Source organism: Nannobrachium achirus, assembly GCF_963921795.1.
Source record: "Nannobrachium achirus genome assembly, chromosome: 15".
NCBI classification, from domain to species: Eukaryota; Metazoa; Chordata; class Actinopteri; order Myctophiformes; family Myctophidae; genus Nannobrachium; species Nannobrachium achirus.
In genome coordinates, this window is record NC_137822.1 from 44,314,923 (window position 1) to 44,459,101 (window position 144,179).

Genomic DNA, 144,179 nt, shown 5'->3' on the forward strand with positions numbered 1-144,179 from the left:
CGCTGTCTTTTGGCCATTGATCAAGCTTTCTTTTTATTTGACCACCTAGAAGGGGAGGCTAGAGAGGAGATAAAATATCGCCCTACTGTGGAGAGGGAGGACCCCAATAAAATTATTGCCATTCTTAGAGATCTATACGGGTGTTCACAGTCCTATGTAGCATTGCAGGAGGCATTTTTCTGCAGAAAGCAGCAAGACGGAGAGACATTGCAGGAATTCTCACTCGCTCTAATGAGCTTGATGGCGAGAGTCAAACAGCGTGCACCTGACCGCATGTCTAATGCGGAGGTCCTCTTGCGTGATCAGTTCACTGAGCACGTCTTAGACAGCTCCCTTCGACGGGAGCTTAAGCAGTTAGTACGTCGTTGTCCAACTAGTACTTTGTTAGAGGTTCGTGAGGAAGCGATTCGGTGGGAGCGAGAGGGTAGACCAGGGGCTGCAAGGGGTCGCAGCTTTTCTGTTCCTTCGGCACATGGCATCCAGTATGCCGTTCACAGTGAGCCACGCTCTTCGGGCAGTGACTCGCCACAACGATCGGAGTTTACAGAGTTGAAAGAGATGCTTAAAAAACAGCAGGAGCAGCTAAACCAGCTCACACAGACAGTGGCACTCTTACATGGCACTCGACAGCCTAGTCATCCAGTGGCACTCTTACACGGCACTCAACAGCCTAGTCATCCACCCAGTGGACCGACAATATGTAGGAGGTGTCAGCAGCCAGGTCATTGGGCCAGGGAGTGTAGGTCCCAATGGCGCCCCCCCTATCCTCAGCCTCCACCAATGGGTGGTAGGCAGTCTCACCATCGTGAACCGGCGGAAAACTAGCACCCCCCGAACTGCAGAGCCACAGTTTGGGTGGGGACTCTACCGGCTCTGGAGTTCTTACTGATGCAGGTACGATCTCGAGTTTGATGTCATCTTGCCCCCATTTGGATGTTTCCATGGGTGGAGTACTTGTTCCTTGTTTGATTGACACCGGGTCCATGGTGTCTACCATGACTGAGTCCTTCTTTCTTCAGCATTTCGAACCATGGGGTCAGGATTGTCTTCGGTCTTGCCACTGGTTGCGGTTGAGCGCGGCTAATGGCCTTCCCATCCCATATGTGGGTTACCTGGAGCTTGATGTGGAGCTGTGTGGGAAGTCCGTGCCGAAGTGTGGGGTGCTAATCGTCAAAGATCCCCCAACTACTCTCACTACTCAGGCACCTGGGGTCCTCGGCATGAATGTCCTGGTTCGGCGCTATAGGGAGCTCTTTGGACAGCATGGGGCAGCTCTCTTCAAAACGCGGTCTGTATTGGAGGCCCCCAGTCCCATTGTTGCGGCTTTGCAGCGATGCCATAGGGCTGAAACTCAACCTTCGGTGGTTGGCTTAGGGAGGGTTAAGGTTCGTGGTAGGCGTGCGTGCCGCATCCCTGGGGGCACCATGAAACTGGTTGCTGCAACATGCGCAGAGCAGAACTCTCCCACCTCCGTTCTCTTTGAGCCCCCTGAATCAGGGTTACCTGGTGGCTTGTTGGCCTCTCCAGCCTTGCTTACTGTCACTCGGGGCACTGCCTACGTTCCAGTGGTTAATGTCGGGACCAGAGATGTGTTGCTTTACCCACGGACCATCTTGGGCAGCTGGAGTAATACTCAAGTGGTCAACTTACCTTCTGGGGTTACTGAGGTTGGGTCAGTTACGGCTACTAGCTCTTCCCAGACTGTGTCTCCTTCCATACCCGACCAGATCGAGGCTCTTGACTTGGGTGCTCTTTCGAGCGAAGACCAGGGTCCGGCCAGGGACCTTCTTCGGAGGTACAGCGGAGTGTTTTCCACACATGAGGGAGACCTGGGGTGCACTGACCTGATCTGTCATGAGATCCCGCTTCTTGACGATGCTCCTGTTCGCCAGCGGTACCGGCGCATTCCTCCATCTGAGTATGAGGTAGCAAAGGCCCACATCAACCAGTTACTGGAATCGCACATAATCAGGGAGAGTAGCAGTCCGTATGCGTCCCCTATTGTGCTGGTAAAGAAGAAAGATGGTAGCCTCCGCATGTGTGTGGACTACCGGCGGCTTAATGCCAACACTAGGAAGGACGCATTTCCTTTGCCTCGTATTGAGGAATCCTTAGACTCTTTAGCTGGGGCACGCTGGTTCTCGGCCATGGATCTGGCCAGTGGCTATAACCAAGTCCCAGTTGCGGAGAAGGACCGGGCGAAGACTGCGTTTTGCACCCCATTCGGCCTCTTTGAGTGGAATCGGATGCCATTCGGGCTCTGCAACGCCCCTGGGACGTTTCAGCGGCTGATGCAGCGCTTGTTCGGAGATCAACAATGCCAGACCTTACTACTTTACCTCGATGATATTGTCATCTTTTCGTCCACTGTGGCCCAGCACTTGGAGCGGATGGAAGTTGTTCTTGGCCGACTGCAGCGGGAGGGCTTAAAGGCAAAGCTGTCGAAGTGTGCGTTCTTCCAACCTGAAGTCCATTACTTGGGCCACGTCATCTCCAGTAAGGGAGTCGCCACCGACCCCAGTAAGATCGAGGCTGTTGCTGACTGGCGTCGACCTGCTTCGGTGTCAGACCTACGTTCATTCTTGGGCTTCGCCAGCTACTACCGCCGTTTTGTGGAGGGGTTCGCCAAGATGGCTGCCCCCCTGCATGCCTTGGTAGCTGAGCTAGCAGGGACGAAGGCTAAGAGGGCTTCCATTAGAACCTCTGGAAGAAGTTTTATGTCTCTATGGTCGGAGAAGTGCCAACTGAGCTTCGAGGCTCTGAAGGAGAAGCTTACATCAGCCCCTGTCCTCGCGTATGCCGACTTCTCACTGCCTTTTATTCTTGAAGTGGACGCCAGCCACAGCGGGTTGGGTGCCGTTCTTTCCCAGGAGCAAGAGGGCCAGGTGCGCCCAGTGGCTTTTGCAAGCCGTGGTCTCCGTCCCACCGAACGTAACATGTCCAATTACAGCTCCATGAAGTTGGAGTTTGTGGCACTCAAATGGGCCATGACGGAGAAGTTCCGCGAATACTTACTGGGACATCGGTGCCTTGTCTATACGGACAACAATCCACTCGCTCATCTGTCTTCCGCCAAACTGGGCGCGATAGAGCAGCGTTGGGCCAGTGAACTGGCGCCCTTCGACTTTGAGATCAAGTATCGTTCGGGCAGGAGTAACCGGAATGCTGATGCGCTTTCCCGACAGCATCCGGTTGGGCCTACGGACTTGCAGGGCTTGGTTCCTGGTACAGCCATTCCCTCTGTGCTACAGCTGGCGGTGCCACCGGAGCTAGTAGCTACCCAGGCCACCATGACGGCCTTGCCTGGTCACAGCTTGTCGGACTTGAAGAGCTTGCAGACGGCGGATACAGTCATTCAAGAGGTTCTGGGGCACTGGAGGCAGGGGATGCGTCCAAGCCTTATGGAACGCAAACGACTGTCCACTTCTGCGGTGACACTACTTGCGCAACGGGACCGTTTTGTGGACAAAGAAGGGGTGCTCTACCGTAGGGTCTGCCGTCCAGATGGGCGCGAGGAGGTCTTCCAGCTGGTCTTGCCTGCTGTTCTGAGGGACGAGGTCCTGACTCAACTACATCAGGATCACGGGCATCAGGGTGTCGAGCGCACCACTGAATTGGTGCGTCAGCGCTGCTACTGGCCAGGTATGTCCGCGGACATAGCCCGTTGGTGCCTGGAATGCGAGCGGTGTCAGGTGGCAAAGGACACTCGACCAGCAGCACGAAGCTTCATGGGTCATTTACTTGCTTCCCGGCCCAACGAGATTGTGGCCGTCGACTTTACCATCTTGGAACCTTCTCGGGCAGGTGTGGAAAATGTCTTGGTCATAACAGATGTCTTCAGTAAATACACGCTGGCCATTCCCACTAGAGACCAACGGGCCTCGACTGTCGCCCAAGTCCTAGTCAACGAGTGGTTCTACAGACTGGGCGTTCCTGACCGTATCCATTCCGACCAGGGCCGGAACTTTGAAGCATCCCTCATCCAGCAGTTATGTTTCTTGTACGGGATCCAGAAGTCTCGCACTACCCCGTACCACCCACAGGGTAACGGGCAGTGTGAGCGATTTAATAGGACCTTACACAATCTCCTACGCACTCTGCCCTCCTCCCGTAAGAGGGACTGGGTGGACTGCCTTCCGCAGAAGCTCTTCTGCTACAATACCACTCCGCATCAGGCCACCGGGGAGACGCCTTACTATTTGATGTTTGGTCAGGAACCACGTCTACCGGTGGACTTCCTGCTCGGGAGAGTTCCAGAACCGGTAGCAGGTAGCGTAGATGGCTGGGTCACAGAGCATCAGACTCGTCTTCAGATAGCCTTCGAGGGGGCACAGGAACGGTTGAAGCTGGCGGCCAACCGCCGCAAAGCGCATCATGACCCCAAGGTCCGTGATCCATCCTTGGAGGAGGGGCAGCTAGTCTACCTTCGTGACTTGGGCGTTAGAGGTCGCCACAAAATTCACGACCTGTGGCACTCTGAGGTGTTTAAGGTCATCCGAGCTCCACGGCCAGGCGGTGCTGTATACACGATCGCACCCTTGACGGAACCTAGTCGAGTGAAACATGTTCATCGCTCCCTCCTCAAACAACGGGTTGGGGGGGAGCCTCCCGTCAACAGCCCTCCAAGTAACCAGCGGATCGAGAGGTCATCGCCCTTGGTCGATGAAGACCAGAACGACGGTGATTGGTTTATTCTGAATTCAGAAATACCCCAGTCCCATCTGCCCTCGCCGGCTGCTCCACTTCCAGCAGGGGCTCCCCGGTGTCCTTCTGGCCAGCCTGATAACCCAGAAGAGCACTGTACAGTGCCGGTAGCTTCATCTTTAGGCCCATCTCCTTCTCGGTTGGATGAACCAAATGACAACCAAGATAATGATCGACAGGTGAGTCCAGAGCATGGGGAATCTTCTCATGGTGAGGTATTCCCCACTACTCTGGTGGCTCTTGAACCATCTGCGGTTCTACCTTTGAACCTCTACGTAGTAGAGTCTAATAGTTTAGAACCACTCCCTAGATCCTTGGATGACATGGCTGGTAATAGTGAGGCTGCCCAAAGGAGGACTTTGAGGTCCACAGCGGGACAGCATTCCAACCCTTACCGTCTTCCACAGACAGTGGATAGAGGTCCCGCCCCTACTTCTGCGTCAGCATCAAATGCTGTCTCGGCATTATACAGACCCTGGAATTAGAGTATAGGTAAGTCATCGTCGGGACGACGATGCAGTTGTTGGGGGTGGATTGTAGCAGAATGGGCGTTCGTTCCCACAGTCCACTCTCCGCCCACTCGACAGTGAGTGATTGCCACCAGTATATAGAATGCACCACTCCTCTCAGAGTCAGTCGTCTCTGCTCACCTGGTGCCACGCTCCTCATTGTGTGTTGCAAACACTGCAAACACTACTTCTAAACGCTGGCCGTTGGGCTATATATATATATATCGCGGTGCTCCTGTCTTGTGCAATCCAGGTATGTCTCTCTGTCTTGCTGCTTAAACAATCGCCAGTATATGCTGCATAGTGAACTTGAACTTGACCATGACCGTTTGTTGTCTCTTAGCTTTGATGCTACCACGCTCGTCTATGAGCTCCTGCGCTTCTGTGCGGTGATTAAGAACACGCACATTAGGTAGGTTTATAGTCCTCCCTCTCCGCAGTATAGTTTCGTTTGGTGTCTGCACCGGACTAAACATGGGCTTTGTTTTATTATTCCAGTTTAGTAACAGCTATACCCGGGGGCCGCTGCGCGGACGGGACATCCGTGTCGGCCGCTGCTGTTTAAGTGGTGAGTTGTGCATCTCTCTGTTCCTGTTTCTGTGAACTTTATAGTATAATTAGTAAACTAACCGGGCCGCTTGTTGCCTGTTTCAGGGCCAGGGCAGCTGCTGCTTTGCGGACCTTGTACGGTTACCAGCCGTTAAGAAAAGCCCACGTCTGAATGATACTGTGATACCACATACCACTCTTCCTCCATTCATAAAAGTGTCGGCGGCGGCACGAAGACACGCCGGTTGTACAGCTGCTTATAGCCGTCCTACCCGGCGGTCCATCGCCCGGCTTTATGGCCAGCTTTATTGTTTGTTCTTTTGCTTTATGAGTTATTGTGTTGGATTTATTTAGTTTACTTTGTTTATTTTGGTTCATTTATTTTGATTTAATTACAACTATCCGGCACCAGGCCAATATATATATAGACGGCATTATTTAGTTTCAATAGGAAACAACTCCTTATTGAAATTACTGTGAATCCATCATTTTAACACCTGTCTCTTCTATTACACAGGTCACGGTGCTGGGGCCTTACATTGGGACAGGGACGGCCGCCCAGGGTTGTGGTAATCCCCCCCCGTTTGCTGTGTTTGATTTATATTATTTTGGTTATATTGATTTGCTGTGATTTGTTGGAGAGCCACATCCCTGGGGCGGTTGCCCTGTACCCATTCCCCTTGCCCTTTGCACCTGGCCCATAGATAGACACACACAAGTGTTTTATTGTTGATTGCATTAGTAGCCTATACACTGTTCTTCTTTTAAATCTATTACCAGTATTATCATTACAGTGAGTAAAGGAAATGATGATGATATGATATACTGACTATAAAAGAAATGATGATGATATGATATACTGACTATAAAAGAAATGATGATGATATGATATACTGAATACTTTAACCTGCCTAACTTATAATAAAAAGCCTGTTTTATACTTTGGTTAATTACGTTTCTGCCTTGATTCTTAATGTAAAACGAACTTGTGTGTCCTGCAACTTGAAGTATTTGAATTAGATAATAGAACTATTTCCGGTGGCGTAATTCCACTGGTGGCGTTGTCTGGCAGCTACACTAAAATATACCACTATGCCACACATGCAAATGAGTTTGTCCATCCATTCAGCAACAGGGCTACACCCTAACCCATTCTCACCTGTACATTAACAAAGGGACAAGCATCCTCTAAATAAAACATTACGCAACATTCACAACCTGTGTCACAAGATGAGAGTTTCAAACCCTACAGCCAGAAATAAAGTTTTAATTTCCGTTAACTGGCACTGATGTACAGTATGTAAAGTGGTGTGATGGATATGTTTTGCCAACATAAGTGTTACATAATGTAACACTTATGTTGGCAAAACATATCCCAATTTACATAGCTCTATAATCCAATAGTTTACAGTTTACAGTTTAGGCATTTAGCAGACGCTTTTAATCCAAAGCGACTTACAATAAGCAGATAACATCACAATAATAAACAAGATAATATGTCAGAACATCAACAATATAACAAATGCAAATGGATATTTATCTAGAAAAAACACAGTATAATCAAAGTTCTAAAAACCTAAAGACAAAAAACTAATGCTAACTAGCTTCATGTATGGTCACTGACTTTTCTGTAGTGCTAAGGGTTTAGGTGGAGTCTGAAAAGGTGAGTCTTCAGTCCACGGCGAAAGCTAGCGAGTGAGTCCGTTGTTCTAAGTGCGACAGGGAGTTTATTCCACAACTTGGGGGCCAGGAGGGCAAACTGTCTCGGACGAGTGGATTTTTGCCCTGGAGTTTTTAGCGAGGGTTCTGTCAGCATCCCTGTGTTGGCTGATCTAAGTGAGCGGGTGGGGGTGTAGGGGTTGATCAGGTTTTGGAGGTATGGAGGAGCCATACCTTTGGCTGCTTTGAAGGTCAGCATCAGTGTTTTGTATTCAGTGCGGGCCGCAACCGGGAGCCAGTGGAGGCTGCGGAGAAGGGGAGAGACATGTGAGAACTTAGGCTGGTTGAAGACCAGTCGTGCCGCGGCATTTTGGATCAGTTGGAGAGGTTTAAGTGCACATGCCGGGAGACCAGTGAGGAGAGAGTTACAATAGTCAAGCTTTGATATGACAGATGTCTGAATGAGGAGCTGGGCTGCCTCCTGGGTGAGGAAGGGTCTGACCTTACGGATGTTATAGAGTGTGAACCTACAGGACCGGGTGACTGATGCAATGTGTGCCTTGAATGATAGCTGGCTGTCCAGGACCACACCAAGGTTTCTAGCAGTAGGAACTGAAGTCACCAATGCATTATCTATGGAAATAGTGAGATCTTGCATGGGGCAAGACTTAGCTGGGAAGAAGAGTAGCTCCGTCTTGTCCGGGTTCAGCTTAAGGTGGTGGGCTGACATCCACTGTGAGATGTCGGCCAGACATGCAGCAATGCGTTCTTCCACCTGGGTGGCAGAAGGGGGGAAGGACAAAAACAGTTGAGTGTCATCAGCGTAGCAGTGATAGGATAGATTGTGAGCAGATATTACAGCACCAAGGGATTTGGTGTACAGGGAGAAAAGCAGAGGGCCAAGTACGGATCCCTGGGGGACTCCCGTGTGGAGGGTTCGGGGGGATGAAAGCAAACCTTTCCATGAGACCTGGTAGGTCCGGTCCGACAGGTAGGAGGCGAACCACTTTAGTGCCGTCCCGGTGATGCCTAGGTCAGCAAGGGTGTCCAGGAGCAGCTGGTGATTCACTGTGTCGAATGCTGCTGATAGATCCAGAAGAATCAGGACTGCAGAGTGGGAGGCAGCCTGGGCAGCATGGAGTGCTTCTGTGACTGCTAGGAGTGCCGTTTCTGTAGAATGGGCCGGTTTAAAACCTGACTGGTTGGGATCCAGCAGGTTGTTCTGTGAGAGATGGAGAGAAAGCTGGTTAGAGACCACACGTTCAAGGGTTTTTGAAAGAAATGAGAGGAGGGATACCGGTCTGTAGTTCTTGACGTCCGAGGGGTCAAGAGTTGGTTTTTTGAGGAGTGGTGATACTCTGGCTGCCTTGAAGGCAGCTGGGACACAGCCTGAGGTTACAGAACTGTTGATGATGGCGGTTATGAAGGGGAGTAGGTCAGGTGCGATCGTCTGGAAGAGTGGAGAAGGGATTGGATCCAGGGCACAGGTGGTAGGTCTAGAGGAAGTCACTAGTTTTATGACGTCATCTGCAGAGAGAGGGGAGAAGGAGGACAGACATGTTATGTTAGGGATACAATTCCGTGTGTTAGAACCTGTATTCTGGGGGAGATGGGAGAATGAACTACTGATATCATCAACCTTCTTTTCAAAGTAGGTGACAAAATCATCCGCTGAGAGGGATGACGGAGGGGGGGGGAGGAGGGGGTTTGAGGAGAGTTGAGAAGGTGCTAAACAGTTTCCTAGGGTTTGAGGTACATGATTGAATCTTTGTGTGGTAGAATGATGATTTTGCAGTGGAGAGTGCGACTGAGAAACCTGACAGGAGTCCATGGAAGTGAGCTAGGTCCTCTGGTTGCTTCGACTTGTGCCACTTCCTCTCTGCCGCCCTGAGAGGTGTTCGCTCAATTCTGAGGGTTTCAGATAGCCACGGAGCCGGTGGATTTGAGCGTGCTGGCCTGGTCGAGAGAGGGCAGTGCCGATCGAACGCTGAGGAGACAGAGGAGAGAAAGGAAGATGTTAGAGTGTCAGGAGGGAGAGAGGGAATGGCATCTGGGGCTAGGGAGGAGAGGATGGAGGAGGAGAGAGTTGAGGGATCCAGGGTCTTCAGGTTGCGTCGTGTGGTGACAGTCCGAGGGTGGGTCTGTTTAGATCTGCGGATAGAGAGGGAGAGGGAGAAGGTTATGAAGCAGTGATCTGAGTATTTCATAGGGGTAACAGTAAGGTTAGATGGGGAGCAGGCTCGGGAGAACACAAGGTCCAATACATTCCCTGCCTTATGGGTGGGAGGGGAAGGGGTAAGGGACAGGTCAAATGACGACAGTAGGGATGTAACGGGAAGACGCTTCTCTGCAGTTGGTAGGTTGAAATCACCCAGTAGGATCAGCGGTGTTCCGTCCTCAGGAAATGAGCTGATCAGAGAGTCCAGTTCTTCCAGAAAATCCCCGAGGGTCCCTGGGGGGCGATAAAGTACAATGATGGTGAGAGGTACAGGTTGTGTTATTGAAATAGCATGACATTCAAATGTGGACCGAGCAAGGTGAGTGAGGTTTAACACACGGGCATCCCATTTGGGAGCCATTAGAATACCGGTGCCACCCCCCGTACAGCCCGTTAGGCGGGGACTGTGTGTAAATTTATGAGCCACCGAAAGGGCAGCAGGAGTCGCCGTGTTTTCTGGGGCTATCCAGGTTTCAGTCAGAGCAAGAAACTGAAGGCATTTTAGTGTGGCCTGGGCTGAAATAAATTCAGGCATGCGTTCCTTTGTTGCGGAGCGGCAGTTCCAGACGCCACCGTTGATCTTAATCTGATGACTAGGTAAGCGCGGTGGGTAGATGAGGTTATTGGCATTACAGAACCGAGGGATGTAGTGTCTTGTGCGAAGCGAGGTGGACAGTGCTGGGATGGTAGGAAAACACATTTTACAAGTATAAATTTATATAATAATTAGTTTAAGAATAGTAAGGGTAACAATAATAATAGTAATAATAATATTAATAAGAGTGATACTCCCTGTGGGGCAGCTCCTTTGTTGGATATGTCTGGAGTTCAGGTCCAAATGTATGATTTAGGAGTCCGAGTGAGTAGTTATGTCTGAGTGTGTGTTCATTAACTGGGATCGTGTTACCCCAGCTCTGTATCAAACAGACCAACCCAATCAGGAGACAGAACTCCTGCAGGATGGATAAACAAACACAATGGAAGTGATGAAACTGGGGAATTAAACATCTATTGATGGTAATTAATGGGTTATAGTGTCTGATGTGGTTAAACTGTGTAGCCATACTCACCTTAAACTATATGTTATGTTTATTAAAGAGTTGGGGAGATATGGGGACTCCTGGCACTGTTACTGAAGTGAACAAGCATTATAGCAATGGTTATTAGAATATTAGAGCGTTGAGCTTTTAACACAAAAAAGAAGGGAAAAAACATTTAAACTCTAAAAGTAATTGCCATTTACATGTGGGTCAGTGACGTGACGCCCCAAAAAATGTGTTTTTAAAAAAACTTTACATTGCAGGCATAAAAGTTATTTACTTTTGTTCTACTCACTCTCAACCTTATGGAAATACATTTTGTTTTTAGATATTTCATTGGAATCAGACTTTATTCAGCAGTTTGTTGCCTAAAATCGTCATATGGTGTGACATGAAAATAATTGTTCATAAAATGAAAATGGAGTACATCTTTCTTAAGTTACTCACTTTATCAAAGTCCTTTATCATAACTAACCAGTGATCCACTATAGTTTTTTGAAAATTAATTATATCTGTATATTTTTTTCATAATCGACACTCTGTGTGAGGCCCATGTTCATGATCTTACAACATATTTTAAATGTATTTTGTCAAAACTTTCTCTAAAATTACACAAATATTTGTGACTCTTCCTGATAATATTCTCTATGTAATCCATAAACATTTTTTTGGTTTAATCATTAATAAAGGTATGATTTTTCACTATTTGGAATGTCACACCAAATGATTTAGTGTCACACCGTATGATCATATCTTCATGTGTCAAAGCAAACTGTGTTTTAACCTACCTATTAGTGAGTACTGAACTTTACTGATTGATTAAACAATTACCCAGGATAACATGGCCTTAATATTTCTGAACAGGATATTATTGTAGGGCTTTAACATGGGATAAGAAAGAATTGTAGTAGTAGATGGATGATGAGGATGTGCACAGGAATGCTACGCACACCTAAGTCTTCTGCCGGCCCACGGCAGAAGGATCCTAAAGAGACAATAAGGCGCATAGCCACACTTGGAGCCAAGGCAACATTTTATTAACACCAATTAGTTGAAACAGAACTCAGCATTCAGGTAAATTGCTTTTTTCCGAAGTCTCCTGAACTTGAACACAGCATTTTGTGTTGAACAAATGTAATTAGGAATCATGACATTACACCACATCTCCACTAGCTAAAGAGTGCTGGGTTGCGCAACTCCGAAAATAGCTGATCTACAAGCTCTCGCAGCACAACGTGTTGAGAGCTTGTAGATCAGCTATTTTCGCTAGTTTTGTCTCGGGTCCTACCTTAACACTGTCCACTGTCCAGTCCAGTGAGTGAAAGTACAAAAGTATTAGATCAGATTAGATTATACATTTAGACTGTATTGTACATCAGCCAGTCGTATTTGGTGAGGGTAGCAAACCGGCTGCCTTGTTGCGGTTCTGCTATGCCACAGACAACCTCGTAGAAAATGCAGTCTCGCCCCTTTGGCTCCTCTCTCCTTGCTGGGTCATTGTTTAGTTTCTCCCTGTACTTTCTCGTTCTCTCAGCGCTTGTCATTTTCCAGCTGACAAAAGAAAATGGAATGTATAAGACAAAGAGAAACAATATGTTAAGGTTTCTGTGAAGGGGTTTCTGCTCTGTCTGATGAATTTGAAGTATCACTGAATGAAGCTAAATTACATTTTATGTAAAAATGTTTAAAACAAATGTTTAAATGTACAAAAGAAACATGGAACTTTGTTATTTATTGTTATATCTGTAGTTAAATACAGTATAAATCATATGGTGTGACAATCAAGTCATATGGCGTGACAAGCAGACATGTCACACCATTATGATTAAGTGTCACACCATATTACGTTTTCTGCATTTAGGTTTACCTTGAGGCTACTATGTACACATTAGCATGCTAACAGCATGCTAGCTATAACAAAGCAACCTAGATCTACATGGAAATATGACCAAAACTTCAAATAACTTAAGCTTTTTTTAATGAAAAGGTGTCACACCAACAGACATCCAAAGTGGTGAGTTTGTCAAAGTTTCAACAAGATGGCATTTCATGAAAATGTTAAAATCATAACTCACCTCAGACACCTGTCTTGCAGTTGTGCTGGGAGTGCTGAATAGCCTTACAGAAGAAGGACCTCTCTAGCCAATAGGTGTCCAAATAATTGCCTGTTTAATTTGTCCAAACTAGTGTCACACCAAATGATTTTGGTTTGGGGGACAAAATGTTTTTGATCAGAAATGACTGAAAACATTATGCTTTGACTTTGAAAAGATATAGGCTCACAAATAGACGTTTTTTTTTAGCCTAAATTCATTTTCAAATGATTTTTAGCAATTCTTTTTCTTTCAAGTTCCCACTTTGAGAAACAAGGTCAGGACAGTCACACCATATGAGTTTTGCCATGTTTGGTTGAAAATTCTGAAGAAATGAGGAATGAAATGTTTTAATCTTGAGTAAGTTCACATAAAGCTTAATGTCCTGCACAATATTCAGAAGGTTTTTGACAAATATATTTTTTATTTATACATGTTTGACACCGAGGACAGCGAAAACGTTACGTCACGTCACTCACCCATGTACACTGAGGAGGACTTATTTGATCATTTTTAGACATAAACCCTAATTTAAAATAGTTTCAGGTGAGTATGTGTGACGCTCACTATTGTGTGGTCACAAGTGGTATATCATTCACTTGACTTATTTAATTATGACAAACTAATTCATTTGGCAGCCTGCCATGTGTCTTCCCAAACAGCAGGGGCAGCATTAGACAGTGGTTCAGCTAGGACAATGCTTGAATACAGGGGAGCGAGGTCCGTGAAATGAGCAGAAAGAACGTTTCCGGTCTGGGCGCTAGCAGAAATAAGCCAGGCTCCAGCCTTCAAAATAAAAGTGCGGTAAATAATGTATATTTAAAAGACACAAATGTATTTAAAAGATGAGTATATGATGTATGTCTCTATACTAGTGTACTTCTAATTGTCCCAACACATTTTCCAGGTTCTTTCAGATTGAAATTCGTGGAACGCAAGCTATTAAAGGCCACTTTACACAATGCCATTCCAATTCAATTCGTTCTACTGTACTATCAATTGGCTGTCATACACAATTTTCCAGGTTCTTTCAGATTGAAATTCGTGGAAATTGAATGCAAGCTAAAGGCCACTTAACACAATTACATCCAATTCATTTAAACTCCTACCAATTGGCTGTAGGCCTACACAACACCTGGCCTATTTACTATTAATAACCTTGGGGTGGGGGGTCACCATAAAACTGCAATCTAAAAATACTTTGTTGCAAGTAAAAGTTCCAGAATTCAAAATATGCTTGTGTAAAAGTATAAAGTATTGGTATTAAAATGTACTACTGCAGTATCAATAGTACAGATAGAATCCCAAAGTGCAGAATGTCCCATTTCAAGTTTTCAAATGTATAAATAAATATATTTTGAAAATAGAAGATCTACACGCTCACAGGTACATAATGCAAATGTATTGTATTAATCTGTATGTGGATATATGAGGTTTATATTGTATTATTTCTACATTAATGTTCTGGTTGGGGATAGGAGCTCAATGTACCAGTGCATTATATCTACATATCGTCACTGTCTAGCCAAAACCTCTTCCATTTAGAGGCTTTTTATTTTTTTGGCATACATCAGATCACATAACATAAAAACATGATAAATGGATAAATGCTGTTCACTGGAGTGCATAGCCTTTACAAATATGACTCTGGACAGCAGACGGCTCTTTGTGTCGCCACTTTGGAGACATGCACACGTGCGGGGAAACCTCCTCTATCACGTCACACTCTCCGCTAAGCGGGGGAGGCGTCCCCTCAATTTCTGTTGCCTTAGCAGTGCAGCCACCCGCTCAAAAAAGTGTCATTTTCGGACATTTTCAGACTCTAGTTGGCGCTGGAGAGTAGACGGCTCTTTGTGTCGCCACTTTGGAGACATGAACGCGTGCGGGGAAACCTCCTTTATCACGCCACACTCTCCGCTAAGCGGGGGAGGCGTCCCCTCAATTTCTGCTGGCTTTCCAGTGCAGCCACCCGCTCAAAAAGTGTCATTTTTGGACATTTTCAGACTCTAGTTGGCGCTGGAGAGTAGACGGCTCTTTGTGTCGCCACTTTGGAGACATGCACGCGTGCGGGGAAACCTCCTTTATCACGCCACACTCTCCGCTAAGCGGGGGAGGCGTCCCCTCAATTTCTGTTGGCCTTCCAGTGCAGCCACCCGCTCAAAAAAGTGACATTTTCGTTGCGAAATGCGTTTTTCAGGACAAGGAGAGAGAGGGAGATAGAGAGAGCAAGGGACTGAGTGGTGCACGAAACGGGCGGCAGTGTGCAAACGTGACTGACACCACGTGAGGTTGATTTTTTATTTGCGGGCTCCGAAATTCACTCCGATATTCGGCCCGAAAAACGCAGCAGTGTGCAACCAGCTAAGACTGACAAAAATCTGATTAAAACAAACCCCAAAGGAAGAAATGCAAGGCCAAAAAGAAGTTCCCTGCTGGTGTCTTGGGAACATCAGTTAACTTGGGTCCCTCACAGCCTCCATTGGTGAGAAAATGTCGAGTGTTTTCTTAAATCATGATCAAATGGGCAGTACAATAGAAAGTGGGTCTCATCCTCCACTAGCCACATAGTCTTTGATTTAATTCTGTTCCAGTTTACCGCCCTGATTCAATACGAAGTGGCAATATTCCCAAGCAAAACAGTGCACACATGCACTGGCTCATAGATAGACCACACACAACACATTTTTCACATTTATACACATTTTAATAGGAGTGGCCCTCCTATTAAAATATCCCACCTGAAAATCCTACTTGCCATTCTTTCATCTGGCAGGTCAAGTTTTCTGTTCCACAGGTTTATCATATTAATCTTCCACCTAACTTCACACTGTATCCATCCCATGTCACTATTAAAGCAGATATAGGAGCACATTTGTAAACTCAAAGAAAATATCTGATATCCCTCTCATGCACACTTACACCTTTGTTAAGTTACCTGAATCCCAAACTCCAGAGGAGTATTCCAAGATAGGACAAACAAACACATGAAACATTTTTTGCAAGTCGTTTTAATTTCCATCAATAAATACTCACTTTCTCATTCCCACATTATTATCCCAACTCCCAGCTGTTTGCCTTTGCCAAGTAAAAACTGCACTTTTTGAGCAGGTGGCTGCACTGGAAAGCCAGCAGAAATTGAGGGGACGCCTCCCCCGCTTAGCGGAGAGTGTGGCGTGATAGAGGAGGTTTCCCCGCACGCGTGCATGTCTCCAAAGTGGCGACACAAAGAGCTGTCTGCTCTCCAGCGCCAACTAGAGTCTGAAAATGTCCGAAAATGTGACTTTTTTGAGCGGGTGGCTGCACTGGAAAGCCAGCAGAAATTGAGGGGACGCCTCCCCCGCTTAGCGGAGAGTGTGGCGTGATAGAGGATGTTTCCCCGCACGCGTGCATGTCTCCAAAGTGGCGACACAAAGAGCCGTCTGCTCTCCAGCGCCAACTAGAGTCTGAAAATGTCCGAAAATTTGACTTTTTTGAGCGGGTGGCTGCACTGGAAAGCCAGCAGAAATTGAGGGGACGCCTCCCCCGCTTAGCGGAGAGTGTGGCGTGATAGAGGATGTTTCCCCGCACGCGTGCATGTCTCCAAAGTGGCGACACAAAGAGCCGTCTGCTCTCCAGCGCCAACTAGAGTTTGAAAATGTCCGAAAATTTGACTTTTTTGAGCACGTGGCTGCACTGGAAAGCCAGCAGAAATTGAGGGGACGCCTCCCCCGCTTAGCGGAGAGTGTGGCGTGATAGAGGAGGTTTTCCCGCACGCGTGCATGTCTCCAAAGTGGCGACACAAAGAGCCGTCTGCTCTCCAGCGCCAACTAGAGTCTGAAAATGTCCGAAAATGTGACTTTTTTGAGCAGGTGGCTGCACTGGAAAGCCAGCAGAAATTGAGGGGACGCCTCCCCCGCTTAGCGGAGAGTGTGGCGTGATAGTAGAGGTTTCCCCGCACGCGTGCATGTCTCCAAAGTGGCGACACAAAGAGCCGTCTGCTCTCCAGCGCCAACTAGAGTCTGAAAATGTCCGAAAAAGTCACTTTTTTGAGCGGGTGGCTGCACTGCAAAGCCAGCAGAAATTGAGGGGACGCCTCCCCCGCTTAGCGGAGAGTGTGGCGTGATAGAGGAGGTTTTCCAGCACGCGTGCATGTCTCCAAAGTGGCGACACAAAGAGCCGTCTGCTCTCCAGCGCCAACTAGAGTCTGAAAATGTCCGAAAATGTGACTTTTTTGAGCAGGTGGCTGCACTGGAAAGCCAGCAGAAATTGAGGGGACGCCTCCCCCGCTTAGCGGAGAGTGTGGCGTGATAGAGGAGGTTTCCCCGCACGCGTGCATGTCTCCAAAGTGGCGACACAAAGAGCCGTTTGCTCTCCAGCGCCAACTAGAGTCTGAAAATGTCCGAAAATGTGACTTTTTTGAGCAGGTGGCTGCAATGGAAAGCCAGCAGAAATTGAGGGGACGCCTCCCCCGCTTAGCGGAGAGTGTGGCGTGATAGAGGATGTTTCCCCGCACGCGTGCATGTCTCCAAAGTGGTGACACAAAGAGCCGTCTGCTCTCCAGCGCCAACTAGAGTTTGAAAATGTCAGAAAATGTGACTTTTTTGAGCAGGTGGCTGCACTGGAAAGCCAGCAGAAATTGAGGGGACGCCTCCCCCGCTTAGCGGAGAGTGTGGCGTGATAGTAGAGGTTTCCCCGCACGCGTGCATGTCTCCAAAGTGGCGACACAAAGAGCCGTCTGCTCTCCAGCGCCAACTAGAGTCTGAAAATGTCCGAAAATGTCACTTTTTTGAGCGGGTGGCTGCACTGCAAAGCCAGCAGAAATTGAGGGGACGCCTCCCCCGCTTAGCGGAGAGTGTGGCGTGATACAGGAGGTTTTCCAGCACGCGTGCATGTCTCCAAAGTGGCGACACAAAGAGCCGTCTGCTCTCCAGCGCCAACTAGAGTCTGAAAATGTCCGAAAATGTGACTTTTTTGAGCAGGTGGCTGCACTGGAAAGCCAGCAGAAATTGAGGGGACGCCTCCCCCGCTTAGCGGAGAGTGTGGCGTGATAGTAGAGGTTTCCCCGCACGCGTGCATGTCTCCAAAGTGGCGACACAAAGAGCCGTCTGCTCTCCAGCGCCAACTAGAGTCTGAATATGTCCGAAAATGTGACTTTTTTGAGCAGGTGGCTGCACTGGAAAGCCAGCAGAAATTGAGGGGACGCCTACCCCGCTTAGCGGAGAGTGTGCCGTGATAGAGGAGGTTATGCACTCCAGTGAACAGCATTTATCCATTTATTATGTTTTTATGTTATTAAAACCTTTATTTTATACCCAGAAACCTAATTTGCATTTTGTTTAGTTCGTTTAGATAGGCCTACTTAATCTATATTTGTAACGTCCATATTATGACAAAATTATCCGTTTTCAACGTTTTTGCAATGGCTTTACGGGTACTCTTATTCTGAAGAGATCGGCGCCGGAAGCCTTATTTCTGCTAACGCTATTTCTGCTCATTTCACATAGGCGCGCGCGCCATCTTCCTGAAAGAAAGCGACAACGTCTCTCTGTCTCACGTCGTTTTTCCTGATTTTACAGGTTTGTAAGGCACAAAAGGAACACAAATGTCCGTTTTTAGTAGGTTACTAAAAGAGTGTGGTTCTGAGCAGGCAGGTGTCCTTGTGTTGCTAAAATACATGGTGTATTTCATAGAGTATAAACGTCCTTGTGGACTACTGTAATGTAAAGTGCTAAGTAGCTATATTATTAGCCTTCCAGTTGTATGCGTTTGTTTGGCTGGGTTATATGGGTTTAACTGGATCCAGCATTATAGTAATTCATACTAATACAGTTCACTGTTATCTTGCTACAGTCTCAGGGCTGATTAAAAAAGTATGACGATGTATACATGTATTGTTCTTGTGTTAACTCTGCATTGCATCAATATTAGTGCTTTATATAAAGATTAACCAGCAGGGTTTTAATAAGTATTCCAAGGACTTGATTACTGCTTAAAGTGTCATATTATTATGTGCACATTCCAGGAGGAGTTAACTAAAGCCGACATCATAGTCGCCTGGGCGGTGGAAGGCTTTACACCGGTGGATAGCTCTCCACCATACACTCTGATACGGCCTTAAGATGCATTGCATGGGGAGGTGTTTATGGTTTGTTAATGTTTATTATTGATGTGTGTGAATTATGTGAACGACGGACATTCTAAAAATAATACATGTAATTATATTACTAACAAATGAATATAATAACAGCATAATGTTGCTATTACAAAACATAGGCTACATACTTTTACAGAGTACAGAGAGTATCCTATCCAATCAAATATATCTGTATACATGGTCACCTCTTCTGGACCTGTTACATATTCCAGATAGTTAATGTGCTGTATGTTAATGTTCATGTCAGCCCAGGGCTATTGGAAGCATCTTAGCTCCACCCACTTCCTTTGCTCTGCTCTGATTGGTTGAATCAGACATGTGAAAGACGTATAAGTAAAGTACCAAAGCGCTGTTGTAGTCTTATGTTGTTTGTGCTTGCAGCATATTCAGAGACAAGACAGAGAACCATTTCAGAGGATTTGACTTTGAGAACAACTGAACAAGAAGGTAAGACATTACGTTGGTCATGTGGTTGAGACTTTACCATAGTGATGGCCAAACTAGTTGTTTGATACAAACTATTAACCTTGAAGAAGACTGTCTCTATCAGAGATTAGGTTTGTGTAGCCTCTTTTTCAGTTCTAAAAGGAGCTATCTAAAAGACTGTGTTGTTGTGCATCACTTCTTTTGTTTTGCACTAGGGGGTGGCAAAAGTAATATGTTAATGTAATAATATTTCATGTATTACTCTTGATTCCAAGTAAGTAATAAGTCATTACTTCAATATGTAATAAGTGACATGTTGCTCTCATGGGTAATATTGCCAAACACTGGTGTTTAATACCAAGACATTTATCATTACAGATGAACCAACCGGGGGAAGTTGAACAGTCCTGTAGAGAAACCAAAAGGATGAAGATTGAGAACCAGGTTTGTTATGTTTGTTTTATTGCATACATGTTCTATCTATTATCCTGTATACATGTATGTTGAGTATTTTCGTCACAAATCGTATTTATTCTCCACATTTAACATAATAGCCTACTGTTGCTCTAGGGTAGGGTGACTACTAGTAGGACTGTCCCGTTTTCAAGCTGCGTGTCCAGGTGTCCCGACAGGTTTTCAACATTCACTACAAAATTGTCCCGGCTTTCAGCAGAATTAAGCAGAAATAATAGTTAGACATTAGATGTGTGTAGCCTCTATTTCCCCCTTGTTTTTAATACCAAGACATTTATCATTACAGATGAACCAACCAGGGGAAGTTGAACAGTCCTGCAGAGAAACCAAAAGGAGGAAGATTGAGCACCAGGTTTGTTATGTTTGTCTTATTGCAAGTGACCTCGCACAGGACGGAATTAATTTGCAAGTGATTTGAGTTACGGTTTGTTGTTTAAGTTGAACAAAATGTTAAAATATTTTCCCAAAAATGGATATGATTGACGTCTGACATCATAGATGTTGTATGTTATCACAATTTGTCCTAACCCTATATGGGCATTGCAAGCTATGGGCTTTTGACATCAGGGATCTTCATATATGGGCATAGGGACAAGGTCGGAATGTGATGTCACAAGTTGATGTCACAACAATGTTATGTCATAGGTCACATCTCCATATATGGGCATACAAGGGACAAGGACGGAATAGTGTATCGCAGCGGAAGTGGTCTACTGGTACCACTTAAAATCTCCCATTCATTTTCGCCATAGACTTTTATACTATATTTTTGTGAAGGTCTATGTCGAAAATTAATGGGAGATTTTAAGTGGCACCAGGAAACCACTTCAGTTGCGATGCTCTATGTGATCACAACGATGTGATATCACAACATTTCAGCAGATATAGATAGACATTGAGACGTAACAGAAATGATATGCCAGATATGGACAAGATGTGATGGTCTACATAACTAACCCATAATAATTATCGGGTCGTTAAATCATCCGTCATAAATAGTATATAACACATAGCCTACTGTTGATGTTGGGTTCCATCCCTCCCCATTGTTAATGCATAACTATTATAATGATATAACATTCAAACATCTGCTTTTCACAAGACACATTTTCATGAAGTCTTATTTTTTTCTGCATTTGATTTTGCAGGTGAATGCAACAGCAGTAGTGTTGAAGGCTTGTTTCGTCCCTCTAACACGTGTAAGGTTTAACAGTGGACTGTTGGATCTGAAGGATGAAACAGTACCACCACATCGTTCCAACACTGTGGAATACACAGCTGTTCCACAAAGTAAAATGGTGAGTTGATTATAAATTATATCTGTTGGATGAGGCCTTATTACACCACATTGAACACTAGCATTAAAAACTACAATGTCGATGTATTTTCAATGCATTGCCAACATGGCTTGAACCTAAAGATGAATTACTGCTCGATAGATTTTAAGTGTTGTTTATAAAAGGAGAGGGCCACTGTATTGGCTTGTGTTTAAGTGGCTTTGTATGTTATTTTCAAAATTTTAGTAGAAACCAAATCTAGAACATCAACAGAAACACGCAATTTTTATTTATTATTATTTTTAGGTGGAAGAAGACTGTGAAACATCACAACCAACCAGTGATGCTCAGCTCCTCTCTTCACACCGTTCTGAATCTGATACTGAAGACAGTGATGAGTGGGAGGAGACCAGGGGAGCCCAGCAATCAAACAAGACTCAACATGTGAAAGGAAAAAGATTGTTTTTGAGCTGCAAACTGTTCCACGGTGTGAAATCATCAAAAGAGAAGCCATCCAGGAAGACTATTAGAGGAGAAAAGACCTTTATATGTACTCTTTGTGGCACCAAATTTAGTCAAAAGGGTAATTTGAAGCGGCACATGAGAATTCATACTGGGGAAAAACCCTTTAGCTGTAAAGATTGTGGCCGCAGCTTTAGAGATAAAGGTACTCTGAAGGAGCACATGAGGATTCATACAGGGGAGAAACCCTTCAGCTGTACAGATTGTGACAACAGTTTTAGTCATGCAACTAGTCTGAAGCTGCACATGCTGAATCATAAAGGTGAAAAACCCTTTAGCTGTACAGATTGTGGCAGCAGCTTTAGAACAAGTAGTACTCTGAAGCGGCACATGCTGATCCATACAGGGGAAAAGCCCTGTAGCTGTGAAGTTTGTGGCAAGAGCTTTAGTGATAAGGGTACTCTGAAGCAGCACATGAGAATTCATACTGGGGAAAAACCCTTTAGCTGTGAAATTTGTGGCAACAGCTTTAGTGATAATAGTACTCTGAAGCAGCACATGAGAATTCATACTGGGGAAAAACCCTTTAGCTGTAAAGATTGTGGCAGCAGCTTTAGAACAAGTAGTACTCTGAAGCGGCACATGTTGATCCATACAGGGGAAAAGCCCTGTAGCTGTGAAGTTTGTGGCAAGAGCTTTAGTAATAAGGATCATCTGAAGCGGCACATGATGGTTCATACAGGGGAAAAACCCTTCAGCTGTACAGACTGTGGCAGCAGCTTTGGTCAAGAGGGTAGCCTGAAGAAGCACATGAGTATTCATACTGGGGAAAAACCCTTTAGCTGTAAAGATTGTGGCTGCAGCTTTAGTGATAAAAGTACTCTGAATCAGCACATGAGGATTCACACAGGGGTAAAGCCCTATAGTTGTAAAGATTGTGGCAGCAGCTTTAGAACAAGTAGTACTCTGAAGCAGCACATGCTGATCCATACAGGGAAAAAGCCCTGTAGCTGTGAAGTTTGTGGCAAGAGCTTTAGTGGTAAGTGTACTCTGAAGCGGCACATGATCGTTCATACGGGGGAAAAACCCTTCAGCTGTACAGACTGTGGCAGCAGCTTTAGTCAAGAGGGTAGTCTGAAGAAGCACATGAGAGTTCATACAGGGGAAAGACCCTTTGGCTGTGACATTTGTGGCAAGAGCTTTAGTGTTAGTTGTACTCTGAAGCAGCACATGAGGATTCATACAGGGGAAAAACCATATAGTTGTGAAATGTGTGGCAAGAGCTTTAGTGAAAATGGTACTCTGAAGAAGCACATGAGGATTCATACAGGGGAGAAACCCTTCAGCTGTACATAATGTGGCAGCCGTTTTGGTCAAATAGTCCGAAGCAGCACATGCTGAATCAAAACAGTGAAAAACCCTTTAGCGGTGACTTTTGTGGCAACAGTGTGCGTCACCTTTCAGATTGTAGAAGGTTAAGTATTTTCCACTATAAACAAATTAATACTAATCCTATGTTGATGCAAAGTTTATGCTCACACTCATGCTCATACTAAAGGGAACACATGCAAATGAGTTGTTCCATCCATTCAGCAACAGGGCTACACCCTGACCCATTCTCACCTGTACATTAACAAAGGGACAAGCATCCTCTAAATAAAACATTCCACAGCAGTCTTCTAACAGATTAAAAAAAGATAGAGTTTCAAGCCCTACAACCAGAAATAATGTTTTAATTTGTGTAAACTGGCAGTGGTGTATTCGAAGGGGGTGTAATGAATAACATATTGATGTTTACATTGTTCATGTATTAATCAATGTACAAGTTAACCCTGCAAAGGCCAAATATATGGATGTAACCCTAACCCTGACCAATATCTCCCTCCCCTGTTCCGGCTTCCACAATGGGTCAACTGGGTGCATACTCTGTTCATGTAGGCAATACATTTTGTTTTATATGCATGTTGAACATTTTCTTTAGTTGTGATGTAACCACACTGAACTGATTCACATCTTATTATGAACTACTAAAGTTGTGTTGGTGCTCATTGGCCTGATTGTTTGTTTTTGTTTTTCATAACATCTGCATAGAAATATTTGTGCATGTGTATGTGTGTGAGGGCGTTTGTTCAACCATTTCAGCCATGCCTAACTAAACTAAATAGCTAAATTAATTTGTAAATGTTTCAAAGGCCAGATTTTCATGACGGTACAGTTCACTGGTACAAGGTCTACTAAAAAGGAGATCCTAGAAAAGACTAAGCTTATTTCCACAGGAAACCATTAAAGTATCTCATATAACATTGAATGACAGACGAATAGAACACAGTACTATGCAGTATATAGTCAGTAAAAAATGAAATGAAAAGAGCATAACATGAAATCAAATGGACCCTTACATTTTACCCTCTCAAGAGTTAAATATCTATAAGGGTCCATTGGTTTACCAACTCTCCATCATTTATCTGGGGGACCCCCCAAGGACCACTAGTGGTCCCCAGACCACTGGCCCAGAACATGGATGCTGGGGTTCAAGGGGTTAATAATATAATATACTGTACACAATTGTTTATATACAGTGAGATTTTACCTTTTTCCTTGACATCCTTTTTTCCTTAGAAATAAGGCTGGGTGTCAGGTAGCTCAGAGCTCTGACAGGCGGGTGACTCTAGACCAGGATTTCTCTACCCCTACGAGGGCTCAACTTCAGTCAAAATAAAATAAACTACTTCACTACTTACCAACTCTCCATTCATTTATCTGGGGACCACCACCTGGAATCCCCCCAAGGACCACTGGTGGTCCCCAGACCACTGCCCCAGAATATATAAGATTATCTTTTCTTTTTTTTTCTTTTTTTTAGTCAAAAAGACAAAAGTTTGACCCATTTTATCCGAGCAGCATTTTATTTGAGCATTGAGCAGGGTAATCTGGAGAAAGACCACTGTCAACAGCAGTTCCACTGAGTTAGATTATATAAAGAAGTGTCTCCACAATAATTTCAGACTAGATTAAATTAATCTGCATCAATGGCCATCTCAATGCAGAAAGAATAATTAAGAAACACACACTGCAGGGCTCCGATGCTTTGTTGCGCCACAAAAGCTGTGACGTTTCGAGCGTTTCCCTACTGGAAAAGTTTTGGAATTGATGGGTCCCGGAAGGTCCTGGAAAAAATAGCTATGCATTGTCTTTGGTTATTGATTTTGTTAATACAGGTCTCTGAAATTAAAAAAATTAAACATTGGCCAAATTGTCAAATATTAGAAGAAGAAATTGTGAAAATAGCCAATCTACATGCTCACAACGCCTTGCAACGTGAGGCGTTGTGAGCATGTAGATCTGCTATTTTAACAATAGAAAACTCTTAGTGCTCATCAGGGTGGGGTGCAGTTAAAATATGATTATTTCGGGGGTCACAGCCTGAAAGGTTGAGAACCACTGCAAACGGTTAAAAGGTGTGAAATCATCAAAAGAGAAGCCATCCATGAGGCAAAGGCCCTTTATATGTACTCTTTGTGGCAACAGCTTTATTCAAAAGGATAGTCTGAAGAACCACATGAGGATTCATACAGGAGAAAAGCCCTTTCACTGCACAGATTGTGGCAGAAGCTTTCGTCGAAAGGATCATTTGAAGCAGCACATTAGCATTCATACAGGGGAAAGGCCCTTTAGTTGTAAAGATTGTGACAGCAGCTTTAGTAATAGTAGTACTCTGAAGAAGCACATGAGGATTCATACAGGGGAGAAACCCTTCAGCTGCACAGATTGTGACAACAGTTTTAGTCATGCAAACAGTCTGAAGCAGCACATGCTGAATCATAAAGGTGAAAAATCCTTTAGCTGTGAAATTTGTGGCAACGGTTTCAGTCAAAGTAGTAATCTGAAGCAACACATGCAGGTTCATACAGGGGAAAAACCCTTTAGTTGTCATGTTTGTGGCAGCAGCTTTAGTATGAGTAGTCATCTGAAGCAGCACATGATGATTCATACAGGGGAAAAACCATATAGTTGTGAAATGTGTGGCAAGAGCTTTCGTGAAAATGGTAATCTGAAGAAGCACATGAGGATTCATACAGGGGAGAAACCCTTCAGCTGTACATAATGTGGCAGCCATTTTGGTCAAATAGTCCTAAGCAGCACATTGAATCAAAACAGTGAAAAACCCTTTAATTGTAATGTTTGTGGCAGCAGCTTTAGTACACCATATAGTCTGAAGCAGCACATGATGATTCATACAGGAAAAACCATATAGTTGTGAAATGTGTGGCAAGAGCTTTAGTGTAAATGGTAATCTGAAGAAGCACATGAGGATTCATACATAATGTGGCAGCCGTTTTGGTCAAATAGTCTGAACAGTGTGTTTCACCTTTCAGATTGTAGAAGGTTAAGTATTTTCCACTATAAACAATTGTAATACAGATTAATCCTATGTTCCACACCTTTCACACAATACTTTTGGGGGCTTTATGCTCATACTCATACCAAAAGGAACACATGCAAATGAGTTGGTCCATCCTTTCAGCAACAGGGCTACACACCCTAACCCATTCTCACCTGTCCATTAACAAATGGACAAGCATCCTCTAAATAAAACATTCCAAGACAGTCTTCTAACAGATTAAGTAAAGATAGTTTCAAGCCCTTCAACCAGAAATAATGTTTTCATTTGTGTTAAATGGCAGTGATTTATTCGAAGGGGTGTAATGAATAACATATTGATGTTTACATTGCAAGTGATGTATTAATCAATGTACAAGTTAACCCTGCAATGACCAATATAACCCTCCCTGTCCGGCTTACCTTCACGTAATATGGACCAATTGGGTGCATACTGTGTTCATGTAGGAGATAACATTTGTTTTATATTATGTTGATCATTTTCATTAGTTGTGATGTAACTACACTGAACTGATTGTTCATGTCTTATTTTGAACTAATAAAGTTGTGTTGATGCTCATTGGCCTGATGGTTTGTTTTTGTTTTCATAACATCTGCATAGAAACATCAGACATTGTGACATGTAAAGGCTAGATGTCTTTCTGACAGTAGTGCAGAATAAAAGGCAACATTTTACCAGAGGTTGTCAGCATCATCAAAATGATTCTCAAAACTATCATTAATATACCTTCGAGGAGTTGTGTTGCCTAGAACTGTAGGATTGATTGTGGGGTTTGTATTGCAAAGTAGACTTTGATGACATCATCAAATGGGTGGATGATGAAACACAGCTGACATGGTCATTCACCAGGAGACCATTTCTGGGGAGGTGGTCTTCAAACAAGTAAAAACTGAGCTCAGAAGGCAATGAACACTGGACTCTAAACATAACAAACTGAAACCATGGCACCTTTTGAACTTGTAAAAAAGAAGAAAAAAAACTATTTTTCTATATTTATTATATTTCTATTTCTTGTTTTTGTATGCTTCGATGTAAAAAAAAAAAAAAAAAAAAAAAAAAATGCCCTTACGATTGTAGTGATGCACAGGAGCGGGATTCGAACACCACTCTCCCACTCGCCAGTCCGACACCCAAACCACTGTGCCAATAGAGCTGAGCTCGATTGGCAGGGCGTTTGCGGGTCGGTTTATTGGCTGGGGCTACAATCACCCCCTCAGTCTTTTGAAGCGCGTCCTCGCGCTTCACACTTCACGCCGCGGACCACCGCACACAACGTCCCTCATGTCCCTCACGCAAGGATATCACACTCCTCATCCTGCTGACAACGCCAGATTGTAGTGATGCGCAGGAGCAGGAATCGAACACCACTCTCCCACTCGCCAGTCCGACACCCAAACCACTGTGCCAATAGAGCTGAGCTCGATTGGCAGGGCGTTTGCGGGTCGGTTTATTGGCTGGGGCTACACATAGTATATTATAATTGTGTAATTACTTTAATGTATGACTATTCATATGACTGCTTTGACTGCTTAAAATGATTGTAAACCTGCAAAATTTTCAATAAAGTCTATTTAAAAAGCAAAAAAGAAACACAGCTGAAGTTATGTCACCTTGCAGATGTTGTTGCAGAATGCTAAGTATTTTCCAGCAATTTGAATACAAATGAATTCAAATCCTATGTTCCACACCATTCCCACAATACTGTTGGGGTCTTTATGCTCACTACTTATCATACTAAAAGGAATACATGCAAATGAGTTGGTCCATCCATTCAGCAACAGGGCTACACACCCTAACCCATTCTCACCTGTACATTAACAAAGGGACAAGCATCCTCTAAATAAAACATTACGCAACATTCACAGATGAGAGTTTCAAACCCTACAACCAGAAATTTTTAATTTTTAATTTCTGTAACTGGCACTGATGTACAGTATGTAAAGTGGTGTGATGGATATGTTTTGCCAACATAAGTGTTCATAATGTAACACTTACGTTGGCAAAACATATCCCAACTTACATAGCTCTATAATCCAATAGTTATGTCTGAGTGTGTGTTCATTAACTGGGATCTCTGTGTTACTCCAGCTCTGTGTCAAACAGACTAACCCAATCAGGAGACAGAACTCCTGCGGGATGGATAAACAAACACAATGGAAGTGATGAAACTGGGGAATTAAACATCTAATTGATGGTAATTAATGGGTTATAGTGCCTGATGTGGTTAAACTGTTTAGCCTACTCCCCTTAAACTATATGTTATGTTTATTAAAGAGTTGGGGAGCTATGGGGACTCCTGGCACTGTTACTGAAGTGAACAAGCATTATAGCAATGGTTATTAGAATATTAGAGCGTTGAGCTTTTAACACAAAAAAAGAAAGGAAAAAAAAAACATTTAAACTGTAAAAGTAATTGCAGTAACCCTAACCCTATTAGGCCGTATTGCGTTATAAGGAAAAGTGCTTAGAAACTGAATTTCGTTCCCACGTCTGGGCACTACTCATTCAATGCATTTTTGTATAGACAATACCCCTGTGGACTTTGGGTTAAAAGTTCTCCGCACGAAACCTGCACAACTTTTGTCACCAGCCAGAATTGTATATAAAAGTGAATAACAAAAAAACGAAAATCTTGTGCTGCTGTTTTTGCTTGTAAAATGTACTATATTGCTTTTGGCAACACAAACTCTTTCTCAAATACATCTACTTAACATCTAAACAAGTATTGGTGCCTTTGTATTCTCATATGTGAATTTAGATCGTGAAATATAGCAAATTTGTTGAAGAAAACACCTCAATGTACAGTATGTGATTGGCACCCAGCAAAATGAAACATACACATAGTAAATTTAGCTGAAAGCGTATGTCTCATACATAACACATCTCACAGTCAACTGTGTAATGAAAGGTACCTTGGCCAGAAATGGATGAAAATCAATCAAACTGCTATCAGTAGTACCCCCCTAAATTGGAAAAAATCGAAAAGAAGCGTTATGTCTCCTTTCAATATTTCTGGGGGCGTTATTTCGTCTTTCTCTGGTGTTGTTGGTGTTATACCTCCATGATGTTTTCAAACGTTTTCTTAAACTATACACCCATAACAAGAATAGGCCGCTCGAATGACTTTGTCTGAGCTATTGTGTTTCTGTTATGTTTCCAATGGGACTACAGTTCAGTGCAGCACTGGCTACTTCCGATACTCGCCGTTCGGGAGCTGCCATTCCAGACTCTATATAGCATTCGGAGATTGTGGAATAGTTGTCTGGCTACGCGAGACTACCTATGGAAGGAAAACGGGGCCAAATGTTTTCATCATTCATCAAAAAAGAAATTGTGAAAAAATAAGATTTGAACCCGAAAAAAATAAAATTTGAACCTGAAAGTCTTGAATTTCGATTTTGAACTCGAAAAAAATAAAATAAATGTAACTTTGATTCGCTTTTTTAATACTTTTGAATACTTTTTATTTTATTTTTTTATTTCACTTTAATATATATTTCGATCTTGGAGTCCTTTTCTTCAGTTGTTTTTTATTTATTTATTTCAGATTCAGATCTTATTTTTACGGATTCATTATTTTTTTTTTCGGTTTCAGATTTTTTTTTTTTCAGTTTCAGATCTTATTTTTACGAGTTCAACTTCAAAAGTTTCAGTTGCACTTTTGGCCCTGTTTTCCCATGGGGGCGGGGCCTCATGGAATCATGAGTGACAGGCCTCCCGGACCCAGTTGTTGCCATGTCCGCTTATTATAAGCGACTTTATTATTACCATTATTAATATTAATATTAATAGTAATTCTTCATCTCCAGAGGCGAGGGGCCGGCGGCCGACCGAGGGGCCTCTGGAGTCAGGGTCCGACCACCCGGGGACCCCCTGGAGCCCCGGGGACCCCCCGCGGACCCCCTGCTATCTAGTCCCATGTATTTAAAAAATGTTCGGCTCTACAATGGTTTCAATGGGAGGGCCGACATTTTTTGGGGGAAATCCGGGACTTTGACCGCACGGACACCCTCCAGGGGGCCCAGGGACCCCCGCAAAATTATAGCGCCGCCTAGCGGCGGCGCGCCGCCACTGCAGCGCACATAAACCTCCATAACTTGGGCTAGGAGCGACCGTTCGAGACGGGACCGGTACCCACGCGTCCGGCTCGGGGCCCCGGAGCCGGCCGTGCCACTGCGCCGCCTGGCGGCCGACGCCAAACAGGAAGTGCCTCTATATCTCATGAACCGTTTGTCGTACAGACGCGTGGGTGGCGTCATATGACTTGATTAAGAGTCCTTGACCTTAATTGGTGCAACAGGAAGTGCCCTTCGCCAAACAGGAAGTGCCTCTATATCTCATGAACCGTTTGTCGTACAGACGCGTGGGTTGCGTCATATGACTTGATTAGGAGTCCTTGACCTTAATTGGTGCAACAGGAAGTGCCCTTCGCCAAACAGGAAGTGCCTCTATATCTCATGAACCGTTTGTCGTACAGATGTATGGGTGGCCTCATATTACTTGATTAGGAGTCTTTGACCTTAATTGGTGCAACAGGAAGTGCCCTTCGCCAAACAGGAAGTGCCTCTATATCTCATGAACCGCTTGTCGTACAGACGCGTGGGTGGCCTCATATTACTTGATTAGGAGTCCTTGACCTTAATTGGTGCAACAGGAAATGCCCTTTGCAAAACAGGAAGTACCTCTATATCTCATGAACCGTTTGTCATACACGTTTGGGTGGTGTCATATGACTTGATTAAGAGTCCTTCAGCTTAATTGGTTTAACTAGCCCTGCATCCTCTTCTGATTGGCTGCTGCCCCTTGTGACGTGGGTAGAGCTGCGAGGGCCCGGTCATCACTGCTGAAGGACTCTTAATCAAGTCATATGACACCACCCACACGTGTACGACAAACGGTTCATGAGATATAGAGGTACTTTCTGTTTGGCAAAGGACACTTCCTGTTTGACGAAGGAAGCACCAATTAAGGTTAAGGACTCTTAATCAAGTCTTATGACACAACCCCCGCGTCTGTACGACAAACGGTTCATGAGATATAGAGGCACTTCCTGTTTGGCGAAGGAAGCACCAATTAAGGTTAAAGGAGTAGTTCACCCCCAAAATGAGTTCAATAATATTTTTTGGTTTTTGTCACATTCCAAAGACAAAATTTTGATTCGAGTAAATTTACCCCCATTGATTCCGGATGGTGACCCGTTTCGAAACGGGTCACCATCCGGAATCAATGGGGGTAAATTTATTGTTATCACATTTTTGTCTTAGGAATGTGACAAAAAACAAATCAAGTAATATGAGGCCACCCACGCGTCTGTACGACAAACGGTTCATGAGATATAGAGGCACTTCCTGTTTGGCGAAGGGCACTTCCTGTTGCACCAATTAAGGTCAAGGACTCCTAATCAAGTAATATGAGGCCACCCACGCGTCTGTACGACAAACGGTTCATGAGATATAGAGGCACTTCCTGTTTGGCGAAGGGCACTTCCTGTTGCACCAATTAAGGTCAAGGACTCCTAATCAAGTCACATGACGCAACCCACGCGTCTGTACGACAAACGGTTCATGAGATATAGAGGCACTTCCTGTTTGGCGAAGGGCACTTCCTGTTGCACCAATTAAGGTCAAGGACTCTTAATCAAGTCATATGACGCCACCCACGCATCTGTACGACAAACGGTTCATAAGATATAGAGGCACTTCCTGTTTGGCGTCGGCCGCCAGGCGGCGTATAATTTTGCGGGGGTCCCTGGGCCCCCTGGAGGGTGTCCGTGCGGTCAAAGTCCCGGATTTCCCCAAAAAAATGTCGGCCCTCCCTCCCATTGAAACCATTGTAGACCCGAACATTTTTAAAATACATGGGACTAGATAGCAGGGGGTCCGCGGGGGGTCCCCGGGGCTCCAGGGGGTCCCCGGGTGGTCGGACCCCGACTCCAGAGGCCCCTCGGTCGGCCGCCGGCCCCTCGCCTCTGGAGATGAAGAATTACTATTAATATTAATAATAATAATGGTAATAATAAAGTCGCTTATAATAAGCGGACATGGCAACAACTGGGTCCGGGAGGCCTGTCACTCATGATTCCATGAGGCCCTGCCCCCATGGGAAAACAGGGCCAAAAGTGCAACTGAAACTTTTGAAGTTGAACTCGTAAAAATAAGATCTGAAACTGAAAAAAAAAATCTGAAACCGAAAAAAATAATAATGAATCCGTAAAAATAAGATCTGAATCTGAAATAAATAAATACAAAACAACTGAAGAAAAGGACTCCAAGATCGAAATATATATTAAAGTGAAATAAAAAATAAATAAAAAAAGGATTCAAAAGTATTAAAAAAGCGAATCAATTTTTCGAGTTCAAAATCGAAATTCAAGACTTTCAGGTTCAAATTTTATTTTTTTCGGGTTCAAATCTTATTTTTTCACTTCATTTTTTTATTTTTTCACAATTTCTTTTTTGATGAATGATGAAAACATTTGGCCCCGTTTTCCTTCCATACTTAATGCCCCAGCTGACTGTACCACTTTCTCCTCTGTCAATTTGTAGACACCGGTGTCTCTTTCTTTTCACGTAGAGTAGACAAACACCAGTGTCTTTTGTTGAGATTCTGAAATCTTAACGAGACGTTGAGACCAAAACATGACCCCCTCCTGAATGTGCATGTTGTCATAGACCTTCCTACCTGGTTAGGTGGATTTCCCTCATTGCTACCTTTGTTCTAAGTTCTGTTGATCCCTCCCCACAGCTAAAACGGGCTCTCATCATCTCCCAAAAGCGATTATTTCCGCCGGCACCAAACAAATGTCTATGATAAACAATGACTTGTGTTTTTGATAATGGAGAAGATTAAGTTCCTCATCAAACCTATACAACAGGAAACATTGCATGGAAAAATGCAACGTTTAAACATGTAATGGTCTATCTTTTTTTCTAGATGTCCTGCACCTCCTGGTGTTTAAAGAGGAGGTTTTCACTGAACAACAGGAGAGGAGCTCAAGTCTGGTCCAAGAGGAACCAGAACATCCTCAGATTAAAGAAGAACATGAGGAGTTACTTCAAAGACCAGGTCAGACTGATGGGTCATCTTTGACATTAGTAGCAGTGAAGAGTGAAGATGTTGACGACAACAGGGAGACAGAGCCTGTAGCCAGCACCTCAGCTCACCACACGCAAACACAAGCTGATGTAGAGGACTGTGGAACATCACCACCAACTAGTGATGGCCAGCTCCTCTCTTCACACTGTTCTGAATCTGATACTGAAGACAGCGATGATTGGGGGGAGACCAGTGAAGGCCAATCCGCTCTAAACCCATCGAAATCACACAAGACACAAAATGTGGAAGGACAAAGGTTGTCTGTGAGCAACAAACTGTCCCAGGACCTGAGGAGTCACACAGGATACAAAGGGTTTAGTTGTACAGAGTGTGGCAAGAGCAACAAGCTGTCCCAGGACCTGAAAACATCAAAACAAACTCCCTCCATGAGGAGTCACACAGGATACAAAGGGTTTAGTTGCACCGAGTGTGGAAAATGTTTTGATTTGAAGATACATCTGAAAAGACACACATTGATTCCTACAGGGGAAAAGCGCTTTACTTGCAAGGTTTGTAGCAAAGGCTTTGCTCACATGGGTCGACTAAAAACTCATATGAGGACACATAAAGGGGAAAAACCCTTTAGTTGCACAATTTGCGGTAGATGTTTTAGTGAAACTGGTACTCTACAAAAACACACAAGCACTCATAAAGAGGAAAAGCCCTATAGGTGTAAAGTTTGTGGTAAAGGAATTAGTCAAAGTTGTAATCTAAAAGTGCACATTAGGACTCATACAGGGAAAAAACCCTATACTTGTACAGTTTGTGGTAAAAGATTTACTGAAAGCTATAAACTAAAACTGCACATGAGGATTCATACAGGGGAGAAGCCCTATACTTGCAAAGGCTTTGCTCGCATGGGTCGACTAAAACCTCACATGAGGACTCATACAGAGTGTACAGTTTGTGGTAAAGGCTTTAGTGAAAGTGGTAATCTACAAAGACACACAAGGACTCATACAGGGGAAAAGCCCTATATGTGTACAGTTTGTGGTAAAGCCTATAGTCAAAGTAGTCATCTAAAACAACACATGAGAACTCATACAGGGGAAAAGCCCTATATGTGTACAGTTTGTGGTAAAGGCTATAGTAACAAATCTCATTTAGAACCTCACATGAGGACTCATACAGGGGAAAAGCCCTTTACCTGTACAGTCTGTGGTAAAGGCTATAGTCGACGTAGTTATCTAAAAAATCACATGAGAACTCATACTGGGGAAAAGCCCTATATTGGGGAAAAGCCCTATATTTGTGAAGTTTGTGGTAAAGGCTGTGGTAGACGTATTCTAAAAAAGCACATGAGAACTCATACTGGGGAAAAGCCCTATACTTGTACAGTTTGTGGTAAAGGCTGTGGTCAACGTGATCATCTAAAAAGACACATGAGAACTCATACAGGGGAAAAGCCCTATACTTGTACAGTTTGTGGTAAAGGCTGTGGTCAAAAATCTCATTTAGAATCTCACATGAGGATACATACAGGGGAAAAGCCCTTTACTTGCAAAGTTTGTGGCAAAACATTCGCTCTTATACATAGTCTAAAAGTTCACATGAGGACACATACTGGGGAAAAGCCCTTTACCTGTACAGTTTGTGGTAAAGGCTTTAGTCGAAAGGACTGTCTAAAAAAACACAATGATGACTCACACAGGGGTGACAATGGATGACAAAGATACTAAATCAGAGCACTCATCTGACAATATCAACATTACTTAAAGTCACAACTGCTGCAACAACTGAACATTTGTTCAAAGATAGTTGGACAACCACTTCAGAGGCTATATACGAATACGTATGATAACAGCATTCTAAGGTTGGCAAGAAATATTACCTCTAATAGTAGCCATGTGTTGCATAGAGAATATAGATTGCTGCCTTCAGGAAGGAGATACGAAGTTCCAGCATACAAAAAGGTCAAACTGAAAAGGTCCTTTGTCCATCAGTCGACTTTAAGGCTTAATCAGGAGCTTGGCCATAGGTAGGCTTGGCGGTGGACACTGCTCTCGTCTATATTATCCTTATGTATGTAAACCAGTCTTGTCTTTTTTTTGTTACATGTGTTAAATGTGTGTATATATGTTATGTGTCGCATACATGACCTGCTGTGTCGCAAGACAAATTTCAGTGTGAACTGACAATAAAGTACTATATCATATCATATCATATCACTTAATCTAAACAAATAATAGGCCCTATCTTTATTATCCTTTGTACGGCAACATAAACATGTGTTTGGTAAATATTTCTCTACTGTAACAATGTTTTAGACATCAACCTTTTTATACCTTTTGATGTGTTAGGCATTAACCTTTTATAATTTTGGAAAGCCTGTTTATTTTCTCATGTTTTTTCAGAGGCCCAGACATTTTGTTATTGTTTGTTTATTTTTCATGTTAGCGAAGAACTCCATCTAGAGTAAAACCCTCGCAGTTACAGTCACTAGGATCCACGTGATCGCAACATCTCTGGCTCCGTCCACTTCCTTGTTATTCAATTTAGAAGAAAAAAAATCTGTTTTCTCTGCTCCCTGATTTTCGTTTGTATTTTGAGTTAGACGTGTCATATTCACCTGCCAATAACGGGTTGCCTGGTTCCAGCTCATAGACCCCGCTCTCAGAGTGGACTGCTCGCACCAAAGTCCCTCCCCCAGAAATCGTTCAGAATAGGGCACAGTTTCAGACTAAAGTGTGAGCTGAGTCTGAAATCAGGCAAAAATAACTGGAGCACGGAGGGTTGCTTTGACTGACTTTTTTTTTGTTGAAAATCTCTGTCTGCAATGCCTCACCACAGGATCTAAAGCCCCTTTTCCACAGGCCCCACACCACACCACTCCACACCACACCGCCCACTTGTGACAGGTTTCCCACTACAAGGAACTGGGTAGAGTGGTGTGAAGGTGGTACTAAACGTGGTACTAAAAAGTATCCACTCTAGAGTAGGTCTGAGCTAGGCCAAACAGGGCCAAACACTTCATAATGACTGATCACTCACTGACTTTTCATTTAGACCACCAGGATATAGTTGTAGTACATGATAGTACATGATAATAGGTTCTATTGAGTTGTGACCACTATTATAATCTATTATAGTGAATTATAATTATCATAGTAATACATTAATACTTTAAAGTGTATAATAATCACAGTTATAATCCATTATAGTGTATTATAATTTAGGATAGTTGTAATACAAATTTATATTGTATTATAATCACAGTTAAAATGGTCAATTTGTTTCTTACCGATAGGGGTACTTTTGTGTAGTGGAAAATGTTGATATTTTTATGTGGTGCGGTGTGGTGTAGGGTGGTGTGGTGTGGTGCTAAAACTGCAGTCGAAAAGGATCTAATAAACCCTTTTGCAAATCCCGCCCCATTCTGCCCTGTTACTATGATGGGACATTAACCCTGGGCAGATTGTTTTTATAGTGGAAGTGGATGGGATTTTTTTTTCCCTTCATAGCCTCATTACAGCTATATAAAGTACCAAAGGAAAAACACCTAGGTGATATTAATAAAAAGGGAAGACAAAGGTACAGTAGTTACATTGCAAAACAGGGGGTTTACCCGAAAATATATGTTTTAATTTGTTTAATCCCAGTGGGACAGAATCCTCTTTGCAGATTATTTTATAGTGGTAGTGGATGGGATTTTTTTTCCCTTCATAGCCTCATTACAGCTATATAAAGTACCACAAAAAACACATCTACGTGATATTAATAAAAAGGGAAGAAAAAGGTACAGTAATTACATAGCAAAACAGTAGTTTTCCCCCGAAAAATAAATGTTTTAATTAGTTTAATCCTCTGGATCAGAGATAGAAAGAGAAGCGCATTGCATCTTGGGTACTAGGAAGAGGACAGAGAGAATGTTTCTCCTCACATAATAGGCTGGCTTTTCGTAATTCTGCCCATTTAAATTATATGTACCCAATCGTGACTCTTAGACCATTGATAAGGTACATGTGAACTAGTTTGTTGAAGCTTATTCGTTATGATGAGCGAGATCGCTTGACGCTTGCCGTCGCTATCACCGTACCGGCCGATCTCCGTGTCGCGCACTGCGGACAGTTGTTGAAAGCCACATTCAATATTCTCCACTGCACAAACTCCACCCCCGATAGCAAAAAGTGAATGTTTTTTTCTGGTTGGCCAGTCAGGGAGTCTCAGGGACCAATCAGAAGGCTGACAAACGGTCTATTGTCTCACTATAAGAGATGAGAGACCAAGTACAGGTTGTGTTATTACGTTAAAATATACAACCTATATATTGTATTTTGAAACTATTAAACTAGATGAGTCGCTTGCTCTTGTTTTTCCGTTTTCCTTTTTTTGTTACTTTTATTGCGACCGAAGGTCGCAGTTTACCATGAGAAATGTCGCAGCTTGTCTGTGTCGGTCAGTCAGGCTTTATGCATTTTTGCAGTCCATTGGTTGGTTCCCTTGTGTTACGGCCAGCCGTATTTGTTTATAATTTTGGTATTGATGATTAGTTGAGAATATATTTGTGTTTTGTGGCTTGTGTTATATTGTTTCCCATTTGTGTTCCTATAAGGTGGAGAATGATGCTGAGAGAGAATGCTGTGAGACTGGAGAGTTGGTGTGGTGCTGATTGGTGGTTTGAGTGTGAAGTGGCTGATTAAATACAGGTAGTGCTGCAGATTGACAGGCCCGCTGTTACGAAACCAACTGGGCTAGAGGTTTTAAAGTTTGTAACATAAATTAAACGGAGGGATGCTGAGCATTTGTGGAGCAAATAAGGGAGTAAACACAGTTTAAGAGTCAAAAGGTGCGAGTGCTTTTACTCTTCTTTCTCAGTTAGTATTCACATAGGTACAATAAGTTTAAAAATGTATGCAATGACATACAATAAAGAAATGACACTACCTAGGGACATGGGCGTTGCCAAAATAACAAACGAAGCAGCTAAGTAAAACAAAGGCAAGCTAACTAACAAATAACTAGTCTAGTAAAACAAAAGCCTGCCTACCTAACTACTCTAACAGAAAACAGGTTCAAAAACACATGTGGTGGCAACAACCCCTTACCTAGTGTGTTTAACAAGTTTCAACCTATGTGGTGCCTGTGTATAGAGGCCTCTGTCTTTCCCTGTCCCAAGGCCGTGGCATATACAGAACTACTTCAGCAGGTGAAAATACAAAAGGTTGCTCTGGGGGACAATAACTACAAAAAGCCAAGACTAAAGACAGGGGCTACAAAACATGAAACTGGTTTGGAGAGGAGACATGAACTGAGGTAGGGCACAGCCTTTTATAGGCAGCAGGTGGTGGTGATTGGATGGGGGTGGAGCCAGGTAATGGATGATTGACAGTTGATTAGATGAGACCTTCTTATTATAACTCTATGGATGAGACCTGTGGAGAATGACAGACAGGAGGGAAGGAAGACACTAAACCCAGACAAACCTATACTCTGAACGTAACACCCGCCTCTGGCCCTGTCCCCTACTCCTCATTTGTCGATCCCGTCCACACCCTAGCCATGGTTGGCTGTGCCTTTGGGTCCTCATCTATCCACGAGTTTCCAACGCCCCATAGTGCATTGCGCAAACGTCTGCATCGAGGTTCCGCCGCCGATTTACAAGCTCACAACGGGTTGCATCTGCGACGTGACGTGAGCTTGTATGTCTGCTGTTAAACCCGGAAGTTTGGTCCTGATAGTCTCCAGTAAACCCCCGAGGAAACTTGTGGATAAAGCCTCCACTTTGCTCTGTTAGGGGACTGGCAGCTTTCAAAGCAGCAGAGACTCAAGCCCTCTTGTCCTCCAGCCATTTGTAACCTTTTTGTTTTCTTTAGTTCGCCTTTAGTCATCTTCAGTACTTTATTTGTTTTTCATTGAGTTAATACTTTGCTCATTTTTGATTCATTTTAAAATGTTTATTCACGTAGGGGTGTTTTGGTACATTTGTTTGGTTCCCTTGTTTGTTCCTGTTTTTCATTAGTTAGGTAAGTAAGGTTAGTAAACTGTATTTTTGTGTTCTTTCTTTTGGTTAGGGGTTTATGCTAGGGGTATTTTTTTTAGACTTAGTATATTTTTGATTATTGTAAACCAGCACCCTGAAGCTCATTATCACTCATATAAAAGAAAATGAGAGATTTTCAGTCTCTGCAAAAAAAAAAAAAAAAAAAAAAGCTGTCGTCCTCGTTATTGCGACCGTAAGGGAGCAGTTTACTATGAAAACCTCCACCGGCCGTCCGTCGGTCACACGTCACACGTCACACCTTTGCCCTGCTCATATCTCCGCAATCACACTGCTAGCTTCGCTGCTGGTGATGTCACTAGCTATGATGTCACTGTGACAGTGCACCATGCCCACATTTGGAGATCATGTGTGGCAAAATATCAACAAACGAGTGAAAGACCTTTATCAAGTAACCATAGCAACTAAAAATCAACAAATTGTGCAAAGTGAAATATCTTTATCTGGTAACCATAGAAACCAAAATAATCAACAAATATGAGTATGTGTCCCCTTGTAGTATGTCACTAATTTGAAATATGTGGGAATGGCTGACACAGAACTCCATATTTGGACATAGAAGTGACAGACAGATGATATCTCCATATATGGGCATAAAAGGGCATGGCTGATGATATCTCCATATATGGGCAATTGGGCATAAAAGTCGCAATCAGTAGTATCATATATGTCTCTATATATGGAGTTATATGTTGTTTGTGTCCAAATATGGGGCTTGTGAGGTCAGACTTAGTGAGACTCGTCGGTTATCTCCATATATGGAGGGATGTATTGGTTATCTCCATATCTGGAGATTCAACCTTCAACGATTTTGACATCTTGTTACTAATCTGTCGGTAGATAATGCCGGTCTTATATAAGGGTCATTTGTGTACGGTGTGATGTCATACTGCCAGCATGACTCACACCATCCTTCCTAGACGATTTTGACATATTGTTTGTGGAGATAAGCGACCAACGGTCGCTTATCTCCCGATTAGGGAGTCTTACTGGTGTTATACTCCTACCCACTTGTCTTGGGGTCGTAACACCTTGTCACTGTGACATCACAGGTGATATCACAGGTGACATCACCTATGTAAAAGTCCATATATGGGTATTCCCCAGAATCCCTTTTATGCCCATATATGAAGATCCCTGATGTCATCAATATACGTCACTGGCCAGATGGCCAATACATGCCCATATCTGTGTGGCTGGTTCAGATAGGGATCTCCATGTATGGGTATAAAATATATTGTATGTACATTATATGGATACTCATTATTATTATTATTAAAGGATAAAATAAAAAGTCCATATATGGGCATTCTCAGAAACAAAATCCAGCGGCTCAAAAAAATATATATATATTGGTAATTTTATTGTCACGCAATTTAACCTCTTCTCACGCCACACGCCACACATGCCATTTCTCAGGGTTGCCAACAGAGGACTGTCAGAATCCAGGAGATTTCTATTTTCTTTTGTAAATAATCATCTACATATTATTTATTATATATGTCACAGTCACAGCCCCTTTGACCTGGCCTGTAGGGCCCGTGGTGTCCATATGGTGTTCTCCCTGTATGTATGCTTCTTCCACAGAGCCTATGGGTGTCGGCCAATGAGCCTGATGATTAGGTGCATTTGGAGCACCTGGCCAGTACTCCCTGGAGCCCTACATAAGACTCATCTGAACGCTTCCATTTAAACGATATAACACCGTTTAGGACAAACGTGTGTTAGACCATCTTTTTTTTTAATACATTTTTATCAAGTTGTTCATTATCGGATGCTAACAGTATCTCCCGGTTCTACCTTAATAGTTGATTGCATCCACTGAGCAGTTTTCTGGCCATTGCACATCTTATAGCCGTCTAAAAGACGCGCTGGGCAATACCTTTGAAAAATTCTAAAAGTGTAATAAATAATGCCGTGGTGCTGCTATGACAGCATACTATTACTTCTCTGAGTTACATAATTCATTCTGACACCAACAGACACAAACACGTACACAAGACTGCATGTCTCCCCACCCCCACCATACGATAATGATTAAATAAAATAGTTTTATAGCTATGCATCAATATAAAGTTAGTTTGTGTTGTCAAACAAATGCACTGACCTCAAACGAACAGCGGGAGGCGATATGTCAACTACTAATAGCTGCTGGAATACATACAAGTAACAAGCTGTGCCGTGGTCTAGCGGTAGCGCACAGGTTTCATTAACAGAAGGTCCGGAGTTTGAACCCCGTCGACTCCCAGTGTCAAGTAATAACAGTGTAAGAAATTATTACAAATACGATCAGCTGTGGTGGTTCGAGTAGCATATGGCACTCAGAACCAAGGAATAGTGATTTTAAACCCTGCTGGCTGCCATAATTTTCACTACATTTTCACTACTTTCGGCGGCCGCTAACGGTATTTAAATGACGTTGATACAATGTCTAGTCTATACTAGCCGGTGAAAAAACTTTAAAATTTAAACTCGTCACAGCTAGGCGTCCGGTTACGGCGAAGACGTCATTTGAACGCGATTTAACCCCCAAATTGCTTAGTGGGTTATTATGTTAACTTAATAGCCCTTGGTATTTGAGCCATATTTAAAGGGTCGTAACAGCCCAAACTCTTGAAAGTATTACTTAAACATTTTATTAATAAATTATTTTTACATTTAAAACCACTACCACGTGTCCTCCTCAATTTGTCATGGCCCCACAGGCTGGGCTGTGACACATACATTTAATTATATATTTAATAATTCAGTATAATTCAGTTAATTGAGAAACTTTATAAACTTTAAAGTTTCTAAATGTTTTTTAATAGTGTGATGATACTTGCCTATTGTAGCACTTTGAGATTGTCACGAATGTGAAGTGCATTTATAAATATAAATATTGTTATAAAGTGAGAGGCAAAACAAGAAAAAACTTGTGGCTGAGGCCCCTTTTAGATGAAAACAGGCTTCACTGTAAACGGCTAAGTTTTTTTTTTTTTTTCATTTTTTATGTGGTCTTTAGATTAAAACGCAATTTGTCCCTAAACGCGGTAATTTGCATGCCAGGTCGCTAGGTGGCGCATGTCTCCATGACCGTTCTACTTCCTAGCAGCCAGCAAAGAAGTCCTCCTCAGTCGCGTGATCCAAAAGCGTGATTCAAAATAACGACGTGGTTCGGCCAGTGGAGACGCCCCTATACTCTATAGAGACGCCCCTCTTAACAACACACACGCATATAACTATGCACGCATAGCCTGCACAAGACACTTTTGTGCTGTGCTCAAAATAAACTTGACACTTGTACTTTGAAAGGCCTCTCATTTTATTTATCTTTATTACTGGCCAAATTAACCACGTCGTTATTTTGAATCACGCGATTCAAAATAACGTTCGGCCAGTGGAGACGCCCCCTCTCGTTCCGCTTGGCTCTGATTGGCCCGTTGCCTTAAGTATGACAGTAGTATATAGCTTTAAGGAAATGCTGAGTATGAACGTTAAATCACATTTTGTGTAAATAAACAGTTATGTCTGCATTTTCTAAGTTATGTCTGCATTTTCTAATAGTGAACAAAACAAGACAGTATATTTGTATCTTTTCAAAGTGTGTTGTGAGCCGTTTTCACTAATTCTAATTTCTCTTTTGTACCATGCCAACCCATTAAAAAACACCCAGCACAGAAGATTTTTTTTTAAAAATGAGAGGCCTTTCACAGTACAAGTGTCAAGTTTATTTTGCACAAAAGTGTCAAATGCAGGCTTTTAACAGGTTTTTTTTCCCTTCTTTTTAGTGGCTGTGCATTGTGCAAAATGCAGGCTTCAATTAACATTTAGTGCAAATTATTTTGATACAAAATATTTTGATACAGTTAAAACATTTAATTAAGTCACCACAGGTTCTGGGTGCCACGGCAGAAACAGTGCAGGCTTCAGCATGTGTGTTGTTAACAGGGGGCGTCTCCACTGGCCGAACTCCGTCGTTATTTTGAACTGGTTCAACTTCAATACATATATGTGTTTTAAAATGAATGCAACTCGAGTTATAAAGGAAAAACAATATTTTTGGAATTTCGGCCAGAGCAGTCGCATTTTCGCTCCGTCCAGGGACAATGAAAAGGAGGGATACTTTTTCTTCTTTTTTTCCTATTGTTCCTTGTATGGTTTGCCGACTCGTGGAACGCTCATAATTGTATATACGGAGAATTATGTGCGGAATGGAGAGGAATCACGCAGTGTTTTTTTTCCTCCACGTTGGATCGGAGCCAACGTGCGGAATGGAGAGGAATCACGCAGTGTTTTTTTTCCTTCACGTTGGATCGGAGCCAAAACATCTCGGCTTCGGTAAACTGACGGTCCTTGGGTCGCTGCTGCTGACTAAGAACAAACCCCAGATAGGCAGAATGGACAGGCGGTCCATCATTTACTTTATTCTGCTTCTTTCTGGTGATATTGAGGTTCATCCAGGGCCCGTAGTCACTCGGCAAGCCGCCCGTCTCACGAGGGAACAACAACTGCTTTCGGAGACAAAGAACCCCAGCGGTGGTAACATCGATACGGGTTCTACTGGTTACGAGTGCTATGGCTGCCCACGCGGCTCTCTACAGCAAAGCCCCAACATTGAGGCTACTTGTGACCAGCTCGCGGCCGTGGTTTTCGAGCCGCCGCCCGATAACAACAGCGCCGACGTGGACCTGGATGTCCCCCTGGATGTCCCCCTGCCGCCCCCCCTCGTCACCGAGGATGTCCCCCTGCCGCCCCCCCTCGTCACCGAGGATGCTGGTGCCCAGCTCGCAGCCGCTGGATCGCCGGAGATGTCCGTCGAGCCGGATGCCCCCCCGCTGGTCCCGCCACCCCCCAGGGATCGTGATCAGTCGTGGCTGGCGCAATATCTTGGCTTTGAAGCTGTCGGCGCCGCTACACCGACCCCCCGTGCGGTCGAAAAGGCATGGATCTCCTCCTGTTTGAGCTCACAGTCGACACAGGAACCTGAGCTCCCCACCCCCACCCCCGCTCCCCCACTTCAGCCTCAACTACAACCGGACTATGATGACCACCTCCCCCCCACGACAAACTTTCCTGTCTCGGTCGTAGACAAAGAGCCCCCCAGCTACGACGATGGCTCGATTACTACAGAGAACATGCACTCTGTTGTTTTTGCCAAACCAGGACTTCATCATGTCCATTTGAACATCAATAGCTTGAATCCCAAAAAACTGGAGTTAATTAAGGGAATGTTTCATGACGGTAAGGCAAAGATTTTATCCTTCTCTGAAACTAAACTTGATGACTCGTTTACGGATGCTAGCATTGAAATTGCCAACTATACTGTAATCAGGAATGATAGAAACAGGTATGGAGGCGGAGTTTGCATGTATGTACACAATGATGTCAATTTTGTCCCCCGTCCAGACTTACACCACAGTTCACTTGAAACTGTATGGATTGAGGTAATCTTTGAACATGCCAAAAACATACTAATATGCGCTGTCTATAGACCACCTGATCAGAATGATTTCTTTGAGCTGTTTGATGAGAGCTTAGCAAAGGTGGACGGTACCGAGTGTCACATTTTGGGCGACTGGAATGTGGACATTTTGCGTAAAGACGCACCCATGTTCAAGTCCTTTGATGGGTTATGCAAGCAATACAGCCTCACTCAGCTTGTCACAGTACCCACCAGGGTGACAGAGCACTCTCAAACCCTCATAGATCTCGTCGTAACCACTGACAAGTCCAAAGTCACCGCTAGCGGGGCTATTGTATGCGGTCTTAGTGATCATTATATGATCTACTCTACCCGAAAAATACACAAACCCAAAGCTAGTGGCCACAGAACTGTCGTTGCTAGAAGCCTGAAGAACTACTCCAGTGAGGCTTTTAATCTCAAACTAGCGGGTGTAGACTTTTCCCCAGAGCTGCAGTGTACAGATGTCGAGGAAGCATGGTGCGGTTTTAAAACCAAATTGACCGATGCTCTAGACGACGTGGCCCCCTTGAATACCACCAGGGTTAAAGCCCGCCAAGAGCCATGGTATAACTCAGATATTGCAGAATCAGCTAGACTCAGAGACAAAAAATACGATGAAAAACGAAAGTGCTGCAAAAAGCTCAAGAAAAAATTCAACCATGACCTCAAAAAACACATTGAGCATCTTACTGCTCAATGCAAGAGACTTAGAAACCAGACAACCGCCCTAGTTAGATCCACCAAAAAAAACTACATCGACGACAAAATCGATGAATACAAAAACAACCCACGAGACCTATGGAAGTTGCTTAACAACCAATTAGGCTTAAAATCAAAAACCATATGCCACAACATAAACATCAAAACGGACGCTGCTCTCATTTCTGACAAAGGTGAAGTGGCTACCCATTTTAACAAAACCTTTACCACCACAGCCCGTTCACTGGTCAAAAGACTGGTCGCCCCATCTGGGCGGTATGGTGAAGAATTTGTTAATACATTCTACAAAAAACTGGGCGTCAGTAAAGACAGCTTTAAACTTTCCACAGTGACAACTGATGAAGTGTTTAAAAAATTGAGCGCCCTACCTCAACACAAGGCCACTGGCCTTGATAAAATCCCAGCTAGATTTCTCAGAGATTCAGCCGCCACCATTGCTCCAATCATTACCCACATAATTAACCTTTCCATCGAACAGGGTCATGTCCCCCAGGACTTCAAACTAGCAAAAGTAACCCCCCTGCATAAAAAAGGTAGCAAACTAGACCCTGGAAACTACCGCCCCGTTTCCATTCTTAGCTCCATATCCAAAGTCATGGAGAAAATAGTCTACGAACAGATTGCAAGATATCTCGATGAGAATAATCTGATTTACGAGTTCCAATCTGGATTCAGAAAATCCCATTCCACTGACACATGCCTTCTCTATTTGACTGACCAAATCAAACGCGAAGCGGATCAGGGCAAGTATAGTGGCATGGTCATGATGGACCTCCAGAAGGCATTTGACACCGTGGATCATGCTATTCTGATTGAGAAACTAAAAGCCATCGGTCTTGACAGCGCAGCAGTGAGCTGGATGCAATCTTACCTGGTGGGGAGGGAACAGGTGGTGGAGATTAACGGTACCCTGTCCCCCCCCCTCCCAGTAAGCTGTGGAGTTCCCCAAGGTAGCATACTGGGACCTCTGTTGTTCCTAATATACGTGAACGACATGGCATCTGCTTGCGACTGCAACCTGTTCCTGTTCGCGGATGACTCGGCTCTCCTAGTCTCGGGCAAGGACCACTTGCAGGTTGAAAAGACACTTAACTCTGAACTGAGTAAGATCTGCACATGGCTTAACGACAACAAATTATCAATTCACCTGGGCAAAACCGAGTCCATCCTCTTTGGATCAAATCATAACCTCAAAAAGGTAGAGAACTTCACAATCAAAGTGGGTGACAAGGTCATAACACGAAAAAACGAAATCTCCTACTTAGGATGTATCCTTGAAGCTAATCTTTCCAGCGAAAAGATGACTTCAAAAGTAATACAAAAAATCAACCAACGAACTCGTTTCCTACAGAAGATCGCCCCAATGGTCAACTTCAACACACTGAAGACCATAGCTGGTGCAATAATCCAGCCCCTCTTTGACTATGGAGTCCACGTATGGTATCGTGACGCCCCACAAGCCCTAAAAACTAAACTCCAAACAGCCCAAAATAAACTAATTAGGGTCCTGCTTAACCTTCCCAATCAGACTCACCTCACCGCTACTCACCAGTTAAGAGTGGGGTGGCTCAGAGTAGATGACAGAGTACAGCAACTTGCAATGGGCCTGGTGTACAAGATACACTACACCACTATGATACCCAAGTACCTGTCAAAATACTTTAAAAACGTTAAGGATGTCCATAATTACAACACCAGAGGCAGTGCCACAGATCACGTTCAACCCAGAGTCAACTCAAAGAAAGGGTCGAACTCGTTCTTCTGCTACACCACAAAAATGTGGAATGCCTTACCGAAGGCCATAAAGGAGTGTGGATCACTAGCATCCTTTAAAATTGCCCTAAAAAACCACTTACAGGCAGCAGCCGTTCACAACTGGTAAAAACCTAGCCCAACCCTACCCTCCCTGCCCCTTCCTTGTATATACTGTACATACTGATTGTTTAGACTTACTGTTACCTGCCCCTTCCTTGTATATATTGTATACTGTACGTACTGATTGTATAGACCTACTGTTTTCTTTTTTTCTTTACATATCTACTGCATAGTACTGTGTTCTATTTGTCTGTCATTCAATGTTATATGAGATACTTTAATGGTTTCCTGTTGAAATAAGCTTAGTCTTTTCATGGATCTCCTTTTAGTAGACCTTGTACCAGTGAACTGTACCGTCATGAATCTGTACATTTTCCTATGCAAACTTCTAATAAAGCCTTCAATCAATCAATCTTGGATTTTGGGGGCCGCCATCTTGGAATTTTGAGTGGCCAGCGCTATTTTTGAAGTGAGCAGGATTTGAAGAGTAGGCCTATGTACCAAGTTTCACGCTTGTATCACAAAGTGAACGATTAAACCATTAATCTGCTCCACTACTATGGTGTCACTCTCCTTCTCCTCTGAGTGTTGCCATGTCTGCATTTTATAAGCGACATTGGGCTAGCTTGTTTTCTGTAAATAATAGGTTGTTGATGTAGTTGTAAATATTGTCTGTGTTTATTTAGACGTGTTTATTTGGTCTTGTTTCTATAGTTGTTTATTTGGTCTTGTTTCCAAATGTTGTTTAAACCAGTGATTCTAAACCATATTCCTGTTTTCACAGCCACGGCTGCACTTACCTTTTTTCTCTAGCAGAGTCTGGCAACGCTAAGCTGGGAGGGAAGCGGAGTCACATAAACGTAAACACGGTGGAGTCTTCGGTCTTCAGTCTGCGCTACACTTGCTTTCTTTCATCTGTAGCTGAAGACGTTCCAGGAACACGGAGAAACCTGGACTAGGATATTATAATTATAAGATAACATTGAAGTCAACCTGATCGTAAGAACACATGTACAAAAACAAACACATGGTCAGTTAGCATATGCATGCTAACGTTGCTAATCGCTATAGCGGCAGTTCGTTGCCTTGGTTTGGGGCTTGATTGATTGATTGATTGTCTGATTGAAGAGTTTATTAGCAGTTTGCATTAGAAAAAAGTACAGTTTCATGACAGCACAAATCACTGGTACAAGGTCAACTAAAAGGCGATCCTAGTAAGCTTTACAGCTTATTTACACAGGCACCGCTTCATGTAAATGGTGCATTTATATAGCGCTTTTATTCAAGGTGCTTTACATAGATTGTGCATTACATTCACCCATTCACGCACACATTCATACACCGGTGGCAGAGGAAACCATGCAAGGCACTAAGCAAATAGGGGTTCAGAGTCTTGCTACAAGGACTCTGCGACATTAACTCAGGTTTTTTGATTGATTGAAGACTTTATTAGAAGTTTGCATAGGAAAAGGTACAGTTTCATGACGGTACAGTTCACTGGTACAAGGTCTACTAAAAGGAGATCCATTGAAAGACTAAGCTTATTTCCACTGGAAACCATTTAAGTATCTCATATAACATTGAATGACAGACACATAGAACACAGTACTATGCAGTAGATATGTAAAGAAAAACAAAATAGAAGTCAGTAAGTTTAAACAAACAGTTTAAACAAACAGGGAGCCCGGATTCGAATTGGGAACCCTTCGTGCTCTAATAACGGTTTCTCTACCCCTGAGCTATGCCGTATCGTATATGTATCTCATATAACATTGAAAGATAGACAGATAGATCAGTGAAGGGCCCAATAAGAGCACCTCCTAAGGTCTTTCGAGTGTTAATATCGATCAGCGGCGTGAATAAAAACAGCATCCTGGTTTCGACAATGGAACATTAGGTGGAGAAGACGGAGGCAAGCCGGCATTATATTATAAACACAATCTGATCTAGCAATCATGACATAGGCTATTTATTATAATCACTAATTCACTTAGCCCTAGAATGTCTCCAATATTCGGTCGATTGATACTCCGTATAATCCCTCAGATCTGGAGCCATAAAACGCTCCCATGGCGCGGCGGTTAGCAACTAATCTGCTACTTGTGTACTCACCCAATAATTAATTCCTCAGCCTGGGAGAAAGACATTGTCCTATAGTGTCATATCCATTTGAAAGTTCTGGCTGAAAACGTGTACTTTGTAAAATATCTCCACTTATCACAAGCCAACACGGACGACTTACACGACCGGGCGAGGGGCCCGGAATGACTGCTGGACTGAATATATCATAACTTCCTTTGGGAAGCACAAAACGTACGGGGCAGTGGGGGCACACACTCACGCAGGTGGTGTGATTGGCCACCCCACGTCAATCACAAGCACCTGTCAATTGTGTGCCCCGTGCGTTTTGGGCATGTTTCGATTGGGGTCCCTTTTAACTCATATCTGACAGACAAATAAAACACAATACTATGCAGAAAATATATCTTCGGACAGCAGAGGCAATAGAAAACAGAGGGGGCTGAACCGGGGCACAGAGAATATTTTGGGAGCATGTCGATATTGTGACATAGCATCTGTTCGACGGTTCATTCTTTCAAGTTTCAAGTTCAAGTTTTTATTTACTCACGACCATGATCCCATGGTATGGAGCACATATTATATACATACAGTATACAATACTATACATACAGTATACAATACACAACAGTATAATACAATATTCAAACAAACGATCGTAGCAAAAAGTGGGCATGGCAAACATTATATAAACAAGGGTATAACACTCTTTAGGAAAGCACCCAGTTTACAAATAACTTTTGGTTTGTCGTTTTGTAGTAATAATATCAATTTCCACAAAGATGGCTGGTTTAAATAAAACCTCGGCAAGTATTTTTTCAACACGGGTAAATGTTAACCTGGTGAAAAGCTAACCTGCCGACCCAGGTGAGTAGCTAACCTGCCGACGTGGGTGAATGTTAACCTCTATGCCTAACCCAAACCCAAACCCTACCTCAGTAACCGTGACGCGGGTGAGTAGCCAGCACTGGTCGTCGAAAGAATGACCCATGGAAAGAGCGAGATTTCCCCATAACATTTTCCCCTGCGGCTGTGGGCTGCTGAGTTGTAGGAATGGGATACTGGATGGCTGCGGTCTATGGACCTGCGTGAGATGCAGAAGAAGCAGCGGACTCCAGTAACGACAGGCGGGTTGTTGTCGATGGCTTGGAGGTTATCGAGAATGATTTGCATATCGCTGAGTCGCGCCGCTTCCGCTGGGCATCTGGTTGACTTGGCTTGGTGGATGTTGATGAGCTGATGGAGTTGGAGAGGACTTCCTAGTCCTCCGCCTCGCTGGCCTTGACTGCTGCTTCTCCTACGAGGATCTTGAGCTGGTGGACCGTAAATGATATAGCTGAGGAGCGACATTTCGTCGCCTACGTCCTCGTCTGAACCGGACACAATGAGTAGCGATAGCAGCACACTTAGAAATGCAAATCTAAGTGGATTCAACAGCATGCCTGGCTGTGACTGATGCGATATGCTTGAACGCTGGCTGAGAAGAGAATGATGCGTTAGGAGCAGGGCTATTTCATGGAATGGCGCCTAATCGCTCATTGGCCAAATGTAGACAGGTTGTAGAATGTGATTGGTTAGAAGAGGTCACGTTTAGTTTAGTGAATGAGAGGATTCTGACCGCGTGGGAAAAGGGAAGTGAGGTGGACTAGATAGCAATGTGTGGTTTAGAATAGATATTTTTTATTGAATTTGAACTTAAAGCTACATGTTTTGTATGTGACTATAGAGTTAACATTGCTTTAATATGCAACCTTCATCTACTTCTATTCCAGACCAGTCTGCAGAAGAAGATGAGCTCTCCAGAACCATTCAGCATTGTTTATATTAAACAGGAACCCAAAGATGAATTTGAAAATCAAAAAGAACACATGGACACCAGTAAGTTTGTTCGTTCTTTCTTTCTTTCTTTCTTTCTTTCTTTCTTTCTTTCTTTCTTTCTTAATCTGTTATATTATAGGGATGTCATATGAACACTGTAGTATTATTGTAACGGCTCCTAAGCTTATTTCATGGGTTTTATTTAGCCCCAAGGTAGACACAGTGGAAACTGAACACACATGACAAAAACATTATCTATGAAACATTTCACAATGTTTGCTGCCATCCCCTTTAAGTCCGTGAACATTAATAAAACAATTCAATGGAAACAAGTTGTACAAACAAAACAAACCAATAAAACATGACAGTGAAACAAACAAACCGATAAAACATGATGTACCGTGTGGCCCTCTGCACATATATCTTAGGTGTAGTGTTCTTATTTTCATATTCTATTGTGAGGCCTTCATCATGAAAAGATCTAGCCTGGTTCCAGCCCATAGACCCACCCACCCACTCTCAGAGTGGAGCTAGCCTGGTTCCAGCCCATAGACCCACCCACTCTCAGAGTGGACTGTTTCTCTGGTCTGGAATTGTGTTCACAATAAGTTATTTCTGGAGCCAAAATGACGGCTCCTCCAATTAGCGCAGGGGTTGGGGGTGGGTTTAACAAATAACCAATCCGTGACCTCCAGAAATCGCTCAAACAGGGCACTAGCTGAGTCTGAAATCAGGCTAGAAAAGAGCTCCTTCCTCCTCATAAATCATGCTGTGTCGGCCAAAAACAAAGCCACTGTTAAATGCATATAGGGAAAGCGCTAGGTGCGTAGGATAACCAAAAAGGTGCAAACGTTCAGAAGAGGATCCCTGGATCACTGTCTGGAGCTTGTAAAAAGGATGCTATTAGTCGACCTATTTTGTCGTTAGACGTTCATAATGACAGACATGAAACTGAATTATAACTAAAAGTTTTATTTAATGTTTTTTTTGTTTCCCACAGAGCGCCACAGGGAGAGAGCTATGCTCTCCAAAAGATCATCAACACGGTCAGAGGAGAGACCTACGCTCTCCAAAAGATCAACACGGTCAGAGGGACAGCGACGGATGGACCAGAGACAGTTTGCCATGCTGCAACCTGTAGTGAAGTTGTACAGGATAGGTATGTAATGTTTAATTGATAGGTATGTAATATTTAACCAGTGGCAGTAAGACTCCCTAATTGGGAGATAAGCGACCATCAGGTTGCATAAACAAACTTTAGAAGGCAATCGTAGCCAATCAGGAGGGAATATGGGAAATGGGACAGATCCATGTTGATGACATGACACAGAGATACTGTGTACCGCTTTGTGTGATATTAGGGCACAGTCTGTAGGAGCAGTGTCCAAAAATGTGTTTTGCAAGAATCGGCCTCATGGTGGTGCTATAAGAGGGCCATGTGAAAAATGAGGGGTGGAGGTTGTGGTTTGGCAGCCAAGGAGTGTGTGTGCAATGTTTGGCATCGATCGGGGAAACGGTGGCAGAGATATGAGTAGAGGAAATGACATGCCCCTAAAAATATGATTAAAATATTTAGGCTATAAACAAACATCACAAGACCCCTTTTATTGAGTTACGTTTTTAAAGAAGGCATTATAATATATTATATTGTATTATAGTTATCATTATCATAGTAATACATTATGGGGGGCTTATGATACACATTGTTTTTGGGTGGGTAGATCATGTTGAGCTGGTCATTTTAAAAGTTGCAAAAAAAAAAAAGTGAGCTCCCCTGTTGTACAGGCTGGGTATGTAATGTTGAATTAACCTGTAGTAACCATAGCTATCATGACTTCTATTCCTTCATTCCAGACCAGTGCATGGAGTCCATTCTGAAGGAGATGACTTCTCAAGAACCAAGCAGCACCAAGAGACCGAGACGATTACCTCAGCGCTTCCACAACTTTAAGTTGGGTGAGTGGTAGGGATGGGATGATATGAACATTTCACAACACGATTATTGTGACAAAAGAAATCACGGTCAAAATCCATTATCATGGGGCGGAACATTTGCCAAAAAATAGCCTATCTACAAGACGCGTTATGAGCTCGTAGACCGGCTATTATTTTGGCAAAGACATTCGATAGAGAGTGAAAAAAAAGACTGTATCAAGTACGTATATTATAAGTACCTTTCAACAATTATAGATGGTTTAAGTGGTACTGGTTATGCAGCTCGGCAATTAACTTTACTACTGCCAGATTATTTATTTATTTATTGGGTCTGGTGCCATCAAAAAGCGTCTTACATTTGCGACGTTATAGTAGATAGATAGACTTTTTTTTTCTTTTTTTGATTGTGCAACAATGCACTTTGGCAGACCAGGAAGCAGAGGGCGGCGTCATGCAAGAATTAATGTGAATTTGGCCGGTATGGCTTGCCATACATTGAGAGCAGTCTCTGGCCACAGAGCCTCAGGGCCAGAGAAAATCAACACGGAAGAGAATTGGTCTATGTTGATGTTAATGCATAATGGATTTTTAAGACCATCACTGCGGGCGATGTGATTACAGTACACGGCGGCGCGACCCCTCATCAGCTTACGGACATCAACAAGGTAAACGAACGAACGGCCGTATTGGCGCGGCGCGACCCAAAGAATTGGGGCGAACGGGAACGTCCGTAGCGGTATAAGAGTTAAAGGTGAATTGATCCCAGTGCATGACAGAGGACCATATCACGACATACAATATGTTTTTTATCACGATAAACGATAATATTGCTTATTGTCCCATCCCTAGTGAGTGGGATACTTACTAGTTGTGAGGCGACAGCGACTGTGCCACTGTGCCCTATACCCTGGTTCCAGCCCATAGACCCGCCCACTCTCAGAGTGGACTGTTTCTCTGTCTGGTGTTGTGTTCATAGTAATCGCTTTATCCCGTCCGAAATTACGGCTCCTCCAATGAGTGCAGGGGGTGGGGGTGGGTTTAACGAATTACCGATCCACGCCGCCGCCGCCGCCCGTTTTTCAAGCTACGTCGTCATCATTGAGTCATCATCAGAAGATGAGGGTGCTTTGCTTTGATCTGTAGTTTAGGGAAAGTCAAAGTCCCCCCCCTCCAAAAAGTGCTCAAACAGGGCACGATGTTAGACTAAAGCTGAAATCAGGCTAACTGTGCCTAAGGCTAACTTTGGGCACTTTGTGCAAATATATGACACATCATAGAGGTGTGGTGGTTCTCAAACATTCTATTTGCAAAGACCACTTCATCGGTCAATTTTTTCTTGTTTTTCTCTCTATCAAAGTTAAATTCTTATTCCTAATGTTCCAATGTTCAATGGCAAAAACACATTTAATGTGTTAATCACAACGATTTCCTTTACAATGACATCTTGCATGGTGACGGTGTCATGTTTTTGTTGCGACTGTCAGGTCACAAGTTACTATGGACAGCTCCACCGGCTGTCCGTCCGTCCGTCCGTCCGTCCGTCCGTCCGTCCGTCCGTCCGTCCGTCCGTCAGTCAGTCAGTCAGCCGAAATGGATCCGAGAGTGGTTGGATCTCTGGCCTCTACTATGGGGTTCTAATCTGTCTTCATCTACAACCCAGGTCACATCAAACTTCTTCTATTCCTTCATTCCAGACCAGTGTGTGGAGTCCAGACTGCAGGAGAAGATGGGTTCTCCAGAACCAACCAGCACCGTTTCTGTTAAACAGGGACCTGAAGATTACATTAAAATTGAAGTTATAGAAGAATACCTGGAATACTGGAAAACCAGTAAGTTTGTTTCTTTCTTTCTTTCTTTCTAAAGGTGTTGAATTAGAGGGACTAGAGATAGGAGCCACTACACAGCTCCACATATCTGGTCAAGCACCAGCAAAAAAAAAAAAAAAAAAAAAAACGTTATATAAAACCTAAATGCTATCTATCTTTCATGTATGGCATTGAGGGTAGATGACTGCTACGGTAAGTGCTATGGGCCAAGGTGGAGTCTGAAGAGGCGAGTCTTCAGACCACGATGGAAGCTAGGGAGTGAGTCTGCCGTTCTAAGTGCAACTGGGAATTTATTCCACAGTTTTGGGGCCAGGAGGGCAAATTGTCTGTTCTGTCAGCAATGCAGCAACCCTATGTCAGCTGATATGAGTAAACGGGTGGGGTTGTAGGTTCAGTGTTTTGTATTCTGTGCGAGCCGCAAACGGGAGCCAGTGGAGAGAGCGGAGAAGGATTCCTGGAGGAATTTTGGCTGGTTGAAGACCAGTCGTGTTCCCTCAGCACCACCTGATCTATTCAAGTGTGCTTGTGCCATGGTCTCTCGAGACGTGACAGCCGGGCTGTAGCAGTCAGTGAGTTAAAAGGGAGTTTAAAGGAGGACTTCACCACTTTTCAACCTATCTTCATATAATTGGTCCTCACTAAAAAATTGCTTTTTTTTCATCCTCAGAGGAGGGCTGTGGGCAGGTCAGAAACCCATCGTCTTGTGACATCATCGATTGGGAATCCAAGCTAATAGAAACTGCAGGCTCCTGAAAAGTTGCAATGTTAAAGTGGAAGCCATTGTTCTCGCGATAATAAAAATCTAAATATATTTTTCAAAAATATTGATAAAAACTTGTTTGGGAAAATGATGATGTCACAAGACTTCATCTTCTAAACTTCCCACAGCTCTCCTAGGAGACTTGGACCGAGTAGAAAAAATTTGCGCTATTTTATTATGAACATTAGTGAGGACCTATTATATGAAGATAGGTTGAAAAGTGGTGAAGTCCTCCTTTAACTCATTTGCTGCCAAACCCGAGGAACCCGAGAATTTCCCGATGTACGGCCCTGCCATGCCCGAGGAACCCGAGAATAAAAAAAAAAAAAAAAAAAAAAAAAAAAAAGTTCTTTTCAAAAAAAAAAATTTGACCCCAAAAACTATAGTAGGCATGATAGCGATCGCGAAATCGCATGTTTAACCCCCATAGCAACCCCATCTTTCAAGCATGGCAGCCATTTTTGTTTACATATTAGGAAAGCGTATTTGGAATGGACACCCGGGCTCCAGGGAAACCCCGCCCACCGAAGCTTTTGATTGGCTGAAGCGGAGCTAGGGAGCGCTCAATTGTAGTCGCTTGGACAGGGCGTTTATCGTGGGCTTGCCCAGGCCTTACGGCCTGGGCATAAATATAACAATTGCATTCACCACGGCTTCGTAACGCCGCGCGGCCCTGGCCAGGTCCGCTGGCCTGCGCGCCACTTGCAGTGTCGTGGACAATCGAGCGGCTCCGTCTGGAGCCCGGGTGTCCATTCCAAATACGCATTAGGAAAACATAGTGGCTGTTAACTCATGAATGCCTGAACGGATTTCCATTCTGACTTTTTTGTTTGAAAGCTGTGAGCAATCTGCACACACGTGGTGCATGATCTAGGCATGGGTGTGCATGATCCGTGCACTATGAATTACATGGAAGTCTATGGAGACCCATGGCAGGATCGGAGTACGAAGGTATTGTTAAATGGCAGCAAATGAGTTAAACAATGACGGTTTTCAGTACGGCTCCGCTAGGCATAAGTACAGCTGCTATGACACAATCGCCGTAGCAGTCAAAATCGTTAAGCAAACAGCCATCGGCGACGTGTTCCCACTCCTTTTACTGAACACTTTGGTTCCCATGGTGCGTCTGTAAGAGCCATTCTGACTTGATCATGTTAATTCATTGATGATGTCACAGTAGGGCATGGTCAGCCAAGTTGCCAGGGTATTTAATGGGTCTCAACAAAGCAGCAGGTGTTGCTGATGGCCAAGGCAAACCGTTTTCAACTGTGTTTCATCTATACCAGAGGTATTCAACTAATTTGTTCAGGGGGCCACATTGTCAAAAACCCAAGGCCGGGGGCTGGACTAACTGCAGACACATAATGGCCTTCTTTGATGTGTTGACGATGCCTCAACGAGGATCAGCTGGAACACAGACATACACACTCCACTCTGCAGTACTCTGCACTCTGAAGTCACTTCACTTGAATATGATGGAATATGATTGAGATTGACTGTGATTAATAGGTAAGCTTACATTTCATATCGCACAAACCGTACCTATAACTTTCACTAGCCCCCAAACAAAACGATTTTGGATTTATTTGTATGTCTTTTTTTGTATGCTAAAGTATAGGAACTTAGTAACAATAAATATAATTTAACATCAACTATGGACAGGTTTGGCTCTAAGTATTAGACTTGTAGTCAAGCGGCCACGAGTCAATTTATTGATACCAAATTTGGCATGAACAATGCCTAGGACCTACTTGTTCAGAAAAGCAAGTTAGCCACTCAATTAAAAACATAGGGTTGGGGTCCCATTGACTTTCTATACAGTAAAATAATACAAAAAAAATAATCTGCTTCAAATAGCATGTGAGGGGTCAAACTAGCGTTTTTTCATGGTGCTGAATCCATTGTAAGCGCATCTGTTTTGCACAAAAAACATTCCTTGGGCTAGAAAGGCCACCACAACACTGTGGTTTAGTGATGAGTCATCACTTTTCACCATGGTGTTCACGCTTTTGTGGGGGCCTTTCTGCCCAAGGAATGTTTTTCGTGCAAAACAAATGCTTGCATTGGATTCAGGCTCATGAAAAAACCCTGGTTTGACCTCTCACTTGCTACTTAAAGCTAGCCTGGATCCAGCCAATAGACCCGCCCACTCTCTGAGTGAACTGCTTCTCTTGGTCTGGATATGTCATATGACGAGTCTCTTGATTCGGTTCAAAGCCGTATCTTGGCGAACCGACCAATGAATTCAAAGCAAGACGGAAAAAAATCTACAGAAACAGTGGAGGGAGGGGTGGCTGCGTGGCTCACCAGAGTTCTTAATTGCTCCCTTTGAACTTCAAAAGGACTCCGAACTGCAGGCATTGATTGAGCCATACAAGTGTCGAGTAGCTCGTTAGTGATTCTCTCTAATCAGTGAAACATCAAAGACACTGACCTGTTGGGTGCATGTCATTGAGGGGAGGGGGAGGAGGGATTGTTTTGTGTGCAAAAGTCAAACACAACCCTCCCACCAGATCGCTTGTGATTGGGAATTTCAAATTTTAAATCCCCTCCCCTTTGAAATCTCAACACAATGGCTCAGGCTCAGACTCTTAAGCTCCAGCGCAGAGTCTGAAATCAGGCTAACTTAAAGCAGATGTATTTTGTTGTATTATTTTACTGTATAGAAAGTCAATGGGAAACCCTATTTGTTTTTAATTGAGTGGCTAACTTGCTTTTTGGAAAAAGTAGGTCCAGAGGAAACTTTGTGCAACATTTGGTGCTTGTATCACAAAGTGAACAATTATCTCTGTAGCCGCCGGGTTGTGGACGCTACGTGAAAACCTGCTTGCTGCAACGTCAAGCAGGTTTATCTATCGAGCACTGATCCATTTCCGGAGCAGAAGGTTGTAGTCGTCGTTGCTTCCCTAATGCCTTTGCAACCACTAAATTATGGCAAGTATTTCCTACAGCTTTATGTCAATAAAGGTAACCTTAGGTTGTTTTGCTGCAGAGAATCCTCCTCCGCCGGACACTGCATCTGTGCAGGTGAAGCAACAGGAGGAGGAGAAGGAAGAGGATGAAGATGATAAGGTAAATATAGATTCACGTTCACTCTCCCATTGGAATGAATAGACTCATTTTACACTTTGTAAGCCGTCCGCACTTGCCCGTACTAGGGCATTCACGAATAGTGATTTTTTGAATTCGAATTATTCGACCTCAAAGTATTCGAATATTCGGAATTCGACGGGTATTTTTGTAATCTAATAAATCATTAAAACGCTCCTTTGCGAGCCTTAAAAACAACCTGCAATTAACGGGTTAACCGTTGTAGGGGTTCGTGAAATAACAGCCATCGATTGGCTGTGAGAGGTTTTCACTGGTGGATGAGGAACTCAAGCAGCAGAGAGAGAACAGACCTACAATGCACAAATGCGTCGCGGATAGACGCGTTGTGAGCTTGTAGATCTGCTATTTTTGACACGCTGCACTGTCTTACGACTGAACATAGCATAAACATGCTGATGAAACTTGCGACGAAAAACGAGTTCATTTTACTAGGAAAACTCCGAAAATAACTGTTCAAGCCTATCCTATCTATCTTCAACAACAACAACCACATTTATACTGTTCATCCTTTGTTCGTTACAAGCAGTGTTGTGAATTGTTTAGCCTCGAGATTCAGGCACTATAGTGATTGTTTGAAGGGATGCACGCTATGTTAATGACTTCACACGCATGTCGTTAACACCTACGCTACTTAGCAGGTCATTAATATGTACCGAGACTCATTCCAATGTTAATGAAGGCTGGTATGACTCGAGTCTCGACCAGTACAATAGACAAGGCTAAGATGGGTTATGATTACATTACATCACATGCTATAGTATAGAAGTATACAGTATGTAACACAAGCTTTACAAGATCACCAATTCCACTCCAATCCGTGTCGCGAAACTCTCGACCCGTTATCATAAATAAAACGCCGGAGTCGGACGCTTGTACCTTTATGGTTTAAGATGAGATACATTTGAATAAAGCATGACATCAACGCGGTTGCGGTGAAGCGCGGTCCGAAAGAGCTACTGTAAAGAGAAGGGTGTCCTCTAAACTGGATATACTCGGCAAGAGGAACGAAACTCAGCTGCAATAAAGTAAAGTAGCCTAAAGTATTACACACTTTTGTCAGCAACGAGCATTCAGCTTGCTTGTTCTGGAGAGCCCCTCCCCTCCCCTCCCCTCCTACACTGAGTGACTGTGTCATCTAGTGACGGGCCAGCAGCAGTGTATGTCGGCAGTCGGCACATCAATCACATAAGCTAGCCAGTAGCCACTACAGTGTGGTTGGATTTGAAATCAAACATGAATGGATTAGGAGAAATACTAACACCAGAGCTCACAGCTGCATGTCTGCTGTAGAAATATTGTTTGTCATGGCAAAAAAAAATAAATAAAAAAAAATAATAATATTAAAATTAATTTTGGCGATTTTTCGAATAGTGTTTATAGTAATCGAATAGTGTTTTGCTATTCGAATATTCGAATATTCGTTGAATGCCCTAGCCCGTACTTGTCCGGACCCCCCAATGCGCCGATCGTACTTTCCCGTACTTTCCCGTACTTTCCCGTACTTTCCCGTACTTTCCCGTAATTTATTAAATTAATCATAATTTTTTAAAAAATACAGTCGCCGGTCATGCTCTGTCTCTTTAAGAGAGCTCCTGAGACCAGATCGCGTCAGAAACGTGATGACGTCATCGGCTGGGGCAGAAACTGGTGTCCACGAGCGGCCATTACGTGCCCTTGTATTGTGTATGGAGCCAGTTGCCCAGCGCGTCTCCTCATCATTTTCGATCAGACGACAGACGAAATCGAGGCTTCGGAATGAATGGATTGCATTGGATTAGATCGATGTGCGTGCACAGAAGACGGATTGTATTTCCGAGTGCTGTTTATTATCGCTGTTTTCCCCGTATCGCTCCATGTTAATGACCGGACGAGAACTGCCTTCTGGACCATGAAAAAAGGTTGGCCAACCAAAAAAACTCTGTTTGCTGGCTTGCACGGAGCGATCCGATTGTGTTGTTATGATTACGTGCTTTGCTTTTTTAAAACATGTTTATAAATAAATAGCATATTGCACGGCTGTACCTCTGTTCAGGGGGTTCTGGGGCGGCTGGCAAAGGGTTAAACTTGGTTTCAGTAAAAAAAAAAGAAAAAAAAAAGAGGAGCCTCTCAGGTTCAGTATTAGTGACTGGGCATGTTTTTTAAATGTTTTTATTTCTCCAGAAATTATGTTTTAGCAAAATTCAACATAAAAAAGGCGTAACCAGGGTGGGACAATGCTTAAGTGCCTGCTGGTCAGTCAGGGACCAACCAGAATGCTGACAAACTCCTTCTGTCGCTAATTGTTAACAGTTCTACTGCCAGATTTATTATTTATTTAGTGGGGCTGGTGCCAGAAAAAAGCAGCTTACCTTTGCGATGTCATAGAAAAAGATCTATTCACTATTTATTTTTTTATTCATTTTTATTTGTATTTATTATATGTGTACTTTAGCCTTGCTGGCGGCAGAGGGCAGCCTTATGCAAAGAATGGAATGGAATTGGGCCGCTCCACTTGCCGTCGTTCAGAGCATAGAAATGCATAATCTAGCTCAGGTCCACAGAGAACAGCCAGGAAGTGAATTGGACATCCATTGATGTTTACGTGTGGTGGAGATTTGAAAGCAGCATTACGGGAGATGTTTTTACTGTGCACACCCGCGTGGTGACAACCATTGTAACTAAAGTTAGCAGGTGTGTTCTAGAACACAACAATTTAAAGCTCTACAATGGGTTTTGATATATTTTATGTTTTAATTGTCCAGACCTGCAATCCCGCTGACCCAACGTACCACCCAAATAACCCAATACTACCCAAGGTGGTAGCATTTCGTCCTCCGTCCGTCCTACGAAAGAGACACAGAGTTCGGTAACCACAGACACACACACACACACACACACACACACACACACACACACACACACACACACACACACACACACAGGCGTGCATGAGGACTTATTGTTTTATTGTTTCTACAGGTGTAAACGTTGTGAGGCGTGCATGAGGACAGAGTGTGGCGACTGTCACTTCTGCATAGACATGAGGAAGTTCGGTGGACCAGGAAAGCTCAAACAGACCTGTTTGCTGCGCCAATGTCTCGCTGTGAGTATCTGATAGAACATGATAGAAATGCACAATATGACACCATTGTAAAGCCTGTTCTTGCGGTGGTTCTTCAGCGATTGCAAATCCGGTTACGCGTCGGCACTTCGAAATGTCGGTATTTCGACAATTGACCTCAATGGGTCGGTGACACCGCCACTCCGAATTGGTGACACGTCCCCACTACGACACGTTGGCTTTCCGACAATATTGACTTCACCTTTCAAGTAGGCTAAACGGGGGATGTTGTTAGGTGCTGGTGATGCACGGATAGGCTTTTGAGGTAATCCGAATCCATCTGCGCAAATTAATTATCCAACCGCATTAATTATATTTAACCAATGCTAGAGTGCCAGACATTTCTCCATAGACCTTCTGTATAGCTTTCGTCGACCCTCTCCCAACTGGCTTGTATTTTCACTCCAGTCAATGCTATGGGGGACGAGAGGAGGAAGCTAGCTAGTATTCAAATAATAAACATACAATTTGGTGTAGGGCTTCAGCCTTCAGTCAATGAATCCAAGCAGACCAGTGTTTCTGAAACCTTTACATTTAAAGGGTTAGGCTATATATAGGCCTACAGCAGGGGCCGGCAATTAGATTTGCCCAATTTTTTCTAAGCCATGAGATGGCGGGCCAGAACATAAAAAGGCTAATTTGAGAAATTCATAGTTAAACAATGTTACTGGAACTCCAAGACAGACTGCCTTACAAGACATAGCCAAGCCATCTATGATAAAAAAAGAAAAAAATAGATTTGTGGAAAAACAAGCCGTTTCCCAGTGTTCTATTTGCAAATATTGATGGACTGATGTAGTGGAGACTATAACATTTTTAATGATTTAATACATACTTTTAATTATTATTCCCTTCTTCTCTCCTGCCAGTAGGCTACAACATCACATACATATAGTTTTAAGAATGATTCATAATGCATCACTTTGCACATCTCACAGCGCTGTGCAGCACGACGCCTTGTGAGTTTGTAGATTGAATACTGTGCTCATTCTGCGCAACACTGTTGCACATCGACAAATTGGTCGTTTAGAGAAGTGATCGCAGCTGCTCGGCTATTTGTGCAGAAAGACAGACAGACTGCTAAAGAAAGCTAAACATCAGCCTTATCTGCTTCAATTTGGCAAGAGAAATTACACATGAACACTATCCAAAAGCAGACAGAAGAGGAAACAGTGGACGTTTATAGAGGAATATGGACAGAACATGTAAGCGCTGTTTATCCTACCTGGACTCATCAATGCAAAGCCCCTTTAGAACCACAACAGCTTTGCTGTGACATTTTTGGCTGCCTGAAAGGAAATCATTTTAGACAGCACCAAGATGAAGCATGGAAAAGTTAGTTTCCACGCACTTTGACCACAGGTTAAAGCTCACAGCAGCAGGAGCACCGCCACTCTGTCACTACACACGGCTCCTGCGTGCTGCCTCTGCCTGTCACATTCACTCTCAGCATGATTAGGCCTACGTTGAATAAGCATCTGATCGTTTAGGTGGGAATGCGTTGGACAAGCTACGATAGCGTATAATGTGGGATTCTCAGTCAAAATAATCTGAGGGGCCAGAAATAATTTCCATGGGGACAGTTTTGGCCCGCGGGCCGCCTATTGCCGACCCCTGGCCTACAGTATATATGCCCATAAACATAGCCAGACCGCTTTTGGAGACAATATAGGCCTACGTGCGCATATGGGCTTACGGCACGGGCGTCTGACAAAATAGAACCAACCAATTTGACATTGGATCATCTTTCCGAAGCACAGTGAACACAAGGTGTCTGTGATAATGGCTTGAGTTCTGGGACTGGGTAAAACTGATTCCAAATGTGCAGAAGTATTGGAGACATAAAAAAAGAAAGCGGTGTTGTTTGGTTTCATGAAAGGACATCACAGTTAGGCCTACATATGACAGAGAGAGAGAGAGCCAGTCAGTCGTTTCGTTCGGTCGTTTTTTTTTTTCTTTATTTTTTTCTTTTACCAACTCTAATCTGTACCGAGCCAGTAGCGGTTGAGAGAGAGAGAGAGAGAGAGAGAGAGAGAGAGAGAGAGAGAGAGAGAGAGAGAGAGAGAGAGAGAGAGAGATAGTGAGAGGCGAGAGCACATCTGCTTTCCGAAGATTGGCTCATGACGGGTCGGAACTCCGGTGTGTCGAAAAGGCGGGGTGTCTAAGTGGGGGTCTGTCCCCTGCAAATCCACCATCTTTTTTATATACAAATGTCCTGACAGTGTCAAGACATTTGTATCTCAACGTGTTTACTGGTGTAAAGTTTGCCACCTTTTGCCACCTACGTGCGGTCCAGGGGAACAAAAACGAGGGCTCCCTTGCTCCGGTTCAGCCAACCAACTCATGTGGGATTCCAAATTGTGTTGTCCTATCAGTGTCAGATCAGTGCTATGTGTTGTCTCCCTGTCAGCCTGAACTACCCTTGTCTACGCTCTGTGAGATCTGTAAGGAACCCAGCCAGTCTGTGCAGCCAGGAGCTCCTAGCTCCTCCCACGTGCTAGGGGGCGATCTAATGGAGTGCTCCAAATGCTCCCAGATAGCACATCCTGCCTGCCTTACGGTGTGTGGAGCGCACGCACACACACACACACACACACACGCACGCACGCACGCACGCACGCACGCACGCACGCACGCACGCACGCACGCACACACACCTATTCACACTTACACATTGCACTGTGTGTGTCGCTTTGTGAGCTTTTGCAAATACTTGAACCCAAGTCTTTTCTTTTACAATCATGCAGAATTGGCCTCTGGCCTAAATGGGGTGTGTGTGTGTGTGTGTGTGTGTGTGTGTGTGTGTGTGTGTGTGTGTGTGTGTGTGTGTGTGTGCGTGTGCGTGTGCGTGTGTGTGTGTGTACGTGCGTGCGTGCGTGCGTGCAGGGTGAAGGTTCCTGGGCACTGAAGGACTGGCCCAACTGTTGGGAGTGTCCTATGTGTGTAGAAGACCCAGAGGTATGGAACTACTCATCTTTCATGGTTCTGGTCTGTAGAAAAAACAAATTTGTCGTTCTTGGACCACTCACGGATCCAAGAACAAAAGCACTCCCTTTCCTACCTTCCCCCACCTTCACCCCCTCTTCTTTCTGCTTTCTCTTTTGCTTCCCTCGGCTCCCTTCCACCTGGTCTTCAGGGACGGAAGTCCATATATGGCAGACACATCTCCCGCCTCCAAGGCCTCCAAAGAAGCCACGACACTGCCGAAGAAGGTGTGTTTTGATTGATTGATTGATTGAAGACTTTATTAGAAGTTTGCATAGGAAAAGGTACAGTTTCATGACGGTACAGTTCACTGGTACAAGGTCTACTAAAAGATCCATGAAAAGACTAAGCTTATTTCCACAGGAAACCATTTAAGTATCTCATATAACATTGAATGACAGACGAATAGAACACTACTATGCAGTAGATATGTAAAAAAAAAATGAGAGAAAAAAAAAAGAAAGTAAGTCTAAACAAACAGTAAGTATATACAAAGAAGGGGCAGGGGAAGGTAGGGTTGGGCTAGGTTCGTTTTTTTTTACCAGTTGCAAACGGCTGCTGCCTGTAAGTGGTTTTTCAGGGCAATTTTAAAGGATGCTAGTGATCCACACTCCTTTATGGCCTTCGGTAAGGATTTCCACATTTTGGTGGTATAGCAGAAAAACGAGTTTGACCCTTTGTTGGTTTTGACTCTGGGTTGAAAGTGATCTGTGGCGCTGCCTCTGGTGTTGTAATTATGGACATCCTTAATGTTTATAAAGTATTTTGACAGATACTTGGGTATCATAGTGGTGTAGTGTATCTTGTACACCAGGCCAAGTTGCTGTACTCTGTCATCTACTCTGAGCCACCCCACACTTAACTGGTGAGTAGCGGTGTGGTGAGTCTGATAGGGAAGGTTAAGCAGGAGCCTAATTAGTTTATTTTGGGCTGTTTGGAGTTTAGTTTTAAGGGCTTGTGGGGCGTCACGATACCATACGTGAACTCCGTAGTCAAAGAGGGGCTGGATTATTGCACCAGCTATGGTCTTCAGTGTGTTGAAATTGACCATTGGGGCGATCCTCTGTTGGAAACGAGTTTGTTGGTTGATTTTATTTATTACTTTAGAAGTCATATTTTTGCTGGAAAGATTACCCAGATAGCAAAATATGGTTGAATCAACGTAGCAAAATAGTTGGCCAGAACGGTTGAATCAATATTCAACACCAACGTTGAAACTATGCTGAAATCACAACGCCATTTTATATTGATTCAACATTGGTGTTTAAGCACTATTTCAGCATTGATTCAACCATGATTCAACCATCATCTAAATGGTATTCTGCAAGCTGATTTTTAGTTGATTTTACGTTGAATCAACGTTATGAATCAATATTGATTCAACCATCATCTAAATGGTAATCTGCATGCACATTTTAGTTGATTTAATGTAGAATCAACATTAGGAATCAACATTGATTCAACCATCATCTAAATGGTAATCTGCATGCACATTTTAGTTGATTTTATGTTGAATCAACATCAGGAATAGAACACCGATTTAATTTATAAATTGATCATACTGAATCATGTTAGGAATCAATATTTATCCTGATCATCCAACAACCTAATGGTAATCTGCATGTACATTTTAAATTATGTGTATGCTGATCACTGTAAGGCTAGATCTTGTTCAAAATTACCATACATTTCCCAAAATGTGAAAATATAAAAATACAATGAGATTAGAATCTTCACATTTATTAAACTGAATTGAAGGCATTTAGTCCTGCTTTGAACTGCTTCAACAGATGATATATAGAACAAAACAGATGAAATATAGAACATACAAGGTTATAAATCTGCAAAAAGAAGGGAAAAAAAAGTCCAAGTTCAAAAACAAAACGCTGTCCCGGTCTAGATGGGTTAAGACAAATTTCACATCACCTTGTTGTCAAAACACAAGACACACTTTTCAGGTTTGCACACACTTCTCACATAAAATCTCATAGCATCAATCCACAACACACAAATATTCAAATCTCTAAACTTTCGGGTCAGGCGAGCAATTCAGAGCCAGGTCCCACTGCTTCAGGCCATGGAGGAGGCTTGTGGAGATGTGGGCTTTGAGGCCTGTCAGGGCTTCATGCGGCACTCTAGGCCAGGGGTTTTCAAAGTGGGTGATGGGGCACCCTGGGGTGCCACGACGGCAGTCCAGGGGTGCCGCGAGATCATTTGATAATATTTGGAATTTATTTGGACACTCAAATATTATTTAGTATAATTTTAAACTTGAAGTACAAAGTTATTTTCAGTCAGTTCTAACCAAAATGGCTATTATGTAATGGCTCAACGTTTTCCTCGCAACATAATCACTAAAATATCGTCACTGTCGGGCAGAAAACTTGTATCTCCAAGTTTCAAATGTGTACGGCTTTTGGTAAAGAAAAGCCCTGCTACATCATACAAGACTGTCGCACAAAACTATTGAAAACAGCCGATCTACAAGCACACAACGCGTTGTGGGCTTGTTTGGAGTGTTTGGGGGTAAACCTTTAGACCTACAGTCAATAAAATGTTTTGTCTGCATATTTGTGTGCTGTTTTATGTTTGTCTATGAGAGAAGTGGGCATACACTGGGTCATTTTACAAAAAGGGAATTGGTTCATTTACCAGAGTAATTGACATTCATTCAGTGTGTTCCATTTCGACAATTGTGTTTTCAATTTTGCTCTTCAGTGTTCTGTTCATGCTTGGTAGTGTTCAGCCAAAAGCTAGTTGTGTTTATTCAATGAATGCATGTGTGTGTCATGTGAAAATATGGCTGTGTTTACCAAATGAAAACACGAGTTCCATTTTGTGAACATGTTAAGAGATTTGATGGCAAAGAGTTGTTTTGCAAAGGGATGCCAGGGTTTAGCAATTTGTGTTTGATGTTTGGAGTTTTGTGTGTGCAGTTTTGAAACAAACGTACAGTTTTGAAAAATGTGTTTTAGCAATCGAAAAAAACTGTAACATACAGGCACATACTTACAGAGAATGCAAAATGTCCATTGGTCAGTGCAAAAAAGCAGAAGTGACATGGGCTGGACTCCCAGCAAAGCCGCACAGGAACAGTCAGTAACAATTATTCCAGTTAAGTTACAGTTGTCCAAACGACCGCTGTGTCTCTCTCTCATTGTATAACATTCACAAAGGACTTTCCCAGTCTCTCACATCTCCGTCCTGGGTAGATTAATCTATCGGCTCCTCTGTCTTAAGGTGGAGGGGGTGGGAGGATTTCTTCAAGTTTGTGTCCAGCTTCCACCCTGGCCAATCCTCCACCCCCTACAAGGAGAACCCAACAACGGAGCCCGCCTTCCTCACCAGTCTGTTGAGTTGAAGGTGTCACTCGCTCAGTTCCTCCCCAGCACGTTATTCCACATTAATTTAAAAAAAAACCCTGGCATAACAGTTTGGTGGCTAAACGATCCCAGTCTTCTCAGGAAGAACAGCCTGCTCTTCCCCTTGCGGTGAATCACCTCAGCGTTGTCCAACCAGTCCACCGATACTGCCTTCCATCCAGCTTCGGTGCTATACCGTAAGATTGGAGACAGAGAAGATGAAATTAGCTATAATAGCACATTAAACATGTTTTCCCCTAGCCCATATAGAACCTCTGCTGCATACTGTTATGCACCGCGGGATGGAAAATCATACTCTGGGAGCATGGAACTACCTTTACTTTTTGTGGAGGCATAGGGATATCCGCTTACGACCTCATCTCGAGGAGCACAACGGTATGCAGGGGAGAGTGAGGTTCTATATGGGGCTAGTTGTCCCCATGTTCGGTCCTTTGCTCAGTCAGTGGGGGATGTTACAATATTACATTAAAAAGTATTTGACTAGACTGGGAGAGACTCTCACCACTGCAACATCATGTTGAAGCTGGGCAGCATTTCTTTACTAACTACTGCACAATGTATCAGACACATTATTTCCCACATATAACCAATGCAATGGTGACATCATACTGTATATCGGAATATACTTTACAAAACGTGTAAGTGTAAGATAAACTTACTTTGAATCTTTTCCACTTTGGTGGGGTCCAGCATATGTTTGCCCTCGAGCTCTGGAACAACACCATGCCTCCCTGTGACAACTGCATCCTTCAGTTCTTCAGTTGTGAAGAATTTGTCAAACAACTGGTGGAACAGGCGACTGCAGTCCTTCTTAGCACTGTGGTGAATGGCTACCTGTTCCAACGAGAACACAGAGTCCACAGCCAGTGAACAGAGATTCCATGATTAACACATTTCACAAAGTTTCTGCTCTTCAAGTGGACCATGGAAACAGACTACACTGGCAGCCAAACCCAGCCTGAATCAGATCTGTGTCACATCCGGGTTGGAATCTGATTGGTTCCATGTGACCATTTAAGCCAATCAGATTCCAATCTGAATGTGACTCAGATCTGATTTAGGCTGGATTTGACTGCCAGTGTAAAGCAGGCCTAAAGGAAACTTAACTTTCTAGCTCTAACAGATCACAACGCGTAGTATGGGATATAGTTAAGATAGTTAATCTTCTCACTGTAGTGTGAAATGTATATTGAACATGTTCGTCTACCTCCCAAATTTTTACCTGGACTATAATCGTACCATCAAAAATGTAAAATCCATAATACATTTATACATACCTGGATATAGCTCTTGCACCTCAATGGCCAACACATAAACTTTTCACATTGGATCTGCCATCTCCATGTCCCCAACCATCTCAACAAGTCCCTGTAGAGCTTGCAGGTGTTCAATGCCTGGAATGAAGAGGAAAAAATATTATGGCAATCCCAACATATTCAAAGGTTGAGTAACAACAAATAAGTGTTAAATAGCGCTATATTCTGATAACAGTCATTGCTATGCCATTGCTATGGAATATTTATTTTCTCAGTAGCAGGGATTGTTCAATGGCAACCTTCTCTCCCCATCTCTCCAGTAAACAGAAAATGTAAAGTTTCAAGTGAGACAAAGAAATGAGCTGACAGAATTGACAACTGCAACACTATGCTTAATTTTTTGTGAATGGTGGGTGACCCAGCCAGGGTAGGGTATATTTATAACAACACACCCGGGGGTCTAGAGTAACTTAAAGAGATATTCCAATTTCAAAATTACTTTTTGTCATTTTAGCATCTAATTTTGGGAACACCCAGGACAGTTTTTGAATTTCTTCATTCTGTATTTAGATTTAGAAGCAGACACATATCACAGGGCAGTCGCTGATTACAGATGAGCATGGTCATCGCATAATTTCAGAAAAGTATAGTTTTAAGGGTGAATATTAGGGACAGTACAGTGAGCCATCTTAAAAACTTTAATTGAACTGTAACCTTACCTAGATAAACTTCAAAAGGTGGTCAATGGCTTGTCGGGCTGAGAGCTTTCCTGGTCTCGTTGCGGCCTTGAGGTGAGGGTGGCATGTGGTGGATAAGGCAAGATGGAGGACATCTCACTGTCCCATCCTGAAAATAAAAGGGTGGGGGGAAACAAAGACATTTTTACTAAAATCTGTTTACATTTTGGTTTCAAAACCATCCCCTCTTCCATTAGTATTATTCCTTTAATTCCAGCGTACCATTTTCCAGTTCTTCTGTTGTGGATTCAGCATTATGAAGCAGATCTACATGGTCGCCTGTCTGGGCGAGTCCACAGCTTTGTTCAAGGACTTACTGCATGTAGTGAGTAAGTAGGCCACTTCTGCAGCGATGTCATCACCAAACATCAGAAAATCCTGTATCTGCAGACAGGATGGAATACAAACAACATGGCATACATTTTAATGGGTTCACCCTATGACCAGGGATGTGATCTGTTTAAAGTCATTTTTTATTTCAGTTTGACTTTAAGGCAAGACAGTTCAAGAGCGACATACCATTCCTGCAATGTCAAGAAATCTTGTAAAGGTGGTGAATATTTCAGAGGACTTCACTGGGTCATGAACCATTGTTTGGCGATGGGTGAAGGTCTGTTTCATCTTCTCCTTGACCATCATCAGTGCGATGCCCTCAAGACACTGGGTTTCTGTCGTTAGCTGAAAAAACCCACTCCCATCTACTGGATTGTAATACTGCTCCTAAAAAACAAGAACATGTTTTATTTTTTCTCCTTAAAAAAACTAAACACATGCCCTTGTCTGGAGAATTGCGAAAATCAAGGTCAACAGGTCTGATATCTGTGACGATCAACTTGTTGGGGTTAGGAGAAAGGTATGTACTTGTAGGGGTTAGGAGAAAGGTATGTTGGGACTTGGGACTAGTTCTGACCAATGGGCCATGGCTTGGAGCAGTGGTTCCCAAACTATTAGCTCAAGAGACATTAGACATTTGCCCAGGACCCAAGCTAGTGAAAACAGCAGATCTACAAGCTCACAATGCGGTGCGACGCATTGTGAGCTTGTAGATCTGCTGTTTTCACTAGTTTAGGCCATTTTCACTAACTACTTTTTTATACAAATATAAGGGACGTTAAAAAAATTGTCTGCGACCCACATATGGATCCCGACCCACTGCTTGGGAACAAGTGGCCTAGTGGGCACCCACGCGATTTGCTACAATGTGATGTTGGGTTTAGTTTCTCAAAAACGTTAAGACAGTTTATACCCCTTACACCAGAGGGCCACTTGTCTTTTTACTGGACCCCCTTGCGATGCCCACCACAGTAGCAAAAATGCACTAGGCCTGCACATTAAAAAATAACTTAACATGTGAAATTCAAACTATAATCAAAATCACATACCTGTCAGTGGCTGAGTGTTTCTTCTCTTCTTTTGTCCCTCTGAGGCTTCGTTTTGAAGTGTTTTAACTCTCCATGCAAGAAACCCACTCCCATCTACTGGATTGTAATACTGCTCCTAAAAAACAAGAACGTGTTTTATTTTTCTCCTTAAAAAACTAAACACATGCCCTTGTCTGGAGAATTGCTAAAATCAAGGTCAACAGGTCTGACATCTGTGGCGATCAACTTGTTGGGGTCAGCATATAGAACATTTGTTGAAATTTAGTTGAAATCTCACTCTTGTCAATTCCAGGAGTGAGGAGTAAAGAAGTTAGACTTGTATTATGTACTTACATAGCCCAAAGTGCCCTAGGGATCGGCCAGGTATGGAAACAAGGCAGTGATTTGCGTAGTCCTCTTTAACACGCCTTGAAGGACTCTTCCTACAGTGTACACACACACACACACACACACACACATTATCAATTACACACACACACACACACACACACACACACACACACACACACACGTTATCAATTAATTAAACCAATTTGATTCCAGAAATTAAATGAAATGATCTGACAAATGATGATGGATCAAGCACATGCCTCCTTTGAGTGTCAGATGTGTCATTTTGTCTGGCTGGTGTCAGTGGTGTTAACATCAGCTCCACTATAAGATCTAACATCAAAAGTAAACAACACTAAATACAAACTGGTCAAACATTGGCCAAATTGTCAGCTGATATAAGAAAGAGGCAATGTGAAAATAGCAGATCTACAAGCTCACTGCAGTCCAAGTGCTTGGTGGGTGGAGGGTCCCCAGTTAAAATGTGAATATTTTGGGAGGTCCCCAAAACTCCCCATGCAGTTCAAATGTGATTATTTTGGGGGCTAACAGTCAACAACAGATTAAAATGTCAAGGTCTCCCCTTAACTCTAACAGTGTACAAATGGAACCAAATTAACCTGTTAGGAGTTGTTTGGTTCCATTTGTACACTCTCTGCTACCATTGAACAACTAGCACATTGACATTAGCTAGCTAGCTACAAACAACACATGCTGCTAACATGGAACAATTGCTAACTAATGTTAGCTTTGTTAGCCACACATACTACAGTACACAGCAAAGCACCTATGATAACACAAAACCAAAAAACTGCCACTTCTATCAAAAGGGCATAGTATAAGTTATTCAACACAGTTGGAACATTCAGTTCCTTTAGGATGTACTGTAACTTTAGCATCAGTTAGCATTAGCTTTGTATTTGTCTACTGGTTAGCATGGGCCCTTCAGGAAACACCACAAACAAAAACACCACAGACAACATTCTTAACATACATTATCCAGTGGTTAAGTATTGTTTAAATTTCACCTACCAAAAGGAGATATAAATATAGTCCATGAGAGAGCCTTCAGCCTGCATTCACACTCACTAGCAGTGGCAGTGAGTCACTGAGTCAATTCAAACAAACCGGTTCAATCCAGTTTCACTCTGCAGGCACATCAAAGCACTGTGTGATGTCACTCTGTGTGATGTCACTGGTCTAACCAAGTTTGGGAACTTAACCCTGTAACTGCTGATGCAACAATGCATTGTTTCTCATGTGATGAACAACACTTATGCAAAGATTATATTAGATAATAAATTGATTGATAATGATAATAACAATAATTATTACAACTATTATAAATATAATACATACTATAAATAATTTTAATAATATAATTAATAGCCTATAATTATATTAATAAATCCGGATTTTATTTTACATAGGAATGTTATAAAAAAACACACAGCATCAATTATATATTTTTTCAGATAAAATACACTTATTCTGACTTGATTTTTGACATTGAGTCCGATGTAGTTGGTCCTGTCGCGTGAAAATGCTGGCTGTCCGTCACGTCACACTTTTCCCCAACTCATATCTCTGCCACCGTTGCCCCAACCATGCCAAACTTTGCACACACAGTCCTTGCCTGGCAAACCACAACCTCCACCCCTCCCAAGACCCCCGGAGCTCCAGGGACCCCCTGTTCCAGCTGCATATTAATACTACTACTACTTGAATATTGATACTACCCAGATAGCAAAATATGGTTGAATCAACGTAGGAAAATAGTTGGCCATTAATAAACTTGTTCCCAGGCCATAAAAGTTTTGCCAAATTCTCCTGGCCAGAGCAGAGTTCATTTTTATACCGAAAAACAGTCGTTTTATACACTAACTGACTCTCTTTGACTTAGTAGCATTAAGATATTGTGTTAATATTCAATCTGTTGTCACCTGAACAGCAATCAATTGCTACTCTGAAAAGTACACTCACATATATATTTATTTTTGCATCTTAAAAGAATAAGCTAAACTACACCTCATCTGTTTTATTTTGTAGGAACTAAAATGACCATGCCCTTGAACACATGGAAGTATTTGAGGGTAAACTGCTTCCACCCGATGCATAAAGTTAAAGTGTAGTCCATCTGATGACTACAACATGACGTAGGCCAGTGTTTGATGAGATCAGTGACGTGATCTTCATATATGAGGATCAGATAGTCAGCTCCATATATGCATAGAAACATATATGGGCAGGGATATGGCAGGTGATTATAGTCAGCTCCATCTATGGAGAGACACATAAGGGATCTCCGAATGTGTCCATATGGACATTACCTATATATGGGCCCATATATGCCCATATTTGGAGATCCCCGAGGGTGACATGAGATGTTGAGTCATTGTCATTCCATATGGATATCTAGGTGATGATCCAGTCATCTCCATGTATGACTATGTAGGGTTTGATGAGGTCAGTGTTGTGATATTTATGTATTGAGATCAAAGTGATGATCACCCCCACCATCCCTTTGATGTTTTTCTAATATCTCATGATTTGTTTAGGCCCAAAGGTCACGTTTTCAATATTTTCAGTGACCTTTCACACTTACAAGTGTCGCAGTCATTCAGGACCAACTCCATTGAATTTTCCATCTCTTTAATATGAATAATATTTCCTGCCTAGTTGTGTGTGTGTGTGTGTGTGTGTGTGTGTGTGTGTGTGTGTGTGTGTGTGTGTGTGTGTGTGTGTGTGTGGTGTGTGTGTGTGTGTGTGTGGTGTCGGGGTGTGTGTGTGAGAGAGAGAGAGAGAGAGAGAGAGAGGTTTCACGTTGGTCGTGGACGCAGCCCCCCAAATTATACATGCATGATGTGACATTGTGTATTGAAGCACGGCCTATCGTCGTCAGTTGATGCACGAGACGACTGCCTGGTGTAATATCCGAGTGAGGGACATCGTCTTTTTTTCCTTCCACTTTGGGTCGCGACCCATAGTTTGAGAACCGCTGCACTTGGAAATTGAAGGACAACTCCGCCTAAATCACTTCTAGGCTGTGTTTCTTACTTGTGTTGATCCAAAATTACTGTCCATGGGGTCTATTAGGCAGAAATGCTCCTGTTGTCCGATTTCCACAGCCGAAGCCAGCAGCCCTCAGAGCATAGAGTGGAGCCCATAAGCATATTGCTTTTACACTATTTATTGTGGTCAAAAGTGATTTTTCTTTTTCATGAATGTGTTACTAGTTGTCATTACAAACACATCCATGCCTTGGATGTCTCAAAAAAAAGACACCACACACTGCTAAACAGATGTTAGGCTGTTATGCTTTTTGCCAAGTCCCGGAAAAGACGCACTGTGATTGGCCAGTACGTTCACTTTGATTGACAGTTCAGCAGAGTGCTGACCTCAAAACATGATTTTAGAGACTGTGGTGGCTTGTATGGGATAACAAAGGCATGGATGTGTTTGTAATGACAACTAGTAACACATTCATGAAAAAGAAAATTACTTTTGACTAGAAATAAAGAGTGTAAAAGCAAGAGGCTTATGGGTTCCACTTTATGCTCTGCGGACTGCTGGCTTTGGCTGTGGAAATCAGACAACAGGAGCATTTATGCCTAATAGACCCCATGGACAGTCATTTTGGATCAAAACAAGTAAGAAACACAGCCTAGAAGTGATTTAGGGCGGAGTTGTCCTTTAAGAGCCTATAGTTGTAAACCGTAGGTCTGTGTGGAAGGAAACTTATATTGGGCGAATCGGAGCGACGCACTGATCGAGAATCTGATTTTAGATTCACTCCATGGGCTCCAGAAGGCTAACCCTAACCCAAGGGCAGCTAAGGTTAGGGTTAGCGAAGGTAGGGGGAGGAGGGGAGGGGAGGCGAAGGCATCCCCCCTCTCTCACCCGTCAAAAAAGAATAAGGCAAATGTCATAGATAAACATTGAATCAATGTTGGTAGGAGGAGGAGGGGGGAGGGAGGAGGGGGGAGGAGGAGGAGTGGGTTGCCCCCCTCCCCCCAACAAGAAAAAAATAAAAGAAAATGGCAAACTGCATGGATAAAACGTTGAATCAATGTTGTCATTTCAATCATTATATGGGGGGAGGGGGGGGTGTGAGGAGGGGTGTGCCTCCCCCCTCCCCCCATCAAGAAAAAAGAAAAAGAAAAAGGCAAACAGCATAGATTCAATGCTGATTGAATGTTGACATTTTAATCATTGAATTTGGACCATAGATTCAACGCAGATTCAATGCTGGCATTTCAAGCCTTGAATGTTGCGCTGCAATACAACAGTGAATCAATGTAGAAAAACCATCAGTCTTCAATCGTAACCAAAATTCAACACTACCCACTATATGTCAACGTTGAATCTACATTTTTTGCTATCTGGGTAGCTTCAAGGATACATCCTAAGTAAGAGATTTCAGGGTACCGTTAATCTCCACCACCTGTTCCCTCCCCACCAGGTAAGATTGCATCCAACTCACTGCTGCGCTGTCAAGACCGATGGCTTTTAGTTTCTCAATCAGAATAGAATGATTTACGGTGTCAAATGCCTTCTGGAGGTCCATCATGACCATGCCGCTATATTTGCCGCCATCCGCTTCGCTTTTGATTTGGTCAGTCAAATAGAGAAGGCATGTGTCAGTGGAATGAGATTTTCTGAATCCAGATTGGAACTCGTAAATCAGATTATTCTCATCGAGATATCTTGCAATCTGTTCGTAGACATTTTCTCCATGACTTTGGATATGGAGCTAAGAATGGAAACGGGACGGTAGTTTCCAGGGTCTAGTTTGCTACCTTTTTTGTGCAGGGGGGTTACTTTTGCTAGTTTGAAGTCCTGGGGGACATGACCCTGTTCGATGGAAATGTTAATTATGTGGGTAATGATTGGAGCAATGGTGGCGGCTGAATCTCTGAGAAATCTAGCTGGAATTTTATCAAGGCCAGTGGCCTTGTGTTGAGGTAGGGCGCTCAGTTTTTTAAACACTTCATCAGTTGTCACTGTGGCAAGTTTGAAACTGTCTTTTCTGACGCCCAGTTTGGTTGGCCTGTCTAGAATATCTGTGTTTTGACACGACATATACAGTTAGTGCCTATTCAGACCGGCAGGTTTCACTCAGGTTGTTGTCATCTCACTCGTGTCACTTTGTCTGCTCTCTTCACTAAAGTAAAAGTAAAAGTACCAATACTGCAATGTAGAATTAGTAAGAGAAAAAGTAATACTCTAAAAGTCTGGAATGCAAAGTAGCCTTCTGGCATCAAAATATACATACAGTAAAGTACCAAAAGTAAAAGTACAAAATGTTTGAAAATAGCCGATCTACAAGATTGTAGATCGGCTATTTTCAAATAGCCATGGTATAAATAGGTGTAAAGTTGCTGTGTGTGCATCATGAGAATTAAAAGTAAACTGTAGGTAGCTTCACACCTCAGGCTGCCAGGACCATTGATAGGATAATTTGCATGTGAATCAAAGAAGCCCTAGACCAGCCTTCCCTTCCCCCAAAAGGTTTGCAGATCAGTTATCTTTCAGCATGCAACATGTCTTAACAACTTTAGCCTGCCAGTGTTGCCGGGTCTGCTTATTTTAAGTGACTTTGGTCCTGTTTTCCTATAAAGTTGCCTGTAAAGATTCAGAGTTGTGGGTTGTGTAGTTGCTTATTTGACCTTACTTTCAAGATTATTTTTTGAAAATAGCTGATGTAATAGAGTTTAAGTGGTGAAATGGTTGCTTCTTTTGGGCTTGTTTTCATAGACCTGGTCGCTTGTTTCACTCACACGCATGACACGCGTGATATGGGCAGCTTACCCCAGAAAATGTGACAAGCTCAACGGCCACTAACTGTAGGCCTATCCTACATTTTAGAGAGATTGATCATGAATGTGGGGGGGGAGGGGGGGGGGAGGGGGGGGGGATTAAGAGTGTCTGCTAAATGCCTAAACTACATTTTGGGGTTTCATTGGACAAAAATGTCATCTATGATATTCCTTTAGTTTGCTCTGTTGGGTGTAAGTGATCGAAGTCTCAGATGTTAAAAGTTAAGTCAAAGATGCATCATGAAGAATTATGAGCCGTTGAAAAGAGACCCTTAGAGAAACCAAGATGCTTTACTTACAACAAAAAACAAGCCACAGTCTGGCTATATCTCTGGTTTATCATGGCCAGTGTTGGCTTTTAACGCCACCCACGGACGAATCGTTTTGAGGCATAATGTATATATTTCTTGGCAAGGGCAGACCATGTTTTAAATATTTCAGTTAAAGAGTTAAAGGCCTGTAACTCTGAGAGTGTACAAATGAAACCAAATGGACCCTTACTGGTTCCATTTGTACAATATAAACTCTGGAAGTCTCAGTTGGAACTGTTACCCCCGTGACTTTTCTATCTGTCTGTTCCATCCTTCACTCTCCTCCCCGCAGCCAAAGGGAGGTACAGGAAAGTCACCGCACACAGAGAAGTCTCCACTCCCCTCGAGAGGGACGGGGCCAATGTGAGGGACGGAGCCAATGCGAGGGGCGGGCTGCCGGGAACCTCCACCCGCAGAGAAAGCAGAGGCGACACGCCTCCCGTCTCCTCCTCCCTCATGAAGCTGAGAAGTGGTGGCATGAGGAGAGGAGAGAGGGGACGACAGGGAGAGGGTGTGAGGATCAGGGGAGGACAGAGGGAGGACTTGAGGACCAGGGGAGGAAGGGGAGAGGGCTTCGGGACCAGGGGAGGAAGGGGAGAGGTTGTGGGGACCAGGGGAGGAGAGAGGGAGGGCTGGGGGACCAGGGGAGGATGGGGGAGAGGCGGGAGGCGGGGCCGTGGCGCCAGGCCGCGAGGCGGAGGCTCCTCCATCGTGCAACAGAGGCGCGACGACTTGGAGGAGTCTGACGACAGCGATGAAGATGACGACAGCGATGAAGATGAGGAAGAGAGTGTGGAGGTGGGAAACGCTGCCTGTCTTTAGCTATTGTTACATGATCGTCTGATGGCAATTTTTTTGAGATAATCAGTTGTTTTTTTGCTTATTACATGGCTTGGTTGAATGCTTGAATGTGTATAATGACCGCTCCACTCTATAACGGGCCGCTGTCTAATCAAAGGCTCAGAGCACCTGCTGCACTCAGGCTGCGCTGCGTGAATTTAGTGCCGTATCCAATGTGAGAGCCATGGAAACAAACACACAGTGTCATTTACAACTAAACGTTGATCTCAAGAATGTTTTTAAACATATTTGAAGCGAGAAATGGACAATGCAGTAACAGAAATGACCAACACTTCCTTGTTTTCCAAGGCAACGTGTTGCGCTGGATGGGGGAGACGCCCAGTGCAACACTTGTGGAATACTTTCACTACTATAACCAAGGAAATACTTTGGTTTGTTTTTAATTTTGAGTCAAATAAAATCCCTTCTTGGCTGATAACCCCCTCGGCTTCGCCTCAGGGATAATCAGCCTGTCAGGACTTTATCTCTCAATAACGACGGAACAGCCAGACATTATCCCTTACATAGTTGTCATTGGTTTCCATTCATCTGTTGGTCTTTAGCTCAATTTGTCACTCTCGGGCAGGAAACCTCCATATTTCAGCTAGTTCACTTCTTGTGAACTTGTAGATCTCAGGTTTTTTTAAATAATAATAATAAAAGGAATGGTTTTGGACTTGCAAGGTTTCCACCCGTCAACAACGTCCTTGATAGCCATGGGTACCGGATATTTGTAACAAGCGTGTTTCTACACTGCAGTATTAAAGTAAAACATGTGAGTACCTTTTTCTCTTTCCACCACCGGTCCCATCCATCCCTAGGTGGGGGAGGAGCAGCGATGGGGCGTCCGGCAGCCACAGATGGACGAGGAGGACAAGAACAGAGAGGACAGCGAGGACACGGATGACAGTGCGGACTGGGGGAACACCGTGGACAGTGCAGACTGGGGGGACACCGTGGACAGCAAGGCCTGCGAGGATAAGTGGGAATGGGTGGACAACGAGGTTCAGGAGGTTCAGGAGGTGGAACCAGACCAGGACCAGGACCAGATGGACACACTGGAGCTGGGGTAAGGGTTGAGCGATATGGAAAAATACAACATCGCAATATTTTCCCAAGCTGTATTACGATACACCAGTAAGACTCCCTAATCGGGGGATAAGCGACCGGCAGGTCACATACACAAACTTTAGAAGGCAATGGTAGGCAATCAGGAGGGAATATGGGAAATGGGACAGATCCATGTTGATGACATGACTTAAGAGTTACGGTGTACCGCTTTGTGTGATTTTAGGGCACAATCTGTAGTAGTAGTGTCCAAAATGTGTTTTGCAAGAATCGACCTGGTGGCGCTAGAAGAGGGCCATGTGAGAAATGAGTGTGCAAAGTATGGAGCGGGCCAACAGGAGCGGGATATAATTAGGGGAAAAGTGTGACGTGACAGACTGACTGACTGACTGGCTGACTGACAGACAGCCGGTGGAGCTTTTCATAGTAACTTGCGACCTGACGGTCATACCAATGTTATCACGATTCTTTTTCATGTTGTTTTTTATGGTTATTTTTCAAGTTACTTAACAGTAAAACAGCCTACAGTACAAATGTACCCTTACGGGTCCATTTGGTTTCATTTGTAACCTGGCTTTGGGTTCCTCTTGTCAGACCTGCGGCTGCTCCACACTTCTTCCTCACCTGGCGGTCATCTTTTCCTCGCCGCACCTGCATCTTTTCATGATCCGAGAATCGTTGTCCGTTCCCGTTGCAGTCGTAACCGATGAATCCATTGCGATGAAGCCATTCACTTGTATTCATCCTGGCTGCAGAACAATAGATATATCTCTGCTTCTTTTTTCCATATTGTGCGTTTGGTCAAAACAGCCTGTCTTCTATGGACTCTAATATTACATTTTGATGTGGTTTCATAATTAAACGTAATAATTAAATTATCCAGAAAAATAAAGGTGTCACTTCCTGTCCTAAAGGTTGCCGTCCCCTGCGTTGGAGGAAGAGGAGGAGGAAGAGGAGGTGCGTCCGGTCCTGCTGGTGTCGAACCCCAACCTGGGAGGATCCTACATCACCGTCACACTACAGCGCCCCCAAGAGGCCAGGAGGCAGACAGGTACTGTCTGGACAGTAGACATAGAAAAGCCTCCTCCGGCTCTGGGGCGTTGGTATAAGAGCCAGGACTGGCATTTTTTTTAAGGCAAGCTTCCTGAATTCTGAAGGACGTTTCCGCGTGTGTCACAGAAGGAGACGTTTGGTCGGCCAACCAGAGGCGGAACTCCCTCTTTCCCAGAGGCACTTGCTTTGGCAATTTAAATGTTTGTCTCCTCATGCCAATAAAGTTACTTTAAATTGAATCCAAGTCCCGGAAAAGACACGCTGTGATTGGTCAGTAGTCACTTTGAGTGGCAGCGTGCCTTCCACATTAGCTTTTTCATATCTGTGGTCTGGAGGTCCAACGTTGATATCGTAAACTAAACTATTACGTACATACTAAACTAAAACTAGGATGAAAAATGTTGGTCGACTGACCAATTATTGTCTCAGGAATGTGAGAAAATGTTAAAAATATCCATGAGTTTAGGTCTCCATGAGGTGAGTAATCAATAGAGAATACGTCATTCTGGGGGCGAACTACTCCTTTAGAGATGTGGTGCCATGATTGTGTACACCCCTAAAACAGTGTCAAGAGTTTGTTAGTGCAGGGGTTCCCAAACTTTTTTGTCTCAGGGTACCCCATAAAAAAAATGTAATCCAGAAATTCGCATCAAGACAAAGCGCATTTAGCCTGTTTCCATTTGCGGGCGTCATTCGAATTAGCGACGGTCGCATGAGTTGATCGGGCAGATATTTTCAGACCGAACCGAGACGTGAGCACTGCACGTCTGACTGTGACTCGATCGCTGCACAGTGCACACTCATTCTGCAAGTTTCAGCGTCCTCTGGAAGGTGGCCGATCTGCAAGCTCACAACGCGGCACAGAGATGTGGATGCGAGCTGCTGTGAGCTTGTATATCGGCCACTTTTGGCACGCAACACCGTGTGATGAGGAAGGGTTAGCCACGGATGGCTTGAAAACAGGAGGAATTTACACACGGTCCGTGTCATGCCGTGTGTAACAAACAACCGGTTTGTTTTGTGGGCTAACGCTATACAATGAACGTTAAGCGGCAGGGGAAAGTGTTACGTTAGAGGACGATATGGACCCAGAACGTCATAATTTATTCGCATTATCTGACCCGTTTCCATTCATAAATGCGCATCAAACATATAATTTTCGAAATGTCTGAGTGTCTGTCTGAAACAGCGTTTCTCCTCAGTGGCTGGAGCAATTGATCTGAAATCGCATCACCATTAGCATATGAACACACCTGACATAACTTTGAAGCCCGTTTTTCACTTTCACAAATCATATGCTGTATATTAGCATTGTTATGGTGTATCTACTATCTATTCTGCATCTAGCATGAGGCATATCTTTTCTGCATCTAGCATGAGACAACATGTTTAACCAGCTGTGTGTGTGTGTGTGTGTGTGTGTGTGTGTGTGTGTGTGTGTGTGTGTGTGTGTGTGTGTGTGTGTGTGTGTGTGTGTGTGTGTGTGCAGGCGGGTGGGCGGGCGGGCTGGGGGGGGGGGGACGACACAGTATCTCTGTAGCCATTAAACAAAACGGGTATTTCTTACATTGATGCTCCTACATATTATCATGCAAGCACCAGTTAAAGTTACTTTCCATCCCTCATATACTGTGTGCACATTGCACATCCCATAACCCACACACTGCACATCATTTCGGAGCTCATATCTTTGAACGGGTAAGGGCTAGTTTAGTTTATTCGATAAAGCCTCAAAATCCACCTCCTCCAAGCGGATAAATGTTTTTTTGCGGATAATGAAAGTTTATTCAAATTTTGAAGTGTTTCCATAAAAAGATTTAAGCGCAAAAGGCATAATGCGCATTAAGAGGCTTTATGGAAACGCCACTTTTGAAAACCCCTGCTATAGGCCATCATTCCTTGTTCTATTCCTTCATTCCAGACCAGTGTGTGGAGTCCAGACTGCAGGAGAAGATGAGTTCTTCACAACCAAGCAGCACCGTTTCGGAACCTGAAGATGACGTTAAAGACGAATACCTGGACATCATGAAATACCTGGAGATCAGTAAGTGTCATGTATTGTGTTTGGTTGTAAATGACGTGTGGTCTTTTTTTATTCTAATGTCTGACTGATAAGAAAGAAAAGAAAAACAGGACACAGCCTCATCGCCAACATCGTCAGGATGACTTACATGCTGGTCTGCCTCTCTGTAATTGAGTACCTGAGACGAAAAACAGGCTAGGTCCATATTTTAACATTTTGAATACAGATATTATTTTTGATTTACCAGACTGTAAACCACATGTTTTTAATCTGTTAAATTCTTAATCCACTCCCCCCTCATTTTGTTGAATTAGATTGTTTTACTTAACTCATATAAATTAGGAATTATAAGACAAAGAAAAACAGTATATCTCCAAAGGTTTGTGGAACAACAGTAAAGTCTGACATTTGAACAAAATGAGGGGTGAGTGCATTAACAATTTAACAGATTAAAATGACTAGTTTGTGGCTTACAGTCTGGTAAATAAAAAATAAAAAAACATATTAAAAAAGAAAATACTTGGACTGTTATTCGTCTCTGGTACTCCGTTGGTCTGCCTCTCCCTCATTGGTCTACTCCAGTGGTTCTCAACCAGTGGTCCGGGGACCACCAGCGGTCCTTGGGTGGGTTCCAGGTGGTCCCCAGCTAAATGAGGGAGAGTTGGTAACCAAATGGACCCTTATAGATCTGCAACTCTTGAGAGCGAGTTAAATTATTGTTGGACGTTACTTAATTTACAAGAAATCTACACAATTGGAGAATGTAGAAGACATTTTGATCGTTTGCCTCGTCAGAATGGAATTGTGGACGCATTTTTTTCCAACAACAACAACAACATCTTTTCCATTTTAGGTCTGAGAGGCTAAATCTCTGTCAGACATTTAGGCTAAAAGGATAACACAATACTTTATTAGTCCTAACTGTAAACAGAGGTACAGTCAAACACTAAGGTTAAAAGGATAACACAATACTTTATTAGTCATAAATGTAAACGGAGGTACAGTCATACATTTAGGCTAAATGGATAACACAAATTAATACTTTATTAGTCATAAATGTAAACAGAGGTACAGTCAGACATTTAGGCTAAAAAGATAACATAATACTTTATTAGTCATAAATGTAAACAGAGGTACAGTCAGACATTAAGAATAAAAGGATAACACAATACTGTATTAGTCATAACTGTAAACAGAGTCGACTTATCGTTTGATGACGTCATCACATCACACACGACCCCCCAATTATTTTGGGGGGTCCCCAGATGATTAACTTAATGTGAAACATTGTTTTCTCTCTCAACTGTAAACAAACCAACATAAAGTTTAGGTAAATAGAGGGTGTCTTCACATTTCTAAAGTGCCAATTTAAGGACTTTTTAATACCTGTAAAATGGCAAATTAAACATTGTCCAAATTGTCAAATATATAGAGGCAGAAATTGTGAAAATAGCTGATCTACATGCTCACAACGCTGTGAGCATGTAGATCTGCTATTTTCACAATAGAACCGTCTTATACTAATTGTAATGTAGCACTGTAATATTGGATCATTCCGTCCTTGACAATAAGCAATCCTACTGTTTGAATGCTGTACAGACACACACTTGGAGCAAAAATAATGATAGAAAAAAAATACAAAGGATTTCTTTTTTCAACTTTGACTTTCGACTTTCTCTGGTGGGAGTCAACTTGTGTAATGAAGTCGAAGTTTTTTCGTTAATGCCCTAATTTGTGGGCCAGTGCTACTGAAGGATTGTCCGTCTCCACTTAGTGGCCGCCCAGCCCAAAAATGACTGTAACTATCCTAAAATGGTGGCCCACAGGCCCACTTGTATAGTTGGCTCACCAGCCATATGCCCCAGTATGGAGGCAGTTCTCAATTTTGAAACATGCACATTCCGAAACCAGGTTAGCATTCACCAGAGTTAGTTTTACTGAGGTTAGCGTTAAGGTTAGGTTTAGGTGGTCTGAATAGCAATGTTTCAGAGTGCCGATGTGTAACCGCCCGGTCCACCTCTGCCGCTACCTCGACTCAAGCAATAATCTAGTTTTGTACAGTGCAAAGTGTATGGAAAATATGAATGTTGAGAGCTGTTTTTTTGATTACCTGCCTTGTATTCGTGCAAAGTTGGAGGCTGTTGCACTACTGGTGTGCAAGTGGGAAGGAGAACAGATAAACAAAGTATGCCTTTTCTATTCTGTGGCTGCTGGATGTCCGAGGAACAATTGAGTACCTGAGACAAAATGACAGTCCATATTTGATTTTAATATAAATATTTTTTTTATTTACCAGACCGTAGTCTGGTAAAGTGTGTGGTTTCAAGTTTTAAATAAAATAAAATCAAAATCTATATCCACAATTTTAAAATACAGACTTTTTCGTCTCAGGTACTCAATTCAGTATGATCATGACTGAAATATCACAATAATTAAATCATATCTATAGGTCATCATTCCTTGTTCTATGTGTTCATTCCAGACCAATATGTGGAGTCCAGCCTACAGGAGAAGATGAGTTCTCCAGAAGCAACCAGCATCGTTTATAATAACCAGGAACATGAGATAGAGGTTGAACTTGAAGGAGAAGAACACATGGACGTCAGTATGTGCCAGGTTGTAGTGCTATGATGGGTTTTTTTTGTTTTGTTTTTGTAACACAGTGCCAATCACCTAAGCCCCGAACTGAGCTCATGCTTCCTTCAATGCATGAGGGGTGAGCAGGCCACTTCTTATCACCTGGCAAGAACAGATGATAAGACCCCACCTTAGGGTGTGGGCACTGGTGACACGGAGGAGCGAACACTTCCCCAGCGCCCACGGCGTCCCCAGCGGAAATCGAACCCAGGACCTTCTAGCTGTGAGGCGACAGCGCTGCTGACTGTGCCACCGTGCCCGCTACTTTGAGTGCTTTGTGAAAAGATGTAGGCGGCCTACATCTGTCCTACATCTGTCCTACATCTGTCCTACATCTGACTCTGGGCATAGAACAAACTTACAAAGCCAGTTTTTGGAGTTTAGGTCCTTCCAGGAGCAGCGCTCGAAAGACAAATATAGAAGACACGTGTCACACACTGTTCGCTAATATGTGACATTTTACAAGTAAGAAGCCTCAGGGCGACATGCAATCTTGCCTAATTCTTTGCCATCTGGCCCGTGATGTATATCAGACCAGTTACCTATATAATTTATATGGAGAGCCATGTACTGTATATGGAGATATGCTGTGACAGCCCAAACATGCTTACTCAGTTATTCGTTATGTGAAAGTCCTATGATGTCTATGACATCTGACATCATAACCTTTTATGCACATACATGGAGGTCCCTGTCTGTAGAACCAGACATGTCCTCTATACACAAACCTAAATGTGAAGATGCTACTTTTGTCCCATTTTCACTGTCTCGCAAACTGGGAGAGTGTTTTCTGCTGGTGTTTCAGTCCGAGTGTATCAAAGGGTGCGTTCGGAAATGCACACCAGGTGTGTGCTCAGTGTAGTGAGTGCCTAAACCTAACCCTAACCTCAGTAAAACTATGCCTAAAACTAACCCTAAGCAGAACCGGTGCGCATTTCCGAACGCACCCTTTGATACACTCGGACTGAAACACCAGCAGAAAACACTCTCCCCTACCAAACTACCTCGTCAGATGGTTTCCTATTAAACCAAATTACCTCTGTGTCAGATGGTGAGGTCTCCTATTAAAATAATGTTTTTCATAGTGGCTACAAGCTGTTTGATTACACTGTCAACCCAATAACATTCTGTCTGGGGACATCTTTGGCATAGAGGCCTTAGAAAAAAACAAACAACAGCAGCTTCTGTAGACTAGGTTTAGACTGGAAAGATGAGTTACATTAATGCTACTACTGTATCTGTGACGTCTAAAAAATCTGAAATCTATGATAATAAATAATAGTAATTATAATTTAATGACTGAACTGAACTTACTTGATACTGATTGGCCAGATGAGGCCTGCTTTTTAGGTTTTAGAAAAGTGTTTTACTGATTAGGTGCATGGTCTACCAATGTTATTGTTTTTCTAGATTGATATTCCTATGCCTTGTTATATTGTTGTTGATGTACTGACATATTATCTTTGTTATTATAATGATGTATTACCTGCTTATTGTAATTCGCTTTGGATTAAAAGCATCTGCTAAATGCCTAAATTGTAATTGATTATGGGAGAGATTTGGTGATATAGTCTGGTGTCTGGTGACCTCTAGTGGTGTTTGAGGGTCATTGCAAGGTATTGGTTTGGGTGTATACTTTATGTCAACATTAAGTTCCCAACTGTTTGGGGACACATCAGTCAGCCCAGACTAATACAGACGGAAGGAAAGCTAAGCTTTTAAATCTCCCCTGTCGGGTGGAAACCTCATGTGTCCGAAAACTGTTTCTTTTCCGGATTTAACAAATACATAGATAAATAAATGAAAATGGCAAAAGCAACAGATCTACAAGCTCAAAACTCGTAGCTTCGCTCCACGTTTTGAACTTGTGTATCGGTTACCTTTGTTGCTTTTGAGTGACACTGTTGTACCGTATGATTTTAATTCATGAACAAATAAAAATACGATGAAACATGCGCGACTGTGGACAGTTACATTAAGTAATAAATAGTTACCTACTTTATCTGGAGGGGGAACTTAAAGTATTTTCAGCCCAACAGGAGCGTGTGAGCAATTAGGGGTTCAGCCCAACAGGAGCGTGTGAGCAATTAGGGGTTAAGAGTCTTGCTCAGGGTGGGACACATATCGACATTGCTGCTCTGGCCTGGAATTGAACCTTGGACAACCAGTGGCTTTGGTTCTCTAGGTGGGCTCCCTAACCATTCAGCTACCAGTTGAAATAAAATATGCATATCCCAAACTAAATTTTCAAAAGCAAAACTACGCCGCATCAAGGCGTTTATCAGGTAGGCCCTAAAAGTATGTCCTTGAGAACAGGGGAATTATTTTGGGTTAAAACTGAATCCGGTTTGATAGTTCCGGCAAATTGTAGTCCTTTGAGTACTACAACATGATGCAAAGTGGTTTCCTCTCCCGACCGGATCAAATCTCCTACATGAACACAGTATGCACCCAATTGGTCCATGTTACGCGAAGGTAAACCGGACAGGGAGGGTGATATTGGTCATTTGCGGGGTTAACTTGTACATTGATTAATACATACACGTAGGCCTACAAGCTACAATGTAAACATCAATATGTTATTCATTACACCCCCTTTGAATACATCACTGCCATTTTACACAAATTAAAACATTATTTATGATTGTAGGGCTTAGACTGTAGGGCTGAAACTCTATCTTTATTTAATCTGTTAGAATAATGTTGTGGAATGTTTTATTTTGAAGATGCTTGTCCATTTGCTGTTGCTGAATGGATGGACCAACTCATTTGCACGTATTCCTTTTGTTATGAGTATGAGCATAAGGCCCCGTAAAAGTATTGTGTGAATGGTGTGGAACATAGGATTAGGGTTCATTTGTATAGGCCTACAATTGTTTATAGTGGAAAATACTTAACCTTCTACAATCTGAAGGGTGACCCACATTGTTGCCACAAATGTCACGGCTAAAGGGTGTTTCGCTGTTTTGATTCAGCATGTGCTGCTTTGACCAAAACGGCTGCTACATTATGTACAGCTGAAGGGTTTCTCCCCTGTATGAATCCTCATGTGCTTCTTCAGAGTACCATTTTCACTAAAGCTCTTGCCACACATTTCACAACTATATGTTTTTTTTTCCCCTGTATGAATCATCATGTGCTGCTTCAGAGAACCCTCTCGACTAAAGCAGCTGCCACAAACATTACAACTAAAGGGTTTTTTCCCTATGAACCGGCATGTGCTGCTTCAGGTGACTACTTTGACTGAAACTGTTGCCACAAATTTCACAGCTAAAGGGTTTTTCACCTGTATGAATCAGCATGTGCTGCTTCAGACTGATTGCTTGACTAAAGCTGCTGCCACAAACTGTACAGCTGAAGGGTTTCTCCCCTGTATGAATCCTCATGTGCTTCTTCAGAGTACCATTATCACTAAAGCTCTTGCCACACATTTCACAGCTATATGGTTTCTCCCCTGTATGAATCCTCACATGCTTCTTCAGTTGACCAATGTGGCTAAAGCTGTTATAACAAACATTACAACTAAAGGGTTTTACCCCGGTGTACCCCATCAGGTGCCTCTTCAGTTTGCCCCCTTGACTAAAAATGTTGCCACAATCTGTACAGCTAAAGGGCTTTTCCCCCGTATAAATCGTGTCACTACGTGTCTATGGTGTCACTACTCTTGTTCTCCTCCTCTGAGTGTTGCCATGTCTGCTTTTTATAAGAACATTGGGCTAGCTTGTTTTCTGTAAGTTGGTGATGTAGTTGTAAATATTGTCTGTGCTTATTTAGACTTGTTTATTTGGTCTTGTTTCTATTAGTGTAGTTGTTCATTTGAGTCGTTTCCAAATGTTGTTTAAACCAGTGATTCTAGCCATAGTCCTGTTTTCACAGCCACGGCTGCACTTACCTTTTTTCTCTAGCAGGGTCTGGCAACTCTAAGCTGGGAGGGAAGCTAGCCGAGTCTAAACGTAAACACGGTGGAGTCTTCGGTCTTCAGTCTACTTTATGCTTTCATTCATCTGTAGGTGAACACCAATAAGTTCCAGGAACACGGAGAAACCTGGACTAGGATATTATAATTATAAGATAACATTGAAGTCAACCTAAGCGTAAGAACACATGTACATAAACAAACACATTGTCAGTTAGCACTATGCATGCTAACGTTGCTAATCGCTAGCGGCACGAGTTAGTTGCCTTGCCTTGGTTTGGGGCTTGATTGATTGATTGAAGAGTTTATTAGCAGTTTGCAATAAAGTACAGTTTCATCAGCACAAATCACTGGTACGAGGTCAACTAAAAGGAGATCCTAGTAAGCTTTACACTACAGCTTAAATTTACACAGGAACCACTTTATGTATATCTCATATAACATTGAAAGATAGATGGATAGATCAGTGAGGGGCCCAATAAGAGCACCTCCTATAGGGGTCTTTCATGTTTTAATATCAATCAGCGGGGCAACACTATCGATTGATTACCTTGGTACTGTAGTGCTAATCAGTCTAAGAGCACCAACTTTTGCACAGATGTAGCCCAGGGCAGATGTAGCCCTGGCCCGAACTGACGATTGGCCCCCGGGCCTTAGTTTGGGGGCCCCTGCGTTTATAACATCTGGTGTAATCTGTGAATGAACGTTAAATGTTGTTTTTGTGCTGTCATTGCTTCTCATTAGCCATAAATCATAACTCTTGTAGAGGTCGCTTATATTGGGACGTTTATTCTCTACAAGAGTTATAAAGGGGAGTCGGAACGCTCTTGCTGGTTGAGCCCTAACGTCCATTTTCGGCTCAAAACATGTACAAATCAATAAGGTGCTCACCTCATAGTCCATTTGTTTCCAATAAATTAATGTTACGCAAATTTCTCAGTCTCATCACTTTCCTTGTTGTTGGGTAAAAATGGCCAAACATATCACGTGACATTTATCGCCGTCGCTATATAGTTCTGAAGGCGGAAGCTTTCCGACGAGGAAACGCAAGTCTCTGAGAAGGTTGCGTAAACATTAATTTATTGGAAACATATGGACTAACACATGCCGATGAGTGGGCCGACGAGAGGTCGCCTACGTCCTCGCCTGAACCGGACACAATGAGTAGCGATAGCAGCACACTTAGAAATGCAAATAGAAGTGGATTCAACAGCATGCCTGGCTGTGACTGATGCGATATGCTTGAACGCTGGCTGAGAAGAGAATGATGCATTTGGAGCAGGGCTATTTCATGGAATGGAGCTTAATCGCTCATTGGCTGAATGTAGACAGGTTGTAGAATGTGATTGGTTAGCAGAGGTCACGTTTAGTTCTAGTGAATGAGAGGATTCTGACATTCTGAGTGAGGTGGACTAGAGGTGGACTAGATAGCAAAGTGTGGTTTAGAATAGATCTTGATTCTTTTTCTATTGAATTTGAACTTAAAGCTACATGTTTTGTATGTGACTATGGAGTTAACATTGTTTTAATATGCAACCTTCATCTACTTCTATTCCAGACCAGTCTGCAGAAGAAGATGAGTTCTCCAGAACCATTCAGCATTGTTTATATTAAACAGGAACCCAAAGATGAATTTGAAAATCAAAAAGTACACATGGACACCAGTAAGTTTGTTTGTTCGTTCTTTCTTTCTTTCTTTCTTAATCTGTTATATTATAGGGATGTCATATGAACACTGTAGTATTATTGTCTATTATTGTAAATAATAGACAATAATAAATCTTTTTTCATGGGTTTTATTTAGCCCCATGGTAGACACCGTGGAAACTGTGAATACACATGACAAAAACATTATCTATAATACATTTCACCAATGTTTGCTGCCATCCCTTTTAAGTCCGTGAACATTAATAAAACAATGCAATGGAAACAAACCAATAAGACATGACAGTGAAACAAACAAACCAATAAAACATGTGGCCCTCTGCACATAGATTTTAGGGGTAGTTTTCTTATTTTCATATTCTATTGTGAGGCCTTTATTATGAAAAGAGCTCCTTCCTCCTCATAAATCAAGCTGTGTCGGCCCAAAACAAAGCCACTGTTAAATGCATATAGGGAAAACACTAGGTGCGTAGGATAATCAAAAAGGTGCAAATGTTCAGAAGAGGATCCCTGGATCTGTCTGGAGCTTGTAAAAAGGATGCTCTTCATTAAGTCAACGTATTTTGTCGTTAGATGTTCATAATGACAGACATGAAACTGAATTATAACAAAGTTTATTTAACGTTTTATTGTTTCCCACAGAGCGCCACAAGGAGAGACCTACGCTCTCCAAAAGATCATCAACACGGTCAGAGGAGAGACCTACGCTCTCCAAAAGATCATCAACACGGTCAGAGGAGAGACCTACGCTCTCCAAAAGATCAACACGGTCAGAGGGACAGCGACGGATGGACCAGAGACAGTTTGCCATGCTGCAACCTGTAGTGAAGTTGTACAGGATAGGTATGTAATGTTTAATTAATACGTATGTAATGTTTAACCAGTAAGGCTAGGGCTCCACCAAAATGACGGCATCGTGCCGGCGTCGGACGCCGTCAAAAAATGAACCGGGGCGAATTTGAGCGTCCGACGCGGACGTTGACGTCGGCAGTGGAGCACCCTTCATTGATTAAAACGGGAGCGTTCCCTGCGTTGACGTTGACGCGGCGCTCGACGCGCCCGGTGGAGCCGGGGGGTTAGACTCCCTAATCGGGAGATAAGCGACCGCCAGGTCGCATACACAAACTTTAGAAGGCAATGGTAGCCAATCAGGAGGGAATATGGGAAATGGGACAGATCCATGTTGATGACATGACTTTAGAGATACTGTGTACCGCTTTCTGTGATATTAGGGCAAAATTGTGTTTTGCAAGAATCGGCCTCATGGTGGTGCTAGAAGAAAAAAAATGAGGGGTGGAGGTTGTGGTTTGGCATGGATCAGGGAAACGGTGGCGGAAATATGAGTAGAGGAAAAGTGTGATGTGATAGACAGACTGACAGACCGACTGACTGACAGCCGGTGGAGGTTTTTATAGTAACTGTGACCTGACGGTTGCAATTAACAACCCGCAGTAAAGTTGTGCAGGATAGGTATGTGCTGCATGACATGCCCCTAAAAATAATGATTAAAATATTTAGGCTATTAACAAACACCACAAGACCCCTATTATGGTATATGTCACTAGAATTAAGCTTTTAAAGAAGGCAAACCACAAATGTAATGTTTTTTTTTCAAGAGTCAGTAGCATTAGAAAGATCCCCAAAACATACCACTTCCATGAAGAAGGGATGATGAATTTTACCCTCACTATTTCCCTATTTCTAGTACCCTACTATTTAAGTGTGTTTGTCTTATATGTAACACCATTAATAAATTGTTTGATAAAGGTATCTATCTACCATTGCCACTATTCCAATTCACCATTTAGCCCCCTTTCCACTGACATGACCCAACACCACATCACTCCACACTGCCCACTTGTGCCAGGTGTTCCACTACAAGGACCTGGGTAGAGTGGTGTGAAAGTGATACTAAATGTGGTACTAAAACGTATCCGATCTAGAGTAGGTCTGAGCTAGGCCAAACAGGGCCAAACACTTCATGATGACTGATCACTATCTGACTTTTCAATTAGACCACCAGGATATAGTTGTTATACATGATAATAGCTTATATTGTGTAATGAACCACTATTATAATCTAATCTATATTGTATTATAGTTATCATAGTAATACATTAATACTTTATAGTGTATTATAATCACAGTTATAATCAAATATAGTGTATTATAATTTAGGATAGTTGTAATACAAATTTATATTGTATTATAATCACAGTTAAAAGGGTCAAGTTGTTTCTTACCGATAGGGGTACTTTTGTGTAATGGAAAATGTAGATATTTGTATGTGGTGTGGTGTGGTGCGGTGTGGTGTTGTGTAGTCTGGTGCTAAAGCTGCAGTGGAAAGGGGGCTTATGATACATTGTTTTTGGGTGGGTAGATCATGTTGAGCTGGTCATTTTAAAAGTAGCAAAAATAAAATAAGAAATGTGAGCACAGTTTACAGTTTAGGCATGTAGCAGACGCTTTTAATCCAAAGCGACTTACAATAAGCAGATAAAACATCACAATAATAAACAAGATAATATGTCAGTACATCAACATCAACATAATATAACAAATGCAAATGGATATATATATAGAAAAAACACAATATAATCAAAGTTCTAAAAAACGAATGCTAACTAGCTTCAATATGGTCATTGATTTTCTGTAGTGCTAAGGGTTTAGGTGGAGTCTGAAAAGGTGAGTCTTCAGTCCCACCCCTGTTGTACAGGCTGGGTATGTAATGTTGAATTAACCTGTAGTAACCATAGCTGTCATGACTTCTATTCCTTCCTTCCAGACCAGTGCATGGAGTCCATTCTGAAGGAGATGACTTCTCAAGAACCAAGCAGCACCAAGAGACCGAGACGATTACCTCAGCGCTTCCACAACTTTAAGTTGGGTGAGTGGTAGGGATGGGATGATATGAACGTTTCACATCACGATTATTGTGACACAAGAAATCACGATTTACAATATTATCGCGATAATCAAAATCCATTATCCTGGGGCGGAACATTTGTAAAAAAAACAGCTGATCTACAAGCTCACGACGCGTTGTGATCTTGTAGATCGGCTATTTTTTGGCAAAGACATTTGATAGAGTGAAAAAAATACTTTATCAAGTACATAGTATATTATAAGTACCTTTTACCAATTATAGAAGTGGTACCAAATATGCAGCTCGGCAAATTAAAGGTGAATTGATCCCAGTGCATGACGTAACATAACACGATATATTAAATCTCCACGATACGATTATTGTCAGTGTTTTTTTTATCATGATAAATGATAATATCGCTTATCGTCATATCACTGGTGAGTGGGATACTTAAAGGGGAAGACCACCCATTTTCAATATTGAAATATGTCATTAATATACCTTAGAGCAGTGTTTCTCAATCTTTTTTGGCTTGAGTACCCCCTTTCCCTGATTTTTTGAATCCAAGTACCCCCTTTACCCGACAACAACTTTTTCCTTATAAAACTGCAATTCAAACCATAACCATAACTTTATTTTCGGCACTTTTCATGTCAATAACTTACATTCAATCATCCAAACACCTCCCAGTTGCCTTTTCTCCATCTAATTTAATTGTAGTTAATTATTTAACTTTGAATAATATTATCATGATTTATACATCTATTTTTCTGAGTACCCCCTGAGTACCCCCTGCAGTACCTCCGCGTACCCCTAGGGGTACACGTACCCCCATTTGAGAAACACTGCCTTAGAGGAGTTGTGTGGAAATAGAAAAAAAGTTCCCCCCCTTCTGTGTTGCCTAGAACTGGAGGATTTATTTCGGGGTTTGTATTGTATCACACATTGTACTTTACAATACAAACCCCAAAATCAATCCTCCAGTTCTAGGCAACACAGAAGGGGGGGAACTTTTTTCTATTTCCACACAACTCCTCTAAGGTATATTAATGACACAGTTCAAACACAGAAGGGGGGGAACTTTTTTTCTATTTCCACACAACTCCCCTAAGGTATTTTAATGACACAGTTCAATATTGAAAATGGGTGGTCTACACCTTTAACTAGTTGTGAGGCGACAGCGCTAGCGACTGTGCCACTGTGCCCTAGACTGGTTCCAGCCCATAGACCCACCCACTCTCAGAGTGGACTGTTTCTCTGGTCTGGTGTTGTGTTCATGGTAATCGCTTTATCCCGTCCGAAATTACATGTTTAACCCCCATACCAACCCTATCTTTCAAACATGGCAGCCATGTTTGTTTACATTTGAAGAAAACATAAGGGCTGGTATCTCCTGAATGCCTGAACGGATTTCCAAGCGGATTTTTTGGTTTGAAAGCTGTGAAAAGTGTGTACATGCATAGTGCATCACCTGTGCACGAATTGTGGGCACATTCATGTGTTTTTATAGGGCAAAAATAATAATTAATATTAAAAATGAAGTGAATTAATTACTCTAATTAATTAATTAATTAAGCGCGTGCGCCATGACATCCCCCCCTGGTCAAGACTTTTTCCTGCAGGAAACCCTGTCTATCAAAGTGAAATTCTTATTCATAATGTTCCAAATGCAATGTTCAATGGCAAAAAACACATTTAATGTGTTAATCACAATGACATGTGTTAATTACAATGACATCTTGCATGGTGACGGTATCATGTTTTTTGTTGCGACTGTCAGGTCGCAAGTTACTATAAAAACCTCCACCGGCTGCCAGTCCGTCCGTCCGTCCGTCCGTCAGTCAGTCAGTCAGCCGAAATGGATCCGAGAGTGGTTGGATCTCTGGCCTCTACTATGGGGTGCTAATCTGTCTTCATCTACAACCCAGGTCACATCAAAGTTCTTCTATTCCTTCATTCCAGACCAGTGTGTGGAGTCCAGACTGCAGGAGAAGATGGGTTCTCCAGAACCAACCAGCACCGTTTCTGTTAAACAGGAACCTGAAGATTACATTAAAATTGAAGTTATAGAAGAATACCTGGAATACTGGAAAACCAGTAAGTTTGTTTGTTTGTTTGTTTCTTTCTAAAGGTGTTGAATTAGAGGGACTAGAGATAGGACTAGAGATAAAGACAGCTTTAAACTTTCCACAGTGACAACTGATGAAGTGTTTAAAAAATTGAGCGCCCTACCTCAACACAAGGCCACTGGCCTTGATAAAATCCCAGCTAGATTTCTCAGAGATTCAGCCGCCACCATTGCTCCAATCATTACCCACATAATTAACCTTTCCATCGAACAGGGTCATGTCCCCCAGGACTTCAAACTAGCAAAAGTAACCCCCCTGCATAAAAAAGGTAGCAAACTAGACCCTGGAAACTACCGCCCCGTTTCCATTCTTAGCTCCATATCCAAAGTCATGGAGAAAATAGTCTACGAACAGATTGCAAGATATCTCGATGAGAATAATCTGATTTACGAGTTCCAATCTGGATTCAGAAAATCCCATTCCACTGACACATGCCTTCTCTATTTGACTGACCAAATCAAACGCGAAGCGGATCAGGGCAAATATAGTGGCATGGTCATGATGGACCTCCAGAAGGCATTTGACACCGTGGATCATGCTATTCTGATTGAGAAACTAAAAGCCATCGGTCTTGACAGTGCAGCAGTGAGCTGGATGCAATCTTACCTGGTGGGGAGGGAACAGGTGGTGGAGATTAACGGTACCCTGTCCCCCCCCCTCCCAGTAAGCTGTGGAGTTCCTCAAGGTAGCATACTGGGACCTCTGTTGTTCCTAATATACGTGAACGACATGGCATCTGCTTGCGACTGCAACCTGTTCCTGTTCGCGGATGACTCGGCTCTCCTAGTCTCGGGCAAGGACCACTTGCAGGTTGAAAAGACACTTAACTCTGAACTGAGTAAGATCTGCACATGGCTTAACGACAACAAATTATCAATTCACCTGGGCAAAACCGAGTCCATCCTCTTTGGATCAAATCATAACCTCAAAAAGGTAGAGAACTTCACAATCAAAGTGGGTGACAAGGTCATAACACGAAAAAACGAAATCTCTTACTTAGGATGTATCCTTGAAGCTAATCTTTCCAGCGAAAAGATGACTTCAAAAGTAATACAAAAAATCAACCAACGAACTCGTTTCCTACAGAGGATCGCCCCAATGGTCAACTTCAACACACTGAAGACCATAGCTGGTGCAATAATCCAGCCCCTCTTTGACTATGGAGTCCACGTATGGTATCGTGACGCCCCACAAGCCCTAAAAACTAAACTCCAAACAGCCCAAAATAAACTAATTAGGGTCCTGCTTAACCTTCCCAATCAGACTCACCTCACCGCTACTCACCAGTTAAGAGTGGGGTGGCTCAGAGTAGATGACAGAGTACAGCAACTTGCAATGGGCCTGGTGTACAAGATACACTACACCACTATGATACCCAAGTACCTGTCAAAATACTTTATAAACGTTAAGGATGTCCATAATTACAACACCAGAGGCAGTGCCACAGATCACGTTCAACCCAGAGTCAACTCAAAGAAAGGGTCGAACTCGTTCTTCTGCTACACCACAAAAATGTGGAATGCCTTACCGAAGGCCATAAAGGAGTGTGGATCACTAGCATCCTTTAAAATTGCCCTAAAAAACCACTTACAGGCAGCAGCCGTTCACAACTGGTAAAAACCTAGCCCAACCCTACCCTCCCTGCCCCTTCCTTGTATATACTGTACATACTGATTGTTTAGACTTACTGTTACCTGCCCCTTCCTTGTATATATTGTATATACTGTACTTACTGATTGTATAGACCTACTGTTTTCTTTTTTCTTTTTTTCTTTACATATCTACTGCATAGTACTGTGTTCTATTTGTCTGTCATTCAATGTTATATGAGATACTTTAATGGTTTCCTGTTGAAATAAGCTTAGTCTTTTCATGGATCTCCTTTTAGTAGACCTTGTACCAGTGAACTGTACCGTCATGAATCTGTACATTTTCCTATGCAAACATCTAATAAAGCCTTCAATCAATCAATCAATCAATCAATCAAGCCACTACACAGATCCACATCTCTGGTGGTCAAGCACCTAATCAGTAAAAAAAAAACTGCAACCACTAAATTATGGCAAGTATTTCATACAGCTTAATATCAATAAAGGTAACCTTAGGTCGTTTTGCTGCAGAGAATCCTCCTCCGTCGGACACTGCATCTGTGCAGGTGAAGCAACAGGAGGAGGAGAAGGAAGAGGATGAAGATAATGAGGTAAATATAGATTCACGTTCACTCTCCCATTGGAATGAATAGACTCAGATACAGGAAGTAAAACAGAGGGGGGGCGCTAGTGAACACCACATGGAGTAGACGCATGTTTGTGTGGCTCCGCCGACTCCTCACCATAATTTCAAACATATAATTTTCGGAATGTCTGAGTGAGTGTCTGTCTGTCTGTCTGAGTGTCTGTCACAGCGTTTCTCCTCAGTGGCTGGAGCAATTGATCTGAAATCGCATCACCATAAGCATATGAACACACCTGACATAACTGTGAAGCCTGTTTGTCACTTTCACAAATCATATGCTGTATATTAGCATTTTTATGGTGTATCTACTATCTATTCTGCATCTAGCATGAGGCATATCTATGCTGCATCCAGCATGAGGCAACATTCTTTGCCAAAATCTTCTCTTCTGCTTCTGGGGGTCCCTGACAAAAAAAATGAGATGTCTGGCCCTGTTACAGATTTTGTCCAAAAATCATGCAGATCGGTACACAGTATCTCTGTAGCCATTAAACGAAACGGGTATTTCTTACATTGATGCTCCTACATATTATCATGCAAGCACCAGTTAAAGTTACTTTCCATCCCTCATATACTGTGTGCACAGTGCACATCCCATAACCCACACACTGCACATCATTTCGGAGCTCATATCTTTGAACGGGTAAGGGCTAGTGTTAATAAATATGCACTTTCCTGACCCAAACCAAAAATGAGGAAGTAAAACAGAGATGGATGGCACGTCTTGCTATTTCTGTCCTGGGTGAAAGATAACAGACATGCTCAAACTGATTCACCCTTTGTCAAGTCCCGCCCGTTGACACCGCCCCTCTTCGCACCCATTGGTTGCTGCGTCTTTGGTGGGACAAAAAAGTCCTTTCTCTCCATCCACTACCATTGAAATTCAGTTGCTTCTTATTGTTAGTTTAGTTTGTGTGTTCAATTCTCATTTTAAACTTGGTTTCAGTAAAAAAAAAAAAGAAAAAAAAAAGAGGAGCCTCTCAGGTTCAGTATTAGTGACTGGGCATGTTTTTATTTCTCCAAAAATTATGTTTTAGCTAATTCAACATAAAAAAGGCGTAACCAGGGTGGGACAATGCATAAGTGCCTGCTGGTCAGTCAGGGACCAACCAGAAGGCTGACAAACTCCTCCTTCTGTCGCTGATTGTTAATCATGTTGATTAGAAACAGGTGCTGTCAGTCAGAGTAAACAGTCTAGTGTGGTTGCTTAAAGCTGTACTGTGGAAGCTGCTCAACTAGTGGTCAGTAGCGATATTGCTTTTTTCGGCCGTTTTTCGCCGCGGACCACCGGAACGGGGGTCCGGTGGTCCGCGACCGCCTCCGCCTCGCCGATACGAATCCATAGAGCATCATTATACCATCATTTTGTGTGGCCATTTCTAGCCCAATGAAAGTTTTTCATTGGGCTAGAAACCTCCAAACAAATGCTTGCAATGGGAATCATGACAAACCCCTAGTTAGACACCTTTGGTACCGAAGGCTAAAATCCATCGTTAGGTCCTCAAGAAGCCTCAAAAAAGGTTCTACGCGTTTATCCGCTCCGTACCGGTAATGTCACTAAGCCACTGAGCTCAAAAACTTTTCTTACCACACACTTTTTTTTTATTATAATTTTATTTACATTCCGTCTAGTACAAACTATTGTAACTAAGGTTAGCAGGTGTATATTATTAGACACAACAATGTAAAGCTCTACAATGGCTTTTGATATATTTTATGTTTTAATTGTCCAGACCTGCGATCCCGCGGACCCAACGTACCACCCAAATAACCCAATACTACCCAAGGTGGTAGTATTTCGTCCTCCGTCCGCCCTACGAAAGAGACGCAGAGTTCGGTAACCACACACACACACACACACACACACACACACACACACACACACACACACACACGTGTATATATACTGTATATAATCTCAGTGTTCCGTTATTTTTATCAATAATACATTTTTCACGTAAGAAAAACTGCACAATATATATAGTATTGACACGTTTCACAGAGATTGAATTTCTTTGCTAAATTATTACTATATCGATTCTAAATCATTGAATCGAATTGTATTGCCATGAATGAACCAATATCATCCATGTATCGTATCATACCATCAACCATCATTACATGTAGGTGTAAGCGTTGTTTTGTGAGGACAGATTGTTTTGTTGTTTCTACAGGTGTAAACGTTGTGAGGCGTGCATGAGGACAGATTGTGGAGACTGTAACTTCTGCATAGACATGAGGAAGTTCGGTGGACCGGGAAAGCGCAAACAGACCTGTTTGCTGCGCCAATGTCTCGCTGTGAGTATCTGATAGAACATGATAGAAATGCACAATGTGACACCATTGTTACAGTTTAAAGTTTACAGTTTAGGCATTTAGCAGACTTTTAATCCAAAGCGCCTTACAATAAGCAGATAATACATTACTATAATAACAAGATAACATGTCAGAACATCGACAACAATATTACAAATGCATATGAATAATAATCTAAAAGTTGACTAGCTTCCTGTATGGTCATTGAGTGAAGCCTGTTCTTCAGCGATTGCAAATTCACCATCTTTTCGTATACAAATGTCTTGACAGTGTCAAGAAGACATTTGTATCTCAATGTGTTTACTGGTGTAAAGTTTGCCACCTACGTGTGGTCCAGGGGAACAAAAACGAGCGCTCCCTTGCTCCGGTTCAGCCAACCAACTCATGTGGGATTCCAAATTGTGTTGTCCTGTCAGTATTCTGTCAGATCAGTTATGTGCCAAATGCCAAAGTCAGATCAGTTATACAGTATGTGTGAGTGGTCTGTCAGATCAGTTATACCGGGGGTCAGCAACCCGCGGCTCTAGGCACCACCCTAGTGGCTCCCTGGAGCTTTTTCAAAAATGTATTAACTGTTCTGCTGCTGTTGACGATCCTCACCGTCATTCAAATCGGTGACTACATGACGCCATTGACAGCGCTCACCGTCAATCTTTCTGTATTTACAGTAAATGTATTAATACTTACTTAATGTCGCTCCGGTCGCGGCCGCATCGGTAATGTCCGCGATTTGTTTAAAACGCACGTTGGGCGTGCACGCGAAGTGAAGCTCCTCCATGTTAAGTCAATGGAGAGGCCTATAAAGAGACTTCATTTAATCCAAAAGGGACATTTTGAGCCATTTTGAACCAGATCTAATGTAAACAATACACAAAGCAGGGCGCAGCCATGTTTCTCTTCTGGGCTCACACTGTCATGTGACTAGATGACGTAATCGTTGCCGTCAAGTGATAATCCAAAAAAACAAAAACAACCCCCTTCCAGCCCTTCAAAATAATAGCGGCGGCCGACGGAGGAAACGACGCGGCACCAAGGCAACAAGCAACCTTCAGATTAAGAGGCACCAGTTGTGTTAAGGGAAAAATATATATATTTTTGTTTTAATATGGTTTCTGTAGGAGGACAAACATGAAACAAACATTCTTAATGCTTTCCAATGCTGTAAGAATGTGTAGAATAAATATTAAATGTAATGCTCATTATGTATTTGTTGTAGCCTACTTAGTCATAATGACAGTAGACTTTTAATATATTGTCACTGTCGGGCAGAAACCTTGTATCTCCAAGTTTCAAATTTGTATGTTTTTTTTTCGCAAAGTAAAGTCCTGCTTCATCATACAAACAAGACTGATGCACAAAAGTATTGAAAACAGCAGATCTACAAGCACACAGCGCCTCGCGAACTAGTTTAGTTCATTTTGTAAATGATAAATACAAAACGACGTTTTGCACATACAAGGTTTCCTCCCGACAACGACGATATATAAGGCTTTTATAATTTTTTGCGGCTCCAGACAGATTTGTTTTTAGTTTCTTTGGTCCAATATGGCTCTTTCAACATTTTGGGTTGCTGACGCCTGAGTATGTGTGAGTGGTCTGTCAGATCAGTGCTATGTGTTGTCTCCCTGTCAGCCTGAACTGAACGAGTCTGCGCTCTGTGAGATCTGTAAGGAACCCGGACCCTGGTCTGAGCAGCCAGCAGCTCCTAGCTCCTCCCACGTGCTAGGGGGCGCTCTGTGGGAGTGCTCCAACTGCTCCCAGATAGCACATCCTGCCTGCCTTACGGTGTGTGGGGCACACACACACGCGCGCGCAGCGCGCACGCACGCACGCACGCGCGCGCGCGCACACACACACACACACACACACACACACACACACACACACACACTTACACATTGCACTGTGTGTGTGTCGCTTTTTGAGCTTTTGCAAATACTTGAACCCAAGCCTTTTTTTACAATCATGCAGAATTGGCCTCTGGCCTAAATGGTGTGTGTGTGTGTGTGTGTGTGTGTGTGTGTGTGTGTGTGTGTGTGTGTGTGTGTGTGTGTGTGTGTGTGTGTGTGCGCGTGCGTGCGCGCGCGTGTGTGCGTGCAGGGTGAAGGTTCCTTCGTGCTGAAGGGCTTGCCCAACTCTTGGGAGTGTCCTATGTGTGTAGAAGACCCAGAGGTATGGAACTACTCATCTTTCATGGTTCTGGTCTGTAGAAAAAACTAATTTGTCGTTCTTGGACCACTCACGGATCCAAGAACAAAAGCACTCCCTTTCCTACCTTCCCCCACCTTCACCCCCTCTTCTTTCTGCTTTCTCTTTTGCTTCCCTCGGCTCCCTTCCACCTGGTCTTCAGGGACGGAAGTCCATTCATGGCAGACGCATGGACAACATCTCCCGCCTCCAAGCCCTCCAAAGAATCCACGACACTGCCGACGAAGGTGTGTGGTTGGCCTGTCTAGAATATTGGTGTTTTGACACATGACATATAGGCCTATCCTACATTTTAGAGAATCAAGAATGGGGGGGGGGGGGGGGGGGGGGGATTAAGAGTGTCTGCTAAATGCCTAAACTACATTTTGGGGTTTCATTGGACAAAAATGTCATCTGTGATATTCCTTTAGTTTGGGTTTGTCCTGCTCTGTTGGGAAAGGTTCTGTAAGTGATCGAAGTCTCAGATGTTAAAAGTTAAGTCAAAGATGCATCATGAAGAATTATGAGCCGTTGAAAAGAGACCCTTAGAGAAACCAAGATGCTTTACTTACAATAAAAAACAAGCCACAGTCTGGCTATATCTCTGGTTTATTGTGGCCAGTGTTGGCTTTTAACGCCACCCACGGACGGATCGTTTTGAGGCATAATGTATATATTTCTTGGCAAGGGCAGACCATGTTTTAAATATTTCAGTTAAAGTTAAAGAGGGCCTGTAACTCTGAGAGTGTACAAATGAAACCAAATGGACCCTTACAGGTTCCATTTGTACAATATGAACTCTGGAAGTCTCAATTGGAACTGTTACCCCCGTGACCCTATTCCGGATAATAACGGGGGTCCTTCTAGACTATCTAGAGTCTAGACCATACATGGGCAACTGGCGGCCCGGGGGCCACATGCGGCCCTCACCTTCACTTAATGTGGCCCACAGGTTAATATCGGAATACTGATATATTATTGATTTCAGCTGTTACAATTCCAAACATGCAGACATGACCCGCTTTAATTACTTCAGTCTATAATAGTAGTAGTCCAGTAATTTTAGGCCAAAATTAGGCTAAACCTAAAACAAATTGCAATAGTAGCAAACTCAACTGATTTTGTATCCTCAATATGGCCTTAGTGAGAGAAGAAAAGTCCCAAGGAATCCCATCACGGGAAAGTTTTGAAAACGACCTACCTACCTTCACTTACTATACACTACACTATAAAGGAAAAAATTACTCCCAAAAAAATCTCCTTTAAGTGGGATGTGAGGGGTCAAACTAGGGCTTTTTAATTATTCTGAATCCATTGCATGCATTTGTTTTGCACGAAAAACATTCCTTGGGGAAGACACGGCCCCTCAAAACGATGGTTAATGATGAGTCATCAATTTTCACAGTCTTTTGGGGTCCATTTTTAGCCCATGGAATGTTTTTCATGCAAAACAAATGCTTGCAGTGGATTCATAATAATTAAAAAATATATATATTTTGACCCCTCACATCCCACTTAAAGCAGATTTTTTGGGAGTCATATTTTCCTTTATAGTGTAGTGTATAGCAAGTGAAGGTAGGTTGGTCGTTTTCAAAACTTTTCCGTGATGGGATTCCTTGGGACTTTTTTTCCCTCACTAAGGACATAATGAGGATACGGAACCAATTGAGTTTGCTACTATTGCAATTTGTTCTAGGTTTTTTCATATAATGACTGGACTATAGCTCAATGACTTGTACTATTCTTTTTTTATGCACAATGAATTTGTATTTCAGTTCATAAAGATAACATAAGAACATATAAATGCATTGGAAATTAAATCAAAATGTTACTTTTCAGGATTACAATTCAAAAATGGCTAAACATAATTCAGGATTCCAATTAAAAAATAGCAAAAATAGCTGATCTACAAGTAGATCGGCTATTTTTGACTATTATGCATTGTGGCCCTCTGGAGTGAGTGTGAAAATATAATGTCCCTCTCCATCATCAAAGTTGCCCAGTGCCCACCCCTGGTCTAGACTAAACTAAACTAAAGCTTGCCAAGGACTTAAACTTTTCAATCCTGTCTGTTCCATCCTTCACTCTCCTCCCCGCAGCCAGGAAAGTCGCCGCCCACAGAGAAAGCAGAGGCGACACGCCTCCCGTCGTCTCCTCCCTCATGAAGCTGAGAAGTGGTGGCATGAGGAGAGGAGAGAGCGGACGACGGGAAGAGGATGTGAGGACCAGGGGAGGAAGGGGAGAGGGCTTGGGGACCAGGGGAGGAAGGGGAGAGGGCTTGGGGACCAGGGGAGGAAGGGGAGAGGTTGTGGGGACCAGGGGAGGAAGGGGAGAGGTTGTGGGGACCAGGGGAGGAAGGGGAGAGGTTGTGGGGACCAGGGGAGGAGAGAGGGAGGGCTGGGGGACCAGGGGAGGATGGGGGAGAGGCGGGAGGCGGGGCCGTGGCGCCAGGCCGCGAGGCGGAGGCTCCTCCATCGTGCAGCAGAGGTGCGACGACTTGGAGGAGTCTGACGACAACGACGAAGATGATGACAGCGATGAAGATGACGACAGCGATGAAGATGAGGAAGAGAGTGTGGAGGTGGGAAACGCTGCCTGTCTTTAGCTATTGTTACATGATCGTCTGATGGCAATTTTTTTTAGATAATCAGTTGTTTTTTTGCTTATTACATGGCTTGGTTGAATGCTTGAATGTGTATAATGACCGATCCACTCTATAACGGGCCGCTGTCTAATCAAAGGCTCAGAACACCTGCTGCACTCAGGCTGCACTGCGTGAATTTAGTGCCGTATCCAATGTGAGAGCCATGGAAACAAACACACAGTGTCATTTACAACTAAACGTTGATCTCAAGAATGTTTTTAAACATATTTGAAGCGAGAAATGGACAATGCAGTAACAGAAATGACCAACACTTCCTTGTTTTCCAAGGCAACGTGTTGCGCTGGATGGGGGAGACGCCCAGCGCAACACTTGTGGAATACTTTCACTACTATAAACAAGGAAATACTTTGGTTTGTTTTTAATTTTGAGTCAAATAAAATCCCTTCTTGGCTGATAACCCCCTCGGCTTCGCCTCAGGGATAATCAGCCTGTCAGGACTTTATCTCTCAATAACGACGGAACAGCCAGACATTATCCCTTACATAGTTGTCATTGGTTTCCATTCATCTGTTGGTCTTTAGCTCAATTTGTCACTCTCGGGCAGGAAACCTCCATATTTCAGCTAGTTCACTTCTTGTGAACTTGTAGATCTCAGGTTTTTTTTAAATAATAATAATAAAAGGAATGGTTTTGGACTTGCAAGGTTTCCACCCGTCAACAACGTCCTTGATAGCCATGGGTACCGGATATTTGTAACAAGCGTGTTTCTACACTGCAGTATTAAAGTAAAACATGTGAGTACCTTTTTCTCTTTCCACCACCGGTCCCATCCATCCCTAGGTGGGGGAGGAGCAGCGATGGGGCGTCCGGCAGCCACAGATGGACGAGGAGAACAAGAACAGAGAGGACAGTGAGGACACGGACGACAGTGCGGACTGGGGGGACACCGTGGACAGTGCAGACTGGGGGGACACCGTGGACAGCAAGGCCTGCGAGGATAAGTGGGAATGGTTGGACGACGAGGTTCAGGAGGTTCAGGAGGTGGAACCAGACCAGGACCAGATGAACACACTGGAGCTGGGGTAAGGGTTGAGCGATATGGAAAAATACAACATCGCAATATTTTCCCAAGCTGTATTAAGATACACCAGTAAGACTCCCTAATCGGGGGATAAGCGACCGGCAGGTCACATACACAAACTTTAGAAGGCAATGGTAGGCAATCAGGAGGGAATATGGGAAATGGGACAGATCAATGTTGATGACATTACTTTAGAGATAGGGTGTACCGCTTTGTGTGATTTTAGGGCACAATCTGTAGTAAGAATCGGCCTGGTGGCACTAGAAGAGGGCCGTGTGAGAAATGATCGTGCAAAGTTTGGCATGGATCGGGCCAACGGTGGCGGAGATATAATTAGGGGAAAAGTGTGACGTGACAGACAGACTGACTGACTGGCTGACTGACAGACAGCCGGTGGAGGTTTTCATAGCTTTTCATAGTAAAATTATTTTTCACGTTGGTTTTTATGGTTATTTTTCAAGTTACTTAACAGTAGAACCACCTACAGTACAAATGTACCCTTACGGGTCCATTTGGTTTCATTTGTATACTGTCAAGAGTTTGCAACCTGGCTTTGGGTTCCTCTTGTCAGACCTGCGGCTGCTCCACACTTCTTCCTCCCCTGGCGGTCATCTTTTCCTCGCCGCACCTGCATCTTCTCATGATCCGAGAATCGTTGTCCGTTCCCGTTCCAGTCGTAACCGATGAATCCTTTCCGATGAAGCCATTCACTTGTATTCATCCTGGCTGCAGAACAATATATATATCTCTGCTTCTTTTTTCCATATTGTGCGTTTGGTCAAAACAGCCTGTCTTCTATGGACTCTGTTAATATTACATTTTGATGTGGTGTCATAATTAAACGTCGTAATTAAATTATCCAGAAAAATAAAGGTGTCACTTCCTGTCCTAAAGGTTGCCGTCCCCTGCGTTGGAGGAAGAGGAGGAGGAGGAAGAGGAGGTGCGTCCGGTCCTGCTGGTGTCGAACCCCAACCTGGGAGGATCCTACATCACCGTCACACTACAGCGCCCCCAAGAGGCCAGGAGGCAGACAGGTACTGTCTGGACCCTAGACATAGCGTTGTTCCCTATTGAGCTTGGCACATTTCCTGTGTCACATGTGTCTACTTACGTTTTCGCTCTCAAAAAGCACCTGCAATGAAAAAAATAAATAATAATAATCATGAGTTTAAAGTTATACTATGTAACTTTTTTTTATAAAACATATCTTAAAATTGTCCTAACTATTAAATCGCTAAGGTTTTAGAACCCCCTTTTCTTTATATGTTTTCTACTTAGCTGTGACAGGGGCGGGATTTTGCGGCAAAATGACGTCATCTGCATCATCCGTATACGTTGTGTATACGTCGGCCAATCACATTGCGGATCATACACACGTGATACACTACCGGCCAATCACAGTGCATCTTGCATCTCTTCAGGAAATAGCTTGCTTCAACAGCTTTGTTTACGCTGGTCTAGAAGTCTAGCCTGTAACTCCCCAACGCCGGTCCGCAGAGGGACACAAGATGCGTGGCGAGGCGGGCGAGGCAGACGTGGGGGTCTGAAGGCCCGGTCCGTGGCGAAAAACTGCCGAAAAAAGCAGACGCGACTGCGGTTTGCTATACCGCTACTGACCACTAGTTGAGCAACTTGCACAGTATAGCTTTAAGTCTCCATGAGGTGAGTAATCAATAGAGAATACGTCAACTACTCCTTTAAAGATGGGGTGCCATGATTTTGTACACCCCTAAAACATGATGATCAGGTATTTTGATTATGCTAGGAGGAAGCTCTTTTCCTAAAAAAAAAAGAAAAAAAAAAGATCTACAGAAAGTGTTAAAATTAAGTTTTTAAGTGGCCACGCCCACCAGTTCATTAAAGGGCCAGTTCACCTCTGGGACAACCAGATCTTATTTTATTGTTGTTTGGGACACGATCAACACAATCCTGAGTTATGTTTTGTATTCAATCTGTGTTTTGAGATATTTTAGTATTTCAGCATGAATGATGATGCATTTTGCATCATATGACTCATCATGCTGCATCATATCTGGTTGTCCCAGAGGTGAACTGGCCCTTTAAGTAAGCCTGGTTGTCAGGTGGGTGACCCAGCTGAAGTTAGCCACACCTACAGTGTTGAGTGTATGGTAAAAGGGGAGGGGATGAGTTTATGATGTCATTAATCAGTGTTTTTCGCTTGACTCAGCTTAACCAAAAATACACAGGGAAGGCACATGTGTACATCATAACCCCACCCGGTGGTCTATTAGAGTAATATCAATTCCACAGACAAACTATGGCACCACCTCTTTAACAGTTTGGTGAACAATTAAAAACTAGATTAAAATGTCAGGAAGGGACTAACCAGTGGGGATCCAGCAGGGACGTGCTGGGCCCCTGATTCAGCCCGGGAAAAAGAGTTGGAGAGGCCCTCATTGCGTGCTATAGAGAGAGATCTCTCTCTGTAGCGCTGCTGCTGCTGCTACTCAAAGATTTGCCATTTCAGATCATGACAAGTGACAAGCCAGTGGGCCAATTACTGTACATGAGTTATATTTCGTCGTTGTCGGGTGGAGAACTTGTATGTCCAAAACCGTTTGTTTTGTATTTATCATTTTAATAACGATTTAAACAAGTAAAAACAGACGATCTACAAGCACGTTGTGTGCTGCAGAAGTGGGTAAACACTACTCTTTCAAAAACATTTCAAGGTGTCATGCTATACATGCATTTTGCCCGGCTTGTAATTTTTTATTTAATGGGCCAGGGTTTTTTTTAAACTTTTATGACTCAGGGCACCCCTGTAAATAACCTTTCCATCCACGCCACCCCTGAATTACACTGTTAATCTTTAGAATCTTATCCTTTTCCATCAGAACTGACTGAAAATGAAGTTATATTTGACGTTTAACTACTTGAACCCCAGTATCCCTATCCTGGGGGGAAGGTTCACCAAGAATAGCTGATCTACAACGAGCTTGTAGATCTGCTATTTTTGGTGAAGAGAGTTGTCGTAGATGGAAAAAGAACTCACCAAGTACAGTGCAAATCAGGTCTGTTTTACCAAGCATAGTGAAGTGATATCGATGTAGTGATATCTATGAATTCCAAATATTATCAAATTATCTCGCTGCACCCCTGGACTGGCATCATGGCACCCCAGGGTGCCCCGTCACCCACTTTAGCCATGTTTCCTTAAAGCTTATTCGAAAATAGGAAGCGAATTATCAGAAATTCGCATCAAGACAAAGCGAATTTAGCCTGTTTCCATTTGCGGGTGTCATTCGAATTAGCGACGGTCGCATGAGTTGATCGGGCAGATTTTTTCAGACTGAACCGAGACGTGAGCACTGCACGTCTGACTGTGACTCGATCGCTGCACAGTGCACACTCATTCTGCAAGTTTCAGCGTACTCTGGAAGGTGGCCGATCTGCAAGCTCACAAGGCGGCACGGAGATGTGGATGCGAGCTGCTGTGAGCTTGTAGATCGTCCACTTTTGGCACGCAACACTGTGTGATGAGGAAGGGTTAGCCACTAGTGATGCGCGGTGCGGCCCGCGACCGCGGTCCCCCGCGGTCAGCCCGCGGGCTGGGTTGAGCTGGGCCAAGAAATGTACACTTTATTGGCGGGGCGGGTTGAGGCGGTCTCGTTCGGTCTATAATGCGCACCAAGTGTCCTTCTATGCTCGTCAGCCAAACTGGTCCGTGTCATGTAATTCTAATTAAGTCCATTACTTCCTGTAAGTGGACTTGAAAATAAAACCGTTGCCTAATCATATTATGGGAGTTTAACTATCTTATTTTGAAATCCACCGCTTCGGAGTTGGGAGGAAGTGCTTCTGCTTTGTTAGTTTTTGGTTACTTGACACAGCCTATCTTCAGCGTAATGTAAACAGAACCCAGAACAACTCACGTGTGTGGAGTGGACCAGTTTGGATTGTACAAGCTTTTGACTAAACTAAAGTTCATATTATGAGATGAAAACAATGCTCCTTTGACTTAAACAACGTACACCCTTTGAAAGTTTGATAAACTTTGCACGTCCGCAGCAGATATAGGTAAGGAGCTGGTTAATTACCTTTGGATGCTGTCGTGCTGCGGTGAGCATAGATTGTAGGAAATAATATTTTCTCAACAAATTATTTTGAGAGGTGTAGAGCTGTTGCTTTGGTGTCTCGGCGCGGTGCGCCAGTGACTAATAGGCTTGTGACTCGATCCTCATCTCTCTGTGATACAGTAGTTGTGTTCCGTGTGTATAGTAGTCATACTCATACAGGAGTGTTATCAATTAAAATAAGCATGCATGTCGTCACTCGTCATGCCGTCATGTAGCTAATTAACGGTTCATTGCTTTTAAATGTTCGAATGATATTTTTGTATGGCTCTCTTGCATTGCACTGTTAGGCTATGTGCTCTAAATCAGTGCTCAAAGTTTCTCCTTTCTGTTTTTGCACAGCTGCCTTAAAAATCCACATTCAAAGACGTATTTGACATGTATTTAACGACGGCGGGCCGCGGGCTGAGCTGGGCTGTGAAAATTGATGCGTTGTTGCGGGTTGGGCTGAGCTGGGTCAGATAATTAAAATTGCGGGGGCCCGCGGTCCATGAAAAACCCGAGCCCGCGCATCACTATTAGCCACGGATGGCTAATAGTGTGTAACAAACAACAATGCTGTGTGTAACAAACAACCGGTTTGTTTTGTAGGCTAACGCTATACAATGGACGTTAAGCGGCAGGGGAAAGTGTTAAGTTGGAGGACGATATGGACCCAGAACGTCATCATTTATTCGCATTTATTGTCTGACCCGTTTCCATTCATAAATGCGCATTTAGTTTATTCTATAAAGCCTCAAAGTCCACCTCCTCCAAGCGGATAAAAGTTTTTGCGGATAATGAAAGTTTATTCGAATTCTGAAGTGTTTCCATAAAAAGATTTAAGCGCAAAAGGCTCAATGCGCATTAACTTTTTAACTGCCAGGCGCCGCTAGTGGCCGCTAGAGTGCCAGCCATTCTCCCGTAGGCATTCACTATCACATCTGGGTCGCCAGCCTGAACTGGCTTGGCTTTTCACTCGAATGAGTGCTATGCTAGCGAGCCGGAGGAAGTTAGCTTTCAGTTAGCAATCGGCTATGTAATTTTTTAGAAGACCGATCTAAAGTTATTCAGCCGCCAAAAAAACTTTTCTGCTGGCCTCGGAACACAATCCGGAGAAAATCCGCTGTAAAGATGTGTTTTTCTATAGGAGTGGGCGGCCTGGCGCGGCCTTTTTTTTCCATTACGGGCCATGTAAACAGAATCGCGGCCTTGTGCTTGGATGGAAAATTCGACCGGGGCTTCCGTTGATGCCTCCGATTATTTAATTCATTTTACTAAAGGAACCGAAAAATGTCGGTTCTTGTAATCCTTAATATGTCTTGCTGAAACAGCGTTTTTTTGGGGGGGCTCTTTATCAATAAAAATAAATCATCGGGACAAGTAGAATGGCTCGTTGGGAAGCGGTGGAGGAGCCAGGACCACCCACATCGCTACTAGCAGCTCAGGGTAAGGGAAATAGATTAAAAAATTAGTATTGGAATGGAAAAAAGAACCGAAATTATTCGGTTTTAGCACTAAGGCTTTATGGAAACGCCACTTTTGAAAACCCCTGCTATAGGCCAACATTCCTTGTTCTATTCCTTCATTCCAGACCAGTGTGTGGAGTCCAGACTGCAGGAGAAGATGAGTTCTCCAGAACCAAGCTGCACCGTGAAGCAACCTGAAGATGACGTTAAAGACGAATACCTGGACATCATGAAATACCTGGACATCAGTAAGTACCTGGACATCATGAAATACCTGGACATCAGTGTCATGTATTGTGTTTGGTTGTAAATTACATGTGGTCTTTTTTATTCTAATGTCTGACTGATAAGAAAGAAAATAAAAACAGGACACGGCCTCATCGCCAACATCGTCAGGATGACTTACATGCTGGTCTGCCTCTCTGTAATTGAGTACCTGAGACGAAAAACAGGCTAGGTCCATATTTTAACATTTTGAATACAGATATTATTTTGATTTACCAGACTGTAAACCACAAACTAAGCTTTTAATCTGTTAAATTCTTAATCCACTCCCCCCTCATTTTGTTGAATTAGATTGAATAGTATATCTCCAAAGGTTTGTGGAACAACAGTATAAGTCTGACATTTGAACAAAATGAGGGGTGAGTGCATTAACAATTTAACAGATTAAAATGACTAGTTTGTGGCTTACAGTCTGGTAAATCAAAAAACATATAAAAAAAAATACTTGGACTGTTATTCGTCTGTTGTTGTCACACTGTTGGTGAAACAGAACAGGGCATTGTAGTGTGTGTGTGTGTGTGTGTGTTGCCTGTCTGTCTGTGGCTCCTTGCTAAATCACGACCGAAACCGTGATAAAAGTCCCCCAAAACCGCGATAGAAATCACCCAAATCCGCCAAATAACCGCAAAATTTTGCGCGCGTGCACGGACACGCACGCGCGCGCGCCTGCCTCAAAGCTCAGCCCAGCCCACCCTGAGATTTATTAGTTCTACCTCGACTCAAGCAATAATCTAGTTTTGTACAGTGCAAAGTGTATGGAAAATATGAATGTTGAGAGCATGAATTTTTTCATTTTTATTGCATGCCTTGTATTTGTGCAAAGTTGGAGGCTGTTGCACTACTGGTGTGCAAGTGGGAGGAGAACAGATAAACAAAGTGTGCCTTTTCTATTCTTTGGCTGCTGGATGTCCTAGGAACAATTGTACCTGAGACGAAATGACAGTCTAAGTCCATATCTGATTTTTCTTTTTTTATATAAATATTTTTTGATTTACCAGACCGTAGTCTGGTAAAGTGTGTGGTTTCAAGTAAAAAAAAAATATATGTATATATATATATACCGGTGTATATATATACACAATTTTAAAATACAGACTTTTTCGTCTCAGGTACTCAATTCAGTATGATCATGACTGAAATATCACAATAATGAAATCCTATTTATAGGTTACATCATTCCTTGTTCTATTTCTTCATTCCAGACCAGTGTGTGGAGTCCAGCCTACAGGAGAAGATGAGTTCTCCAGAAGCAACCAGCATCGTTTATAATAACCAGGAACATGAGATAGAGGTTGAACTTGAAGGAGAAGAACACATGGATGTCAGTGTGTGCCAGGTCGTAGTGCTATGATGGGTTTGTTTTTTTAGTTTTTGTAACACAGTGCCAATCACCTAAGCCCCGAACTAAGCTCATGCTTCCTTCAATGCATGAGGGGTGAGCAGGCCACTTCTTATCACCTGGCAAGAACAAATGATAAGACCCCACCTTAGGGTATGGGCACTGATGACGTGGAGGAAAGAACACATCCCCAGTGCCCACGGCGTCCCCAGCGGAAATCGAACCCAGGACCTTCTAGCTGTGAGGCGACAAGCGCTGCCGACTGTGCCACCGTGCCCCCTACTTTGAGTGCTTTGCGAAAAGATGTAGGCGGCATACATCTGTCCTACATCTGTCCTACATCTGACTCTGGGCGTAGAACAAACTTACAAAGCCAGTTTTTGGAGTTTAGCTCCTTCCAGGAGCAGCGCTCGAAAGACAAACATAGAAGACACACGCGTCACACACTGTTCGCTAATATGTGACATATTACAAGAAGCCTCAGGGCGACATGCAATCTTGCCCAATTCTTTGCCATCTGGCCCGTGATGTATATCAGACCAGTTACCTATATTATTTATATGGAGAACCATGTACTGTATATGGAGATATGCTGTGACAGCCCAAACATGCTTACTCAGTTATTCGTTATGTGAAAGTCCTATGATGTCTATGACATCTGATATCATACCCTTTTATGCACATACATGGAGATCCCTGTCTGTAGAACCAGACATATCGGCTATACACAGACCTCAATGTGAAGACTTGCCAAGCCACTACATTTGTCCCATTTTCACTGTCTACCAAACTACCTCGTCAGATGGTTTCCTATTAAACCAAATTACCTCTGTGTCAGATGGTGAGGTCTCCAATTAAAATAATGTTTTTCATAGTGGTTACAAGCTGTTTGATTACACTGTCAACCCAATAACATTCTGTCTGGGGACATGAGAGGCCTTACAAAAAAACAACAGCAGCTTCTGTAGACTAGGTTTAGACTGGAAAGATGAGTTACATTAATGCTATTACTGTATGTGTGACGTCTAAAAAATCAGAAATATATGATAATAAATAATAGTAATTATAATTTAATGACTGAACTGAACTTACTTGATACTGATTGGCCAGATGAGGCCTGCTTTTTAGGTTTTAGAAAAGTGTTTTACTGATTAGGTGCATGGTAAATGGTAAATGGTAAATGGTGCATTTATATAGCGCTTTTAATCCAAAGCGCTTTACATAGATTGTGCATTACATTCACCCATTCACACACACATTCATACACCGGTGGCGGAGGAAGCCATGCAAGGCACCAACCTACTCACCGGAGGCAATTAGGGGTTCAGAGTCTTGCCCAAGGACCCTTCGACATTAACTCAGGGGGAGCCCGGAATCGAACTGGGAACCCTTCGGGATTTATACCCTTCATGCTCTAATGCTCTAATACCAGTTTCTCTACCCCTGAGCTATGCTACCCCAATGGTCTACCAATGTTATTGTTTTTTCTAGATTGATATTCCTATGCCTTGTTATGTTGTTGTTGATGTACTGACATATTATCTTTCTTATTATATTGATGTATTACCTGCTTATTGTAATTCGCTTTGGATTAAAAGCGTCTGCTAAATGCCTAAATTGTAATTGATTATGGGAGAGATTTGATGATATAGTCTGGTGTCTGGTGACCTCTAGTGGTGTTTGAGGGTCATTGCAAGGTATTGGTTTGGGTGTATACTTTGTTAACCGATTTAGTGCCACTGACTTTAACGGATTAAAATGTCCAGAGTGCCCGCCCCCGCCCCCATTCACTCCCGTTATCTTATTTTGAAGGCCAGAAGGCCACGAGCTGATTACTTCCGGTCTGACGTCATCGCATCCTGCGACGGAACCGATCGTTGTTACGTGCATGCCATGCTGGATTGCATCGGAGTATTTATACATGTGTTATATAAGCGAGCATCTGCCTCCATCTTCGCTTCTAAAGTTCTAAAGTACTCGAGTACTTTTCGCGAGACATCTCGCGGTTGGCTTTTAATGAAGTTCCCAACTGTTTGGGGACACATCAGTCAACCCAGACTAATACAGATGGAAGGAAAGCTAAGCTTTTAAATCTCCCATGTCGGGTGGAAACCTCATGTGTCCGAAAACTGTTTCTTTTCCGGATTTAACAAATACATAGATAAATAAATGAAAATGGCAAAAGCAGCAGATCTACAAGCTCAAAACTCGTAGCTTCGCTCCGTGTTTTGAACTTGTGTATCGGTTACCTTTGTTGCTTTTGAGTGACACTGTTGTACCGTATGATTTTAATTCATGAACAGATACAAATACGATGAAACATGCGCGACTGTGGACAGTTACATTACAGTTACATTAAGTAATAATAGTTTATCTACTTTATCTGGAGGGGGAACTTAAAGTATTTCCAGCCCAACAGGAGCGTGTGAGCAATTAGGGGTTCAGCCCAACAGGAGCGTGTGAGCAATTAGGGGTTAAGAGTCTTGCTCAGGGTGGGACACATATCGACATTGCTGCCCTGGCATGGAATTGAACCTTGGACAATCAGTGGCTTTGGTCCCCTTTTTTCATGATTCTGATCCATTGCAAGCATTCGTTTTGCTCAAAAAAAAATAAAAAATAAAAATAAAAACATTCCTTGGGGTGAAAGTGGCTCCCACAAAACTTTGAAAAGTGATCTCTAAACCATAGTTCTGTCAGGCCATTTTTTGGCCAAGGAATGTTTTTTTTTTTTTTTTTTTTTGTGCAAAACGAATGCTTTTTAATGGACAGGTGAGAATGGGTTAGGGTGTGTAGCCCCCAACAGTATTGTGTGAATGGTGTGGAACATAGGATTAGAATTGTAATGATGCTGACAGCCTCTGGTAAAATGTTGCCTTTTACTCTGCTCTTCCACTCTACTGCTGCCATGTAGCCAGAAAGACATTTAGCCTTTACATGATGCCACAATGTGTGATGTTTCTGTGCAGGTGTTATGAAAACAAAAACAACCCATCTGGCCAATGAGCACCAACACAACTTTATTAGTCCAGTGTAGTTACATCACAACTAAAGAAAATGATCAACATAATATAAAACAAATGTTATCTCCTACATGAACACATTATGCACCCAATTGGTCCATATTACGTGAAGGTAAGCCGGACAGGGAGGGTGATATTGGTCATTGCAGGGTTAACTTGTACATTGATTAATACATACACGTAGGCCTACAAGCTACAATGTAAACATCAATGTGTTATTCATTACACCCCCTTTGAATCCATGATTTATGACTGTAGGGCTTAGACTGTAGGGCTGAAACTCTATCTTTATTTAATCTGCTTGAATAATGTTGTGGAATGTTTTATTTAGAGGATGCTTGTCCCTTTGTTAAGGGACAGGTGAGAATGGGTTAGGGTGTGTAGCCCTGTTGCTGAATGGATGGGCCAACTCATTTGCACGTATTTCCTTTAGTATGAGTATGAGCATAAAGCCCCCAAAAAGTATTGTGTGAATGGTTTGGAACATAGGATTAAAATTAATTTGTATTCAAATTGTTTATAGTGGAAAATACTTAACCTTCTACAATCTGAAGGGTGACGCACATTGTTGCCACAAATGTCACCGCTAAAGGGTTTTTCACTGTTTTGATTCAGCATGTGCTGCTTCAGACTACTTGACCAAAACGGCTGCCACATTATGTACAGCTGAAGGGTTTCTCCCCTGTATGAATCCTCATGTGCTTCTTCAGATTACCATTTTCACTAAAGCTCTTGCCACACATTTCACAACTATATGGTTTTTCCCCTGTATGAATCCTCATGTGCTTCTTCAGATTACCATTTTCACTAAAGCTCTTGCCACACATTTCACAACTATATGGTTTTTCCCCTGTATGAATCCTTGTGTGCTGCATCAGGTCATTTTTCCGACTAAAGCTGTTGCCACAAATGTCACAGCTATAGGGCTTTTCCCCTGTATGAATCCTTGTGTGTCGTTTCAGTCTCTCATTATTACTAAAGCTTTTGCCACAATCTGTACAGCTGAAGGGTTTCTCCCCTGAATGAATCCTCATGTGCTGCTTCAGTTTAGCCTCTTGACTAAAGCTTTTGCCGCAATCTGTGCAGCTAAAGGGGGTTTCCCCTGTATGAATCATCATGTGTTGCTTCAGACTACCCTTTGACTAAAGTTCTTGCCACAAATTTCACAGCTGTAGAACTTTTCCCCTGTATGAATCCTCATGTGCTGCTTCAGACCATATGCTGCACCAAAGCTGCTTTCACAACCTGTACAGCTGAAGGGTTTCTCCCCTGTATGAATCCTCGTGTGCCGCTTCAGATTACCCTCTTGACTAAAGCTGCTGCCACAATCTGTACAGTTAAAGGGTTTCTCCCCTGTATGAACCCTCATGTGGCTCTTCAGACTAGCCTTTAGACTAAAGTTGTTGCCACAAATTTCACACCTGTAGAACTTTTCCCCTGTATGAGTCAGCATGTGGTGCTTCAGATTACCCTCTTGACTAAAGCTGCTGCCACAATCTTTACAGCTATAGGGCTTTTCCCCAGTATGAATTCTCATGTGCTGCTTCAAATTACCCTTTTGACTAAAGGTGGTGCCACAAAGAGTACATACAAAGGTCTTTTCTCCTCTAATAGTCTTCATGGATGGCTTCTCTTTTGATGATTTCACACCGTGGAACAGTTTGCAGCTCATGGACAATCTTTGTCCTTTCACATGTTGAGTCTTGTGTGATTGCTGTTTGTTTAAAACTGACTGGGCTTCCCTGGTCTCCTCCCACTCATCACTGTCTTCAGTATCAGATTCAGAACAGTGTGAAGAGAGGAGCTGAGCATCACTGGTTGGTTGTGATGTTTCACAGTCCTCTATATGTGCATAGGAGGTGCTGGCTGGAGGGTCTGTTTCTCTGTTTTCAACATCTTCACTTTTCACTGTTAGTAATGTCAACATTGTCTCATCAGCCTCTAACGGGACAGTCTCTTGTATTTGGAACAGCTCCTCTCCTTCCTCTTTAATCTGTTGAGATTCTGGTTCCTTATGGAACAGTCTGGACCCCATCTCCTCCTGTTTTGGTGAAGGCTCTTCTTTACACACAGGGACAACATCTAGGAGGAGGATAAAACATGAGAGTTTAAGTCATGACGCTCATTGAGGTCGAAACAATGTATTCCAACATGCAGTATTCGTCAATGAACCTGTGATTCATATGTCATTGAATGCACAAAGACATTAATGGTCATCCAATGTGGGTGCTTGTCCTCTGCATGCATGCTGAGTGCATCCAAATGAACGAATGAAGCAAAAGATCGTGGAGTTTAGTACCCTAAGCTTTAGAATCATCATCACTCTTACCTGTTGTGTATCTTGTGCACGGCATACAAAGATCCTCTTCCTTTATCTCTTCCTTTATAAGCAGTTTCACATCCCTGTCAGGTGATGGCTTTGAGGACACTGCCACAACACCTGGTGTTGCCTCGACCTACACAAAACAAAAAGAAAACAACAAAAAAATAATAAATAATACATCCCCAACCAGCATTGCTAATCTGAGGTATCACATTTTTGTTATATTCTAGATTTGGTTTCTAATAAGATTTTGGGCAATAACATATTACGCCACTTAAACACAAGCCACTATGCAATTGATTTGATCAAACTATTATTTGCCCTCTCCTTTTATAAACAACACTTCAACTATTTTGAGCAGAAATAATTGATCTACGGGCTCAAACCATGTTGGCAAATGGCAATGCATTGAAAATGCATCGACACTGTGTTTTTTAATGCTAGTGTTCATTGTGGTGCAATAAGGCCTCATCCAACATATATCATTCATAATCGACTCACCATTTTACTTTGTGGAACAGCTGTGCATCTTTCCACAGTGTTGGAAAGATGCAGTGGAACTATTTCATCCTTCACATCCAACAGTCCACTGTTAAACCTTACACGTGTTAGAGGGACGAAACAAGCCTTCAACACTACTGCTGTTGAATCCACCTGTAAAAACAAAAGACAATTCACTTGACAAGCAGATATAAAAAGCTAAATAACACAAAAGATGATCATAAACATATTATAAATTATAATAGTTATGCATTAACATGGGGGGGTGGAACACGCCAGCAACAGTAGGCTATTATGTTAAATGTGGAGAATAAATACTATTTGTGACGAAAATACTCAACATACATACATGATAATAGATACAACATGTATGCAATAAAACAAACATAACAAACCTGGTTCTCAATCTTAATCCTTTTGGTTTCCCTACAGGGCTGTTCAACTTCCCCCGGTTGGTTCATCTGTAATGATAAATGTATTGGTATTAAACACCAGTGTTTGGCAATATTACTCATGAGAGCAACATGTCACTTTGTTACATATTGAAGTAATGACTTATTACTTGGAATCAAGAGTACTACATATTACTTTTGCCACCCCCTCGTGCAAAACAAAAGAAGTGTTGCACAACAACATTATCTGTTTAGATAGCTCCCTTTAGAACTAAAATAATAATAATGATATAAAAAAGCCAAAAAAATCACCAATCCACCAAAATATAGCAAATATTGGCATTTGACAGAGTAATCCCTTAAACTACTTGTTACTGTGTAATAATTCTAAGTAATGTTATTACATACATACTATTACTCGTAAGTAGTTACTGCCCAGCACTGCCCTTGTGTTGAAAGAGGCTACACAAATCTAAACTCTGATAAAGACAGTCTTCTTCAAGGTTAGTAGTTTGTATCAAACACAACTAGTTGTCCATCACTATGGTAAAGTCTCAACCACATGACCAACATATTACCTTCTTGTTCAGTTGTTCTCAAAGTCAAATCTTTGTAAATGGTTCTCTGTCTTGTCTCTGAATATGCTGCAAGCACAAACAAGTAACAACATAAGACTACAACAGCGCTTTGGTACTTTACTTATACGTCTTTCACATGTCTGATTCAACCAATCAGAGCAGAGCAAAGGAAGTGGGGTGGAGCTAAGATGCTTCCAATAGCCCTGGGCTGACATGAACATTAACATACAGCACATCAACTATCTGGAAACATTCCAGTACACAGTCTGGTGATTTACATTCCTTGCATATGTAACAGGTCCCGAAGAGGTGACCATGTATACAGATATATTTGATTGGCTAGGATACTCTCTGTAGGCCTACTCTGTAAAATCAGGAAAATTATGTGAGACAGAGACATGGTTGATTTTTATCAGTGCTCTGACAATAATGTGTATTAAACACATGTATTCCATGTAGCCCATATTTTGTAATAGCATCATCATGCTGTTATTATGTCCATTTGATGTTAATGTAAATACATGTATTTATTTTAGAATGTCCATCTTTCACAGAATTCACACACATCAATAATAGACATTCAACTCCCCATGCAAAGCACCTCCTCCTCCATCTCCTCCTGGAATTACACTTTAAGCAGTACACTTTGGAATACCTTTATTGTTATTATGTATTTCTCCTATTATGTATTTGTTCTCCCCCCGTTACTGATGATATCCTATGCAAAGTAGGCCTACCTACTGTAGTGTGTTCTATCCGTCTGTCTTTCAATGCTATATGACACAAGAACAATACATTTATAAAATAATAGTGAACTGTACTGGACCCAGTTAAACCCAACGTGAAGCATACAACTGGAAGGCTAATAATATAGCTACTTAGCACTTTACATTACAGTAGTCCACAAGGACGTTTATACTCTATGAAATACACCATGTATTTTAACAACACAAGGACACCTGCCTGCTCAGAACCACACTATTTTAGTAACCTACTAAAAACAGACATTTGTGTTCCTTTTGTGCCTTACAAACCTGTAAAATCAGGAAAAACGACGTGAGACAGAGAGACGTTGTTGCTTTTTTTCAGCAAGATGGCGCTCCTCTGTATTCAAGCATTGTCCTAACTGTCTAATGCTGCCCCCTGCTGTTTGGGAAGACACATGGGATGCTGCCGAATAAATTAGTTCCTCATAATTAAATAAGTCAAGTGAATGATATAGGCCTACCACTTGTGACCACACAATAGTGAGCGTCACACATACTCGCCTGAAACTATTTTAAATTAGGTTTTATGTCTAAAAAATATCATAAAATGCCTCCACAGTGTAGGTCTACATGTAAACGGCAATTACTTTTACAGTTTAAACGTTTTTTCTTCTTCTTGTTTGTGTTAAAAGCTGAACGCTCTAATATTCTAATAACCATTGCTATAATGCTTGTTCACTTCAGTAACAATGCCAGGAGTCCCCATATCTCCCCAACTCTTTAATAAACATAACATATAGTTTAAGGTGAGTATGGCTACACAGTTTAACCACATCATCCCCAGTTTCATCACTTCCATTGTGTTTGTTTATCCATCCTGCAGGAGTTCTGCCTCCTGATTGGGTTAGTCTGTTTGACACACAGAGATCCCAGTTAATGAACACACACTCAGACATAACTATTGGATTATAGAGCTATGTAATAGTTTTGCCAACATAAGATACACATACATTATGTAACACTTATATTGGCAAAACATATCCATCACACCACTTTACATAGCCTACTGTACATCACTGCCAGTTAAATTAAAACTTTATTTCTGGTTGTAGGGTTTGAAACTCTCATCTTGTGACACAGGTTGTGAATGTTGCGTAAAAATAGCAGATATACAAGCTCACAGTGCGGCACTGAGTGCTGCGCGCTGCAAGCTTGTAGATCTGCTATTTTCACTAGTTTGGGTCCCGGCGCATTTGTAATGTCTCTTTTGGGTCACAGCAGGCTAAAAGGTTTGGGAACCACTGAAGTAGAAGACCTGGTCCCATGAAGTGAACGGAGGCCGTGCAACTCTCCAATAGACGGCTTTGGTGATAACTATTGGTTCCCAGACTTTTTAGCTCACGACCCAAAAGAGAGATTAGAAGTTTGCTTCTGGGACCCACACAAGTGAAAATAGCAGATCTACAAGCTCAGTCAGAATGCATGGCAAAGCAATGTATTGTGAGCTCATGTAGATCGGCTATTTGTACTACTTCTGAAACATTTGTTTTCTAATTCATGGAATTTCTTTTTCTTCATTTAAGTATTGAAAACATGTTTTTAATTCATGAAATATTTTGCTTTTTGGGGATTTCTTTCTTTTTTTAATGTTTTGGAATAAAAACAAAACATAGGAAACAAATGTGTCCGTGACCCACACATGACCACAATGACCCACTGTTTAGGAACCAGTGCAATGAGCTGTACATCAGTCTATCAAATACATAGGCATACAAACTAGAAATCCCATGCAGTATGATGGTCTGCTTTGTAATTAAAGAGGTGGTGCCATAGTTTTGTCCCTTTTCTTTTATGGAGTTAACATTACTCTAGTAGACCACCTGGTTGGGTAATCATGTGTAAATTTGCCTTCCCTTTGTATTTTTGGTACAAAAGGCCCGACTGAAAAACACAGATTTAATTACATTATACGATCATCCCCTCCCCTTTTACCACACATCCAAAACTGTGGGTGTGGCTAACTTCAGCTTGGTCACCAGCCACCTGACAACCAGGCATACTTAATGAACAGGTGGGTGTGGCCACATAAAAAACATAATATAAACACTTTATGTAGGCTACACTTTTTTTGTCTTCATGTTTTTTTTTAATCATAATACCTGATCATCATGTTTTAGGGCACGAGCACTGTAGCCTACTTATGTTAAATATTAAAGTATTTTACTTTACAGAACCATTTCCAATACTTTTACTTCTATCTCAGAGGTGTTGTGGGCTTGTGGATCATCCATTTTCCATTATTCTAAAGTGTTGTTCACAGTCTCCTTGACTCACCTCCTGTGTGTAAAAACAGGCACTCTGTGTGGCTCCTCCCCTTTTGTAGTCAACTTCCTCCCCGTCCTCTGTGTTTAATGTTACTAACAACAAGGCTAAACGTTTAGGGCAGGGGTGCTGAGAGATTATGTCACCAGTGACCGTTTCCAAAACTATGTTTATTAGTGAGTCCTGGTGGTGCGCGAGAGTCAAGGCATCACAAGCATCAACATGTCTCTCACTGTCTGTCAAGCATTGCATTTGGCTCATCTGAGCTCTGAATCTGTGACAGAGGGACTGCAAGGTTCAAGCTCAAGGTTGTACTTTGTTATTTTATTGTATGTCATGCGCACAGGTACATGAGACCAACTTAATATTCTTCCTTCAAACAATGCAGCTGCATGCGTAGCCTTATTAACAATAAAAGTAACGAAAAAAGGACGAGAGAAAAACAAGAGCAAACGACTCAGTAGTTTACCAGTTTCAACATAACACAATATATAGGTTGTATATTGTATTAACGTAATAACACAACCTGTACTTGGTCTCCCTCTCCTGTGGTGAGGCATTGCAGACACGTCTATTTATCTGTGCTTCCGCCAAAAGAAAGTGAGTCAAGGTGACCCTCCGTGCTCCAGTTATTGGCAGTTCAATATAGCACGTCTAACTCAAAATAAAAATCAGGGAGGGGAGAAAAAGGCGTTTTTATCCAAATTGAATGACAAGGAAGTGGACCGAGACAGAGATGTTCCCTAGTGACTGTGACTGCAAGGGTTTTACTCTATATGGAGCTATTTGCTAACATATGAAAAATAAACAAACAATAAAACAATATACGTGGGAACATGTGTTTGGTGGTCTGGGCCTTTGAAAAAACACATGGTTAAGGGGAAATAAACAGGCTTTCCAAACATATAAAAGCTCAATGCCTAAAACATTGTTACAGTACAGAAGGATTTACCAACATCATCATTTCTATAAAAGAAAATAAGCCCTTTTGTTAGTTTGTATTAACTCTCAAATACCTGGAACGCGCCCGAGTCGCGTTAGATTTGAACCACTTTAACCATTATTTTATGCTTTAACTTTAGAAAAATAGCAGATATACAAGCTCACTGTGCCGCGCTGCGAGCTTGTAGATCTGCTATTTTTGAAAAATCGTAAAAATAAGTGCAAGTCTTTGAATATCTTTGACCCGACTTAAATCCTTCCTCTAAATCATGCTGTTCTCAAAAAATGTCATGTCAAGGACCCCCAAAATTAGAGGTATTTGGCCACGGACCCCCATCTCAAAATACGTTGTTCCAGGGACCACCCAGAAGCAAATATTTGATTTACAAATGTTCGCTTTTAAGTAGATATATTCAAAGATAGCGCGGCACCGAGCGCGGCACTCGGTGCCGCGCTGTGAGCTTGTATATCTGCTATTTTTCAATAGTTAAAGCAGTCAATAATCCTAGGCCTAAATGGGTTAAGTCATGTTGATAATGTCAGAACAGATAAGGTGATTCCTCTGCTTTATAACTTGTCATCCATTGTCACCCCTGTATGAGTCATCATGTGTTTTTTTAGATACTCCTTTCGAGTTAAGTCTTTGCCACATACTTTGCAAGTATAGGGCCTTTCCCCTGTATGGGTCCTCATGTGTCTTTGTAGAGCACCTCTTTCAATAAAGCCTATACCACAAACTGTGCAACTAAAGGGTTTTTCCCCCGTATGAGTTCTCATGTGATTTTTTAGATTACCCATATGAGCAAATTCTTTGCCACAAACTTTGCAAGTAAAGGGCTTTTCCCCTGTATGTATCCTCATGTGAGATTCTACATGCGATTTTTGACTATAGCCTTTACCACAAACTGTACAAGTATAGGGCTTTTCCCCTGTATGAGTTCTCATGTGTATTTTCAACTTACCACTTTGAACATAGCCTTTACCACAAACTGTACAAGTAAAGGGTCTTTCACCTGTATGAGTCCTAATGTGCCTTTTTAGTTCACCAGTTTCACTAAAGCCTTTACCGCAAACTGTGCAAATAAAGGGTTTTTCCCCTGTAGGAATCAGTGTGTCTCTTTTCAGATTTATCTTTAAACCAAAACATTTTCCACACTCAGTACAACTAAACCATTTGTACCCTGTGTGCCTCCTCATGGAGGGAGTTTGTTTTGATGTTTTCAGGTCCTGGGACAGCTTGTTGCTCTTGCCACACTCTGTACAACTAAACCCTTTGTACCCTGTGTGACTCCTCATGGAGGGAGTTTGTTTTGATGTTTTCAGGTCCTGGGACAGCTTGTTGCTCTTGCCACACTCTGTACAACTAAACCCTTTGTATCCTGTGGGACTCCTCAGGTCCTGGGACAGCTTGTTGCTCACAGACAACATTTGTCCTTCCACATTCTGTGTCTTGTGTGATTTCAATGTGTTTAAAGCGGATTGGACTTCCCTGGTCTCCCCCCAATCATCACTGTCATCAGTATTAGATTCAGAACAGTGTGAAGAGAGGAGCTGGCCATCACTAGTTGGTGGTGACATTCCACAGTCCTCTACATCAGCTTGTGTTTGCGTGTGTTGAGCTGAGGTGCTGGCTACAGGCTCTGTCTCACTGTTGTCGTCATCATCATCTTCACTCTTCACTGCTACTAATGTCAAAGATGACCCATCAGCCTCACCTGGTATTTGAAGTAACTCTCCGTGTTCTTCTTTAATCTGAGGATGTTTTGGTTTCTCGTGGATCAGACTGGAGTTCCACGCCTGTTGTTCAGTGCAAACCTCCTCTTTAGACACCAGGAGGTGTGTGTTCCGTTATTTTAGAACTTCGCCCACGGAAAGGGCTTGACAGGACACACACTCGTTTACAACTCGTGCTTGGCTGTTGTGGTCATTATTTATTCTCACTTTCTCTCACAATTTAACAGCTACACAGTGCACAATGCACAGGTACACAGCATTGCACAGGTTATAAATCTGAAATAAAAGAAATAAAACACTCTCACCATATATTCATTGAATATACAATAATACAATGCAATAATAAACTAGCAAAAATGAAACCTCTACAGTATGTCTGGCTCCTCTCTAGCTCACATAACACACAGTGTATAATAAACTAGCAAACACATGTAGTTCTACTGGTTCCTACATTCATACAGCACGCAGATCACATAGCGTAGTTCTCACACTCTCACTTCTAGCATTACAAAAGTGGGCTCGAAATAATAGTGAACTACACTACCCACAATGCTTAGCAAACACAAACGTGCCCAGACACTTGTCACTGATGCGTGATTACAGGTCCAACTGGGAAAGATGGATAACCACGCCCCGGACTCATTTTTGAAGCTTGTGATTGGCTGGACCGGACGTAGGGAGCGCTCCGTTGTAGTCACTTGGACCGCGCGAGGTGCACCAAAACCCAATTATCATGGCGTTTATCGTGCGCTTGCCCAGGCCTTACGGCCTGGGCATAAATATAACGATTGCATTCACCACGGCTTCGTAACTCGCTCGGGGGCGAAGAGCAGGACCAAGGTCCGCTGGCCTTCGCGCCGCTTGCAATGTCGTGGACAATAACTGTGAAAACGAGCGCTCTATGCCGTTTCCATCCATCTTTCCCAGTTGGATCCGTAATCACGCGTCACTGATTGACGTTAATCAGCCGGATGGCTGCGCTAGCATGGTAGCTAACCAGATGCTAACCAAACAATCACACACAACCTACAGTACTAAAGTGTCTTAAAGTGACCATTTCAAGTTGCAATGCAAACGTTTTCACACAGAAACACTGGATCAAGCTTTGTGCATCACTAGCAGGCAGTTAAAGTAGTTAAAGAATATAAGTTACACTCTAGCATTGTATTACATACCAACGGGCCGTGTGCTCCTGTCAGCGGTCTGAAATGAATGAGCGAAAACTCTGCACTCTGCGCCATCTAAAGGCTACTAACATGAACTGCGCATGCGCATAAGTATATACTGTAGAGTACCAGATATGTAACCTTAACATTAAATGTATGAATTATTTCAGTACAAGTAGAAAAATGTAAATAGAAAATATATAGAAATAGCAAATATCCAGTATTAATATTTTAAACTGTTCCCATTTCTTATACATTAACTTATTCATACCCATGAATTATTTTAACAGGTGACAATTATTTAAATATTAGAGCAAGTGACCTATTGAACTTAACAGTGTGGGACATCTAGGAGAAATATAAAAGATACAAAGAGAGAAAACCATTGCATGTTTTCCATACAGTGTTTCCCGTTTTATAGCTTTGGCATTTGGAGGAATTTCTATCTGACATTTGTCAGGGCTTGACATTATCTTTTTAAGACACTTGTCCTTTAGCCAAAAACATTTACTCACAGAATGTCATTTGTATATTTTTGTTACATCTACAAAAGTCAATCGAGTTCATTATTGACAGAGGATACCTTTTTTAACTAACAGCGCATATCAATGTCACTGCACAAAGAGTGAACAAACTTGCAGCAGGAAAGACACAGAAAATACATTTGAAGTTCACAGAATGCTTAAAATTACCACAAGCAGTTCTGATCATCCTGTTCAGGTAGATCTTAGCTGTAAACCTGCTGCTCTATTGAGAGGTTTACACTAATGTTGCCGTCGTGGACAGAACAGCTTTTGATTGGCACGTGTTGATCCGTGCAGTTTCTTTAGGTTAAACTCGTTCTGGGACCAACGGACCAATCGAAAGCCGCTGCGTCCTTGACGTTACGGACAAAATGATGTTTGATTGGTCTGTTCTGGTTGACTAACACGTGACATCATGGTCAGAATGGGGAAATCTTGCTATTCCGAGGTCCCATCATTTTGACTAAGGGCAGGTTACTTACCCGCGTCACATTAGGGTTTGGGTTAGGTTTAGGCATACAGTACCTTGCAATCCAAATCGACCACATTCCTGTTCTAGTCCCTGGGGAACCTGGGGAGCCGCAGGACGACTGGGATTTAGTTCCGAAATCAACCACCAGGTGGAGCAGTTGAGTTTTCTCCAAGCAAGGTTAACAGCAGTTATTTTTTTGTATTTCTTTTCTGTGAGTTCTTTTTGCTCTGAAATTGTAATTATTTGTCTAAATGTAAATACAATTAAATGTAAATTAAAATAAACTGGTGAGTCCTGGCCACCTTATGTAAGTATTATATTATAAGTAGTTCCATTTCCACAGACCACAAATATAAAATTAACAACACCAGGGCTTTACACATAAATGATGTTGCATTATAGTTAAAGTACCAAAAGTAAAATTAGGCAGGATGTCCCATTTCAAGTTTTCAAACATATGGAAATTATTTGAAAATAGCCGATCTACAAGCTCACAATGCGCCGCTTTTGCAAAGCAGTGTGAGCTTGTAGATCGGCTATTTTCAAATGGGCAAAATGTATAGGGCTGAAGAGATTAATGTAGGCCTACTGTATGTTTTATGATAATATTCTAAATCTACAAAGCAGGGGCGTTGTAGTTTCAATATTAAGCTGGGTGCTCGTTTTTGACCCCGCCCCTTCCCCCCCCCCCCTCCCCTCCACCCGCCCGCTCGGCCAGCCGGCTGCTTAGACAAAATGATAATAATGACCATTGCTATGTTTGGCCACTAGAGGGCACTGAAACCCCACAATGCTAATATGTTCCCCAAGTTTTGTGACACTTTGGTATCATGCCAATAAAGCTCCTTTGAATTTAATTGAAAACCAATGAAACAGAGCGACCTGAATTCAAAATGCAGACAGGCCTATATAGTAACTGTAAATGTACAAAGGTATTGGTATCAAAATATCCCATTTCATGTCAGCAAAAGAAAAGGCATTTTTTTCATCATTGAGTACTTTATTTACAGTTTGTCAATAGTACAGTGGTACGATAACGATGTCATACAATGAATGCACTGTAGGAATTTTTATGACACATGAGCAATCATGACTTTTCAGCAATCAGTGTGTTTCAACATCTTAACAAAGTAATTAATGCATGCCAAAAGCAGAAACAGAACTTTTTTTCCCAAGATCTTTGTCTATTTTAATTGTGGAGGAACATGTTTTTAAAAAAATATATATATATATTTTCTGTGTAAAAAGAAAAAGATAAAAAAACCCTAATAAATATTGTCCAAAAAAAATGTGGAGGAAACATCTCTCCCTCCCTGATCGCGGTCTGTCACCTTCACTGTGCCTGCTGCAGTGCTGCTTGGCCATCATCTAGAAATGAAAAGGAGGAGAGGGGAATAAAAAAAAGTATTACAACCATGACATTGACAACAATATTGCTACAGTAAATTACAATTAGCCTATTATAGTGAACCTTGCATCATGCAGTACATTGTTTTTTAGTTTTTTAGTACCTACCATTTATTTATCAGGAATGTGTTTCTCCTCTGGGCTCCTCTGGAGATGAAGTCATTGGCTATGACATCCAGGTCAATCTTCCTTGCCAGTAAATTACTGGCATGATTAAATACAATAACAACAGTTCAGTTGAGAAGAGGTACAATGTACAGTTGGAGTACAGCATTAACAGAATAGTAGACGTTATCTCAGTTTAATCAATTACATTACATTCAAATGAGCTTTATTGGCATGAGAAAATAAAATGAAAACTGTTGAGAAAAAACTGTGGGTGATAAATCAGCAGTTTTCATCATTACATTGAATTTGCTGCTATTAAAATGTCAAACTATTATTTTGGAGGTGGGGATAGCCTAGGCTACTAGCTGTGGTAGCCTATAACAGAGCTTGAGACGAGAGCTACATACATCACACAGACATACAGCCTTTGCATACAGCTAGGATGTGGAGGCGGGCTTTGACGCTGGGTGACGCCCTGCTCACATTGAACAAAGCCAACGTGTGATATCGGCCGAGTGCCAGGAATGCAGTTTGGCCAGTTCGGGACAAACTTGTGAATTCGACTGAGTGCTAGGAATTGTCGGCGAAAAATCAATGGGCTCTCATAACTGTACGCTCAAGCACCCAGGCGCCCCCTAAGATTCCGCCTCTGCTACAAAGTAACTAGTAACTAGAATGGGGGGAGAGAGAAACTGTGTACAAACAAGGAAAAGACTTGACCAGAAAATGTATTTTACAAACCTGTGTATATCAAAATAATATTTCCACACAAATCTGTTTATTACATCAACAATGTTCACATGACTATGTTTGTTCATGCTTATTTATTGAAAAACGCTAAAAGTAGCCCTTCATTTGAACAAATTGCCTAATGTGCCATATTCAAAAGCATTACGATCCACTTTTGGAATGAAAACCAGGTTAAGTACTAAAGAGTAAAGACGCACGCACGCATCCCGTAACTGATACGGGAGGTCGGGGAATCATTACAGGGCAATTTATTTGAGAAATGACGGTAAAATGGGTGAAACTACAGTAGTCCTCCTAATTCTCCAGTCTCGCTGTGTACGCAGTCGACTTGTGAGTGTGTGACAGAAGTAAAGCCGTCAAGCCCTCTGCTCGTTGCGGCTCTCCATTGACTAATGGAGAGAGAGAGAGAGAGAAAGAGAGAGAGAGAGAGAGAGAGAGAGAGCTTTCATATTCCGATTATGCTTGGATAATTATTCCTTTGACAGTGGTAAAATAATACAGTCAGAGTGTAGCCTCGTCATCACAACCAGGATACAAGCATAATGTTTTGCACAAGGGGATAAACTGATCTTTCAGTCGCACTCTCTTGAGTTGACTGTGAAACACTACACCTCTTGACATGCAAATTAACCCAATATTCTATCAATGGTCCTGGCAGCCTGAGGTGTGAAGCTTACTTACTTTTCATTCTCATGATGCACACACAGCAAGAATAACATTCTACAGTTCTTCTCTTGCACTCTCTCTTTCGTTGATATAAGTTAAATGAAGTCAGTGAAGTCAGTGAAGTTTATAGAATATAGTCTATCTAGACTGGGAAATTGTGCGTAGCCTGGTCCAACAAAATACATCTCTGCAGTCTGCACATAACATCTCTGCACAAACACATCTCAAATGAAACTATAGGTCCATGCTACTTAAAGTTAACTCTTAAGGTAACTCCTTGCTAGCTACAGTACGTGTTTGTCAGTGTTAAGTTAAAGTATCAATACTGTTATGCATTAGTCACTGTCAGTAAAAGACCATAATTCAAAATGTGCGTGAGTAAAAGTATTGACATAAAAATGTACTTAAAGTATCAAAAGTAAAAGTACTCATTATGCAGAATGTCCCATTTCACAAGTTTACAATGTATACAAATATTTTGGCTGAAGTTTTGGCTGAGTGAAGTGGGTAATTTATGTTTTGTAATAATAATCCAAATCTACAAATGAATTAGTAACATTTCTGTAATTTTTGTAATTGGAAACACTCAAGTTAAGTACTTAAAGAAGAAATTATACTTAAGTACAATACTTAAGTAAATCAAATGTACTAGTTACTTTCCACAGCTGGTGTTTGTTTTCTCCAATGTGAGAGAGTGTTACCACATTTGCTATATTATGTGAGTGAAACAAGCAACCAGGTCTATGAAAACAAGCCCATAAGAAGCAACCATTTCACCACTTGAACTCTATTACATCAGTTATTTTCAAAAATAATCTTGAAAGTAAGGACAAATAAGCAACTACACTTAAGAAACTAGCCCTAACAAACCCACAACTATGAATCTTTACAAGCGACTTTACAGGAAAACAGGACCAAAGTCACTTAAAACTAGAACTAGTGCTCTTCCGAGCACAGGTCTCCACCAGGCCAGGTGTCCTGGTGGTGCTACTGTATAATAGCCCAATGTAAAAAGGGTGGCATATGTTCTTCACCTTAGACCTTTCATGGCAATCGGACGCTGCATGCATGATTTGAGGCATTGTGTTCCAAAAATGTGTTTTGCTAAAGTCTACCTGCTGCTGGCATGTTGCATGCTGAAAGATAACTGATCTGCAAACCTTTGGGGGAAGGGAAGGTTGTGTCTAGGGCTTCTTTGATTCACATTATGCATTGACAATTGCATAACCGGTTTGGCTTGGCTAGGCTCACCTGAAAACTTTTCAAACTATTCAAGTAAATTCTGAATACCAGACTTTTACTAGTAACAAATATATAACTCAGTGAAGCCGGACTTTAAACGTACGACATGTTGCATTCTGCGTTGTGAGCTTGTAGATCAGCTCTTTTCACTGCATGGTGGCTACGGTGAGATTCAAACCCACGAACAAGATGCAAAATGGATCACAAGTCCAATGCTTTACACAGTGAGCCACTGAGACAGATATATCAATCTGGCTTGACAGATCACAAAACAATGACAGATGGTGATGTAAAGTAACTAAGTACATTTACTTAAGTACTGTACTTATAAGTAAGTACAATTTTAAGGTATTTGTTCATTAGTGGAGTAAAAGTAATTGGAAATACTTAAGTACAGTCAGAGGCAAACATTTTAAATGTTTTACTCCACTGAACTTTAGTTACTCCACTAGTAACTAAAGTTTTCACTATTGTAAAACTTTAGTTACTAGTTAATTTTGTAGATTTAGAATATTATCATAAAACATAGACCAAACCAAAGTGTATTAAACAAAAACATGAAGGGACCCATAAAAATGTGTCCATGACCCACACATTCAGATCGGTTAATTTCACTACTTCTTAAAAATGTTTTCTAATTCATGCAATTTATTTTATTTTTCTTTAATTTCTTCATGAAGAATGGGACCAATATGTGTCTTGACCCACCCAAACATGAAAAGTGTTTGGGAAACAGTTTGATTAATTGAGGACCACTTCAGTATCTCATATACAGTACATAACATTGAAAGACAGACCAACAGAACATACTATAGGATAACAGGTTAGAAAGTTAGAGTTTTACATGGCGCAATACTGCCCCTTGTGGACACCAGTGATAGCTGTGGGAAGCGTGGGATCTGTGTCAGGAATGTGGTCGATATGGATTGCAAACATCTGTAGAGGTTAACATTCACCATGTCGGCAGGTTAGCTACTCACCCGCGTCGGCAGGTTAGCTTTTCACCAGGTTAAAATTCAGAGGATGAACCTTTGAACAGATCCTATGTCGCAATGTCGATACGCTACCGGTCAGAACAGCTTTTGATTGGTCCGTGCTAATGTTTGTGCTAAAACGAAGTGAAACATAGGAGCGCTTTGCACCACTCAAAATACAACAGCGATGATACGTCTGTATGTTATGGTAAAGACGCAGAGATATATGCATGTTTCTAAAGCCAGAATGAATACACTTCAATGGGCACCGGAAGTCCGCGGATGTAGTATTCCGTGAGGAATCATGGGAAACTGAGTTTCTTCGCTCAATCCCAGCCACGGCAATGCGGGGGCTATCAGTTAGCAGTTAACATGTCTCTGAATGTGATAACGAGGCCACATCACTCCACGGGGGGAATCGTTATCACGTGTGTGGACGTGTTAGTCATCCCATGTGTTAACATATATATATATTACCTGAGTATTTCACCACATCCTCCTATGAAGTAATGTCAATGTTGACTCACCAGCCTCCTCTTCCTGCTCCTCTTTAATCTTTGGAGGTTGTGGTTCCTCCTGGACCAGACTGGAGCTCCTCTCCTCATGTTTTGGAGGTTGTGGTTCCTCCTGGACCAGACTGGAGCTCCTCTCCTCCTCATGTTCAGATGAAACCTCTTTACACAAAGACAGAAGGAGGAGAGAAGAGGTAGCATCAGCAGAACAACTCAAAAGTGCTTGTCTCATTGACATTTGTTCTCCTTTTTTTGTGAGGATCATTGTCGTTTTTTAAAAAGGCTCTCTTTTACCACAAGGTGATTTCTTTTTTTCTTTTTTTTTGCAGGCTCCTCACTTCAAAGACAATGATAAAAGTTCTCAGGTAAAAAATACAAACAAAAGAGTTTCAACTGTATTTCCACCAATGTGGTTTACATGTTAACCTGTCCTTGTCCTAAGGTAACTAAAAGTAAGAATCTCTGAACACAAAATGGCCGTACGAACAGGCAACATTGAGTATGCCATGGCTAAACACTATCTGGAGGCTGAACATGGATCTGCTTCATCTCTATGCTTTGTAGGGTTGGAACAGGTCACCACCACCAGAGGGGGCAACCTCCCAAAATTGTTATCCCAGAGAGAAATGTTTTGGATTTATGAACTCAACACTATGCAACCAAAGGGCCTAAATGATGACTTCTCTTACAAACCCTTCTTATAGTGTGCACTCTTGGAGCACTCTTCTGTTTTTCTTTCTTAACACTTTGCCGTCCGAAATAGAATGGGGGTTGGTAGATTAGCCGTGAAATTTCTATTATTGTATTGTGATCGAGACATAATATTATGTTTATAAACATGAGCCCGCAGCCCCTCCATCTTGAACAGCGCCGTTGTTTTTTCTTTTTTTCCCCCCCCCCAGGTCAGTAACTCACTGTGATTTTCTCGATCTCCGTTGGGATAGAATGGGTGTTTTGGCCGATCATCGATCTCCCCGTGCGTTTCGCGTGCGCGATCCGTTCACGTAAATGTCCCCGCAAATAATCCATGTGTGACTGAAGAGCAGAACTGAAAAGTTTCGCTAGCATAGCCCCAAGCATGGCTGCAGTAGGAGCCCGAGTGTACAGACAGCAAACGGATGGGCTGGGAGTAGCCTTGGAGAAGGAGAGGCGCTGACGTCACCTCTGCTTCATGCACGGTCTGCATGAGCTATCGATGCACGAGTGGTGACTAGGGAAGGTTAGACGATCGCCGATTTTCGGATGAAAATCATTTATTCCGGTTTTAATGACAAAGTCCGGGAAAGTGCGACGTGGCTGAGACTCCTTGCTGGGAAGTGCGATATACGACGGTTTTAACATGGGGGGCCCCCCCATGGCTTACAAAGTGTTAAGGTCCCCTTGAGATGTTCCTTGTTGGGGTCATTATGTATTTTAAAACTCCAACCATGATAGTATGTACAGAATGTAAAGAAAACCATTTTATATTTATTATCGTCTTTACTGTGATCTTGTACTGGTTATTCTTAACTGCTATTTTTTATTTTGATACTCATATTTTATGTAACTTGAGTACTTGAAGTCAGCACCTCCCCCCTGCACAGGTGGGGATGATTCATGAAAGTGATTCACTCTGTATCATTTCAACTTGCTCTGAAGAAGGCCTCGTGCCGAAACGTGTCAGTGTTTAGAATAAAATGGAACTAAACATCTGAGCCTGTCTTGTATTTTCATTCGGGTGTTCTGCTTTTTCCACTTTTTGTGGATCCTTGAATTTGGTGTATATTGCTCTGTCATTTAATTTCTTTACAAATTGAGTGCGAAAGCAAAAGAACCCCCCAATGTAAACAAGCTTTCTTGAGTTTAAATCCTATAATCTGTACGGTAGGCTACTGCCCTGTGCGTTTCCTATGATATCTGCAATTCAACGAATCAATCACTAGCTAGAGTAGCTTAAAGCTCTTGTTGTTCTTCAAGGTGATGTAAACATGGTTTTACCAACCTGCAGTGTGTAGTTGATCGATGTCCATGTCCAAATCAATGTCCAGCAGTTTGTTTTGTCTCTCCAGCAGAGTTTGCAGTGTCTCTGTCTCTCTCTGGAAGAGGTTGAACATGAAGTCTGCGGCCGCACGGAGGCGCTCCAACACAAACACTCTGACGCTACAAACATCATCAGCAGCACTAAGCTGCTGTTTGTCCAAAACACACAATATCTCCTCTCCCACCGACGTCATGTGTTCTGTTATCTTCAGCCGTACGGACTCCATTTGATGACTTTTACCTCCTTTACCAGACATTTTCACCAGCAGTCACCAAGAGCTCTTTGTTCCACAACAACACCGTGATAAACCATAGGGGGAAAACAGTTTATAGGCTAACAAAAGAGTCTTGGATGATGAAACTACGGGAGAAAACTCTGCTCGAAGCGTGATGCTGCAAAGGAAAATGTTCATTTTACTTGGTTAACGTAGTTCCCGCTTGCACAATAAAGGATCCATGCACTGTTGCCTTTCGCCCCCTGGTGGAGGAGATGTGTAACTGTTACTATACTTAAATTAGATTAGAGTTCCAGTGGTTCCCCAAGTTCCCCAAACCTTAAAGCTATACTGTGTAAGTTGCTCAACTGGTGGTCTGTAGCAGTATAGCAAACCGCGGTCGTGTATGCTTTTTCCGTCCGTTTTTCCACCGCGTTAGACCACCACGTCCGCCTCGCCTCGCCGAGACGCTTTCAATGAGGTCTCCCGTGTCTTTCTACGAGCAGCGGTTGGGGAGTTATGCTAGACTCCTCCAGTGTAAACACTGCAGTGTACTTCCTGAAGGCGTGTTTCCTAAACCCACCAGAGAGCCCGGCACTGCGCTGTGATTGGCCGGTAGTGTATCATGTGTGTATGATCTGCAATGTGATTGGCGGATGATGCAGATTACGAAAAACAGCCCCGGTCACGGCCACCAGAGCTCAGTAGAACACATATAAAGAAAAGGCTTTGGGAGCTGAAATGAACAGAGTGGGTGTTCTAAATCTTTAGAGATTTAATAATTAGGACAATTTTAAGATTTGTTTTATTAAAAAAGTTACATAGTATAGCTTTAAATAGCTCGAGACCCCAAATTATTATAAGCTGTAACTACCAGTAAGACTCCCGAATCGGGAGATAAGCGACCGTCAGGTCACGCTGTGACCTGACGGTCACGCTGTGGACCTGACGGTGATGTCAGCGAGTTCTGACATCACTTCCTGTACAGGGCGGCTACACGAAATGTGGATAACACTATATATGGAGTGTGACGATTCAAGGCATCTCGGTTAAGTTCTTACCGGACACCACTGCATCGGTTATCTCCATATATGGAGGGATGTGTTGGTTATCTCCATATCTGGAGATTCAACCTTCAACGATTTTGACATCTTGTTACTAATCTGTCGGTAGATAATGCCGGTCTTATATCACAGCCTCCACCTCTCACGTCATACGGGCAGCCATAGTTACACCTGGAATGTTGAATCTCCATATATGGAGATAACCTACGCATCACACAAAGTCTGACCTCACCAGCCCATACTTGGGCATGGACGACTTATATCTCCATATACGGAGATGGCCATATATGGAGATACGATGACATCACGCATACAATACACAAACAAGCCCTATATAAAGGGGCAATTCTCAGCAGGGAAGAGAGCATTCCCCACTAGCTGAGTATCTTATCACATCTTGGATGTGATGATAAGCTATAAGCTTAGTTGATCCTGGCGATAAGGTCTGAGTCGAGGAATGCTCTCTTCCCTGGTGAGAATTGCCCCTTTATATAGGGCTTGTTTGTGTATTGTATGACATTGTATGACATCACGCCACATCATCAGCTGTGGACTCTGTGATGTCAGAGTGATATCAGCTGTGGACTCTGACGTCACACGTCACACGTGTGACTCAGGGACGGACTCAGGGACGGACGGACGGCCGGTGGAGGTTTTCATACTAAACTGCGACCTGACAGTCGCAACTAAACTGCGACCTGACGGTCGCAATTAAATAGCATATATGTGACGGAGAGAGTCGCAGCCCCAGCCTTGAAGCCTCAAAAGTCTAGCAACTAAACTGCGACCTGACGGTCGCAATTAAATAGCATATATGTGACGGAGAGAGTCGCAGCCCCAGCCTTGAAGCCTCAAAAGTCTAGTATCTCCCCCGGATCAAAGAGATGTCTCTTTGGTCTAGTGGTTAAGATATTGGACTTTCACGTGGGAGACCCGGGTTCGAAGCCAGGTGGGGAGGTTCGGATCACCTCTGTTACATTGGTGCCGTGACCCGGATTCAGGCTTCCCCGTAGGAGGAGGTCAAAGGGGGGTGAGTGTGATGGAGAGAGTCGCAGCCCCAGCCTTGAAGCCTCAAAAGTCTAGTATCTCCCCCGTACCAAAAAGATGTCTCTTTGGTCTAGTGGTTAAGATATTGGACTTTCGCGTGGGAGACCCGGGTTCGAACCTGGGTGGGGTTACATATAAATAGCAGATATACAAGCTCACGGCGGGGCACTGAGTGCTGCGCTGCAAGCTTGTAGATCTGCTATTTTCACTAGTTTGGGTCCCGGCGCATTTGTAGTGTCTCTTTTGGGTCACAGCAGGCTAAAAGGTTTGGGAACCACTGACGTAGAAGACCTGGCCCATTAAGTGAACGGAGGCGGTGCAACTCTCCAATATACGGCTTTGGTGATAACTATTGGTTCCCAGACTTTTTAGCTCACGACCTAAAAGAGAGATTAGAAGTTTGCTTCTGGGACCCATACAAGTGAAAATAGCAGATCTACAAGCTCAGAGTCAGAATGCATTGCAAAGCAATGTATTGTCAGCTCATGTAGATCGGCTATTTGTACTACTTCTGAAACATTTGTTTTCCAATTCATGGGATTTCTTTGATTTTTCTCTTATTTCTTCATTTAAGTATTGAAAACATGTTTTTAATTCATGGAATATGTAGCTTTTTGGGGATTTCTTTCTTTTTTATGTTTTGGAATAAAAACAAAATGTAGGAAACAAATTAAGGGACCATAAATGTGTCCGTGACCCACACATCATTGGCGCCTAATCAATGGAGCAAAGGGAGCAACGGCTCCCCCCAGATCTAACCTCTCGGAATCTCCGCAGCAGCATACAGTGAGTAGATTATCTCATCTGTCTGTCTCTCTCATGCTGGTTATGTCGCATCACAGGGCTTTCACGTAACGTTGTGGGAGCAGAGCTTGTAGCTCCAATAAAACGCTTGCTGTGCAGTTATCAGGTGCAAACGACGAGATCGGCCATCGCCGGCGTCTTTTAGGCTATTATTTATATTGTCTTGCCTTTGCATGAGTGACTACGAGATGTGCAGCATATGCATATCTTGATACAATCTGCCGGCATAGTTCTCCATCTATTAAAAATGGCACTGTTGAATAGGATAACTATGTGCACTGTGCAGCTCTGAAAGGCTTGCATTGTAGACCTATTTATTTGGTCATGTCAGAGCCCTGGTCATGTTTATAGGCCTATTATTTTTAAAAAAAAGGTGCGCACCAAGCAACATATCCAGGTCCTCCCCTGAAGCCCCAAAGACACCCGAAAATGACTTAATAAAGGAAACCCGTTTTAGTCGACTTTATACCCAAAAATACCTGTTTAGCCGACTTTATATGCCATAGGTCAATGAGCTGTACATCAGTCTCAATCAAATAAATAGGCGTACAAACTAGAAATCCCATGCAGTATGATGGTCTGCTTTGCAAACCACAGTATTGTACAGTGGTGGAAAGTAATTAACTCTTATACTGCCAGATGTTGTATTTATTTATTGGGTTTGGTGCCAGCAAAAGCACCTTACCTTTGCGATGTTATAGACAAAGATGTATTATTTTTTTTCATCATTATTTCATTATTTCTCCTTAAATTGGTGTACCGTGGCTTTACCAGCAGTAGAGGGCAGCCTCATGCAAGAAAATGCATGTGAAAATGGCTTCAGTAGCCTACCGTATGTCAAGACAGCTCAATCGCTACAGAGCAATAGAACGACAGCTAGCAGCCAGGAAGTGAATTTGGACATTATTGATGTTTACGTGAGGTGGAGATTTCAAAGGAGGATTACAGGAGATGCTTATAAGTTACACACCCGCGCGACCCCTCATCAGCTTACAGACATCAAACCAAGGTACAAAAGAACGAGCCAAAGAACGTACAATTGGCGTCGCGCCGCCGGGAAAAATGGGGCGAACGGGAACGTTCAAAGCGTGGAAAGAGTTAAAGAGGTGGTGCCATAGTTTTGTCCTTTTTTCTTTTATGGAGTTAACATTACTCTAATAGACCACCGGGTTGGGTCATCATGTGTAAATTTGCCTTCCCTGTGTACTTTTGGTACAAAAGGCCCAACTGAAAACACAGATTTAATGACATCATACAATCATCCCCTCCCCTTTTGCCACACATCCAAAACTGTGGGTGTGGTTTACTTCAGCTTGGTCACCAGCCACCTGACAACCAGAAATACTTAATGAACAGGTGGGTGTGGCCACATAAAAAAACATAATATTAACACTTTATGTAGGCTACACTTTTTTTGTCTTCATTTTTTTTTATTATAATACCTAATCATCGTGTTTTAGGGCACGAGCACTGTAGCCTACTTATGTTAACCCTTTCTAAGCCACGGGGAGCCCCTTAATGTTAAAACCGTACTATATCGAACATCCCACCAGGGAGTCTCAGCCACGCCGTACTTTCCCGGACTTTGTCTTTAAAACAGGAAAAAAAGATTTTGATCCGAAAATCGGCGATCGTCTAACCTTCCCTAGCCACCACTCGTGCATTTATAGCTCATGCACGGTCTGACATGAAGCAGAGGTGACGTCATGGCCCTTTCCTTCTCCAAGGCACCTTCCACCCATATAATGCTGACATTGATCCCTCTTGTTCATTTTGCAATCAAGTTCCAGAAACGACTTCCCATTTATTTTTCCTGTGCAATCTCACTCGTAAGTTTTGGTCAGATCTAGAAGCCCACTTTTTCAATTCGGTCAATCTAAATTATTCCTTTAACCTCAAGGACCTCATTTGCTATTACAGAAACACAGACAATGACGAACTTGAGTTTATTTTTAATTTCATTATTCTTTATGCCAAATTTTTTATTCACAAGCAAAAATTCGCCAAATCCCCACCTATTTTCACCCACTTCAAATTGGAATTCAATCTTTTAATCAAGTCACTAGATCTAGTAAATAACAAAAAAAATGTAAAACTCTTATTTTTGTATAATCTTTATTTTCCCGATTACCCTGCTTAATGTTAACAGATATGATTGTATTGTGTTTTTTTGTCTTATTTCTTTCCTGTATGTCATGTTTTATTGTCTATTACCTGTGCTGTTTGAATACCTGAATATTTTGTAAATTGTATATTGTTCAATAAAAAAAAAAAAAAAAAAAAACCTTCCACCCATTCGTTTACTGTCTGTACACTAGCCCTCCTACTGCAGCCATGCTTGGGGCTATGCTAGCGAAACTTTTCAGTTCTGCTCTTCAGTCACACATGGATTATTTGTGGGGACATTTACGTGAATGGATCGCGCACGCGAAACGCACGGGGACATCGATGATCGGCCAAAACCCCCATTCTATCCCAACGGAGATCGAGAAAATCACGGTGAGCTAATGACCTTAAAAAAAAAAAAAAAAAAAACAACGGCGCTGTCCAAGGAGGGGCGGCGGGCTCATGTTTATAAACATAATATTATGTCACAGATCACAATACAATAATAGAAATTTCATGGCTAATCTACCAACCACCATTCTATTTCGGACAGCAAAGTGTTAAATATTAAAATATTTTACTTTACAGAACCATTTCCAATACTTTTACTTCTACTAAACATCTCAGAGGTGTTGTGGGCTTGTGGATCATCCATTTTCCATTATTCTAAAGTGTCCGTCACAGTCTCCTTGACTCACCTCCTGTGTGTAAAAACAGGCACTCGGTGTGGCTCCTCCCCTTTTGTAGTCAACTTCCTCCCCGTCCTCTGAGTTTAATCTTACTAACAACAAGGCTAAATGTTTAGGCCAGGGGTGCTGAGAGATTAGGTCACCAGTAGTGACTGTTTCCAAAACTGTTCATTAGTGAGTCCTGGTGGTACGCGAGAGTCAAGGCATCACAAGCATCAACATGTCTCTCCCTTTCTGTCAAGCATTGCATTTGGCTCATCTCAGTTCTGAATATGTTCCAAGTGACAGAGGGACTGCAAGGTTGTACTTTGTTATTTTATTGTATGTCATGTGTACAGGTACATGAGACTAAAACATAGTTCTCCTCCTTCAGACAATGCAGAGGCATGTGTAGCCTTAATAACAATAAAAGTAAAGAACGAAGGACGAGAGAAAAACAGGAGCCAACAACTCAGTATTCAATAGTTTCAACACAACATAATATATAGGTAGTATAATGTATTAATTAATAACACAACCTGTACTTGGTATCCCTGCTCTTCTAGGAGACAATTAGATCCTGTGGTGAGGCATTGCAGACACAGGTTCTCTGTGCTTTCGAGGAGAAAAAAAAAGAAAAAGAAAGTGAGTCAAAGCGACCCTCCGTGCTCCAGTTATTGTCAGTTCAATATTGCACGTCCAACCCAAAATACAAACGAAAATCAGGGAGTGGAGAAAAAGGCGTTTTATCCAAATCAAATAACAAGGAAGTGGACGGAGCCTCAGATGTTGTAATCTCGTGATCTGGTTGATCCTAGTGACTGTGACTGCAAGGGTTTTACTCTAGATAAAGCTCTGCGCTAACATATGAAAAATGAACAAACAATAACAAAATATACGTGGGGACATGTGTTTGGCGGTCTGGGCCTTTGAAAAAACATGTAGTCAAGGGGAAATAAACAGGCTTTCTAAACATATAAAACAGTTAGGCATATCGATGCCTAACACATCAAAATGTAGGCATATTGATGCCTAACACATCAAAATGTATACAATGGTTGATGCCTAAAACATTGTTACAGTACAGTATTTACCAACATCATGTTTGTTTCTATAACAAATAAGCCCTATTGTTTGTTTTTATTAAGTCATGTTGATATTGTCAGATAACGAGATTCTTCTGCTTTAGTATTTATAACTTGTCATTGTCATCCATTGTCACCCAGTATGAGTCATCATGTGTTTTTTTAGAAGCCCCTTTCAACTAAAATCTTTGCCTCATACTTTGCAAGTATAGGGCCTTTCCCCTGTATGGGTCCTTCTGTGTCTTTGTAGAGTACTTCTATCAATGAAGCCTTTTCTGCAAACTGTGCAAATAAAGGGCTTTTCCCCTGTATGAGTTCTCATGTGTGTTTTTAAACCCTCATTTTGACTAAAGTCTTTACCACAAACCGTACAAGTAAAGGGTTTTTCCCCTGTATGAGTCCTCATGTGTCTTTGTAAATGACCACTATGACTAAAGCCTTTACTGCAAACTGTGCAACTAAAGGGCTTTTCCCCTGTATGAGTTCTCGTGTGTGTTTTTAAATCCCCATTGAGACTAAAGTATTTACCACAAACTGTACACTTATAGGGCTTTTCCCCTGTATGAGTTCTAATGTGCCTTTTTAGATTACAACTTTGACTAAATCCTTTACCACAAACTGTACACATATAGGGCTTTCCCCCTGTATGAGTCCTTGTGTGTATTCGTAGAGTACCAGTTTTACTAAAGCCTTTACCGCAAACTGTGCAACTAAAGGGTTTTTCCCCTTTATGAGTCCCCATATGAGTTTTTAGTCGACCCATGTGAGCAAAGCCTTTGCTACAAACCTTGCAAGTAAAGCGCTTTTCCCCTGTAGGAATCAATGTGTGTCTTGTCAGATTTATCTTCAAATCAAAACATTTTCCACACTCTGTACAACTAAACCCTTTGTATCCTGTGTGACTCCTCATGGAGGGAGTTTGTTTTGATGTTTTCAGGTCCTGGGACAGCTTGTTGCTCTTGCCACACTCTGTACAACTAAACCCTTTGTATCCTGTGTGACTCCTCAGGTCCTGGGACAGCTTGTTGCTCACAGACAACCTTTGTCCTTCCACATTTTGTGTCTTGTGTGATTTCAATGTGTTTAAAGCGGATTGGACTTCCCTGGTCTCCCCCCAATCATCACTGTCTTCAGTATCAGATTCAGAACAGTGTGAAGAGAGGAGCTGGCCATCACTTGTTGGTTG

General features: G+C 42.6%; 3 protein-coding genes and 1 long non-coding RNA gene across 4 annotated transcripts; 3 read left to right on the forward strand and 1 right to left on the reverse strand.

Annotated features, from left to right (window-relative positions):
• Nucleotides 1-47,951: 47,951 nt before the first annotated feature.
• Nucleotides 47,952-78,674, forward strand: LOC308299886 (uncharacterized protein; the record flags this gene model as incomplete). Its single annotated transcript, XM_080743667.1, has 12 exons — nucleotides 47,952-48,019; nucleotides 50,872-50,977; nucleotides 51,918-52,076; nucleotides 52,772-52,873; nucleotides 54,547-54,681; nucleotides 58,431-58,510; nucleotides 61,291-61,394; nucleotides 61,508-61,631; nucleotides 64,060-64,209; nucleotides 64,536-64,607; nucleotides 64,786-64,861; nucleotides 78,145-78,674. The coding sequence occupies exons 2-12, from the start codon at nucleotides 50,890-50,892 to the stop codon at nucleotides 78,672-78,674; spliced, it is 1,620 nt and encodes a 539-aa protein (XP_080599793.1). The 5' UTR covers nucleotides 47,952-48,019; nucleotides 50,872-50,889.
• LOC308298798 lies at nucleotides 69,176-70,650 on the reverse strand. The gene is made up of 4 exons (XR_013962735.1): nucleotides 70,530-70,650; nucleotides 70,233-70,394; nucleotides 69,993-70,119; nucleotides 69,176-69,411 (listed from the first exon to the last, which is right to left on the reverse strand). It is a non-coding gene; the product is annotated as an uncharacterized lncRNA (long non-coding RNA).
• Nucleotides 78,675-79,522: 848 nt separating the features above from the next.
• On the forward strand, nucleotides 79,523-86,249 carry LOC308298883 (uncharacterized protein). Its single transcript, XM_080742575.1, has 4 exons — nucleotides 79,523-79,761; nucleotides 80,675-80,811; nucleotides 82,735-82,857; nucleotides 85,319-86,249. The coding sequence occupies exons 1-4, from the start codon at nucleotides 79,553-79,555 to the stop codon at nucleotides 85,465-85,467; spliced, it is 618 nt and encodes a 205-aa protein (XP_080598701.1). The 5' UTR covers nucleotides 79,523-79,552; the 3' UTR covers nucleotides 85,468-86,249.
• A 4,708-nt stretch (nucleotides 86,250-90,957) lies between these two features.
• On the forward strand, nucleotides 90,958-114,696 carry LOC308299887 (uncharacterized protein). Its single transcript, XM_080743668.1, has 15 exons — nucleotides 90,958-91,053; nucleotides 91,697-91,897; nucleotides 93,840-93,941; nucleotides 95,883-96,017; nucleotides 98,155-98,249; nucleotides 100,018-100,121; nucleotides 100,459-100,582; nucleotides 102,233-102,385; nucleotides 102,701-102,772; nucleotides 102,951-103,035; nucleotides 104,887-105,368; nucleotides 106,233-106,474; nucleotides 107,368-107,507; nucleotides 112,144-112,266; nucleotides 113,506-114,696. Exons 1-15 carry the CDS (start codon nucleotides 90,966-90,968, stop codon nucleotides 113,652-113,654), a joined length of 2,295 nt encoding a protein of 764 aa, XP_080599794.1. The 5' UTR covers nucleotides 90,958-90,965; the 3' UTR covers nucleotides 113,655-114,696.
• Nucleotides 114,697-144,179: the final 29,483 nt, after the last annotated feature.

Excerpts from the sequence above, each read along its gene's own strand:
- LOC308298883 (XM_080742575.1), top strand. The coding sequence starts at position 79,553 with ATGGACGAGGAGGACAAGAACAGAGAGGACAGCGAGGACACGGATGAC. Across the intron at positions 79,762-80,674 it reads ATGGACACACTGGAGCTGGG|GTTGCCGTCCCCTGCGTTGG; the intron begins GTAAGGGTTGAG and ends CCTGTCCTAAAG. Across the intron at positions 80,812-82,734 it reads AGAGGCCAGGAGGCAGACAG|ACCAGTGTGTGGAGTCCAGA; the intron begins GTACTGTCTGGA and ends CCTTCATTCCAG.
- LOC308299887 (XM_080743668.1), top strand. The coding sequence starts at position 90,966 with ATGAGTTCTCCAGAACCATTCAGCATTGTTTATATTAAACAGGAACCC. Across the intron at positions 102,773-102,950 it reads TGTGTGTAGAAGACCCAGAG|GGACGGAAGTCCATTCATGG; the intron begins GTATGGAACTAC and ends CCTGGTCTTCAG. Across the intron at positions 112,267-113,505 it reads CATGAAATACCTGGACATCA|ACCAGTGTGTGGAGTCCAGC; the intron begins GTAAGTACCTGG and ends TCTTCATTCCAG.